Raw genomic sequence first — 122,329 nt, 5'->3', positions numbered from 1 at the left:
TACATGTAGATAAAATGCACATTAAGTTATTTAAAAGATGTTCAATGCAATGAACTCTGTTTCACTTTCGCTGAGCTAGTCAGTGTTCTCAGTAACGCAAGCTAACTGTATGCTAACGTCAAACATCTAGCGAGCAAACAAGAACCCGACATATAACGTTATCTTAAGGCTTTGAAGACCAAACCAGGGCTAAATAATGCTACCTGTGAAAATTGGATTTACATTCAACATTTCCCGAGTAAAAGAAATCTAAAGGTATGCTTCTGTGTTTGTTTTTGCTAACATGTTTGCGTTAAATATGTTGTTTGCCATCATGTTAGCCAAAATAGTTAAAGCTAAATGTATTTAATTTAATCTTTGTACCTTCTTGTGGTAAAATAAATTAAACTTTTTAAAAAGTATATTAGGCTACTATTTGTACAGAATTACACAGCCTGTTTCAAACATCAGACCATTAGGTTAGAGAAATGTGCTAATATATATTAACGTTAGCTATTTGGCCCCCTTTAAATACCACACAACAGAGAGTGCAGCCCTGGCCTCATACAGTCTATGGTCTGCACATAATCAAGCTGTCCTGCTCAAAATCATACATTTGGATTAAGCCTGAGTTAGTGGCAGATAGGCTACTGAGAAATAGCCAGGCTGACATTAATATACAGATACACTTTGAAGATCAGCTGATGTGCTAAACACATTGTTTAGAGAAATCTTGTTTTGCGTATTAAGTAACTATTCACATGTTACAAAATATTATTTTTCTCAAAATGAATTTGTTTGAAATGTACTTAGCAGGTAACTGACACATACATTATTATCCTCATACCTGCCCTATACAGCTTCTGATTTCATTGTTTTTTTCACCTATCCAACTTGTGCATCTTCTAGACCATATACAATAGATATAGATAGGGTTTGGGTTAAGCCATTCTATTGATCATATACAGTAAAATAAAAAACAATCAAGGGTTGTTCAACATCTAAAAGGAACGTCGAACTAATTATATGCTTTTATTTTGAAGGAAACATACCTAATGTCCTGTATTTTCCCAGCTTGTTTCTGGTTTGACGCATGTGTGAAGGAACCCATTCAATTAAAACCGACCTCACAGGCGAGTGCCTCCAAGCGGCCAGCGTTAGAATTGCATCAACTGTTCAAAAGTTATTCTGGGGAACAGTGTTTCTTCACCAAAGAATAATCCCACTATTAATTATTGACATGCTCCTCATAATAGTCTCTGTATTTATTCTTCATCAAGTCTAGGATTTTCTTCACAGCAAAATAGTGAATAAAATCAGGCGAGACTCTTCCTCCAAGGACACATGCATAATCTTAAACTTTTATGACCATGGGCCTAAATAAAGAAAGCATTCATATGCTTTTGGGACAGCCAGTGGTAGCTGTAATTTGCAGCTATGCAGGGTAGTTTGTGTTGATAAATGTCCTGTAGAGCTGAAGGGAGCAGCTCATTTAGCTGATTTAAGGTTAGGGTATGATGTATCATTTGCCACAGTAGGTATTAGGTACACCAGTGCAACATATTCTATGTTATCGCTGTTGCTCAGCAGCTCCCCAGGTGACATACAGTATTTCAGCCTGAGTAATTACATCTTTTGTAAGCCTGTGGTGTAAGCAAACTACTATTTCACCACAATTATTTGGGTAAGCCATTTAGGCTCCTGTGAGTGTAAGAAAATATACAATCTATTTTGCTGTCATGTCTCCTTCAGCCTCACAAATGAGGAATTGGCTGTGAGATAATAGTGAAACAGACAGTGTCTGCATGAGGAATTTTCACTGGGGTGTTTGAGCGCCAAAAAAGTGTGACAAGAGAAACAGTGAAGGGAAAAGAGAAACAGAGAGAAAGGCAGAGAGAGTGGGAACTAGAAGCGACAGCCTAAGATGCTTTCAGAGAGAGAAAAGCCTTGTCCTTTTGAGGTCTTTTCTCTATTGTTGTCCACCTACTAGCCATACTCTTAGGTCTTCACCACAATGCAGGTCCCCTCAGAGCAGCTCACCACTGGCTGTCCTGTCACTTCACATTAGTGTCTTTGTGGAGAACAGCAGCCCCTGAGGGCCTGGACACACTTGTCATGAAAGAAGTGTTCTAGACACACATACACACAAACACACACACACAAACACACACACACACACACACACACACACACACACACACACACACACACACACACACACACACACACACACAAAGGCACACATAGAGTGAGTCGATAAGGAGGTGTTGGGCAAAATAGGCAAAATGGGAACACAAGGAGGACTTCCATCATGGCCTCTAATAGAACTACAGCGGTGACCTTATTTCAGCCTTCTCTCTTCTCTCTCAGTCTCACTGTCTCCCACCCACATACACACGCACAGACATTTTTATGACACACATTCAGAAAACATGTTCTCATAAGAAATGCAGTTGTGAATGAGTGAGCTTCATGCTTGCAAGACATGCAGGACTGTCACTAATGTATTCTACTAGCAGCCCCTGCACTTACTGGACTCATGTGTAACATTAAAACATGACAGCTGTTACAAACAAATTGGTTAATGCAACTGACTACACGCAAAAAAGTGTAGTTCTAGCATTTAATAACATGTTAGACCCGCTGCTGTGTCCATCTTTACAAACTCATGTTATGCAGCCAAGCTCTGTTTAAACTGACATATCTTTTTTTTTAGGAGCTGTAGCTATTTAAACCTTTCCAAATATAAATACATTAGCCTGAATTTGGTGTGAGATGTGTGTAGAAAGATGAAGAACACATTTAGATTATTTCCCTTTGATGTATTTCTGATTTAGATTATTTCACACAGTATTTGCATCACAAGCAGAATGAAAGGTTATACATTATGAATGTTCTTTCATCACCTTAAAAATTATGAATTGATTAAAAAACTAAAAACACAACTCAAGGTCCTCATAGCTTTTTCCAGAGCTTTTAACTACATCACATGGCATTCGTCAATTGTCATCATTCTTGACATGCAAGTCTTGGTTTATAGGTAGCAATAAAACCTTCAGCCCACACCTGAGCAAACTCCATCTGCTGATGAAGGAGCTAGGATACGGTAAAAAAAACAAAAGCTCCAGGAAAAGCTAGTAAGTAGACCTTGAGTTGTGATTGTTTTTTCAAAAAGAATACAGCCAAAATGGCTAAATTGTAGTATATAGCTTTCCATAAGTAAAATGTCTACCATACTCGTAGAGGTAAATGTTTTTAACGTCATATATAACACCTAGTAATAGTCTGCAGGGTGCTGATTGTGCACACATTACGTAATGCAATAAAGTATGTGCCTAAATATGCTCGTTTGAAACAAGAAAATATGACATGAGCAAAAGTTCTGGAGCATAGGCAAACATCAGAGAAAACAGATGCAGGTGGAGGGTGATGTTCAAGCTGCTTCAAATTGATCACGATGCTTATTTTTTTTTCTGGTTGTGAGCTACTCATGATGAAAGAACAGGCTTTTTTTCTCAACTACAAAAAAGCCCATTTTTTTGTTTGCACGTCAGCTTCCATAAATACCCTGCGGTTATTTTTGGCGATGGGGGGAGGAGCTCCTCCTGGGCCCCGGCTGGACGCAGGTGGGCAGGGCGGTGTGGGAGAGGAGAAGAGAGGAGAGGAGAGAGGAGCGCTACTTTGAGTGTGACTGAGTGATGAAATGAGATGTGAAGTGTTCCCTCACTCAGCCCGCAGACGCGTAAAAGATTTATCAAGCTGGTGAGAGAGATAGAGAGAGAGAGAGAGAGAGAGAGAGAGAGAGAGAGAGAGAGAGAGAGAGAGAGACAGACAGACAGACAGACAGAGAGAGAGAGGTGGGTCCTGCCTCCATACGCTCCGTGAGGAGAAGGAGGAGGGTGACTGAGTTGCTTTTAAGATCTTTTTTTTTGTATATATATATAATAAAACATACCGAGCAGTGGTTACCCGAGAGGCAAATGGAGATTCAAACAGGAGGAGCTTTTAAAAGGGGAAGTTGTGTGGCCAGAAACTTGCCATAAAATAATAATACAATTAATGATTTATTCAGAAAAGTGCCTCCCTGAGATTAGACGTGTATTTTGCAGGAGTACCCAAGATAATGGGGACCTGTAAGAATTTAAATTGGTTTAATTGTTATTGTTGACACTGCAAAAACTCTCAAGCAGAATCTAGATATATAGGAAGAGACGTTGGTCTTGATAATCACATTACTAAGGAAAAATTGTGGCTTCCATTTTGAATAATGACCCTGTATACAGCGAGCGGTGCAGTGCTTTAAAAGAAAACTTGACAGAGTGCGTCTCATCATATAGTCACACGATGGCGCCTGTGCTCCGTCAGCAGCAGCAGCATCATTTATAGACGCTAATTTAAACTGGTGTACCTCCTCAACATGCACTCTCACGCACGCGCCCGCTCACACATACTAAAGTAATTTAACCTCAAAATGAAACAAACAGTAGTATGAATATTTAACGTTCCCCCCACAAATGCCTGAAATTGGCTTCGTTCGCTTTATTTGTGCAATTAAGCCTTTTTAAATTGGCTTAATATAAAATGTATTCGGTCACCATGACAATTAATTGATTGCCTCTGTTTTTGAAATAACAGGCGCGCGCTTTCTCTCCTGCCACACCACACACAGCCTGCAGAAACCAGTTGACGCCCTCAGTCAGCCACATCCCAGCCCACGGTTGACTACCCCAACACCAACACCTCCCACCCCACCCCCCTGCGCCGCCTCCTCCTCCTCCTCGTACACACCGGCTTGCAACCACCCACCCAGCCAGTCACCTCAACCGACCGGCCGGCCAGGAGCGGAGGCAAACAAACAGACCCAGAGCAGCCAGGCCGATCCTGCCGCGTGTTTTTTGGCTCAGCAAAGAGACACCGGAGCAGCAGAGGAGTATGGGACGCCGGTGCTTGGATCTGGACTGAGTCTAGTCGGCACATTGAGAGCTCCTCCGACCCGCTTCCAAGTCCTTTTCTCCCGGACCAGAGTCACGTTTTCACCGCTGACACAATGGGCTGCTGCAGCGGACGATGCACTCTTATCTTTTTTTGCACTTTACAGTTGGTGAGTTCACCCACACATGTCCTCTCAAGTTTGAACTTTAATGTTACCGTAACATGTTTTTGAATGATACGTTACTTTACAATATCCCTCTGTTAACTGGGCAGTAGCCCGCGATCTTGTTCAAGGCTGAGATCACATGTTGAAAACACACGACATGTGTTAGAAATATCTGTCCATCCTAAAAGTTCTGTAACTAACGATAAGTCTCCACGTTTTCCTATTTTCTATTGCACTTGTGTTGATATCTGCTGAAATTGTGACCCTGGATTGACGTGTTTGGTGCCTAATTATAAGTATTGTTGTAGTGTTGTTTATTCGTTTTCTTGATCCGTGAGAAGATTCACTGTTGTGACAGAAAACATATGGTGCTGTTGGTGTTAGGGTGTCAGCTCTCAGCACTCACAGCTTTAAGTAGTGGCACAGTATGGGGTTAACTATGTTGTGTGATGCATGTTGAAAGTGCTTCTACAAATGTATGGATTTGCTCTTTTGAATATTGTAATAATACCTTTTTATATATACTCAACTACTATTACCTTAAATCACCATAATGTAGTTTCTCTGTGAGGCATAAGAAATGTATTCAAAGGCCATGTTTGCACTGCAGATTAATAATCCAGAGTTGCTGCTGCCTCGTGATGTGAAACATTTAAAACGTCTGTTAATACATAAATCTATTCTCTGATCTTAAGATCGGTGGAATTTGTTCATCAAGAAGTCAAACCAGCTCTATTATGGGAAGTGTTGATCCACAAAGCATTTCAGTTTCTGATCAGTGAAGTGTGGACTGTGACATTTTACTGATGGTAGCCAGGCAGCCTCAGATGATGCTTTCCCACTGCCTTTGCCCCTATCCCCGAGTAGAGTTTACTTGACAGGGTGTGACAATGTTATTTATGGTGGTATTAAAACTGAGCTTGCTCACACCATAAGCCCCCCGAGTAAATGTCGCGTTTAACAGCTAAGGGGGCAATAAAGTCTTCTCCAGACAAAGAGTCAAATGGGAAAGTTCTGATGTATTGTATCAAGCATGAGTGAATCCAAAAATAAAGACAAATGGAAGACTTAACAAAAGGAAAGCATTTGATGGGAAGTGGCTGTTGGTATCAGTCATAACGGTCTTAAAAAGAGACGACTAACGCCCGCCTCTCCTGTTTAATAATATCGTATTCCCCGAGCCAACATCTCAAGACCCCTTCAGAGTTCTCCCTCAGAGTTACAGGTTTCTGGCCACTTTTGTTCAAGTTTATACACTTCCACATATAAAAGGATGTTCATTCAAAATGAATCACCGTCTTTAGTTTAAATGCTTTTTCAGAGTAAAAACATGAAGACAAGCATTTGTCGCAGTTCTGTCTTGCTGTCATTTGAATGACTTCCTTCCACCTTCGGCTCAAGTATCCTGTAGCCCCTTCCCCACTTCATGTTCCAAATTGATGTTGCGGTGCTGCTGTGTGTCTGCCTGTGCACCTGTCAGGTTTCAGCTCTGTAAATTCATTAAACAGTGAGGAAAAGGGACCTTTCACCTACTGCTTGTGTCGATATGGCTTAGGTCACAATGGCCTCAGTCTTGCTCCCCTGTTTAAAAATGTGTCTTCCTCTCCTGATGACACACAAACACCGAGGGCTATGAACCCACCTTGAGCGACACACCTGTTTTCCCTTCCCATACTTCGGACCTCTTTGCCTCATCAGAGAGAAAGAGGTCGGCCATTTGTTAAGAGGTTTATAAAGCTGTCAGCGGGCTGCCTAAAAAGTCCCTGAAGACTCCTGGAAACGGCTTCATTTTCCCCTGGCTCTATTTCTGGATGACCTGACACTTCCTGTCTGCAGAAACACACACTCACACACACCTGCACACTTCTGATGAGTTTAACCCGCAAAGAGGGGTTGCATTAAACCCTGCATAACCTTTGGAAAGGTCATCAGGTTGTAGCTGTGTGTGTTTATGTGCGCGTGTGTGCAAGTGTACATGAATATACATGTGCGCTTGTGTGTGGATCAGTACAAAGGGTCTCTCTCTCTCTCTCTCTCTCTCTCTCTTCCCCCCCCCCCCCCTTGGCTGAAATCTATGCATTGACAATGAGCCAGGTTATTCCCAGTCCATTACAGGGTAAAACTACCATTAACAAAACAACATACTCTGCTCCTCAGATGTAAAAATAGCCCTTGTGAACTGCTGTGTGTGCTAATTAGCCGGGCAGAGTGCTTTGATCAAACCTCTTTTGGCATCTTGGCCATTCCCTAATTGAATTGTGGTGCGCTTTCCTCATCAACAGGCCGAGCGGTGGGACTCATCTCTCTGGGACAGAAGGCAACAGATAATGAGCCTGTATTGATCGAAATGCCTCTGTTCCCTCTTCCCTCTGCTGCCTAACTAGTCCAGACAGTAGGGCTGGATCGTTGTCAGAACCCCGATCAGCCCCAGAGAATGTCAAGCGTTGGCAGGAAGCCCTATCCGTCTAATGATTTGTTTGTACTCCGAGACACAGGCAAGCTCGTTTTTTGTCTCAACGGGTTTGTTGTTTGAAGTGTTGACCTGAAGCTGACCTGGCGTGGAAGCGTTTCGATTGGTCAGACATGGGACCCGGTCCAGACGTATTGTGAATGTCAGCGACTGGCCATGAGGAGGGACGTTGTTCTGACTGGAGCTGATGGTTAATGCAGCTCCGTGGACAGTGGGTGATTTATGAAGGAGGCCTCTTCGTTGGTCATGGTGGTTTTGCGGGAAAGGACAGAAAGGGACACGCGCGCACACACTCATAATCACAGTGAACAAGGGGTAATGAGCTCAGAACTGAACGTTGACCCTGAAAATGCCTGGCCATAACTGCGCTCTCAGCACTGACTGATGCAACCTCACAGAGACACAGACACTATTTCATGCACACACAGACACAGCTGCACATTCTGACCTGTGAGTTATAGGTTAGTAGGTCTCGTGTTTGGTAAAGATTACAGCCTTTGTTTGAGGGGAGGAGGTGCAGCTTTGTCATCTTTGACAAGAGGAGACAAATAAAGGAAAGAGCTGGAAGGATATTTTATTTAATTACAAGAAATGAGAAGAAAGGGGTGTCCATGTTGTCACAATGAATGTCTTTGTGCCTATATAGTTCTTTGTAGTTTAATTCAAGTGATTCAGAGACAGCAGGCATGTACGTTTTTACCTCATCCTCACCCTTAAAAACTAACGTGTGTGTGTGTGTGTGTGTGTGTGTGTGTGTGTGTGTGTGTGTGTGTGTGATATCTTGCATCACACTGCCCACTTTCCCTCTACTCTTTTGATGACATAGCTAGGAAATATACTATCTTTTGTAGTGAAGGCTTCAGAGAAGAAGACCGAGTTCAACCAAAGTGCTTTCAAAAAGTTTTAGCCGAGAAGCAGAGCGCCTCTTCCTGAAAAGTGTTATCTCTATTGGCGCGACATTATCCCTCGGCAGGCATCACGTCAACTCCCACACATAACAAAGGATTTAAGCTGTTTTTTGTTTTTTTTTATTCACTCCTTTCACTGCTAACTCATTTGCTTTATGGAAGCACTAACATTAACATTTCCTGTTAAATATTCATGAGCTTAGAGATGCTGGGTGTCTATCAACGTACCACCTCGCCAATCTACATGTGCACGTGTGCTCTCAGACACATACGTACACAAGGTCTTTACCCATAGCTTTGATATTAATGCACCACACTGCTGTAATTAAGAATAATTAGAGCAGCCGGGGCAAATTGCATGGCAGTAAAACACTGTATGCTATCAGGCCAGCAGACCTGGGTGTGAGAGCTACTGCTACTGTATAATCCTGTTCTGTCTTGCTGGTTCCCTGGAGAGGCGACATAAACCTGGTAAGTTGTGAAATATGAAAGCTGTTCTTGGCAAGGGCAAGAAGATTTCAATTTTATCAGTTACAGATGCTACAGACATCTGCTTAGGGTGTCTCTTTTGGTGAATGTTTTGTTGAGCGCATGTGTGTAACTTCTTTTAGAGCGCCTGTGTGAGCATGAAGTCGAGTGTGATCAATGATAATGAACTGCATTTCCTTGGCACTGCCAGGTTGATGGAGGAGATAGGCCAGCGGGAATAGAGTGGATGGTCACAGCTCTTTTATCTCTCAGTTTCTTTACCCTCTTCTCCTCTCTGGGCCTGCTATTAGGTTCTCATTAAGCCTCTCTGGACTGTGACGCACATCACAGTGAGCAGAAACACGTTTTTTCTTTTTTACTATTTGATTTGGCTTGCACAGATGGCGGCAGAATAAGATAGCATCCCTATCTGAATTATCCCCACACGTACAAAATGTGATGTGTGTGTTAGACACAGCTTGCTGTACAGAGATGGGCTCGTCATAAACTAGGTGCATTCACCAAATAACAACAGATGCCAGCAGCAATTTATTTGTTGGCTTTTTTAGTTAATTTCCTTTTTTGGAAGGTAAATTTAAATGGAGCTGCCGCAGTATGTGCTTAAGGGTTTTGCAGACAGTTATCACGACATATGACACTGATGACTGTATTAGACAGATGTGGACTGGGGGTGGGGTTTGTAATCAAAAAATGCAAGAGCAATCAAAGCAACAGTGATTGCTAATGTTGGTAATGACAAAGGTTCTTATTAGGGCCTTCAAAAAGTCAAGTTTTAACAAATTTAAACTAACATGTAATTTGTTTTAATTAATTAAAACACAGGCCACATAGCTTAATTCTCTGAAAACTGAGAAGCCAAGCTAGCAACACCAATGAACACATGTACTGCAGTAGAGCGGGGCTGCCCCCTCTTAGTCAACTAATTGATCGTTTAGGTCTTAGCCAACTAAGATTTCTTACGTCATTGTTTAAATTATTTTTATTTCTAAGGAACCTATGATCACATCTCTGTTAAACACATTTAAAGTGCTTTTTTTTTCTCCATGATTCTTTGTGGAGGAACTCAGTTTTACAGACCTGATCATTTAGATCAACTAAACGTATGATTATGTTATTCGACTAAGAATTTCTTAAGCAGAGGACAGCCCTACAGTAGAGGCAACTAAATAAATCCTCATGCTGGTGTATTTTGAATTGTTACGAGCACACTTATGTCCCAGAATCGAAGCCACATATATTACTCCAGGTCCCCAAGGCACCGTCTCGGCAGTTCGTGCAATCATTTCGGCAAGCCTGCTGAAGTCTGCTGGCTGAAAGGGTTCAGCAGCTTACGATTTGGAAGGACATGGCAATTGGTTGAAATCCTGTTACTTGTCATTAGGACCTTGTTAGATTAATTAATAACAAGTTGCTATTCAGACAATTAAGAATACATGACCATTGATTAATAACAGCTGTTCAGACAATGGGGAAAGCCAGTCAAACACGTCTAAGAGGGAATGTGATCTTTGAGATCTTTAGGTCAATATATACAATTAACTAATCTTCACAGAAAGTACACATTTTAATTGTCCAGTCCTTTTTCTAAAGGAGGGTTCGGTTCATGTTGTGGGGATATTTGTTTTCTTTCCAGCCACGTTGTGTGAGATGGAGGGCAGAAAGCTGTAGCAGTATGTGATCATGGGCTACAGCTCAAATAGCTTGTGTGATTTCAGAAATGAAGGTCATCACCCTGTCTTACGTTTATCTCTGGGCACTTATTCTTTTTGGAGTTCATGCAGGTCCACTTAATTGTGTGGGTGTGTGAGGGAGTGCTTCTGCTGTCAAATGGACCCCTGGTGTTCAGGGCTGATTGTGGCCTTGACCTAGACTGTGTTGATTGCTAAGCCTGAACAGCCCTCATCCACAGAAGAGCGGACCCTGACAGGTCCTGCCACAAGTAGCAGCCCCATCAACACAAGTTGATTATACAACAGCCTACACAGTCTTTAAGAGAATGTGTTTATGTGTGTTGTAGGTCACTAAGGCAAGGTGACTGCATAATAAACTCACAGCTCAGACTTTCGGAGCTCCCCCACTATGGCATCATTTCACCTAGGAGCCTAATGCAACCTGCTCAGGGATGAGATGCACTGCTTGAATGTGTAATGAATGTTCATGCTCCGCCCCTAACGTGTATCCTCTGTTAAAACACAACAGGGCTTTGTCTTATCTTCCCTTTCTCTTTTACTCCCTCAGACATCTTCTTCCCCCCTTTTTTCTCCCTGCTGGGAATATGTTTGAATTATTGATCACCAGCTGATTTATCAGTGGGTCCAGGGCCACTTGAGGTTTAGGGGAGATGCAGATAGAAAGGTGGAGAGAATAGAGAGAGAGAAAAGTGGGGGATGGGTGGTGGCTCGACCGCTCACTCTGGGCCAATTATGAGCATGACCCTGGAGACCTGAGATCTCTATGTTTAGCTTTCCCTTTTCCCCCTATTTAGTTTTCTCTCCTTCTCCCTCCCTCTTTTCTGGTGCACTGTTACCACGGAAACCTTTATGTATACAATAAGATGCTGAAGAGCCCGCAGGAGATAAAAACCCAACCTGTCAAACGGAGACACGAGAATGTATGATGCAAATCTAAGATAGCGTGCTGAGGAGAGAGACGAGTGCTGGTTGAGGTCCTCGGGGGGGGGTAGTTGGGTTGAATACACCATGGAGCTCAATTCACATCCTGCTCTTAGGACAACTGTCACTCTAAAGATAGCTCTACTTACATACATAGCCTTTAACCTCACCACAGAAAACGACCCACCCAAAATGCAACATAGCAACCAGTCAGATACAGATGAGGGGTTTACGTGGGACTAACTTTATCTAAAATGTGCTTTAAAAAAAGATATACTTTTGTGTGACTTTGCTTGTTCAACACAGATTAAAGCGGCCAGGTTTAATGCTAATTGAGAAGAGGTGGTGACTTTCCTGTTGTTGCTCGACCTTGCCCGGAGTTTGGAGTCACTGCCCTTGCTGCGTGCATGTTGGTTTATAATAATATGTGTGTTCTTGGAAAAACCATCCCCTCTTTGTCCCTGGTGGCCCTTTTTACAACTGTTCGCCATTTTAATGTCTTCAATTTAACAGACCATTAATTATGTGGTTATAGTGAAAACCTTGGGTAGGCAAATGTGAGCGTGTGTGCATGTACCCATCAACGCAGAGGCGTGTGTGTGTGTGTGTGTGTGTGTGTGTGTGTGTGTGTGTGTGTGTGTGTGTGTGTGTGTGTGTGTGTGTGTGTGTGTGTGTGTGTGTGTGTGTGTGTGTGTGTGTGTGTGTGTGTGTGTGTGTGTGTGTGTGTGTGTGTGTGTGTGTGTGTGTGTGTGTGTGTGTGTGTGTGTGTGTGTGTGTGTGTGTGTGTGTGTGTGTGTGTGTGTGTGTGTGTGTTCCACATCAATGACACTGCAATATTAAGCTATAATGGAGATAAAACTAGAACTATTTACAAGCCCATTTCTCTCTTTCCATTCCAATGGTTCCAGCGGTGTCATTTGTTATAATGTGGCATCAAATAAATTGGTTTGGGAGCAACACAGCTGGGATGACTATCTTGACAGATCACATTCAGTTGAATGGCTGCAAAGCATATTCATCTCACTCAAATCCCCCCACTGTTTCTTGGCAAGTCAGTCCTTGTTTTACAAGCGGATGATAACTTCACGGATGTTTTTGCTCTAATTGTGTTGTGTGATCAAACGGTCGGACAGCAGGGATGCACACTGCTTCCTCTACTGGTGGATGAAAGATTAAGAGTGATGGTATTATGATGAAAAGAGCAACATTACTGACTCAATTATGGAAAGTAGAGCTGGAGGGTACAGACTGCTGACAGCTGTTTGGTGTTCTTGACTGCGTATTCTTGATGAAAATTTCCTCTGTCGCAGATAAATTGCCTACTTGTTAATTGGGGCGAAACCTAAACAGTTTTTGTTAGATCTGGGACATGAGGATGTAGAAGGGGAGAGAGGATTGGCTGGTTTAAGCTGCTCTCATTTCGTCACCATCCCATCCATTGTCCAGGGTTTTATCCATGGCTGTATTCCTGTCCTGCTTTTCTTCAGTCATCTCCTCTGAGAAAGTGTGTGTGTGTGTGTGTGTGTGTGTGTGTGTGTGTGTGTGTGTGTGTGTGTGTGTGTGTGTGTGTGTGTGTGTGTGTGTGTGTGTGTGTGTGTGTGTGTGTGTGTGTAGTTTGTTGTATCATCTCTCATTTTCCATAAGACACCCACACAACAAACAAGGAATTTGGAGCCACACAAAACTTCAAAAGTGACATTAATCCTTTGGGTTGAGGCTGAAATCACAACAGCCAGTGCTGCTGCATTCCTGTTTAAATTGATGCAGCCTCTAATAATCCGAACATTGCTGCCACCTTTGCAGATAAACTTAAAAGAAATGTTGGCTGACGGCAAAGTAGCGAGATAAGCGTTTTACAAGAGATACCAGCCATGTGAAGAAGCATGTTTGCCGTCACAGTGTGCAATTTCGTGTCACATCTCAGTGAACTTTGCTTCACTATCAAGTCAGATCGTTGATTTTCTTTGCGCCAAAATAACCATTTATTTTTAAATGAAAAATATGATTGTGTACGGCTGCTGGGCTGTCACAAGCCCGTATACCTTTTTTTGTTTGTATTTTCGGCACTCGGGAGGCTTTTTTCAAAGCAGACATTTTGACTTTCATTAGGAAAAGCACAGGTGTTACTAATAACATTAACGACGGCTCTGTCCCAGTAAGCTGTGACAGTGAATGAACCAACATGCACGTTTACAAAGACCTTGAAACTGAAGCAGCTAAATAGAATTCAACCATCGTTTAAGTTTATTATTTACACCTGTGCTTTTGCTTCCGTGACATGTCAAAATGTCTTCTGTGAAATAGGCCTATGGTTTTTTTTAAGCGATACGATAAAGTAAAAGTCACTTGTTTTCTTTCTCTTGCAGGTTTAAAAAATACGTACATGCACACTTTCTAGTTGAGAAGCTAATTTGTCTGGATTGTAGCTTTACTCTTATCTGAGGGAAATCGTATGCAAGTACACTCAAAAGAGTGGATGAAAGTTTTTATGAAAGTAAACGGGGAAAAGCTAAAGAGCTTAGATGTGGGGTAAGGAAACCGGGTAGCAGATGGAGAGACGGAAAAGAGGTCAAGAGTTTCTTAAAGTGGAACAACTTTAACCACTAACAAGGTCATTCGACAGAAGATCAGGAAGAGAAACGACTTTGAATGGGTCTGATCGGGGACTGTACACAGAATGGAAAGCTTCATTCAACTGAACTGATGAAGCTCAATTGAACTAAACTCGGCTGCCCTCAACTGTATTGAAGTGAACTGAAAATGGGCCTCCACGATCCAGTCCGGAAGATGCTTATAGCTTAATCTTAAATGTATCAACAGTAGATTGGCAATGTCCAGAGGGAAACTCGGTTCAAAGCGCTGGCTTTCAACTTGTTTCTTTCAGTGGGACGGATTTGTGCGTTGTGTGTTCCCAATAGCACTGAGAGATTATAATGTTATTAGCACTAAGAGTGCTAGAAGTTTAACATATTTCATCTTAAATAAAGAGCCCTTTATTTCATAGCCACTTTGAAAAGAACAGAGCTGCAATGAGCACTTTACTCAGTGTCTGTTTAGCACCACTACCTAAAACAAGCGGTACTTAGTGAAGTACAAAGGGACTAGCTTCCGTGTGTTTCACTGTGCAGACCATATTTCAAACAGTGAAGAAGAAAGTGGCTTATGAAGGCACCCTACCTCTTAATCCCTGTCTCAGCGCTGCTAGACCAAGCACCACCAACGGCTATCTATCTATCCAACCTTTCATGTACCCAGAAAGCCATACACACACACACACACACACGCACGCACCCCATCACACACGCTGAGATTGGCACCATTAGTTACACAAGGACCAGGCAGGCACCAGAGCATAATGACTTTACCCAGGCGAGAGGTGAAAAATTGGATTGGAGAAAGTTTTTGAGAAGTACTTTACTGCCTGCTGGGAGTCGCAGAGTAAAGACAAGCCATGTCAAAGCATGGCATTTTTAATTTTAAAAAAATGCCTGCCAGCCTCTGATTCATGGTTTGTCTCTGTCTTTCTCCTCATTTAGAAAAGTTATTTTGATGGGTCTCAGAATAGTATTTACTTAGAGTAACACCAGTTTGTGTGTGTGTGTGTGTGTGTGTGTGTGTGTGTGTGTGTGTGTGTGTGTGTGTGTGTGTGTGTGTGTGTGTGTGTGTGTGTGTGTGTGTGTGTGTGTGTGTGTGTGTGTGTGTGTGGCCCTCAAATGGCTTTCTTTGACTCCAATAAAAAAACGCACTCGCTGTTCAATTGAAAGTATTTTTACCTCCTGCTCCGACAATAACACATTCTGTAGCCAACTGGTCGATAGATGTACAAAAGAGAATCATTTTCTAACCAATTTAATATATGTAAATCAAATTCCAACAAAGAGTATGATTGATAGCATACATCTATTAAATAGGCTACTCATTTACTAAAATATTTTCTCATGCAGTGATTATGACCACGTGGTCGGAGCCGATCCATTCAGATCCACTCTGGATCAGACCCGAGAGCTGTAAAACTAATTAAACTAAGTTTAAGTTTGACCCTGTCTCACTGAATCGGAGCCCAGGTCAGGTCTTTGTCCCTTTTTTTTAGAACCGAGTGAAGACCTCCAGTATTTATCTAAGGATGATTCTCTCCTCCAATGTTCCTCTTCTTTTTGTTTTATCTCAATTATTTTTAGAGCCCTGAAAAGGTATCAAGTAAAAATGCAAAGAGGAAAGTCTAAAAAGATTAAACAGATTTTGTGTAGCAAAGATCTTTTTCTGATTTCCCATCCTGATACCCATCTGCGGACCACTCACACTTATTGTTGCGTTCCCTAGGGGGGATCTCAACAGCTAAATTTGGAAACACTGATTTACAGGCCTACGCAAGCACTCATGGAAGTGGAGTTACTGCTAGGTCATTTCCATATACGTGAGGAAAAATCATAACAGTTCTATGTCAAAACTATATGAAGACTCTTGTTTTGCCCTTGCAGTCACTCGCAGTGACTCGCAGTGACTCCCAGCAGGCAGTAAAGTACATTTGCCAGTTGGGAGTGCGAAACACGTTTGAAACTGAACCGATAATCTGGATATTGAATGCAAATTGTACCTCTGAATCTTTTAGTTTTATCAGGCTTGGCCTCATTGGCTAATGCATTTAAGTAAAAACTAGCCATTAGCAAGTCCACTGAGATAAAAACAAAGCGGGAGATAAAGTGGTGGTAGTAATTCTCTGTAATTCAACCCTCATCTCTTCCTCAATGTCGTCCTTCTGCCTGACTGTGTGAGTCAGTTATATGCTTGAACATAGAGCAGACTGACTCATACAGCCTAAAGTCATGATGGGCACACGTACACATGCACATTGCACACAGAGCTCCTTCAAAGCCACAGATCCTGATGACACATTCAGTAACATGTTATCAGAGGACATTTCACAGAGGACATGCACAGAAAGAGATAAACACTGATGTGATTTATAGTATCCCGAGGCTAAGGTGGAGAGCTGTGAAAATGAGGGGGTCACCAGTCACCTCCATCCTCTCGCTGTGGGACGGTGTCGTCACGTCCTAACAACTCGACAAGTGTGTCCTACTAATGCACATCGCTAACTTGTGACAACACAGCGGAGTTATTAATCATTAACATCTGTCAGAGCCACCCTGTCTCATGTGGTCTCTACTGTAAATCCCAGTTGGATGTGTCGGCAAAGCAAACTGTTTTTCTTGCATTTCAGCCACTTATCTTGAGCACACATGCAACTCTTAATTAGCCATCAAATGATGTGGATCAAACGTGTTTTCCCTCTCCGACAGATTCACTCTGATCCTCTCATCACTCTTTTATGTGTGGCTCACTTACCACTCGTCTTCTTCTTCTTCATGGCATGTTGAAGGTGATGATGATGGAAATATTTTGGGACTTTGATGTTCTCAATTTAGGTGTTGAGGAAAGGAAGGATTATGATGTAATGATGTGTGTGTGTGTGTGTGTGTGTGTGTGTGTGTGTGTGTGTGTGTGTGTGAGAGAGTGATCGCTCAGTGCACGTCTGCTTGTTAATGCACACTTCTAGAAACCATGGATGTATAAAGAGAACTGGATACAGCGTTGAAGGCAGGGCCTAGTTTATTCCTATGAAAGTTGCTCAGTGGCACATGAAGCTAAAACGCTTCGACTGTCGGGTATAAAATGACTCTGATCTTCCACATCTGTGGTCCCATAGAGCAAGCGCCCTAGCGTTTGCTTTAACCCGCCTCGCAACCGCTGGGTCTCGCTCACGTAACAACAACAACATTCATTATGCCTGGGAAAATAATTCTGTTTAAGACTTTTAAGGCCCAATGGCATCATATGACGAACTTGGAGTTGTAATTACATGGTTTGGCCACTATTGGTCAAATTGGCTTTGCAGCCAGACGCTGTTCCTGCGGACTTGCTAAAAACTGAGCGAAAATACACAAGCGAACATCTTCCAACAGAAGCAGCAGGATTGAAGTCTACGATCATTGTTAGTAATCTGGCATCACATGGCTGAAGGAGAATATAATTGATGGTTTTGGAGAGCTAGATATTAAGAGATTAAAAACACTGAGAAGAGAGAAGAGGATGGAGCAAACCTAGGATAAGCAGCAGTAGTGGAGGTGAGAGAGGGGCTTGTTGCATCCTGCTGTCGTACCCACCCCCTAATTGCTTAGTATTTATGGTGGGAGGAGTGGTATGTGTGGGCAACATGCTTCTCCACATGTACACACCCAAAACCAAAATACACACTAAGAGATTCCGTCACCCTAGAGGGAGTCATTTGTGCTCCGGGAGGTCAGTGGGAGGCTTTTACGGGCCGTTATATAGCCGGCTCACTATTCCTGGAAGAGCATTGGTATCTTTTGATCAAATTCTACCCCACTCTCCAGTAACCTGCTTCCTATGAATTGTGGGCTAATTGTGCCACATGGGTGTGTGTGTGTGTGTGTGTGTGTGTGTGTGTGTGTGTGTGCGTGTGTGTGTGTCTGGGTGGGTAGTGCCTTTCTGTTCTTGATTGATTGTTGTCATCTTGGTGGATTATTGAGTTAGCAGTGAACGTGATAGGCTTACTACAGCATCTCTCTCTCTCTCTCTCTCTCACACACACACACACGTCCCTCATGCCTATACACTTTAATTCAATGATTGGTGGAAATATTTCAGGGAAAGGGTCCATGGCCTTGTTTAATGAATACATCAATGGATCTAAAGTATGTGTGTGGGAAGGATGAGGGTTCATGCTCATTAGCATAACTATTGCCCTGAACTGGGGCAGCAGTCCATGTAGGAATGTATGTGTGCTGACGGCAAAGTGAGTGTTTGAGTGAATATTTGAATAATAGTGAGCAGAGTTTAGTGTTTGACAAAAAGCGGGAAGGTGACAAAGATGTTTTACAGTTAACGTAAATAGGCAAATAACATTTTATTTAGCTAATTAGGTGAAGAAGAGGTGTAAATTAGCTTCCCCACCAAATGTCTGTATTCGTTTAGTCTTTTCATTATGGCAATGAAAGAAAATGTATACTCACAAAAAGACCAGAGGACTAAACAACTTTACTGTATTTGGCATTTATCCAGCCAAATAGAGTAAAGTTGTTTACCAGATTTTGCAGACACTTTGGATCTCTTTTTTTCCACCAGGGTTACCAGAAGACATTCTGAGAGCTCAGCTCTCGAACATGAGAAGATCAAATGCACCCCATCTTCTTTCTGATGTCATGTGGAGAGAGCTACACTTGGACGATTGGGGGGGGGTTCCAAAGCTATTTGATCATCCGATAGTTATGATTAAACCTAATGACACTTTTTGGCCTTTTTTTGTCAGTTATAGGACTTATCCCCGTTTGTCCAGGCATGCGTCTAAAAGCCAAAGTTGATTATTAACTCCACATATGTTGTAAATTCCAAAGGGTCAGTCCTATAAGCTCCCCAACCAATTTAACTGTATTTCATATTTGCTGAAGATTTATTGAGCTCTCTATCTCTAGACATGATCTGACTCTTTTGACTTTATTTATTTCCCTCAGACATCTATCCAGGGGATAAACGTAGGATATTAAGAGGGGGGGGGGGGGGGAGCTCAGTCGTTCTACGTTAGCATGTCATTTGTATTTCATCTGTATTTTCTCTCATCTCACCATTGATCTGGCTTTGTGCCATCTTTTTTTTCATATTATTCTCCCCATCCATCACAATATTGTTTCCGGCCCATTATTCGTTCTTTTCTTCTTCTTCTTCTCCTCCTTTCCGTTGGAGTGACGGCTTTATCTTCGGATTGCTGAGCTCTTCCTTGAATTTGGTATGATAATGCTTGGTGCAGGTCGCAGTTCACTCACCGCAACCTCCGTCGCTTCGCACCCCGTCTGTGGAGTTATTGCCCTCGCCCTCTGTGCAAAGGAGTGTTCATTTTTAATTATCACTCAGTATTTGATCATCTCCCTTCCCTGCCTGTCACAATGTCTCATCGGGTTGCTGGTAACATTTCCATTACATTAGGAAGAGCAGCAACGGTTGTGTGTGTGTGCAATGTGCTCAGTGGTGTGTTCCTATCACTGCGTCAGAGACGAGATTCCTCCCTCCCTCATCCATCTTCAAGCGCTTGGCTGGAAATGACATGTCGACACACAACGAAACACATCGTTGCTCGAGACACACACACACACACACACACTGACACACACACACACACACACACACACACACACACACACTGACACACTGGCTGGGAATGGAATGGAATTGGATTGGCGATGGAATTCTAATTAAATGGTTCAACCCCCTCTCCTCTGTACTTTCCCCCAAATGGCATGCTAATTGAGTTGATGCAAATAGGGACTCACAGTCTTAAAGCTTCAAATTGCTTTGTTTTGTTGTTGCTTTTGCTGTTGCACAAAATGTTGCCCACATAAGCTCAGGTAGAGGGAATGAAGATAAAGATCGAGGAAAAAAAGCACATCTTGATAATCAATGTAAAAAGAATTTGCCTGAAGCATCTGTTAATGTAGGAGTGGAAATGGTCAGGCAGTATTGGGAAAACTGTGGAATGTGTCTTTTCATTGTTGAGGGTTTAACTTTGCTTCTGCATGTGGATGCGAATGTATACAGGCATGTACTGTATGTTGTTTGCAAGCACATATTTCATTAAGCGCCTGAGCTTACTGCAGTGGTATTATTAAGAAAGGCCCTCGCCTCCCATAAAGTTCTCATTCCTGGAGGCCATTGGCAGGAAGGTTGGAAATAGTGAGCACCTCTTTAGCTCAGCAGGGGTTGTATCGATAAATCTGTCATTGTTTATTTTACAAAACTTCCAGTCTTCACCTCTGGCGCTCCCACAGTCGGAGGCTGAACACTCAAGCTGTTCATGTCTGCTCGCTCGATGTAGGATTGTTGGCCGATTGCCATGAGGTGAATAGATATTGTACTCAATAAACTATGAGCAATACATGACCAAATTGCCAGTTTGTGTTTTGTAGGCTGCCATTTTTCACGGACTGTGTATCTTTGGCAACCCCAGAAGTTGTCGCAGCAGGAGAAGCAGTTTGCTTCCAGAACATGCCAACCTGTTTAACAATTGTCTTTTCCTTTCTGTCACCCTTTAGGTGTTAGCTTTAGAAAGACAGGTCTTTGACTTCCTGGGTTACCAATGGGCCCCAATCCTTGCCAACTTCTTCCACATCATCATGGTCATCCTCGGCCTCTTTGGCACCATCCAGTATCGGCCGCGCTACATTGTGGTGGTGAGTACACGTGATTGAAGAGTAGAAGTTGACGTGAAATTCTGTACAGTCTGTCACATAATCCTATTCCTCAGGGGTTTTTGTTAAGCAGTGTCACTTCATTTTGCATTAGTCCTCTGCCTGTGAATCTGATTAGACATGTTGTTGCCTTTCCTCTTTAATTGCAAAGTGTGCAGCACTCTCTTGTGCATTGTGCGACACCCTTAAATCACTCTAATTCTGTGATAATTAGGGCTAATTAAAGGGGGTGGGTATGTTGGGGGGGGGGGGACTAAGGAGCTCATCAGATTTATACTCGGCGTTGAGTTTCTGGACAGAGAAGGTCATTCTTTAAAACACGGTGCAAAGCATGTGCCTGCCTCCTTTTGTTAGAAAGTGCCACTGTGGAGCTTCGGTTTTTATTTTAAACCATAACGTTCATCGTGGAAATTAAAAGATTATTTTGAGCAGCATTAGTGGAAGTACAGATGGTGATGTTAATGACAGGAAAAGATTGGGGGAGTGAGAAAGACGTACGAGGAAAAGAGAGTAAATAAAGAGAGACAGGGGACACGTAGAAGGACAACTGAGAGCCTCACAGGAAAAGATGAAGAAACGGAGGAAGCAGGATATAAAGGGAGGACAGGAAGCAGGGAAAGCAGAGCTATTGTCTCATGTCAAGTGGAAAATGGGAGATAGCAAGCTAAGGGGTTTCATGATTCAACATGTATGTTTTTACAAAGGCACTTCTCTGGCCCTCCGCTCTTCCTCTGACACCTCTGACATTTTAAACACACGGTTCATCGTGTGTCAGAGGATTTCACAACCTTCACCATGATGACTCTCTCTCCCTGTGTCAGTGAATACCACTCCCTGTCTGTCAACAGTTGTCTGTCTGACTGTACCATTTTATATATATTTGAAGTCGTAAACTTCATTCAGCCTGAGCAGTCAAAAAATGTGTTGCCCTTAGGGCTCAAAGAAACTTGCTGAACTTACTGGCACCATTTAGAAAAAATAAATGTGTGTGTGATTGTGTGTGTGTGTGAGAGACACACTGTCTACTGACTTTGTTTAGGGGCTCATTCATTCAACCTGCCATTGTCTTCATTATCTTTCACGTCCTTCTCTGTTCAGTTCATGTAGTTTCTGTGGAGCTAATCTGTCTTTGTCTTTGCTCTCCAGTATACAGTATGGGCCGCTCTGTGGGTGGCCTGGAACGTCTTCATCATCTGTTTCTACCTGGATGTAGGTGGCCTGTCCAAGGTGAGACTTTCAAAATCTCAATCTGCTGTTTATCCAAATCCTTCGTTGTGCGTGTCTGAGCCAAGTCGAATGGCTTTGTGTGGACTATGATGAATGTTCTTTTCTTTCTGAGGTCACGGTTGCAGGCTAATGAAGGGGCTGAAGCATGATTTATATTCCTTTTGTTCAAGAGTTGCGCCACCTACACTGCCTTTGTAGACTCTGTGACGTACACTTACCATGGCCACAGAAAATACTTCTTCCTGATTGGCTGGCTGGTGTTCTGACTGGAGTGGATAACTTCTACATTCACTCAAAGGTTACCTTTTATCTTTTGGAGATGGTGACTGCCGACAGTGAAAATACTTCCAGTTCGGCTCCACCCTCCGCAGTTATGGCGGCATCGCTACAGAGCACAACACATAAATCAGCCAGCAGATACATCTATAACGAGACAGTTTTAACACCACCCTAAATGATTGAACAAGATGAATTAGCCCGTCCGTATAACAACAATACTTAATATACTGTAATTGCAGACAGGTATGATAACTCTTATGGATAAAACCGCTAAACATAGGTTAAACTGACAGGTAAGGGCAGTGATGGAAAAATAAAAGTCTTTTTGCCTCACGTCTGAATATGTTTTTTCTCTCCTGAAGATTATTCAGCATTAATTCTGACCTCGTGCCAATGTTGTTATTTTTTATTACACCAGGCAGAACGGCTTCAAAAAGAAATTGTGTTGTGAAGTATATAAAAGCATTCTTGAACTTTATCACCACTGAACATATATTTAGCTATAATTAGATATGATGCACTGTTGCCAGGTGCGTTTTGCCTATATCAAGGCTGAACGCCCGGGTGTGAATAACAAATGCAGCCCAAGTTAATGTGAATACTTGCGGTATATAATGAGTACGTGACACTGCCATCTAGTATGAATCCTACATGGAACTATAAATCTCTCCATACGCTTTAGGAATCTGTGCCACAGACAGCCACAACTGCTCAACAGAGATGTGTAATTTGGCCTTGAAGAATGTCTGCGTTTCTTTAATGTTTGTGTGCTGCACCCCTGCTGACAGCGGGACAGTCACCTCCCTGCTGAGTTTCAAGTGGAAGCTCACAGCTTAATAGGTAAATAATCTGTAAATAAATCCTCTCTCCCAAGCCACACACACACTCTTTTAAATCTTTAAGGCTCCCCTGTGGTTCCTGAGTGCAGAAAGTTGCATATGTATCCAGACAAAGAGAAGTGTTTGGGTGGTCACCTCTCAACCTGTAACTGTGTCCACCCTTCCTCCCGACATCTTCTCCTCTCCGGTTTATTCCACTCTGCTCACTGCTCCTTTTGATCTTTTAATAATTTATTCTGCATATTTTGCAAGTTTCTTGCCTTTTTCATTTCATTTCAAGCGTACTGCTCTCCGCCCACCCTCCTCCTCTACTCTTCTGGCTATTGATGGGTATCTTTCCAATTGCTCGCCTGACCATTGAGAATAATTAATTCATATAGGCAACGTTCATCTCACATCAGTGCAGACAGACAAAATGAATTTCAGGAGCACCTACCCAAGCTCTGCCGACTTTGTCATTGTGTGATAGACCATGGCTCCATCAAGTGTGTCTGTCTCTCACTGCATATGTCTGTGTGTCCACTACATGTGTGTGTTTGTTGTGTGTTCTCCTGTATGATAGAATAATGAGGCTTGTAGGGGCCAGCTGCTTGGGGCTGAGGCTGGGCATTAACCCGACAGATGGAGCCAGCCCAGGCTCCCAGCTCTGCATATGGTGGCCAGGAGGAGAGCTGGCTAATGGATCGCACACACACACACACACACACACCACGCACACACATGCACAACCAAATTTGGCACGCAGCTTTCAGAGAGGTCGCCAACATATTTGATCCTAAAACCAAGTCAGTTAATTCTGTTTCATCTAGACCTTGACCGATGTTGAGGGTTTGTTTGCATACGTGTGTGTGTGTGTGTGTGTGTGTGTGTGTGTGTGTGTGTGTGGGGGTGACGAGGCACTCAAAGTGAGGGGGCAGGTTGTCGGAGTCATATGCCACATGCTCTGTCACCTCCTATTGATCCCTCATCCCCTCCCCCACAGTGCAAGACAGACTGACAGACAGACCCCTGCTACTCTACACAAACCTCTGTTTTAAACAGTCCCCAGTCATTCACCGCTTCTCTTTTTATTCATTCTCTCTCACTCTCTGCACACAGTGACCGCAGACACAGAGACTTGGGACTTGTCAGCACTAAGCTGTCTGACTTAGAAAGAGCTTTCACACTCCTAAAAAAAGTGAAGCTCTAATTTGAACAAATCTATTATGAAATCATTTTCTTCTCACTTATCTAAATAGCAAGTTTATCTGTCTGGTAGAGTTGGGCAAAATATCAATGTTTTATCGATATCCTGATGTGAGACTAGATATCGTTTTAGATTTGATATAGTATTATTGTAATATGACATAAGTGTTGTGTTTTTCTGGTTTTAATGGCTGTATTACAGTAAAATAGTAAAACATTTCTGAACTGACGCAGCTGCATTAGCGGTTCTATTATTGGCCTTTACCGCTTAGTCATTATTTCCACATTACTAATGATTATTTATCAAAAATGTCATAGTGTTAATATTTTATGAAAGCACCAATGGTCCATAATACAATATCATTGCAGTATTGAAGTAATTAGTAAAAAAAATATTGGGATATTTGATTTTCTCCATTTCGTCCAGTCCTCCTGTCTGGCAGGAATACATTTTTATGTGTTTAGCCAAGCTAGCGCTGTGGCTGTGGCTGTGTCAACGGTCTGTCAGTTAATTGAAATAATCTCAACTACTATTTGATGGATCTACAGATGCCTGTAGACTCTGTCTTGTTATAACTTTTGCCAGCCATAATTGTTTAAAGCTAAAACTAAATTGATCTGATTAGGGATATGAAAGGATTCACAATCAATATGACTTGATAAAATGCTTTCAAACGCCAATGCTGCTCTAGTGAGTGAATCTATCCCCTCGTGTGGATTTATTACATACGCCTACTCTGCTTCTATAGCTGTGATTGCTCGTATAGATTACCAATATAGCTGATCACACAATACAGGTCAATGACATGTGTTCATGTTTAGTTTTCTCCGACAACTTTGTGAGCATAAAGTGGGGATTTGAAGGACGGCTCAGTGTAACCAAATCATCTGTTTTGCCTTGTTAACATTTATCATTCATGATAAAACTGTGATTTTATACAGAAAAGTGTGTCTGCTGACATGTGGTATTTCAGCTAAATTAACATAAATATCTAATTGTTTTTGCTAACTTAGAAGAAAAATCAATTAAATGTTCAAAAACAACCTTGAAAATAAAATGGACAAAATGTCATTTTTGCATATAAATTAAATTTTTCAGATTTATCCGCTTAAGTGAGCTGCTTTCCCCTCTCTCTTTCTCACATCACACACACACACACACACACACACACACACACACACACACACACACACACACACATATTTTAGTCATGCAGATCACCCTCTCCAGTTTCTTTATCAATATGCAGCCACCGTGCATAGCATGCACACCTTTATGAAATCTAAGTCACTATGAGACACTCAACAGAGCCAGAAGAGTCTACAACACCCAGTTAGCCACTCAGGTTCTCCCCAATGTGATAACACAAACAAACTCTCTTCTCTGTATTTTAAAAATAAATCATGAGAAATAAGATTCTAATCATTTGATGTTTAACTTTATAGAAAGCCTCAAGGCTCTAGTGATTCCAGTAATAGAATTGTCCCCAAATATGTATCGACTTTTGTTAAAGAAAATAGTTTGAGCGGTATCAGTGGACTAACCTTGAATCATTGATATGGAGGGATTGATTTGTGCTTTGGGCTGCATGGGAGCATAACAATAACACTTCTGACAGTAAGTTGCCAAAAGCCTCAATATTGACTTCTGACGTCCTGCAGTTGTGAGTGTGGCTACAGCCTGGATAGAGATGGTTTCCCTTGCTCGCAGGCTCAATCAATGGCATCTGTCAAGTCATTAGTCTTCACAATCCTACCTATTGACCTTCAGCCGCCCTTGTTTTTGTGACTGTGTGAGCGACAGAATGATGAAATGAAAATGGAGGCGCATGGCGATGATGAATAATCAACATGAAGAAGAAGAGGGATACTATACTTTAGCATCATTTTATTATTGTTCCTGACTCCTGTTGCATTTCTTTCCCACTGACTGCACAGATCTGTTGTTGACACGTATGTGTTGTCGATGTGTACATGTAATTGTAAGTAGGGGTTGATAGGAATCAGAGATGTTTCCTGACAGCGCTTGGCTCTGTTAATAATGCATGTCTTGTCACTGAGGGGCAGATGCGGGGGTTAGATTGCTCTATTGGGGTATTGATTGGTGTCAGCGTCTGTACGTCTGTATGCGTGGGCTCATATGGCTGTGTGCAAATTAAACCAGGGTGTACCAGAGCTACAAGCATATTTGCTGAATTTAATAGTTGTTGTACTGATGTGGTACAGTTGAAAAAGTTATGAAACTTTCCTCTGTTTGCTCAGTCTGACTAAGGTGCATGTACTCGTAACCTGTGTCTCATGGGCTTCAGGCAAGTCGTATGTGCTGTCAATCTTCACTAAGAACTATTAAAAGGAAATCTATTACACGATATTGTCACTACCTCTAGTAGTATCTAGCCATACAGATATTTTTAGTTTCATTTGCCCTGGTTCTGAGAGTTCTGCCTCCATACAGTGGACGTGAATTGAGTTTTACTTGTAGTGCTCACAGCACTGGGAGAAAAAAATAACTATATTTAAAAAAATACTCAACGGCAACATTTCTTTCCTGAAGCAATGTCCCTGTTACTCTGGATGAACCACAAAACACACTGTCAACAGTTTTCAGAGGGATTATTTATTCATTGGGAAGTGGTTCCAAAGAAAACTGTTGACTGTGACGTCTGTGGATTATCCGAAGAAACAGAGGCATTGTTTCTGGAAAGACACATTGCTGTTTTGAATAAATGTAATTCTTCTTAAGCTGTAAGCACAGCAAACTAAATTCCATTCACCTCATTTACATGGGGTGTCTTAAAGACGGTTATCTCGAAAACTGGGAAACTAAAAATCTAAATCAAAACTCTACATGGCCAGATATAGCCTTCTGGTAAGTAAGAGAATGTGTTTTTAGCCATGCTAGCGACATGGCTCTCGGAGTAGCGATATGGCCTGGGACTGGGACTTAAGATTTTCATTGCCAACAACTAGCTTTTGTGCATATGACAATAAAGCCTTTGAATCCTTGAATGGGTGGGTCCACCACTTTTGATCCAGACTGAAATATCTCAACAACTATTGTATAGATTGCCATGCAATTTTAGACATTCATGGTCCCAAGAGGATGATTCCTAATGACTTTGATCTCATGACTTTTCCTCTAGCGCCTCCCTGAGGTTGACATATTGTGCCTTTTTGTTTAGTGAAATGTTTTAGTTAGACTGTTGGCTGGACTTTGACAGCCAACATTATACCTGCTTAGCATGTTAGTGTTGTCTATGTTAGCATGCTGACATTAGCATTTAGCAGAGCTGCTAGCAATGCATCGCTGTAGACTCTTAATCTTGCTTGTAATTGGATGAACCAACCCCTTTTGAGCAAAAGAGATAGCTATGAAAAACTTCCAACATCAGTGTCCTGAGATAAGCCCCCTGCCTCTTGTACAACATCCCCTGTGATCCAGCCTTGTTTTTCGCATAAAGAATGAATGAACGTACATCATAAGTTATGAATAGTCTCCATTCAAATATGTTATTGTTTTTTTTTTTCTCCTTTCAGGACAGTGACCTGCTGACATTTAACATCTCCGCACATCACTCTTGGTGGAGCGAACACGGGCCGGGCTGTGTGAGGAGAGAGATTCCTCAGGCTCCAGGGGTCCGCACCATGGAGAGCCACTCCTACATCACTGTCATGGGCTGCCTCATGGACTACCAGTACATCGAGGTTGTGCATAGCGGCGCCCAGATTCTCATTGCTGTGAGTATAAGTTGGTAATGTGACTCTAGCACTGACATGTACACATGCAGGGACATGTCATGTCGCAGGAAGTCATCGTCATACACACTAAACACCAGCAGCGGTCTCACTCGCCGTGAGATTCATGTACGTGAAAGGTGAACATGATAGAAAAGAAAGGTGATGTTTTTCGCTTCAAGCTCTTTCCTCGATATACTTCCACAGCGGTCTGTTATTTTGTCTGTTGCAGCTTCCCTTCCTCTGTCCCGGTCACTGAATGAAAAATTGATCTGTTGTTTTGTCTGGCTGAGGCTCAGACCGGCCAGCTGCTAACGGGTTACTCAAACCCTAGAAAGACTGTTATTGTCCTCTTTATACAGCACTGAATGAATACACCAGAATCCCACATCTTGCCAGCATACACATTTGCACACACTCATGTATGACTGACTAAACCTCACATTGAACGGGGGCCAGGACCTTCTTAGTTGCCAGCACAGCAGGTACTTGGGTTCAGACATGCCCATTACAAACATTTACTCGCAGTAGCATTCACCTACACACACTTTGATTCCATTGGCATGTACATAAACACATCCACACCTATTTTGCACACTCATTTTCACTTTAATACATGTGGAGGGGATTTAATGGTGGCAGCAGGAGATCTAGAGAAAGAGAGAGCTAACACAGCAGCTTCATCAGCCTTCAGTGGGTTTCAGAGTCATGCTGGTTTTCATTCTTACCATCTAATCTTGAATCTTAATTCACACCTAGGAGAGCACAGTGAATGCATTTAACTACATGGTACATTAGAAAAGAAACTAGCAGAGGGACCCAGTGTTGAGAAGTGCTGGATTGTACCATTCATCCCATCACCCCCATGGAGAATGGCAATAAAATGGCTGACCTCACTTTATAGCCCCAACTCTCTCACTGAACCTCATTAGCCCCTGCACTATAGGCAGTGAATTTGTTTATTCCTTACCTCATATGCACTTTTACTGGAGGACCCTTTTTTTGCCTGCATTTTTACATAGTATTGTTCAAGCAACCGTGCAACACCATCTATGTGGGTACAGCTCCCGTGAGGAGATGGGAAATTGGTACTGAAATCCCAGAGTCGCAAATGGCATCATTTTCCTTGTACCCTCACTTCTTCTCGGAGCCTAAAGTAGAGCACTGCTTATGAAAATAGAGTCCTTGGAGATGTCCACTCTTGTTTTGGTTTGTCCTTTGTCCTCTCTGGTAGAACAGAGGTTACCTTGCACGGTAGATGGATTCTCACGATTTCAAGCAAAAATCCATCTTGTCAACCTTGTCAAGTAATGCGTTTGGTCTGAACCACTAGGTGTTTGGAAACAATCGGTGTCTTGTGAGGAGAGAGTAGCAGCTACGGGCAGTGGTTTAGGGAGATACTCTACTGTTTCGTTCAGAACAACAATGGCTCCTAAAGATTTTAGCGTAGCATCAGTTATATCAGAACTGAGAGTATTTCTTCAGTGAGAAAAAGAGCAGAGAACGGCACTGAAGGCTTTCCTCAATGGAATAGATGTGTTCGCTCTTCTCCAGACTGGCTTCGGCAAGAATTTGATTGACAGATGGTTCATCAAATCACCTGCCAAGTATTTCCTGAAAGTGCCTGCCCTTTTCCTTAGAGCTTCCAATGACTGTTTCTCAGATGGTTCTGTGTAACGAACCATCTGGCGCATCAAGTTAAACCAGAGGGCCAAACGGAAAGAGAGAGTTGAAGGAGTAAATGAAAAGAATAGGAAGAAAGCGGGGTGTCCCTTTGTCTTTGTTAGAGGGGTTTCAAGGTCGCCGTGGGAGGCCATTAAATATTTAGTTTCGGCTCCAAGGAGCATGTTTCATTAGGATGAAAAATGTGGATCCATTGGCCAGTAATGGAGCCATCACTGTCATATATCTGCTCTGATTCATCATGAGCTACAAGGAAGCCATTCAGAAGTGAAGCTTTGGTAAAGTCAGCCATGTGTTGTTGTTGTTGCCGCTACAGGCTACATTCAGTAGAGTCAAAAAGTTACTTAGAGGTTTAAAGGATGAGCTGGAAGTGGAGGCAACATTTTCAAACTGGGATAATGTATTATTCATTGACTCATCACTGAGGGGAATATTTTCGCTCCATCTCTGCCCTTATATTCTTTGTTGCATTCACTGAAACCCAACTCACCTTTCCATCCTACATATTGTTGTTATTGCATGGCTTTGGTTTTCTTTTACTGCGATAATAATGACTGATTTCCCAGTCGGTATAGTCGGCAGAAAATCCTCACACACCTCTCTCTATCCTCCCATCATCCTGTCCTCTTTTTCTCCTGTGCACCGCCTTCGCTGTTAAATAAAACAGTTGAGTCTGAGTAAACATCCCCAGTGAGATGGAGGGTAGTTGGGAAGAATGGTATGAGAAAAGAAAAAGAAAGATTGTGCAAGATGTGACATTCGGTTTACATCTGTAGACATAACTCTTACACACTAAAGGGAGTAGTGAGTGTCAATGGGGGTTGTCAGAGCTGCTGAGCTTCTCATAAAATACACACACACACGCACACAGACACACACATATATCACATCATTTAGCGTAGGTTATTGCTGCCACAGGCAATATTTTGTGTCTGTTGCCTCTCTATTCCCTAGGAACCTGAATTGGGAGGATGGTGTGGAAGTGGCAGTAACGCCAGTCCTGCGTCATACTCTCGCTCCATTGCTCATTTCCTCTTTTTTCATGTATTTTTCTTCCCCTCTTCTTTTCCTGTCCAGATCTCACTCTGTTTGACCTTCATGTCAATCAAACTCCCACACGCTTAAATGACACAAATGACAATGCAATTCTCTCTCTCCCTGCATTTCTCACTCACTGTCACTTTTGCTCCTTCTCTCATTTCTTTTTCTGGATCTCTGATGGCTCCCTCATGACAGTCTACTGTCTGTGTTAAAGTGCTGCTTGTGGGGGACGAATAAGGGCCCCTGGTTGATTATAAAGGTCTCCTCAGCAGGCTTGGCGTGGGCAGACCCCTGTGATTACCGCTTGGGGCTGTCTTTGCCTACAGGGTCGGGTGTGTGTTTTGTGGTTGTTCAGGTTCACTCAGTTCAGCAGTATGAAAACAGCATGGCCCCCTCACTCATCTAAAAGGTCAGGGTGCTCTCTTTGATAAGTCCATTAGTCCATGTTATGTTTTTGAACCTCTCAGTGTTGAACACCCACCAGCACGGTGTGGAAGTTTTTTGAGTGTGCGCATGCTGCACAGGGAGCCAACTGGAGGGATCTTTGATGTTGTTCTATTTGAAGTGCAGTCATTTTTCAAGAGTCAGGAAATGACCATGCATTGTCTAGTATAATAATAGCAGTAAGCACCTCTGCAATATGTCAGTGCTGACATTGCATTGTAACGGCTCTGTAAGTTTTTACAGCATCTGCTTCAAAGGATTATATAGATTCCAGGATTAAAAGACTGATGATGCAGTAGTAGTGAGACGTTATTAGGTCTGCTGGCTGCTGCCAAAGACAGGGAGGAGAAGAGAAAGACCCAAAGACCAGAGGAGAGAATTAGTCTCCAGCAAGGCCACTGAATATTGTGTCGGGCTACTCGCAGAACATCGTAAAAACATAACTGCCCGCCATTATACTTCAAAGGCTGTCTCCGCCAAGAGCTTTAATTGTTAATCTGTTTTGCGGGGAAATGGATTTTCTTCAGATTAATTTTACTCTAATATTTGGTCTCTTTAAACTTCTGAGAGTAGGCGAGAAGTAGAACAGGGGAAAAAAGAGAACTTGAAAGTGAAAAACAAGCAACATTAAAGAAGTAAGCCTTCTCTAGCGGCCTGTTTGCTTTTCTTTCTGCTTGTTGAGCGTGAACTCGTTGTTTTATTTACCTGCCTATTTCGTCTTGTTTTCTGGACAGGCAATAAATGTACCAGAGAGACTAACTTTTCTCCCCATCACTTAGTCCTCCCTCATCCAAAACGTCTGTATGGGGCTGCATGTGACACACAAGCGGTTTTCTTACTTCATACAGCTGTGTGTGTGTGTGTGTGTGTGTGTGTGTGTGTGTGTGTGTGTGTGTGTGTGTGTGTGTGTGTGTGTGTGTGTGTGTGTGTGTGTGTGTGTCGTTTTTTGACATCAGGATGCTGCTATTTGCAGTTATTTGATGTGGAAGATGCAAATCAGCACCACAGACACTTAACAACTCCTTGTGGTCCAGTAAGGTGTCCGTGTGTCCTTGTGTGTGTCCGAGTGTGTGTCCCTGTCTCATAATGTTCTCATAAACACACATCTAATATTCCACTGAGATGCATGCGCTTAATTGTCAGCCCGAAAGTCTTTTGTAATTAACCTACAAGACATCTGCACAACCCCTCTCTCCGTCTCTCTTTCTGCTGCTCCTCTCACCCATGTGATATATTTTACACACAAATTCCGTTCATTATGGTGCACTTGACACCGAGCCACAATCAATAGTGTGTTAATTAGCTTGTACATCGACTCAGATATCCATCACTGCACACACATGTGCACAGGCGAGTTGACCGTGGACAGGAGGCATCTCTAAATTCATATGAACTCCGAAAACAAATGTATATAGAGCTGGAACCAATAATTATTGTCCTTATTGATTTATCTGTTTATTTATTTTTTAAATCTTCGATTTGTCGCCTTTTTAAAATACTGAAAAGCCCTTCAGAATGAGCCCAGGGTGGCATATTCAAATTGCCAAAACTGAAAGAGATTCAATTAATATGATATAAAACCGACAACAATATAAAATGTTTGAGTGTTCAAGTGTTTTTAGCCATGTTGGCTGGATCGTTCCAGTACTTACAGATGGAAATATATTTAGTGGTAAAATGGATTGCTATGAAAATGAGTACAGACATTCAAGCTCCCCAGAGGATTCCCCGTGTCCAAATGTTCAATTATCTTGTGAAATATCACAACATCTACCTGATAAATTGGCACAAATTGTAGACAGTTGTGATTGTTTGACGTTTCCGCTAGTGAGGACCATGAGGGTGATATTTGTGGTTTCAAATGAAATGTCTTAGTTGATTATTGGATGTATTGCCAAAAGATGTCGCCAGGGAATGATTTGATTTGCATGATTTGTCACTCTTGTGATTCCTTTATCATATAGCGCCATCATCAGGTCAAAATATAAATTTGTCCAACAAGCTAAACAAAGATGGTAAACATTATACCTGCTGAACATGTTAGCATTGTTAGCATGTTAGCATTGTCATTTGGAGCATGTTAGCATGATGCATGCAGATGTACAGACTCGCAGAGCTGCTAGCATGACTGTTGTCTTGTTGCTCGATAAATCACGATAATCAATCCATTATCCAAAATATAAATACGTTTTCTGACAATCTTCTTAATCTTAATCAACTTATTGCACAACTATTTAAATACAAGTTTAAATAGAGAAGGCATATAGGATGTAGGATTTAGACCTCCGCAGTGAGCAAGACTCAGAGACAGTGGACGACAGAGAGAGACAAATAATTGATGGAAAAGGACACATGGAAAGATTAAGAGAGGAGATTTGCAGGTTGTGATGACAGTGATGTGGAGAACTGTGTTTAAAAATTGACTAACTTAAAGAAAAAAGTGCAGAGTGAAAGGGGGGAAAACAATGATTGGCAGCTAAATGAGTTGACTTGAGTTTGGCACGTCCTCACAGGCAGACTGACATAGAGCCTCAGAGGACATGCGGGGGCTTTATGAGCTTAATTAATTTGACATCAATCTCCAAAATGATCCCTGAACTCCAGAAGTGACAGTGGGGAGTCGAAGAAGAAAGCCAGGGACTGTGTGTGTGTGGGAGCGTGCGGGGGGAGGATTAATGAGTGTGATTATTTAATATGCAAGGATATATAAGTGGAATTGTCACTTGTTATTGAGGACACTGACCTATATTGGCTAAGGACAGCAATGCCTCCAGCAAAAAGCCACCAAGTGTTCACTTCTGATCTTGTTAGCTCCATGTACGTCACACTAAATGTACCGAAGCCATTGAAAAGAAAACTAGAAGCCAAAGTGGTTTAAGATCAGCCCTTTGTGGGACCACAGACATGAGCAGATATTTTATTTTTTATTTTTTTTTCCCGGCTTTCTTGCGGTCAGCGATTATCGGTCGAGGAGTGAGAAATGGTGGTGATTTCCCATTACTGAGAAGTGGCGGGCTCACTCCCAAGTTTTGGCATTAACTGATTAAAGGTATGACATTTCATGAAGTATCCGCTGTGTTGGATTAGTCTAATCATAACTGCTATTTATGTGTGTGCAGTAAGGCTAAGGTCTCTTTTTGGGCTTTTCTTCCCCCGGACCTCTTAGCATCTGTGGTCTCATTGAAATGAATGAGGGAGCAATGTTTTTCCACACTTTGTACTAGGGAGTTGGCAGGTTAAAGACCATTTGATGTCCACCTCCTCCGAGTAATGTCTAGATAATTTCAGGCTTGCAGTGCTTTTGTGAGAGGGGCTTTAGAAAATATGACAAGGCGCATTGAAGCTGTTCTGGCAGCTCACGGCTTACTGATACACTTAATGTTGGGATTTCTTTTAATTTGTCACCCATCTGGATATATGCTACACAAACACTCTGCATTTCTCTCAGTCTCAAGTCTCCTCTGCTGTAACATATTGGCTTTGCATCAATCCCAGACCACAACAGCGATCAGAGCCCTTTATGAAAATTAAACAGATGTGCACTGCATGCATGGATATTAACTCATACAAGCACACGCCTGACTCACACTTTTACAGGAAAAACCCACACTGACACAATGACGTTGAAAACCGGGTGTGCCCCATGCTGTTAACATCATCTTGTATTTGACACTGGCTTTATACATATGCTAATTTACCTCCATTTCCCCGCTACTGTAATGGATGGGGTGAGACCAGCAATTAGATACTAGAGAGAAAAAACTGAGTGAGAGATAAGCAGAGGGAAGAGTTATGTGTATCCTATCTAGCCCACACAGAGACAGACCCATTCCCTTTTCTACTAGACACCGCACCTGCGTCTCATTCATAAATAAAACATTTAATCTACATCTGGATGAACTTCAATCAAGTCCAAATATATTGTACGCATAAAAAACAGGAAACAAACCCAAATGTAGAGATGAAAGACCCGCAAATTGCACGTCATCTTTGTTCCTCCTATAATTACACAGGCCAAGTTAAGTTATAGGTTGAATGAATGTTATATAAATAGCCACCATCACAGACAGTCGATCCCTCTTGGGTTTTGTGTTTGTGTACTCAGTGTGCGAGGAGGGCAGCGTGCCCGATGCTGTTTTAATTGGCATGGCAGAGTGCCAAATGATGGATGGATGGCTGGGTGGAGAAAGGATGTCTCTTGGTGTCTGTCTCTCACTGTGTTTGTTTCTGAGACAGCCATCTGCTAGTTCCGCAGGCTATTCTCAGCACTGTTTGCCCGCACGAGCGTCGGCGTACAGTCATTTTGTGCACTCGCTCAGCTTTGTTGCTTTCTGGTGTGGTTGTGCATATACTGTAGCTACTACAGTATGGACACTCTATGAGCCCTGTTTTTGTAAGCATGGCCAACACTGCTATTACAGTCGATCACTGTAGAGGTTTGAACACATTATTGACACCCTATCACCTTTTTAAGGGGATCTGGCGAACTTTGGGCAAACTGTTGTACATTTACACATTCAGCATCCTTGTTTCTGGACACCTGATGTATGTAAAGCAAATATCAACTCTCCTTTTTAGGGCTTTTTTGATTTCCACCAACTCCTGATGGAAATATCTGGCTCTTCAGAAGCTATATGCCTTACTATGTTCACTAGCTAATCTCTAACTTTGTGTGTCTGTTGTTTGGTGCTGGGCAGATTGGGTTTTCAATGGGTTTGTTCCTGTTAAAGGCTGATGGCTGTGGTCAAAAATAACACCGATGCGAGCACTGTGACTGAACCAAAAACAGTGAAGTTGCGGGTTGGAAAATCAAAACAATGAGCTGAAAGATGCGATAAAGCTCTAAAGATCTGAAGGGAACTTAAGAAAAGTAGCAAATCTAAAAATCTGAGAAGCTGGAACCTGTAAATTGTTTGTCATTTTTTATTTGATAGTTACCCATGAGTTGCACTTGATAAACACGCAGCCACCGTCTCTCAAAACTGAGGCTGCATACTCACAAAACTCTCACTTTTCAGATGTTCAGATGCTGTATCTTGTTGTCCATCAAAGCAAACGCACAGCTGTTTTTCAACTGCACACTGCCAGCTCTGCGAAGTCTAACCTCTCTTGTTTGCTTGTTCACAGCTCCTGGGCTTCGTGTACGCCTGTTATGTTGTCAGCGCTATCACTGAGGAGGAGGACAGCTGTGAGTCCCTTAAATTCACCCTTACACACACACACACACACACACACACACACACACACACACACACACACACACACACACACACACACACACACACACACACACTCACACAGATGAGATGGAAAACACCCGAGTTTGGGAGAACAGGGCTACATCTTTCTTCATCTTCCTATCCCACCCCACACTATCACCTCCCCAGCTCTCCCCTGTCTCCCTCCTCTCTCCTCCCCCACGCCAGCTGGGCTCTCTCTCTCTCTCTCTCTCTCTCTCTCTCTCTCTCTCTCTCTCTCTCTCTCTCTACTCTCTCTCTCTCTCTCTCTCTCTCTCTCTCTCTCTCTCTCTCTCTCTCTCCTCTCTCTCTCTCTCTCTCTCTCCCTCCCTCGAGAACCGAAGGAGCCATGTGTTCCCTCTCCACACCTCGTTCAGCCCATTCTTTCCTTTCTCTTTCACATGTCCACTCGTCGCCTCATCTCTCCTCGGTCTGTGTGGTCCTTGGCTGTTGTAAAACCTCCTTTAATGTACTCTGGCTTTCACTTTTCTCACTTTCTTCTCTCCATGTGCCCCCTTGTTTGTCGCTCCAGCTGTCTGTCGCCTGGTTCGGGTGGGTGTTTTTATACCGCAGGACTGCACCTCCCCCACGTTCTTGTTCCTAAACACACACACACACACACCTTCCCTCCTTGTGCCTGTCTCTCCGGCTGCTAGTCCAACATGTACATCCTTCCTCTGAAGTGGATCCGTATGTCAGTACTGTAGCGCATGTCCGTATTGGAGTATGTTGGTCCGTGTAAAACCTTCTAACTTTGAGTCACATGAGGGTGAGAGTTGACTCTCATTCTTTTCCTGTCAAAGCCGGCAGAGAGTGTGAGAAGGGTGTGGGAAAAGACGACGGGACATCGTGAAATGAGTCATAAGAGAAGAAGAAACTAGAGATGGACACTTTGTGATAAATGACCCTGCTGCTGTGACCTCATAGGCAGCAGGTCAGAGGTCCTGCTGGAGGTTAGCCAATCAGAGGGCAGGAAACATTTGATCTAAGGGTCGTAAATATCTGATTAGCACCGCAGTAACTCTCCAGTACACATAGCAATGTCCACATGCATGAGAATCTGCCTTTACAAATTTTCCCTTGTACCTTTTTAGCTTGTGCTTTGAAACCAAATGGCTGAATGTATAAACTCTCTGTGAGGATTAACTAAGATTACATAGACTTTCTCAGGCACATATTCATACATACCGTCCGTGCCTGTTAGAATACTAATTATGAAGTATCTGGAGCTAGGCTGTAATCATGTCAATCCCTTTTGTAATGCACTCAAACTCTAATTTGATTTGAACACAGCATAAGCACTACATGCACTAATTGCATCTTAAACAGCAGACTCTTGTCATTTGGGGGACTTGTGATGTGGTTTTCCGTGCGTGTTCCTGTAGACGAGTGGTATAGAAGTTCTTTGGTGGTCACATACCAGAGATTCACTGGCTGTGAGTGGTTAGCATCACCACCCCCAACTCTGTGCAGTACCACTTAATCACCCCTAAGTAATCCCTGGAGGGCAATACCATTTCAGCATGAATCGAGTCAACTAAACTTTCCCCTTAAAGACTTTTCCTTTTTGTTTTGTGTGACATTTGAGCTTTGGTTTTCCCCTCTGCAGACTGCTGGCACAGATTGTGTTTGTTTGAATTAACAATCATCCCCACTCAAACAGAGATCAAAATAACAACAGAGCAATGAGGAAAGGTTACATGAAAAGAAATGGGGTGAATACAGAACATGGTGGGATTTTTATTGGTTTTAATGATCTGCTGGTTCTTCTCTGATCCAGGCTGTGCTGGAGTAAAACGCTGCTACATCGCTTCCAACTGCTAGCTCTTTGTTATTGTAATCAGCCCCTTGCCTGCACACCCACGCACATTTGTTCATGCAGACACAGGTGCGCAGACACACACACTCGTAGCTACACAGGAACGGGCTAAGGCACTCTGCCGCTCTCATTTTTCCCCTCTCATTTGATGTGCAGATTAAAGCAATATTCTGCATTGAGCTCCCCGGCTGCCTCAGCACCTCTCCTCCTACTCAGAACTTTTCCTTTTCTTTACTTCTCCCTCGTATGCTTTATTCCTGTTCTCGGTTTCTCCACAGTTAGATGGAATAGTCATGTATGAGAATCCAATTTTAGTGTGTTTCAGAAGTCTTTTGCTCGCTCTCTCCCTCTCCTCTCTGTTCCCATCTCTGGATTTTCGAGCTTTAATGATGTGTGCTTGTAAAAGGTTAGAGGTCTCTGGTCACTCGTTTTATCGGCCTCATTAAGCGCCTTGCTGGTCAATAACTTCCACAGTAGATTGCGCCTCGCCAAGAGAAGACTGGTAGGAAGAATCCTCAGGAGGGACAGAAAGAGAGGGGGGAAGACGGGAAGAGGAGTATGGAGGGGAGCTGAGGGAGGTGTTTCTCAGGAGCAAGGCGAGGAGGGGAAAAGGAGACTGGGCAATATGCAGGAGCAAATAACACGAGACAAGATGAGCTTTTCACAAATAAGGAGATAAGACAGGAATTCTTCTCACACCGAGCACTCTCTCACTCTCCAGGGAGACATGCGAGTTAGATTTGAGTGCTCAATCTTGCGTAAAGAATAGCGGAATGAAACACACACCCATGCAAGTGCGCACACACAGCCAAGAAGATACAATGGGCAGAATAACAAGCATCATATACCATCAGGTGTGCGTGCGTGCGTGCGTGCGTGCGTGCGTGCGTGCGTGCGTACGTGCTCTCATACATATATACAGCATGTATTTGTGTTTAGCGGACTGTGCGTGACAGACTAAGTGTTGGCATGCGTGTGTTTGTGTGAATTTGTAACAGAGTTATCGGTGGTGAGCAGACACACCGACAGAGTGAGTGGTGGGGAAAAGCCTCTTTGTAAAGTAGGTCATGGAGTTAGAAGCCTAGTGCCGGGATAAGCTCGCTTTAGCATCTCTGCTAATTATGCTGCCGCCCTCTGTGCTGAGTCACATCCCCAGAAAATCCTCCACAGCAGACAGAGACACTGGGGGGGATGCATAGATGTGTAGGTGGCAGCTTATCCTCAGGTTGTAAAAAGAGTGAAAGGGTCAAAGCGTCAAATAAAAGTCTAACCCTGTTTTTATGTTTAGTATGCTGCTAAAAAACAAATAATTACATGATGAATTAAAAATAAAAAGGAAATTATTGAAGAAATGAAAGATTAAACAAAAAGGCACCATTAAAAAAGAGTGACAGTTTAAAGTGCAGTTTTCTACTGGTGCAATCTTTTAACTAACTAAAGCTTGAGTGCAATATCAATCTTTTGCAACGTGTTTATCGCCGCAAATTGATATTTCTAATGATGATTTATTTTTTGCACAGCCCTAAATCCACCCACAGGTGTTTTCACTTATGTTGCCTGATTAGGGCGTGCACACTCCGGGCTTGATTGACACTATTAGTTGTGTTGCACTTGTTAGCACATAGAGCTTGGTCTAATCTGGCAGAGTAATTGAAAACACCTGTTTTGGTGTGCATATCCTTTAATCTGCATGTTGATTGTGTACAGTTGAAAATATAGCAAACACAATGTGAGCAGATGTCCTGCCTTACAGTGTTAGCACATCAATCAATCAATCAATCAATCAATCAAAAAACTTTATTGTCATTTCGAGTTATACAATGTACAATTCAAATGAAATTTCGTTATCCTGGCTTACTGTAAAATTGGTCATAAATCTTTAAAAGTGTCGTGGTGCTGATGCATAAATATAAAATAAATGTACTTTATATAAATAAAATATATACTTACTCTGGGTTCCAACATATTTGACCTAAATGCTCTGGTCTTATTTTCACCATCATGTCCAATTACTTTCCTTCGTTTGTTTGACCATTATTTTATAATTGCCAGAGCTACTGTATGTTCAGTTATGAACAGACACGGATGGAAACGCATTTCAAGCTTTGTCATTATTAATTTTATAATGAATCAAGTTGTATGGATAATGTGCATTATGACAGGGTCAGTGCATGCTTGAAGATGCATCTTAGAATAGAATGAAAGTGTGCTTGACGTTGTCACTAGGAAATTGGTAGTTGCAGCGTCCAAGACACAAATAATGAGGGTTTAACACAGACACCCAGTCACTGATGATGCACAAAAAATAAGCAGTGTGGCAGCATTTTCTGTATCTGCCACATTAGGTTCTCACCTAAGGCTCATCTTCATATTCCAGAGGCTCTCCTGGTCTATCTTCGCCTGGAACCTTTCTCCTCTTTGCATGGATGATTAACTTTAAATACTCTCTCAATCAAACATACCTGAAGTTTTCATATGTAAAATAACAAAGCATAAAAGAGCTGAACCGGTCTTTAAAATATATGAGTAGCCTGGATAGCAGTGATGGCTGTGTAATGGTGTGTGAGGACAGAGATGCAGCACTGCAGAGTGGAGCCAACTATAAGGAGCTCTTTTAAAGTGTGTGTGTGTGTGTGTGTGTGTGTGTGTGTGTGTGTGTGTGTGTGTGTGTGTGTGTGCTGCATTCACACCGAATCGTGCGGTCCAGCGAAATTGCACGTCCTCCCATTTGTGTGGGGGGGGGTTGGGTGGAGTTTGGGCTCCAGTGTCTGGCGCCGCAGGGGATTCTGGAAAAAAAACGCAGCGGGCCTGCAGCGGAAAAGTTGAAACAGACTCAACTTTTAGAGAAACGCAGCCCTTGCTGTGGCGCTCCGGTAGCCAATCGCATAAACAGTGAGTCGGTGAGAGAGTACAGTAAACATCCGTGCCTCTTGCTGCCATGGGTAGCATTTGATGACGTGTTTCCTGCAACAAGCTCCAGCACAAGGCACAGTCCCTCAGTCTTTTCTTGTTTAGCTGCTGTGAAATGTGCTTTGGGAAATGTCGAGATCATAACAACGCTCTGTCGGAAAACAATAATTGTCAAATATAAAGTCTACTTGAGATGCATTGGGGTGTCAAAGTTCACAACATGATGTCACACAAATGGGCCATGGGTCACACTCCCACACCCCCGCACAACCCTGCGGCTAATCACCTTATCTCCTGATTTGATGTGAATGCAGCCTGAGAGAGAGAGAGAGAGACCACAACTGTGTCTTGTAACTCACCTCTTCCAGCGTTACAGACAAGTCTTGAACTATCTGTCTGCCCTCCGTCTTTGTCTCTCCTTGTTTTTTTTCTTTTGATCTTCCTCACTTGCTCTTTTATTCTCACCAACCCAGTTTTCCCCACACAGTTTCCCTTTGTATCTGTGCCTGTGTTTCATTTCATGGTCAGCTCGCCAGCCCTTCACACACACACACACACACACACACACACACACACACACACACACACACACACACACACACACACGTTGGGAGATGCAGCAATATACAGTATATTGACTGTCAGTCTCCCTCCCTGGTTCAGGTGCTAATTGAACAAAGACATATTTGTCTTACATAACTCCCTGCTTGTTTAGGGGCACCTTAATGCCTTAACTATTGACCTACATACCTTTTCATTTCCTGCGTATGTTCACGCAAGTGTAAATCAACTCTCTCCCTCTGCCTACAAGAAACTGAGCTTGAATCACCGATCGAGAATAATGCACAGACCGTTTTAGTTGCAGTGTTAATTTAAGCAGTTATAAAGCATAAAGAACACGTTACTTTTGCTCGTTGAAAAACAAACACCGATTTGTAGACCTTCAAGGTTCAATGAGCTGTATAAAAGATCCACCTCAAGGTCAAGTTCAGACCAATGTGTGTAATAATTAATGGGGAAAAAAGATTCAACAGCATTTTACAGGCTGACATGCACTATAAAGTATGTAGGAAGGGATTGTGCACAGGGTTATAGATGAGGCTTTTAACAATGGGCAACAACTAATGTTTTGACAGATAGGATGTCTTCATTAGAGTAAGAGCAGGTAGAGGCACTTATGGGCACCTGTTGAGCCTCAGATTCTGAGCTTTAAGATCATCAACCATTGTTTATTCAGGGGAAATTGACTGTGAGCATTAAGCTCTTGTACTGCAACCCACTGAATTCAAATTCATACGAGCTATAGGATATACAATATATTATAACAACCACAGTATAAACAGCAAAGTGCTGAAAAAGTCCAATAAAACGCTTAACTAGCAGACATGTCTACCGAGATACAGCAATGAAACAATAGCGCTTGTATTGAAAGATAGTGGATAGGCGGTGATCTCTCATGCTAATGATGAAAGTATTACTGTGAATGCTGCACAAGACACATGGCAGGAATGTGGCTATTATTTTTCAAGGTATCCTGTCATGAACTGAAAATCTGACTTGTTTTGGTGCCAGATGAAAAGTCAGGAGTCATTAGAATTCATCCTCTGGAGACCTTGAATATCTGTGCTGAATTGTAAGGCAACCAATGCAATAGTTGTCCTGATACTTCACTCTGAACGGAAGCGTTTGATTGACAGACTGTCGGATGAACCGACCGAACAAACAGACACCGCCTTCCCTAGATCTGCGTCTGTGTCTAAAAATGGCAACCGTCATTATCATCTAACTGTATTCCTCAGCACAGCTTATCGTGGCAGGGAATGGTTCCCCACGTTCTTATGAGAGAATCAGTGGTACAGAAAAAGAGCATGGGAAGAGGTATTTGTGTGCGTTTGTCTGTGTGAGTGGGATGTGTGTTTGTGGTGGACAGATGAAAATTAGAATCCCAGGAAACCAGGGCAGGGTCAGAGGAAAGGGACAGCCCCCCCTAGCTCACCCTGTGGCTCTCTGCACTCATCCGGCCTACCTATCAGTATTCAGCAGACCACCCCTGGCTCCTCTTATCAGGATGGAACTGATTTGCCCTTACAGTAGTTTCCATGGCTGGCCAGTGTCTGTTTCCCCCCCTACAGCTGTTGGTTCCCAGAAAGTAAAAGATCTGCCCATTTTTCTTTTCTTTTTTCTTTTAGAACACAGGTTCCCAACCTGACCCCCCATTAGGGTCACTAAAGCTTCACGGGGGGGGGGGTCCATGAGGCCTTCTTGATCTTTTGATTCATTGTTGTGATGAAAACTGAACAAAATTGTTATTGTTAAAGTTTGGTTTAAGATATAAATCTCACAGGATAAGACCTGAACACAAGCTTTGTTAACAGAAAAACACAAAAGAATAGCCACTAAATATGTATTGTTGTTTAAAAGAAAGGTTACATAAAACCGATGAAGAAGTTCTTAGCAGGAAAACTAATCGCATGCACGGACTCAGGTTTTTATCTCCGTTTCTTCTTTTCCTGGTGTTCACAGCTCCTGGACATTATGGCATCTTTCACATGCTCCAACCTAATCTCTTTGGCCCCCTGTCAGTCAGACCGACAAGCGTGACGCGCCCCGTCCTCCCCTCTCTTTCTCCCCTCTCTCCCCCCTCTCAGCCTTTGTGTCCCCTCTAGAGCCGCAAGCCTTTTCCCTTCATCTCAAAAATATCTCTCTGCATCTGTGCAAAAGTACAGAGCACTTTGGTTACTAGCGTGTTCCTCTCCTTTTCTCAAGTGACATAGCACGCTCATCTGCACATGGCCTAGAGTCCAAACTTTTAAGTGAGAAAATAAACAGAAAGGCTCGAGTATTCGGTCGGTGGCTGAAGGTCACCTCTGTTTCTGAGCGATAAAAAGGCTTTGGCTATTTTGACAGCTGGCCAGCCTTCACCTGTTCCCAAGCTTTTGCCTGTAGCCCCAGGCAGACGCCCAGATAAAAAAAAGTTTTTATTTGTTAAAACTAAAAACAGACTTGTACTGCTCTTGGGAAGCTGCCTACATTTCAACATCCCTACATTACATCTGTGCCCACTGTGTCTTTAGTTTCCATTTCATTTCTCATTCTGCTGTCATGTTTTATCATTTTTATCATTACGCATGTTTTTTTCATTTACTTCAGTGTCTTTTTCTGTTGTCTGTCTTTTGATTTACTCCATAATTTATGTGTTTTAATCCTTTGTTTTCAGTTGATTTTATTGGTGGATTTGACCCATTCCCACTCTACCATGTCAATGAGAAACCATCTCATCTCCTCTTAAAGCCCATGTACCTGTAAGTATGACTGTGTCATGCCACCATATGTGTATATGTCTGCGTTTCTTAATGTGACTGTAAGAGCAGATACGTGTGAATGTTCACATTATCCGTTGCCTTTTGTGGTCACATACAATTTAGATTGTACCTATTTGTTGCCTGCTTGTAATTGTTTCCTCTTTATGTTTACATCGCTTGATTTTCCATAAAACTGTTCATAAATCAGAACAAGTAATCTCAATTCAAGGCCCACTTACGCTTGTTCAAATATTTGATCAGGATCCAGAAGTTTACCAAACAACAGTGACTAGCAGTGCTTGCTCTGTGTCTGGGGCGTAAACGTCTTTCTGAAACATGCTACATCCTGTCAGAGGGCTGTTGGAAATATGAAGGCCTTTCGTGACACCGTTTGTGTGTGTATGTTTGTATGTGTGTAGTACACATGTGTGTCCCCACGCTGCAGGCAGTTACTGATAGAAGCACATGGAGAAAAAAAAAAAAAATTGGATTAATCAATTAAGTTCTGCAGAGAACTTAATAACAATAAGTCTGGGAAGTCATGTAATAATTCTCTGCCAACATGACATGAATATTTTATTAGCTTCTTGACAGTTTAATCAGCTCCGTCTCTAATGGGAAGGAGGAAGTTTTCGTCTCCCCCAATCTACTGGGAGTTATATCCAGGAGAAATTTGTCCAAGGAAGCGAGCGTACGTGTGCGTGCGTGTGCGTGCGTGTGCGTGCGTGTGTGTGTGTGTGTGTGTGTGTGTGTGTGTGTGTGAGTGAGAGTTGCCCAACAACCGCTAACTCTTCTCTATGTCCCCCATGTTTCTGTTCTCTGCAGGTCTCCGTAAATAAGAGAGCGTCCAGCGGGGAGGTGACACAGCAAATTCCCACGTGGACAAAATGGCTGTTGTGACACAAACATCCCAGTTCACATGGGCACGCCAAACATTCCTCCCCTTCTTGATTTCAGTACTTTAAACATGTCATTTACTGGTGTACTGCCCGGAAAAACCAACAATTCTCAGTTAGGGTCCATTGTTTTCCAGGGAGGGATGACGGGTTCCAGGAAAGGGTGGATTACAGTGCAACAAAGCCTCATATTGTGTAATTTAGAGAAGTATCAATCATTTTCTTTGTATTTAGTTCTCTGCTGAGGTCCCATTGCTGTGACCTGCCCATAATGGTCTAATACTCCCGAAGACTGCATAGAACATGGACTGCATATAAATACATTGTGTATGTAATCAGAGACTGTCCAGCATTCCCGGTCTGTGGTACTGTGTCTTAGAGGACTCATGATTTAGCATGTTATTGCTGGTTTGGCTCAGATCTTGGCCGGAGGGCTGAATTACAGTGGCAGCCCGTGGAATGAGCCATTGTGTGCTGCCTGTTTACTTTAGGCCAGGATCTGTGTGCATAAATACACAAGCAAAGCAGGAAGAGGCAAGGGAGTGGAGAGGTAAAGGGAGGGGAGGAAACAAAAGCACCAAACCTACTGGGGAATCCGTCAAAAATAGAAAATGTAAATAATGAAACAAGAGGGGTGGGGGGGGGGGGGGGGGGATTTTGGATTTAGAGTTTGAAATGTTAACTATCAAAAGAGCATTTTAAGAGATGTTCAAACACAAGGAAAGGCACGTGAGTCTTACTTTTATTCGTGGAGTCTTATTGTTGAGACTATTTAACAGCCAAGTCAGTATTTCGGAAGTGTCGGGTGTTGGAAGAAGTCTCTGTTTCTCCTCTAACTACTGACACATCGGGCGTCTGACAGGGGTGATCATTACACACAGTCAAGCAAAGGTTCCACAACATATTTTTAACTTCAAGAAATCAATAGAAATGGTCTAACTATTCATATTGCATACAAAAGCGTTAAGTTGAATGAGTATGGTCTTCAGTGTGGAAGTAGCCTATAGCCTATACCTGAGTGAACCAGAGCGTGTAGATTCTCAATGTCGATAGTCTCAGTTGTGATTGTTTTATAGCATGTTTTTTACAGGGTTTGTATTGTAATTATGTGTATAACATATTATGTAATGACGAAATGGCAAAACTGATGTCTTCAACCGGCTGTATAGGAGCTGGTTAAATAGTAACTGAAAGCTTCTGCTGATTAGTTTCTTACTCAGATTAATTTTACTCGGCCCGGCAATTTAACACATTTTTATTTAGGCAAAAGTAGATCATAACTCCTAATACTGATTGGTCGCACTTTTTGTTGTTAATGTCAGATCTCTCAGAGTTAAAGTCAGATCCCCTGTTGCCTTACTGGTTGTGTGAATCACTACTGCTCTCTGGTGTTCAAAGAGTTCATGTACAAGTTGCAAGGCTACTGTGTTTCTGCTGCAGGGTCCATAAATCTCCACGTTTTGTCTTAAAAACAATTATCTATTTTGTCTGCAGATATCAGTACATTTTTTTCTGGGTAATTGTCATGTAGGAAGAGTTGTCTCAGTGTTACGCTCGCTCCTTCTTTATCATTTAGGTCAACATCATTTGTTGCCCACCACATTTGAATGCATAACATTTGTCTGATTACAATATTTCTTGGTGCTACGTTTGAAATTGTCTGCTTCGCAATTTTTTTTGGGGGGGGGGGAATCAAAAGATTTGTGAACAAAGAAGTTTATTCTGTCTTCTTTTTTTTTTGTCGGCATCTAAAAATATCCTGCTGTGTGTCAGATTCCTCCGTTACATTAGATGTTCTTCACTACCAGATAGAAAGTCCACAAACTGTTATGAGTGTGAAAATCATCTGACCTCTTCTACTGGCTAATTTCAGAATGACGAGTGACCCATTTTGATTTGATTGGTCACCCCTCGATTGGCAAGATGCAATAATTTATGTCTTGTCTATGTCTTTAAAGGTTTACACACCCCTGGTAGGCTTCCTGGTGTGTGGGTTAGAAAGAAAACAAAGCACCTCATATTGTAACATAATCAGTATTAGTAGTAAATGCTACTATGTAAAAAAAAAACTAAAAAAACCTAGTCTTCCTCTCAGTGCAATACAGCCTCTTCCTAAACCCCCGGTGACTGGAATTAGTTGAAACCTGTTAGGGTTGTGTGTGTATGTGCTAGTCTCCACTGAAAAAGATTCCACCTGTTTGTAGATAATTCTTTTTCTTTGTATAGAAAGTGGAACAGGTTCTTTTTTTTTTTTTTTTTTTTTTTGTATCTCTCTTCTATTTTGTGTCCTGTGATGCCTCAACCCCTTGTGACCTGATTGTGTAATCCTATTTATCCAGAACTGTGCTTTGTGCTCATGTAAATAGGTGTTTGTTAATAAAAGAATGTGCTCTTTTAATCGTGTTGTGTGTCATTCAGTACACGTGTTGTGCGTATAAAAATTGTCTTTGTGAAGTGCACTTCCTGACTGTAAATAATAATAATGACCATACACATAGAACAGCTTAGAAATGTTTATTATGGAACATAATCTGAAAACTCTTAAAGAAAATCGAAATTCTCTTTATTTTTGGCAGTAGTATGTCAAATGAGTACAGAGGGGAACTCAAGGCCACTCATGCAACACCTGTACAACAGCGTTTTCTCACTACAGCCTTAGGACATGAAAGCACGAACGCTGCCTCTGATCACAGCTCTGCAGATGGGGCAGTGACGCAGGCTGGCAGCGCAGTCACTACACACCACCAAATGACCACAGGGGATGAAGACGATAGACACCAGTTTGTCCATGCACACCTTGCATGTCCTCTCCTCCTGCAGCTGCCTCAGCAGCTCCTCTGGGTTCGGGTCCATCACTGGGAGAAACCGAAAAAACGGAAAGCTAGATGAGCACACACACAAACATACAAGCTATGTGTTGCATCTGCAGGATAGAGCAATAATATAGCTTTTCGAAGGTGTTATTGATTATGATTTTCCCCTGGCAAATCGTATAGGTGTTGACCTCTGACCTTTCTCTCTGATGGGTGTGTGTGTCCTCACACTTCCAGCACTGGAGCCCTGCCTCGTATCTGGATCTGAAAGGCACGTGAAAAAAAAGACAGTCAAACATATTGCATCCGTTGTAACATTGATATTTGGGTTGTTGCAAATGTTTTATTATATTATTGCTCATATCAAATAGTCAAAAAACTTAATTGGCAGATTGTAGAAGAAGTTGCTTCATGTAAAAATACTTTATTACAAGCTAAAGTCCTACAATAGGTAAAAGTACAAAAGCATTATTAGAAAAACTTACCTTTTAAGTAACAAAAGTAAAAGTACATCTCATAGACAGAAGGCCCCAACCAAACTTTGGTAAGAGATCACAAGCCGGAAAGGTTGGAAGCCACTGGTTTAAGATTAACATGGTTTAAACAATGTATATTATTAGCTTATCATATGTGTATTATGTAAAGTATTCATCTGGAAAGTAACTAGCTGATTAAAAGTATAGAGTACAAAATGTTCCTCTAAATTGCATAAAGAAGCAGAAAATGGAAATACTCAAGTAAAGTACCACCGAAATGTACTTAAGTACCATACTTGAGTAAATGTACTTCATACTTTCCACCACAGGCTGTTACCTCTGCTCTGTGGTCCCCTCTGTCTGTCCTCCTGCTCCGCCTGCAGTATGTCAGTGACCAGGTCAGACACAGAAGTGTAGTGCTGACCTGTCAGAAGGTACTTGGTCTGCACCAGACTCTCCACCAGGTTGGCTTCAAAGCCCATCTGCAGCACAGTCTGCACCACAGGGGAGAGCATGGCTGAGGAAGCTGCCAGACCTCCGACCACATCTGGGACATGAGAGGGGAGAAGAAGTGAGGAAGACGTGACCAGTGAGCAGCCACATTTAAGGGAAACACATCTACACATCATCAAATGTTACATAATCTACAAGGAACGTAGTTGATGAATGGGAACATAACATTCAATGACAAAATGTGCAGCTTACCTTTGTCTGTCAATACTTCTCCTGAAATGGATTATATTTTGAATTCCTCTCTCGTGCCTGCCCTGTAACCATGGGCCACAACTGGTTTCCATAGCACTCTCTAATTACTGCAATCCTATAGCAAACATTAGCTGCCGTTATTTAATTTTCTCCCAAATAAAAGTAATGAACCTGCTTCTTACCTAAGAGAATCATTTCAGAGTCTAATTTGATATTTTAAGTAGTGCTGTGGTGCGAGGTATGCTATGTGCAACTTTCTTTAATTAACCTTGTGCCAGGTTGATCCAAGAATAATTAAATCAACTGGTTGCAGAATTTATTTTCTCACTTTGCACGACCTGCAATGCAACTCACGATGTTTGCTCCACCTTTCCCCTTTTAAGTGAACGAGCGAGAGTGGATGTTGACAGTTTGATTCTTTGCACTGCAGGGTACAAAAAGATAATTATGGCCATCAAAGCAGGCTGCTATCTTGCTTCCCAGGTCTGCTTGGTAGGAATAAAGATTCTTTCTGGGTAAATACCCAGAATTCCCTGCCTTGTTTTCACTTTTATATGACTTACCGTTTCTGGATCCGATGTCTCTGCCTGTGGAAGTCTGTGATCCAACCTAGAAGAAGTCATCATATTTTTGATTCATGAATGATCTAAAGTCAGCAATGACAAACATGTCATTTATCAATGTCTAACTATAATGAATGCTGTAATTCCAAGCAGACTTTATTCTGAGCAGATAAGCGGGATGAAAGCTCTCACCACAGTCTCACCCAGATGGAAATGAGCATCCTGTATGTTGCTGATGTACTCCTGTCCTCTTGCCTGGATTAAAAACTCACATCTGAGAAATATAAAGATGCTGTTTTATAATCTAAAGCATAAATACCGAACACAAAACAAAGCTTGACATGTATACATATTGAAATAAACATTTCAGGGAAGAAATTGGCAAGTATGTATTCAACTGATGTCTTTATATCTGCCTTGTGACAAGTCCTGCTGTTACCGTGGAAACCACTTGGCATGCTCCTGCCAGGGGTCGTCTCCTGCCTCCCAGTTCCTCAGCCCTCCGTCACAGTAGAAGCATTTGACATTGTCACCGTGACCTGTCGGGGTGAACGGGACGGCTGTGAGAGGAGTCTAACGACAGAAACTCTGTGAATCTCTACAGCTTTACAATTGAACACAGAACATCTCTTTAACAAGTGGAATCGACCGCTCTCTGACGCAGTCTCAATGAAACTAACAATATCAGCTTCACAAAAGCGCTATAACTTTAAGGTCACTTTATTTTATAGCATTATTTTTGTATTGGTTTTTCATGATATTGTGCCCACACTGTGTGTATTGCCTGAAGCTGTGGAAACCCTACTTCTTTAGCAGCCCCAGCTTTGTCCAGCTGGTTCTGTCCACAACATCATGACTCAGCAGAACAATTGTACCATGAACTCTCTTACAAAGAGAGGTTGCTCTAGCAGGCACTGGGTCAACGGTGAATATTTCACTGAAATACACTCACAGACACTAAAATGTTGCTAAATATTATGACATTAAATAAGAAGGATAGCATGTTTTCAAGCTTTATAGTGAGACAATCAGTACCTGTGTAGAAAAATCCTGCTCTGGCGAGAACATCTGGCTGAACTGAGGCATCTGTTGGCCAGTTGTGGAAAGTGGTGAGCCGGGAATCCTGCGCCTCCATCTCTGGGTAGACCGCTTGTCCAGCTGTCCCCTGTTCATCCATCGTCATCCTCTGCAGTTGACTCAACAGCTGGCCGTCCACAGAGTCGGAGGATCCAACTTGGAGAGGAATATTTCCCACAGCTCGACCCAGAATGAAACTGCAAGTTGGGAAATGCCTCTTGTGCTCGGTGTCCGGGCTGTCCCCATGTACCCAACATCTTAAAATCCCTCCACAGCAGAAACATTGGACTTTATCCCCGGGGCCTAGAAAGAAGAAGCCCGCCTTGGCCAGGTCTCCAGATGTGACAGGTTCATCTGCTGACCAGTTCTGAAAAGTTCGAAGTCTCTCCCCTTCTCTTCGCATCTGAGGCTCCTCGAGGATGTGCAGCGTAGTACTCCTGTCATCCATCATTCTGTGGCATGTAGGTTTTCCTTTCTCTTCTTGTCCTGTGCCAGTCATCCCTTTTGCGGTCCATAGTGGTGCGCGCACTGAAGGTGAGTGCAGCACAGCAGCTGAACTAATATGATCAGCTGTGGGGGCCTGCACAGCGGCCTACAGGAGACTGCTTTCCAGAAAAGCCACCAAATGCCAGAATGTATGCTCATTGATCCTTGAATGAATGAAAGCGTGAACATGCCATGTTGCTCTGCCTCTTAGGAAAAAACATGTAGAGCATTTCAGAAGAATACTATGGACAAACAACTAATATAACTATTAAAAGGATATAACTATACTGTAAAAAAAATACCATTAAGCACAATGTGGACACTTTAAAAGCTTACAACTAAATAACAGAAACCTCTAACGTGAACAACTCAAGCACACATTGGTTGTTTTTCCTGTGAATCCTTCTCTCTACAATGGTTGGGTGTTTTGGTCCTCAATGACCTACAGGAGGGAGACATATTTTGCTCTTGAGGTTGTAAGATTAAGTGAAGATGAAGGAGTTAAATAGTATACAAATACTAATAAGTTGTGTAGTAATACTTTGCGGGAACAATGGGCGTTTAAGGGGGCTGTGGGTGCATCACTGCTGCCTCCTGGTGGTTAAAGGGAGTAATAACTGAACCAAACCAGTTCACGATACATTAGAAGTAATACGTTTCAACCTGCTATGTAGGCTCATGCATGCACCTAATGACCACACACAGTACAGATGTCTAATACAAATCCTATCGTTTCTATCCATAACTTTCTGTCTATCCCAGTAGGGTCACCTGCCAAAAAAAGGGTTAATGTTGGTGTGTACCAGAATCAGCATACGGTTTATTGTCAAGTATGTTTTCACTTAAAAGGAATTTAGCATGGTATTTGGTGCATACAATAAACAGAGGAAACTAAAATAAAAGCAAAGCACTGCAAAAATCAAGAACATATATATATATATATATATATATATATATATATATATATATATATATATATATATATATATATATGTATATATATATATATATATATAATTACAGTAAATCTATAAATAAAATACTATAACAAATATCTAGGCTACTACAGTTTAGTGCAGGATGTGCAAAAATACTGATAGAGGGAGGTGTGTGCAAAAGTAAAGTAAAGTAAAGAGAAGATAGATTCGACATCTAAGTTTGCAATGCTTAAGTTTACTGTGGACCTTTACTACCTTGTATCATTTTTACATTCCAGTAAGTCTCACATGAGCACTGTGTTGAGCTGAACTGCATCAGTTAGGGGCCCTGCAGAAAAAACACACAGTCTGCTGATAGCCCCCCTGGCGTTGTTTACACCCACACAGATTGCAGTAAATAGCACCAATGCCATTAGGCTACAAGTTAAGAGTAAATGTTTTAATTTAAGTACCAATGTGTATGAGTTGGGTTCATTTCCATTATCTCGGTATTATCTAAATCACAGATATTAGCTATACTCACTTTGTTAAACTGAAAGAATGCTTCAAACTTTTGCCACCCCGCGGGGAACACGTGCACTGCAGCGGCGGCTCAAAGCCCGGATGGAGCAGCCATTGGGGAAGTGTACAGGGCTTAACGTAACTGAGGAGGGCTGTCTCTCTGGACTAATAAAGACAAAGTAAAAGACGACCGAGGGCAGAAATATTCAAGCTCCGAAAGCTCCAATCGGCGACATATAACGTTAACCTGAAAACCTGTACCAGGGCTTGACTGCTTTCGGACACAGTTATCCGAGCCGACAGACTTGAACTGTGGAAGTTGGGATACGTGCACACAGCGGAAAATATACAGCTGAGCCTGCGCTAGAACTACTAGCCACACGCTAAGCGGCACAACTAGCCACATAGCTAACTGTAACTGAGCTGTGAACTTGCTTTCAAAATCACGGGGCTTGAAATCCAGTCACAAGCTCAGGCTCTGTGAGAATCAAGGGACTTGCTTAATGAATTATGTCTGCCACAAGCATTGACCCTCAGGTAGGAAGAACGATGTACCTCGCCTGTAGAGAGCTTGCAAGCTAGCTACCTGCTAACGTTAACGATTTACTGGGCTATGGCTATTGCTCGGAAGTGTTAGCTAGCCACTAATGTTGGCCGGTGCATGTAGCTAGCAGGTTAGCTTCATTCCGTTAAACGGTAAAATGTTTTAACGGGCATTTAAGAAAGATGACACTAAGTTATTCGTTTGCATATAAACAGTTTTAAAACGCATATTTAACTGTGACCAGATGTGTGTACCACCAACGTAGCATAAATAAACTCGCCACCTATTGCAAAATACGTGAAACCTAAAGCTAACGTTGTAAAATGAAACCTGTCCAAGCTAACGTAACGTTAACTTAATCAGTGAATCTTTAACATTATTTAAAAGGTGACTCTGTAAACTGGCAAACCAAGTTGCAAGCTGCGTTGATGCTATTTGCGTTTATAAAGCCATTTAAAAAGGCTACTGTTAGCTAGCGAAGTTGTGCGTGATTTAACAAACTCAAGTTGCACACCAAATAAATAGCGTTTAACTATTTTAGCCAACTGTAAGTATCTATAGTTTTTATTGAAGAGTAACGTTGCATTGCGTCTTCTCAGGAATAGTCATAATGTTCAGCTTTGAGAAATGCATTGGTATTATTAGATGCTGCACTCAGTCCAATCCTATGTGTGAAATCTCCATTCAACTTAAAATAACCATATCTCCTTTTTTCTTTTTATGATCCTACATGGATGCAGAGATCAAAGGGACAAGCATCTAAAGGTGAGTTGTTGCATCACAGATTACTACTACACTGAATTTGATTGGATATCTTTTTAGTCTGGCTACACCTTCTCTGACTAAATCACCATTATTTACACCAGAGTCTTAATCTGTCTCTGATTTACACTACTGTCAGGCTAATATTTTGGGAACACGATTGGACATATTGTGCTGGGTCTTGGTACAGTGTGAACAACATCTACAAATGTAATCCTTTTAAGTATGATAAGTTAAAGCTTGAGTATGTAACATTGGTCAAGCCAACAACAGTAAACTAGATGTTTTCAAATTATCCAACTGAAAAACCCAGCCCAATGTTGCCAATTATTTTCCAATGAAAGAAGCTAGAAGTAGTGGTTCCAAAAGTTGCTAATTATAGCGATAAAGTCACCAAGTTGGCAGCACTGACATCCCGTCCCTTCAATACTCCCTCTCAAGCCATTCCCCCAAAGTTTCATTATGAATGTAAACAACAGACATGGATATGGGTAAGTCCCGCCACAGATATGGAATCTTTTTTCTTTTTTTGTCAGAGCATTTGCTTTATTGATTGCTGTCCGGATGCAAAGAGTATTTCAACTAAATAAAACCAAATAATATCTGCTGTTTGAGTGCAACACGCTCAACCCCTGTAGCCTTGAAAGTTGTAAAAGGTTTGTGATTTGCCATTGCACAAACAAATTGAGCTGGTTGTCAGTTTGGAATCTAGTTGAGATTTCACTTGCAGCATAATCTACCTTGCTACTTTCCATCCCTATTTTGAGGATATGTGTATCATATTTCATAAAATACACTGGTCCTGTCTTAATTCTAACCCCGTAAAGGCATGCACATTGGTTTGTGCAGCTCCTGCTCCTACATTAGTCAAAATGGTCTGGGTCCTAGTGAGCTAGGAGGAAAGAGGACTTCTCCTGGCCATGGAAGAGTGGCAGGCAGATGCTAGAGCAAACCATTTGAAACCAAGGCAGGAGTCATATTTTGCAATAAAAAAGAATATGACTGTTTAAAACAGAATAGCAGACAGTAGTTTGAGAAGCTTCTGTGGATTTCTTTTATGCGTTGGTCCCTTCAAGCTGACCACAGAATCCCTTTTGTTCAAAAAATGTCAAATTAAATCAGCAGTCATGAATATTTGTGGAGGGGGGCAGTCTCTCTCGTCCCTCAATGCCACCACTAACCCCAGTTGTACATAATGATTTACTGGTAATTCATTGTTGTTGGTTCCTCACTAACTTTGGCATTGGCAGCAGTGTTGTTATGGCCTCATAATTGTATTATTTATGATGTTCAAGTCATCTTTGATTTACTGCAGTTGGTGGAGGAGGTGAAGTGACAGGCAGGTCTTGACTCACTCTTCACCTGCAGGCCTTGCTGGCAGCAGGCCACAGGCTGATTCACCTCCAGGACAGGCTTATCTTGACATGGCTTAGTGATTTAATTGTTTTTTGGAAGAACACATGCACATAGAGGGACTTATATATTTAAATACTACATTTGTGAATTGATTATATCATTTGATAGATCAGTATCAGTAAATCTTTGTACAGGGTTATCCTTAAATCTAGTGTGTGCTATGTTGGAGCTGACTAAGTGAAATATACTTTTTCTTTTTTTACAGCATAATAATTTAAATGTAGGTAAAATAATTTCAAACCCAAAACAACTTGATCGAACACAGGCTAGATTGCCCTTGTAAAATAAATTGTTGATCTCAACAGGGTGTACCTAGTTAAAAATGGGTTGAAAAAAACCAAATGTGTCTTCAATATACCTAACATATATATTTATCCATATATTTAAATGTACATTAATGTAATTTTGTTTGGTTGCAGTGCAAAATGGTTCACTGCATCAGAAGGAGAATGTCCATGACAATGACTTTGAGCCATACCTCACTGGGCAATCAACTCAGGTAAAGCTCAATATCTCTATCTTAAGACAGTTGTTAAGAAAATTATGATATTGTTTTTTTATATTTCTGATATCAACATGTCACGTGATAATCAAAGTACTGAACTGTGTGCAACTGTGGCATGTTCAAAACAGTAGTGTTAATACTAATATAACATTTAAAACATATAGTATTATACTATGATGTATGGTATGGTATGTAGAATACAGCTGGGATAGTTTTATTTAAGTTAAACTGTAAGTCACTTGCTAATGTTGTGGGTCTGCTGACCTTCATTCATCCAGAACAACAGCTACCAGTCCATCACCGACCCCTACCTGTCCAGCTACTACGCCCCCTCCATTGGATTTCCGTATCCCCTCAGTGAGGCTCCCTGGTCTACAGGTGGGGACCCCCCTATTCCATACCTCACCCCTTATGGAGCCTTGAGTAATGGAGACCATCACTTCATGCCAGACACAGTGTTTGGTCAGCCGGGGGGCCTGGGAAGCAGCATCTACCCCCACAGGTTTAATTTTTTCCCTGAAAACCCTGCCTTCTCTGCTTGGGGCACAAGTGGCTCCCAGGGCCAGCAGACTCAAAGTTCAGCCTACGGTGGCAGCTACAGCTATCCCCCCAGCTCCCTGGGGGGCACCCTGGTGCCTGATGGTCAGACGGGCTTTCACAGTGACACCCTCAACAAAGCCCCTGGTATGAACAGCCTGGATCAGGGTATGATTGGCTTGAAGATCGGAGGGGATGTCACTGGCCAGGGCTCAGGTGTCAAGGCTGTGGGATCTGTGATTGGTGGACCTGTGGTGGCAGCCACAGGAAACGGAGCCACACCTATTGGAATGCCACCACCCAAACCCACCTCCTGGGCAGCCATTGCCAGCAAACCCGCCAAGCCGCAGCAGCTGAAAGCTAAGGTGAAGCCAGGGATGCCCAATCCAGGGGGAGCTCTTCCCCCGCCACCCATCAAACATAACATGAACATCGGGACCTGGGAGAAGGGCCCAGTGACTAAAGTAGCCACAGCTCCTCTGCAGCAACAGCAGCCTCTTGGCATGCCTCATGGCATGCAACCTCAAGGCCCCATGCAGCAAGGACCCATGCATCCCCTTTCCCAGTCTATGGTGCAGCCCCAGATGCAGCCTATGACCTTACAGCCCCACCATCACCAGCACCATCAGCCACCACCTCAGACCTACCAAAACCACACCCAGCCCCCTCAACCCCAGACCCGTTGGGTTGCCCCCCGCAACCGTAACCAAGGCTACGGGCAGGGTGGCCCTGGCCATGACGGTAGTGGTATGATGGGTATGGTTGGTGGTGGGAACGGTGGCCCTCAAACTTCTGCCAGCCAGGGACCTGGGGGAGAGTCCCACCCAGTACTGGATAAGCTGCGTGCCTCCCATAGCTACAACCCCAAGGACTTTGAATGGAACCTGAAGAATGGACGTGTTTTCATCATTAAGAGCTACTCCGAGGACGATATCCATCGCTCCATCAAGTACTCCATCTGGTGCAGCACGGAGCACGGCAACAAGCGGCTGGACTCAGCCTTCCGGGCCATGAATGCTAAAGGCCCCGTGTACCTTCTGTTCAGTGTCAATGGCAGTGGTCATTTCTGCGGTGTGGCAGAGATGCGTTCACCAGTGGACTATGGCACCAGTGCTGGTGTTTGGGCACAGGACAAGTGGAAGGGCAAGTTTGACGTGGACTGGTTGTTTGTAAAGGACGTGCCTAATAGCCAGCTGCGCCACATCCGCCTGGAGAACAACGACAACAAGCCAGTGACCAACTCCCGTGACACCCAGGAGGTTCCTCTGGAGAAGGCCAAGCAGGTGCTCAAGATCATCGCCACCTACAAACACACCACCTCCATCTTTGATGACTTCTCCCATTATGAAAAGAGGCAGGAGGAGGAAGAGGAGGAGGTGCGCCAGGTGGGCACAGTAATCTTACTGTGTTAACCTTAAATATACCAAAAATACACATTTGGCACCATTGATTACAATACAAGTTCATTCTGGATAATAACATTTTTAAATGCTAGTTAGTTTTTAATGTTTATTTGTTTTTGAGCGACTAATTCTTGTTTTTCTCTGTTTCTTCTTATTTGCTCCTTTTGACAGACTTTTGAGCCTTCTCCGATACAGAACCGCTCTCGGTTGGATCAGGTAAGAACTGTCATAATTTCTTGCTAGTGTCATTGATTATCCCCACAAGTATTAAAAACCTTTAATAATTTTCATTGATGATTGTATTGTGTCATTCACTCGGTGAGGATAAATGATTTGATCATTTAATATTGGATCACTGCTTTAAATAGATGTATGTAGACCTCCTCAAAATGTCCTGCAGTTTACTGTGCTGTTATGTAATGTTTGTAATATCTAATGTTTTTGTTTTTATTTCCAAACAGGAGCGCCAAAACCGGAATAAACAATAGAAGACATTTATCCTTGGCTTGATCAACAGTTACACTAGGACTTTTGATTTAAGAGACAGAAGAATTTGAAAATGCAACCAAGCCCTTCATTTTTTTCTATTTAATTCTGGTGAATCTGCCATTGTCGAGACTTGTGCTTTTTTTGCCCCATGTACCACCTACTTCTTGTGCAGGGATAGCAAGCTGATTTAATGTATTACCTAGCCACCACCACACTCTTTAGTTCAGTTTTTTTTTTGAAGAAACATTTTTCTTCCCGTTCCATCTCGTACTCTTCTCTCACCAGACTGGTTTTCTCTCTACTGCCCCGACCCCCCCCCCCCCCCCCCCCACCTCTTTCCAATTGAATCAGGGTTTGACTGTACCATGGAGAAAAAGAATCTGCCACTTTATATTTCAGTACAATCAGGAACGGATGTGTCCTGCCCCTATTTGTCCATTTGGGGGCAACATTGCCACGCTTCAGAGGTTTAACTGTGCCAACCGGGTTGGAGGATCCCAAAGGCCATGTCGGACTTGGAGCTGTGCGATAATACAACTTCAATGGTTTATCTATTTTTCATTCAGATCAACAAAATCTCTATTTTTTGGCTTACTACTGACAATTTTCATTTCAGAAACCTGTTTTCTGGAGCCTTAATGTTTTTTTTCTAATTATTGGTGACTTCTCAAAAGAACTGCTCAAACAGTGACACTGCTGGAGAAATCAGGGATAGTGTGAAGTCACACGGGACTCGAGACATTTCTGAGGAGGAATTGCAAAGGCCTCTGGGAAAAGAAACCATGGATGTGTCCTCCACAACCAGAACTCTCACATTTAAGTCAAAAAAATTGTACTATTGACCTCCTCACACCCCTCTGCTTTGCTTTCTTTTTTGATGTTTGTCTTGAAAGGGTCTTTTGTATGTTTCAACAGGAGATTCTGCTTGTGTACGCAACCCAGTCTGAGAGAATTGTCGCATCCACCATTTTAAATTGTTTTATAATCAGAATTATGTAATGATGTAACTGCTACATTGAATGAATTGTTGCTTTTGCGTTTTTGTTTCACAAAATTGGGGGGGGAGGGGTTCACATGTTTGTCCATTCACCATCATTCTGTCTTAATCCTGTTTTTATTTTTGTTTTTTTCCCCTCAAATTTGTTTTTGCTAAGTCTATCATGTTGGTCGTAATGCTAAGCTTTAACGTAGGAGCCTATATATTCATGGAGAAAGCCTAAAAATGTATAACCTAAAAATTAATGTAACTGATTTACTATCGAGTAAGAAAAAAATAAGAATGAAATGTGGTTTCTGTGTGTTTTTTGGTTGTTGAAAAAAAATAGTTTGTTCTAGACTGAAACCATTGATTATGATACAGTAAAGTACTTTCAGGTATGTCAACAGAAAAAAAAAAAAGATTGGATATTAAAAAAAACAGTCACTAATACATGTGTGTGCCCATGCATGGCAAGCTGCAATATAGGAAGTCTGCTGGAAAATGTTAAACTGTTATCCATCCTGCAGCTTGTCTGTGAGGTGAGAGTGGTGATGTTGTTTAGTTAACGGTCCTTTAAAGGACGTGTCCCGTCCCCCTCCCTTTTCTCGTGTCAGTCGTTTCAGAGCATTCAAAGCCAGAATGCAGTTTATTTTAGCGAGCGTTTGAGACCAGCAGGTTCTCTTCCTCTTGATTAGTTTGAAGCTGTTAGTTCAGTATTTTGTGGATTGTGAGGTTACCATGATGCAGAGAGGAATTCTGCCAATAGACACTGCTGTCTTTTCTCCTTTTGGCATTTTTGTGTATTTGTGTAAGAGTTGATGTCGCGTCATGGTAACCTGATCAAATATTCAGATCCCAATTCAAAACTTTGTTGGTCAAAGATGTTTGACCTGAAACCAATAATCTTGACAGTTGTGGCCTGAACTCATTCACGTTAAGTTGTTTGGTCTTTTCAGATTATGTTAGACGGTGTATTTGATCTATTTTGATTCTGTCACAACCCCGTTATTAGTTGAGATGGCAGAAGTTCTGCACTTTGCTGAGGTCACTCGAGTGTGAGTATGAACCGAATGCTTCCTAACTGTATTTCCAAACGTGTGAAGCTGCATTGTATTTTTTATCTGGCCAGTGTAATCTAGAGAACTGACCTCTAACAAGATCCTTTCTTCTCCACCTCCTCTCTTTTTTACCTGCACTAATCAATAGCTAGGTTGATCCAAGCAATACGGTGAACGCCCTTCACATGTTTGCCTTCCCCGTCACCGCTCTCTCCATCCAGCGTAGAGTCAGGGGCAGGCGAGAAGCTAAAGGATGCCACCGAAGACTGAGTCGCAGCCGTCTTTGCCTCAGGAAGCATGAACTGGTTGTGATTTATAGAACAGGGCTCACGTGCACGTTAATGATAACTGTCAGAAGATGTTTGTTGCAATAGAGGGATGTCGGGTTAGCCATAAAAATATATGTATCAACACTACAAAATGATTAATGACATGAACTATTAAATAAACATTGATTATCTTATAGACCACAGTTGTAGTGGGCATAACTTGTTGAAAAGATCTATCTTGGTTTTTCTTTATAGAAGAAATCAAGCCTTAATAAACTGTCCATTCAGAAATGACTGTCTTGCTCTCATGAATTCTCTGTTGATATGTAAACAGCCACCTACAGTGACCTTGTACAAACAGAAGAAGCTCTGGAGGACAGCTCCAGTGCTTAAATGTCACTGAAAGGTTTTTCTCAGCTGGAATTGTTTCTTTATGTTGTCTTTTTTTTTTTTTTAAATCATGTTGACTTTATACTGTATCTGTTATCAAAGCAGACCTGTTTCCACAGGCTCAAGTGATCTGCAACAGAACATGATAGAGCCAACAAATGGAAGTGCTGCTGCCTGGGATAACACTTAATGCTATTTAAAATATGTTAAATAAATAGAAAATGGCGTATTCATCATATATGTGCATTTAAAGACCGAGGCTTTTGGTTTAAATCCATATAGCCTACATATTTAGCAAAGCTATTTTTTGAAAATCCAGTTTAGGCTGAGATGTCCTGTACACATTTTGTTTTACACATTGAAAATGTATAATGGTTTTGGTATTCAGCAAAGGTTTACAAAATAACATATTGTTCCACACGTGTCAAAAGATTGTATTTTCTTTCCTTGACAGGAGCTCTCCGTGGTGCTGATTTGGGGGAGCTGCTTGCAGGATGTTCCAGTCACATAATGAAGTAAAGAACTCTCTGGAGTAACAACTATGCAGGTGATCTTCTATGAAATGGTGGAGATGTTCCTTGCCTTCCTTCAAAGATATATTACTGTACAATGAATTATACGCTTCCAAAAGAGTTCATCCTTTTTTTCTAGAGATCACCGAGGGAGTTTGTTCAAATAGTTGTTTGCAATATTCAAAAGTTTTACATTTTATGTCTTTAAGAATAATTCACATCCGATGTAGTTTTGCAAATATTGTGTGCATGGTGCAGCGTTGGCATGACTGCCATGTACAATTTCACATAAAAGAATCACAAGAGAATCACAAGCAGAAAACTCAATGTAGCTCAGGCTTTATTTGGTGTCACATCATTACAAAGCAAAGCATGCATTGAACTGAGGCAAACAAAAAATATATATATATATATCACATTCAGGCTCTGCAATAGACTCGTAATATCAATCTGGAGCAAACAGTGTATAGCATAAATATAAAGATGATGTTGTATTTGGCAGAATGCTAAAAATCTTGATTAAAAAGAGACATTACATTTAGGTTATTTATATTATGGTTGTTTGCAATTCAAATATGGGAAGACACGTTTGAATTACATGAAAGCTGACAATAATGAACCTATGATGCACTGTATGTGAAAGAAAATACAACTTTGGCCAAATTGGCCAGATTAATTTGGTTCATTATTTCTTACAAAATGTAATTTATCTTTAAAAATATGCAATGAAGACATTGAGTTTGTCATTAAAACCATAATTCTCTGAGATGAATTTAAAATATTAAGAATATTCAGTGAGGGATTAAATCTGATACCACATTTTACTTCAGTGACGACTGTAAAACTAGAGTTGCCTGTGCAACTTATTTATATATTAACTTTTGGTTTATTTATTCTAATGTAGTGCAGGTTTAAATCCTACGGCCTTCACTGGGCTACAGCTTCAAACATGCGTTGTCAGAAGGACGCCTGTAGGTGGCATTGCCTCACTTACACTTCTATACGTTGTCTCCATCCGACTAAACACTGCAGCCATCGTCGGTTTGAAGGCCTGAGGTCTGAGGCACACAGTCAAGGTGTGGTGGACTGTTGGCCTACTTTCGCCTGTGAAATAATTTATTATATCTGAGACTTACAGAACCTTAGTGTTAGCCCGTGATATTTTGTTAAATATTTAACAGTCACAATAGGGCTTTAATAGACTACGCACAGGCTCCTAAGGATGAGCATTTAGCATTAATGCTTTAACAGCGGCGGATGTTTCCATTATCAGACACACTTTGCCGGTTTAATTTGTAGGCAGGCTTTGCGGCCGGTGCATCAGAAGCATTAGCCAACGATTTGAGTCCTAGGCTACTTATGTTTAGTCTACATTTTAAATATAAATATTGATTATATTTATATTTCATCTTATGGTAACGTTCTCCCTTTAAATGGGTTGACCTTATGCCTGACAATAAATTCATTTTTACTCCAAAAAGATGAAAACTGCTTACTTAAAAAGCTTTCGCAAGGTCATAAATTTGCCCAAAAAAATGTAATCGTAGTAAAGACTAGGCTTCTCAAAATGGAAATGACTCCCGAAAGATTTGTTAAACCCCATATAGGCCATTGACCCCACTTGGCGAAAGTCCAATTGTTTTCGTAAACCTGCGTCGTCTTCTGCGCGAGGCGTTTTACATTTTTTTGATAAATCACAAAACTAAACAGACATTTAAAAACAATATTTCTGACTAAAGACATAATGTAAAAGTTAACAGACGGTAATTTCATTAGATGCTGTAATATCCTATCAAAGTACGCATTGCGCTCACCCAGTCAAATCAACAAACACACACACACACAGGCATTCATGCATGCTTGCGCGTGCTCACGCACACACTCACGCGCAGTTGAGTGACAGTACAGCAGTCAGCTTTTTCCTGCTGCTATGGTTGGCAGCCAGGGCCTGTTTCTGTAACATTAAGGGTCAAAGTAGTAAACTAAAGCCTGCGGCCTGGGGAAACCACGAAGAGATAAAAACGTGAAGTATGATGCTGTGCAGATTCCTCTCTTGGCATTCACCGCGTGCCTTAATTGTATGGACATTAAATCAAGGTCCGCTGTGAACACGCAGAGTGACAACCCTTCAAGAAGTAGCCTCCTCACCCTGCAGGGTGCAGAATGAAGCCAATCCAGCAGCCTCCAACCCTGTCTGACTTCCCCACTCTCAAACCTCCAGCATCTGCCGCCAACGAGGACACAAGACTGCATGACTGCGATTTAAGTACAGCTCCCGTTTCCGTGCGCGCGCGCGCTCCGGCGTACGCACACACACACACACACACACTCATACACAAATCTAAAGCCGATTTTGCAACACAATCGCGCGCGCGCACACACACACATGCATGTCGACACTCAATTCTAAAGCCGATTTATAGCCTACACCAGCAGTAATGCGCGCGGCCACATTCTTCTGCGCCTCTTTGGATTCCACGCAAAGAAATATTGATATCACTGCGCCACAAGCTCGGTATTAAACCCAATCAGCATACAGCCCATAATCAAAGGATGTGGAGCAGAGCTTGTACCGTTTGAAAAAAAACACAAAAAAAAACAACCTTGTTATTAGCATAGCATTTATAAACACGTCTACTCTCTAATTCTGTGGTTGTGCGTCAATTACGCATCTCTTGGCGGGTTACCTAGCACAGAATGACAGCTGAAGCTACACAGGCTCTCGCTTTGTCCTTCCTCAAAACCATTCAATTTACGACATTAGCCTGACCCGAAACACAAAGACACCAGTGAAAAGAGAAGAAAGCAACGATGGCAGCACGTCACAAAGCTATTTCTTTGAAGTCATACATCCCACTGCGAAGAGTACAGTATTTTCCATTTAACTTGGCTTGAATGCAGTTCCCCGACTTGTCCACGATCAACGCCCTCGGACAAAACGCGCGATGCCTTCTCTCATGCAGCTGACAAACTACAGATGGCTACTTTTTATATTAGACTACTGTATATCTGGAAAAAGGTAAGGCGTTCTTCTATGCGCCACACAGCACTCTAGCATATCCCTAAAGATCGTTAAATCGGCAGGCTGATTTTCTGGTGTTTGAGGTGGGAAAAAATGGTTTCTTCGTCTTCGGAAAGGTCCTCTCTCCACCAAGAGTCAGTCGGTTCCTTTTGGTTCGTGTCTTTTTAATCTGACCCATTTCAGGCACAATCCAGCCCTGGATGCATACCCCCCTTTCTCGCTCTCCTCTCTCTCTCTTTCGGGCTGTGTGATCCACTGTCTCCCGGATTAGAGCGCCCCTCTCTTCCCATCCTAGACAATTGCGAGTCTCTGCTGATTGGGCTTCAGCGCAAAAGGATTACATGGGCGCACAATGACGTCATGGCCCGGGGCCCAAGCCCCCCCCCCCCTCTCCTCCACACCTCCCCCCATTAAAACCAAATCCTCATCAGCCTCAAATGTCCTTGAAACCACCGGCCTGACTTTCTGCAGCTCGTCATGCATGCATGCACGGGGCAGACTACTGTTTACAGATTAAAAGTTGTAGTCGATAGTTGGCATTTACTAACAAATGCAATATTGCATGCAGAGGAAGCCAACATACCATGGCAGTTCCACTGTAGCTTGTGTGCACCGGAATACCAAGACCTTGAAGGTTTAACCTCGGCAGGTGCATGACCAGCAGCTAATGGCTGCTACAAATGTTTGTATTTGTGATAAATAAAAAAGTGGATAAATTAGACTATGACCTGCACTTTGTGACCATTGTGACACAAACCTAACTCACAGCCTATCGGCCTCTACACTTGAATTATGGCAAGGTGTAAAGGTGGCCATAAGGTGGATTCTACTTTGCAAATTTAACTTCATTTAAAATGAGCTTTTAGTAAATGTATTAACCCTTCACTACATCCCTGGTGCTGACAGGCCCATATCAGCATGCCATTTGCCAAAGTGTTCTGCAACATCCACATAGAACTGTATCTAAATCTGTAAAAGATTATCGTGACTGTTACACATTTATCCTTCTGAGGCCTGTGATCCCAGATGGTCTGGGCTAAAACCATATGCTGCTGCAGCAGTGTACATCACTACATATTTTGCGTTAAAGGTGAAGATAGCGATACACTATTGATGTGGTGCATTTTTAAGTTACACAGTATGGTACATTTATGTGTACATTAACATGTTGGAGGAAATTCCCTATAGTCTAATTGATTATGTGATTGATTATTGTAATTACAGTAGTCCCCTTTTTGGCTCTGACTAAAACAGTTATTTTATTGGTTTGAGAAGTGTTGACTTGTTAGGTCGTCTGCCATTTTGCTGCTATGACCTATATAAGGCCTAGATATGTATCAGCTCTACTAAATGCTTTCCTCTAGCATTCTTTTGGATATTGGAAAAGCATACATTTTGCTTGCTGTTACCATATAAAGGTTTGAATTTACATTTTTGATTTCGAGAATAATTGTATTATATATTTTAAATTGACTAAAGTGTCAGTTAAGAGACCTGGCCTCTCTTTTCTTTAAGCAAAAATGTTTTTGAAAGTTGACCCAAATGTGGGCCTGCAGTCTGCAGCATATCCTCAAATTGTGTAATTAAACATATATTTGATATTTTTCTTTAACACACAAGTCATAATAAATCTACATGTTTTCATATATTGCATTTCAACGCCGTTCCACTAAAATCCTACAGGAATATATCGATTTCTGTACCGGAAGAAAAATGTCATTGGATTTTCAAATGTTTCTCCCTCCTTCTGCAGCTTATGTCTACCTCCCACTGTTGGCTGAACAAAGAGATGGAGAGGAGGAATCGTCAGCGGTGGTTAGGATGAAACCGCTGCCCTCCACTCTCGATATCTGAGCCTATAGAATCGCAAATGTGCTCTTTTTCAAACAAATGCAATTATTAACTCTTTTAACAGCCGTGCCTATTGTCTCATCTGAGCCCCCGTCGCAATCTACATCTCAAAACGACCTTCCTGCATTTACATGAATGCAAGTCAATTCACTTATGCAAGTCATTTGTTAGGCCTATAGGTCTATTGGTTCCCCGCTGCCAAAAATGAGGAAAACAAAATCACCCAGCCTGCAGAGCGGCCACCTGCTACAGGAGAAGCGTCCCCTGTCCAAATATAGCCTATACTGATAAAATCCACGCTGGCTAGGACTCAAAATCCTTTGTTGTGTCTTACTCTCGTCGTTGCGGGTATCCTCCATCTATGCACCTGACTGTGGCGCCATCACATCTTCTCTCCAGTGTGGGCAACCGTAGGCCTTCATCTGTGCAGAAAACGCAGCGGCATAACGCCTAACTGGGAGTGAAAGTCGCCTCCGTGTGTCTCCACAGGCACGATGAAGCAAAGAGAGCGCGAGCGAGCTCGTGAATTGAATTGCGGTTGCTTTTTCCTCCCCTCGTCTCTCCCTCTGCCGAGCAGCGGCCTCCACATCTTAAGCTGAATGAAGGGGGAGTTGTCCCTGTGCATTACAATGACATTCAGGCCCCATTCATTCAGACACTGTCTAACGGTCTTTGGACAGCAAATGCACCCCCATCGGGGGGTCGCAGCCCCCTCATTACACCCCCAATCCCAACACGCAGCCCCCCACAATAGCCCCAACAAAAGAGAGAGGAGAGTCGGCCCCAGTTGTGCGGGCTGCGGCCCCTGGACTTTGGAGGTACGCTGGGAAAATATTCCTGTGCATTTGAATTACATTAAGGAACGTGCCGCGGTGGAGTTTAATGTGTACTATCACCAAAATCATTTCAAAACAAATTTGTATGACGTTTGTAATTTTCTCCACACCTGTCTGTGTGAGCCTCGGTCATTCTCTGCTGCAGGTGAAGCTTGGCTGAGCGTTTAAAATAAAGGTTCAAGTGAGAGGATGTAACATGCCAAAGACACTGTGTTGTTCAATTGTGGTGTGACAATAAATGACACAGTTGGCGCAAACAGCTGACTAAAAAATACGGTGAACACAGAGAGGTTAACTGCAGGGTCAGGCTCATACAGGACTCCCGTACATTAAGCATATTCCAGGGGAAATGACACCATAGATGTAAAGTATCATTTCATTTAAAGCAATACATTTCTAACCATTGCGGAACATGCGTCCTTTATGGTGACATTTCACAGAAAATGTCGGAAAAAAATGATATAAGCTAAGAAAACATCAAGATGTTATTTTAGTTCGTGTCTTATAGAAATTGTATTCTTTTTGTTAACGTAGTTCTGTAACGTTGCACCATTCACCTGTAAACACAAACACACATCAGCGTATCTCAACCCATTCCAATTCGCTCTTTCTGTCAGGTCTATACGCAAATTCACCTTTCTGAATTTATTTGAATGATTGATTAAAATATAGCCTACTATACCACTACGAAAACGCATAATAATAACAACAATAATATTTAATAATAATAACAATAATAATAATAATAATAATAATAATAATAATAATAATAATAATAATAATAACAGAAAAAAACAGTGGACATTGTTGGAGAAATTGTCCGGGTGTGGAGAGGCAACTTTCCCAGGGAAATCATACCGATTTCCGAAATGCTGTTGAAGGCCCGAATAGGCACAGCTGGGCATCTGCTTATGGGCCTATTCATCAGGAGGAGGGAGAGGTCAGCGCTGCGGCCCGGTGGGCAGCTCCGCACTATAAGCTCGTTATGCAGATACACAGCTTATAGTTTATAACAGGACTCTGCTGCAACACAGCAAGGAGACACTCTGAACCCAAATAATTAACATGCATCACGTGATCAGAAAAGTTTTGGGGATTAATGCGTTAATGTAATATTTTAAAGCTAGTTTAATGTTATTTCTTATATAATTTATTCTAAATACAAATCGTGTTATTTTTATTCGTTTGATTTTTCTTACATACCTCTTTGTAAAATATGTATATAATGTGTGCTTCTTTTTTCTTGTCATATTTAGCATTACTTACAGCTAAGTAGGCTTGAAACATTTCAAATTAACGAAGGGCTCCAGGAAAATAAGTAAACAAAGGTGCTGGTAAGCTTTTCTTAAATGCAGGAAATTTCCTTTAAAACTTTGACTGAAGTTTATCAAAGAGAAAAGGAAGGAATCTCCGGTGCATTTTTTCCCCTAAACCGCCCACACTTTTATACTGGCACTGCTACTTGTTTTGAGAGGCATATAAAGAGGTGTAATTTTGCAAACATTTCTTAAGTGCAGAGAGCCAGAAGGACCCTCCAGTATTGTCCAGGGAGAGAAAGAGAAACACGTTGACAAAGGAATCTATTGTTCCTGGTGAACAATTCAAGGGGCCTAGTAAGCTGTCCTCTACGATCAGGCAGCCGGCCGCTGATTTGAATGCAAGGGGCCCCTCCAAGGAGAAATGGTAATATATGGCAAGATACAACAAACACTAGCCTATATTAAACCATGCAAGTCGGCTATTACCAAGTCCCTTACACACATATGCACACTCACCTTAGACTCAGAGAGTTGGCAGCTGGAAGTTTGAGGAAAACTTTACTGTACTATGGATACAATGTGTTACACCTGCTCTCAGGATGAAACGTACTTCTTTTAGAGCCTCAGTAAAGCTAATGTCCTAACAGGTAAGCTTATTGATGCAGAAATATTACCTAAAGATATCTTTTTTTAATTTCTACTAAACATCTTATTTGTTCTCCTAGAAAGAAAATTGATTGCAATCTGAGTTAATATAAATTATAGTCTTCTCCTATTACTATAATTGTTTCTGGGTTACCAAGTTAATGCACACATGAAATATGATGATAGCTGATAAAGTTTAGCCTCCACTGCACCTCAGCTATATGCCACCGTCATGACAGGCTTTTTTTGAATAGTAATTATTTTAAATTAGTTTTTACATACTAATATTTTTGTGTAGCTAGAAATTCCAGTGCTATTGAATTTATTTCAATTTAATGAAGTGCTCCTTGCAATGAGATACATTCAAGCAATAAAACATCAAGTATTTTATACACACACACACACACACACACACACACACACACACAAAGACATACCTACACAAAATTAGATCAAATGCAAAATAGCATTGAAGGGCTTGTGTGTCACGAGGTCAAAAGTTGTTCTAAAAGTCATTTGTGTGCGTCGAGGAAGATTCTGTAGTTGAATTTTGGCCGCACGTAGCAGAAAACCCCGAAATCCTAGATGTCACAGTTTATCATTTCACAATGAGTAAAATTGTACTGTACATTTGCTGAGAGATATACTGTCCCTTGTCTCTAGAATAATGACTTGTGTACACACACACACACACACACACACACACACACACACACACACACACACACACACACACACACATAGGCAGGCTTTAAACACAAAAGCACAATTTCTCAAATTATTATTTCATACACAGGATCTAGCAATTCCTCATTTGGATGTTTTATAGACGAGTGACTTTTGTCCTTTGCTTTGTGGACTCGCATATCAATAATGTTGAGCCACTTGACCAGCGAGGTAGCATCAGTACTAATGTGGAGGTCCTTGACTCACTGATAAATGTCATGAGCTGTTTGCATTGATCTGTTTGTGACACAGCCAGTAGAAAAGGGTCATTATCTTGTCTGTGTCTGCATGTTTATTACATGTTTAAAAGACTGTTGCATCTCAAATCTGTCTTGAACGCTCCCTAAGTGTGTGTGTGTGTATGTGTGTGTACATTTTATCTGAATACGTGTGTGTGTATTTACTGACAACAGAGTGAAGCAAATCGATATCTCATAGAATTAATGGTTGCATAAAGATTTAGATTGGAGTGGTGTTGCTGATAACACGTAATGTTCACGCGTGTGAAGACGCTTGTGTGAATAAACGGCACACATTGATAAATAAGTGGTGCAAAATTGACCCCAGAGTGTATATGAGCGTATGTCTGTCTAGATAAGTCTTTCATACATGCATGCATGCTATAAGTTCATGCTTGTTATCATTAGGCTGTACATGAAGCTGCTCCTCAGTCATGTGCTGCAGTCTGAGCAGTCGGCAGGTTGGAGAGGAAATAGACTTCTGAACACACGCACTGAATAAGCATTAACTGCCTCCATAGAAATTCATTACTAGCTGTTGTACAACAAGTCAAATTCCAATGAGTGTAATACGTTGGCGGCAAAGACATTTATTTTTTTGTATTCCACTGAGACAGAGAGCAGAGGTGACACCACTGCTGAGGTGAGTTTTACACAAATCCTGCATGTCAGCCGTTCACATGAAAACAAAGGCACACGTTTAACCTCCCTTCAAAGCGTTGCTCTTACTGATGCTCATTCACGCCCAGCTGATGCGGTTTTATAAGTGCATGTGGAGTATCCTTCTTTTACTCTTTCTTGCTCTGCCACACACACAAACACACACACACAGCACCAAAACCTGCAACAATTAAATAAAAAGTTATGCACAGCTTTTTCCCATCCACACACTGTGACTAAACCTCACTTTCGTCTCATATTCACAGTACAGCGCTCCTCTACGCCGTCAGTTAACCCTGCAATTAACCTGCACCTCAGCCAAACATCATTAAAGAAGTGAGCGAAGGAGAGAGAGGGAGATTGAGGAAGACGGGAGACAGATAAATGGAGCAAGTGGGTTATGCACCTCTTGTCATGCATTATATGGGACATTTAAACATAAAAAAACTGCAAATAAACAAAAAAAAAGGTATTATAATTCTATTTATAATTTTCCCCTGCATTCCAATTGTACATTATTTTTTCATCCGTTTTATTTTGAAAATCCGTATTTTTCCTCTGGCCAACATATATTTTGTGCTTTGCTAGATATATGACATTATATCTGTATATATATATATATTCTTTAAATGGATCGTGCTACATTAACCATATATCCTCACCCCGCTGACCTCTCCCATCCCCCACACTTTTTTTTTTTGCAGATTGGGTAGGCCCCAGTCGAGAGGTTTGGGCGTTGGAGCATCAGAGAGGTTTTGCATACAGCTGTATTCAAGTCTGGGGCTGGAGGAGCATTATGGAAATGTGATCAAACCCAACATTTTATATTATTTAATACATCATTTGTTTGTATGTTTTAAGGTCAAGATAGCAGTAATTTTAGAATCGCTTTAATATTGATATTCAGAGGGGTGAAACTGTGGGAGTCTAAAAGCTAAAAGATGAGGTGCTGACCTTTAATCATCTCTGTTGTGTGTTGCAGGAGATGCATCCAGAGAAACAGCAGAATGGAGTCCAGGAGATGTTTCTCTGCTCCATTCTTCATCACTGTAACCAGGGGCAGACGATGTGAGGACACACAAATATACTCAAGCGAAATGAATGGTTTTGCAAGTCCACTACATACTTACAAAGTAGAAAACACCCTAGCTATTTTAAGATGTATTGTTGAAATGCATTGCATGAAACATTAATTATAGAAATAAATTTTCCCACAACCCATATTAAACAGGATTCTGTTTCTTCTAAATGTTGCCATAAATCACATAAACTTTAGTTAATTTCATATCCCCCCCCCCCAAAGAACTTAGTATGTTTAGATGACAATAATGCAGTTGGAGATAAGGTTGATGAGGTCGTACACTGAGGTGATGGTTCAGACATTGTTTTCCTCCCGGTTGGTGCGGTCCTTATATTGGTACAGTGCGGCGTGCATTGTGTCTAGTGGGCATTGTGGAGTATCTGGGGGAACTGTTTAGTCCCCCATAAGAAGATTAGAGATGATTGGTTTTATTGACCGGCCTATGCTGCGGTTATCAGGGCGACTCTCAGAGCACCGAGCCACGCTTTTGTCTGGCCCTCATTGTTCTTCCCAGCCCAAGACCCTGCGCTGATATGAATTTGATATGACAGTAAAGTGCCAATTATGTACATACATGCAAGGCCCTGCTCTCTTTCAGCTCTGTGTAGAGTGAAAAGACAGGGAGGTGAGGAAGAGATAAGGTGACGGAATATCTTGAAGGGTTATAGCGAGCGGGTCTCGAGGATAATTTGCTGCAAGAAGCTGGAGTCAGTTATTTTCCTGAGCCTTATATTGTCAATAAAACGCTGCCATTGAAACATCGATGAGTGATAAAGAGGTTACGTGGGCGGGTTTCTTTTCTACCAGCTAGCCTGTCGTATCTTATCAGCATCAGCTTCATCTGTGATGGACGGATTATTATTGTCATCAGTTCAAGGGTTTACTAAATTACAAAAAAAACCATAAATATTACACTGGTTTCATTTTAAAGCGACAGAGGAGATGATTTTATTTCACATGTTAGATTTACTGATTATTTGCTTCACCTCCATCATTGCATTCTAACATACCAATAGCTTAATTTGCTAATAGTGTATAAACTTATGTTAGATCTATCTGATCATAAATCTCAATAAGGTACAGTTAGCTTTACATGCATTATATAGACTAAACAAGTGGGTGGGTGTTTACATCTGCATTTGTGTTCTGTATTTGTGCGTGTGTGTGTGTGTGTGTGTGTGTGTGTGTCTGTGGACGTTTGAAATCAAAGTCGGAAGCGGTGTGTAAGTCCATTTCCAATTCCCTTTTATTCCTCTCTTCCTTTTCTCTCTCTTTTATGTACTCGTCTTGGAAAAAAGGTGTTAAATCATCTAAATCATTCCCTGGCTATTATATCCAATTAATGCCTCCTCATGGTGTTTTATTGTGTTATAAACTGCTATTGCTTGTGGTTCAGTAGACAAACACAATGTGTGTCTGTGCCGCCTGCCACTGGGGCTGGCTGTGGCTGTGCTGGGGAGGGACAGAGGGGGACTTGGCCACTGCCCATGGGGGCCCTGGCCACTCTAAATCAGTTAGTTTTGGAGGAGATCCTAGTCGGCTTTTTAAGAGGGTCCATTATAGGCTTGTTAATGCCTCAGCCGAGGGGGAAACACTACTAACTGCACTCAATTCTCTATGCACTCAGTATCCTTCTCACTCACTCGATCGCACAAACACACACACACCTACGGACACACACGCCCATTTTCTTCTCCCCCTCGCTCCCTTCGCTTGTGTGTTTCTCTTGAGATGTGTGAACCACTGTGTGTTGTCTTCTCCGAGTATCCAGTGTGTACTCCGCACACTCGACACACCAATCTCTGCCTCCGTCTCCTCTTCATGAATTTCATGGGTTTGGCCTTCACTGAAAGTAACACAATATCACAAAGTCTCCCCATTTCTTGCATTGATCTGTGTCCTTTTGTGCACATGTGAGTGTGTGTGTGTGCAGCTATGGCCATGTGTGTGCGCATGTGTGTGTGTGTGTGTGTGTGTGGTGTGTAAAATGTGTTAAGCAGATTGAGGGTTTCTTTGAAGATGTATTTTGGAGCCTGCAGGGGGATATAGGAGTGTGTTATTGCATATTTAGGACAGAGTGTGAGTGTCTTTTGAGAGAGTATGTGTGTGTGAAATCTTAATTCACACTATAAGTGTGAAGCAGCTTAGTTCATTTATCACTGAGAGGAGATAACCAGAGAGCTGTTTCAACTCCCAGTAGGTCCTCTGTCACACCAAGCTCTGGAGGATCCTAACTAGCTGTAAAACCAAAAACTGCAAAGTTCACAGAGGAACAATTGCTTTTTGGTATAAAGTCAATTCCCACTTCATCTGCCGTTTCATCCATATGTATGCTCTGCTGTCATTTTCACTCACTTGTATTTTCCCACTGCTTTATTTATTTTTCTTCTCCACCAAAGCGGTCACGGCGGCTTTGTTCGGCTCGTGGTTGAGCTCTAGGCACCGATATGGCCACACCTGAGGTGCAAGCTAATGTCCTCCATCTCTGCATTCTGAACCGTCGTCAAGGAAAGGTGCCTCTTGGTTGCCCTGGAAACCATGCCTCCCAGCATGCTTTGTGTGAGTGACAGGAGGAAGGTGTGACAGAGTAAGAGCTTTGTGTGAATGGACATCTTGCATGCTGAACGAGCTCTAAAGCCTTTTCTATTCATCAGCAGAGCCTAAATGTACCACAGTTCATCCCTCTCATGTCTTCACATTCTGAAAACAATATTATTGTTATTAACCGTAGTTTATTCCTTCAATTATGTGCAGGTGCTCTGTCCAAGCTGAATGGAAAGACTTGTTGTAATCATCTTTCACCTCCCATGTTCAAATTCTTATTCTCAGGGAAAAGACGTGCAAATTCTGCGACTCCAGCGGCAACGTCATTTTGCTGTTGAGGGGAATGAGCAGGATAAGTGGCTGCCATGATTGGTTACAGCAGTGGCAGCCTATGTTCATCTTGCTCCCCTCTGTGCTTGCTCATGCGAGACGCCCTGAGAGTGTGTCCTCCTTGGAGAAGACATGTGTGTCCACAGAATGTAAGTTTGCTCTCTCTTCCAAAACTACTTAAAGTACCTTCAACCTGTGTGTGTGTGTGTGTGTGTGTGTGTGTGTGTGTGTGTGTGTGTGTGTGTGTGTGTGTGTGTGTGTACAAGGTAGGGTTAAGAGTTCTTGACTTCATTAAATGACTTCATTAGTTTGCAGTCTGCAATAAGAGCATGCAGGTATGCAAGAGTGTTGGATAGATGTGTCTGCGCTGATGTCAATACAATCAACTCCTCTATTTCAAATCTGTCTGTGTGTTTGTGTGTTTGTGTGTTTGTGTGTCTGTGGTTGAATCTCAGAAGCCTGATAAAGTGTGAAACCAATAACTGATAAAGTATCAGACAGCAGGCAGTGCTCGTGGGGAACCTGGAAACTGACCTTTTCCTGAACACTTACCAGATAAGCAAAATCAGAAATAACTGACTGCAGGGAGCATCTGTCAGGTCTTACTGATATGTAGTTTAACTTTCAGAGCAGTTTCAGTTTGCGTGGAGCTTTGCACATCCTTTTCTTCATCAAAAATCATTCGGATTTGAATTATGTCATGACACAAATAAACAAATATGGCTTCCACGAATATACACACATATTTAATCACTAAAACAGTTATATTGGAAGGAGTGGATAAGGTCTTCTCTGCAGTTACATTCTTCACTTCCTGTTTAAACATCATTAAAATCTCTGTGTTTCTCCATCCTCACGCTATCACCTCAACATACCCTACCAATCTGTTAATTTCACTTGACTGAAAACTTTAACACCCCCTGACTTGTCATCCCCTGAAACCACATTTGAGAAATAAAAAACAACACACACACACACACACACACACACACACACACACACACACACACACACACACACACACAACTGATGATGGGAGTGTGAAATCCCCTTACACCCACACATTTTCCCACCCCATTATCATTATCACCGTGTTATCACCACGACGTCATTAGCTGCATGGTGTCTGTGTTGTTTTCCTGTATTCCAGTCTGTGTTGTGCCTTTAAACGTTTTCTATCAGGTTTTGATTTCTGTGGCTCCCGCTTTAGGTGCAGGGCTGCTGTGAGAAACAGTCATAACATACATTTAATGAGATGCATTTGATGTTTGTTGTTTCTCTGATGGGAAGAATAATCTAAAATCTGAATTCATGAATTTATTAGTGACCATATATCCCCTGAACATATTCCAACCTACTTTTGTCTTCCTCTTATCTTCATCTTTTCTCCTAGTTTAGGTTCAAATCTATTCAACTGACCAGCCAAGGTTTCTCTCATTGAGCCTATTCCTGTCTTTCTGACCTCCTACTTCTTTCTCCTCATCCTTCCTTTTTTAGTGTCCTCTTATCATTCTGGCTTTTATGCTCATTAACCTACTTTATCCTCTCCTCTCTCCTCCTCCCCTCTCATCTCCTCTCTCCTCTCCTCTCCTCTAACCTCTTCTCCTCCTCTCCTCTCCTCATCTCCTCTCATCTCCTCTCCTCTCTTCTCCTCTCTCGTCTCACCTCCTCTCTTATCTCCTCTCTCCTCTCACCTCCTCACCTCTCCTCTCTTTTCTTCTCCTCCTCTCCTCTCCGCGAGCGCCGCACGCGCATCCGCGCGCGCGGGCACGAGAGCGCGCACTCCCGCTGAAGACCCGCGAGAACTCCCTCTCCTCCCAGAGGGCGTGCAAGAGGCTCCCTCTCCTCATCTCCTCTCCTCTCCTCTCTCTCTCTCTCGTCTCACCTCCTCACCTCTCCGCTCTTTTCTTCTCCTCTCTCCTTCCTCTCCTCCTCGATCTGTCCTCTCCTCTCTCCTGTCCTCTCCTCTCTCATGTCCTCTCCTCTCCTCTCTCCTCCTCTCCTCCTCTCCTCCCCTGCATGCCTCAGCAGCCTCTCCTTCCTGTCTGTCTGTGTTGGCATGAGCCTCCCTGGCTCTGCCCCCCGCCTGCCCGTACTTTATTGCTGATTGGACCAGCTGTTCCACTTAGATTCACCATGGCAACCACAACTGTCGCCTAGCAACCGTGCTCTTCTCCCTGATTCCTGCCAGTGTTCTCCACAGGCAGAGAGGGAGAGAGAAAGGGAAAGGAAGAGATTGAAAATTCCCTCAGATTTGTGTGTGTGTGTGTGTGAGTATATTTGGCTCCTCTTCTGTGAGTCAGAAGGAAATGTGTCGAGTGTGCTGATAAGATGGTTAAATGCAGACTGTGTTTGCATGTAGGCCAGAGGGACCTTTAGTTAACTCAGAGTAGGCTGGCAAGCAGAGATGTTTGCGCCAAATGAAGATTTGTGTGTGTGTGCGTGTGTGTGTGTGCGTGTGTGTGCGTGCATGTGCGTGCATGTGCGTGCGTGCGTGTGTGTCCTTGTCTCCCGTTGACTGGACTTGTCCTCTCAAGCGTGATGAGAGCAAGGGTACATGCAAGCTCATGCTAAAGAATTCATGGCGCTGCTGCTCTCAGAGGCCCCACTGTCAGTGTAGCCTCATGGCCCACGCATACTAATCAGAAACACTGGATAGACACACACACACACACACACACACACACACACACACACACACACACACACCACACCACACTCACACTCACACACACACACACGCGTACAAACACCATAACCAGTTGAGTAGGCTCTCTGCTCTGGCATGTCGTTGTCCACCTATTTTAACCTGGGAAGATTACCCCAGTTGCTAATAGACTTTTCCTGCAGTCTGTGAAGCAGTCCCATGCTTAGGTAATCCCACAGCTCATCCCCTGCAACATGGACTCTTATCCTGGGGAGAGCAGCAGGAAGGAAGCTCCTCTCCACCTCTCATAATTGGATCTCATACAAGTCCAAAGTTGTTGTCAGGTTAGCTCTCACTTCACCTCTGAATCAAAGAAATATGAAATACTTAGCTTCCAGTGTGCTGCTTACATGGAACAAGTGGTGTATGCATTCGGGTACAGTCCCAGTGTGTATTTGTAGTGATGACATACACATAATTAATTATGGGTTTATTTTAATGTGCGTTCAGGACTTCATCACCTCTATCCTGGCTTGTTAATTAATGTGAGCAACTGAAACATGAGCAAACATATATCATAGTAATAAATCAGGAGCCATAAATGCAACATCAATTCTCCAATGATACTGTGAAATGTGCAGGAACTGCCCTACAGAAATGTCATGTTTTAGACTTATGAATTAGTAGGACATTAAAAGTAAAGTATCAAAGTTACTGTGTACAGTATAGATGTTGTGCCACCAGAACAGCTTCATTGCTCCATGACATAGATTCTACAAGTCTGAACTCCACTGGAAGGATTATTTCCATTTATCGGGTGGATTGCTATGAAATTTTGTACATGCATTATATATAAGCACCGACCCAATGAGGATGTTTACATGTAGCCACAGGTAACCCTTTGCCGCTGTGCACCCAGCTAGCCATCATTTTCTCCAGAGATAAGTTTAAATTCAGGTTAGAGTCCTTACTGTCTTACTGGGACAGTTGAATGGAAAACTGACACGCCTCTCATTTGTTGCCTCCTCGGACACACACACACACACACACACACACACACACACACACACACACACACACACACACACACACACACACACTAGTCATTAGTTGAAGTACAACTTTTTCCTTCCTTTCTGCTCTTTTGATTGACTTTGCATTACCCGCATTCACCCTCCTCCAAGCTCTTCTTCTCTCTTGCTGCTGTCGTTCTCTCTGGGTCTCTCCCAAAAGAAAGAGCAGATATGACTTTTGTCTGATCTCCAGCTTCTAATGCATGTTTTGTTTGGTTTATAGATATCACTTCTGCTCATGTAATGTCAACACAGAGTGCCTCGGCAATTATGTGTTTTTGAACTCCTTTGTTTCATCGACTTTCCCAAAACACTGCAGCCACAGGGTCAGAGATGCGTCAGGGATAATGGCTGGTATCCTTTATAGCTAATAACACACACACACACACACACACACACCTGCACACACCACATACACAGAGACTCAAACTCACACCCAGTAAACACTCTGAAAAACAACACCTCTAAAAGGAAAAGGACCTTGCTATAAGTCATTTGCATGAGATGGTACACGCATAGTCCATTAAAGAATAGGATAAAGGGAAACAAGCCAAGTCTCTTATGGTAATTGAAATAGGTTTCCTGAGAGGCTGCCAGTTGGCCCACCAGGATTTGAAGCAGCAACGGGCCCCTCATGTCAAATGGGGCCCCTACACCAATCTGTCTGATTGGAAACCTCCAAGTTCAAAACACAGAGGAAACGCCCTCGCACACGGGGAGCTGGGATCTGAGGTGTCAGACTTTGACCTCCACAGTATGTCTGTTCCCTTCAGCTGCACCTTCCCTTTAAACACTATGAGGCTCGCTGTACGTTCACCATGACACTTTTAAGGCCTTAAATAGCCAGTATACCATATTTCTCAAGTTCTTACTATGAGCCATGTGGTCCTATATTAATACAAAATACTTTGTCAAAGCTTTGGATAGTTTTAGGTTACTTCACATGCGATATTTCTGTATTTTGTGTTTTTGTCCCACTGGTTGGAAGTGGGCAGGTCTCAGTAGTGAAAAGGTGATGTCATGTATATCTGTGAACCAATCAGAGTAAAGCAACATTTGAATCAGACTCTGCTGACAGTTGTTGGTTTGTTTTCCTATGTTGCCGGCACTGTCAATCAAATCTTATATAACCACATCCACAAAACCCTGTTAAAGCATATAAACTGAGTTTATTGTTAAACTCTTAATGCAACTGATTTGAAAGGCCGTTAGACCTTCGTGCCGGGGTAGCTTTCGCAGCAGGGAAACACACAGATTACACAGGGATTAGGTGGTGTAATCTCAAACGTTGCTTTGAGATGCTGGGGAATAAGTGAGGCTCGAGTTTCAGTGTTGCACTCGGACACAAAATGTTTTATTTTACAGACAGAAACACTTTGTACATCATATTCATATTTAACTGTACACTGCGGGAAAAGATTCCTTGAAAAGAAAACAATTTTCTTTCTTTTTAACAGCTCCAACTAGTGCACTTTATCGTCCCATTTTATTTTTCAGAAGAGAAATATATAAAACTGCAACGTTTTTTCTTTAGATTTTTCTATCAAGCTCTTTCTCTTTCTTCCATCCTTCTTTATCTACTGTTGACAGATCGTTGACCTTCCTCATTTCTCCTTTTTTTCTTTCTTCTGAGGGAGAGATAAAGGACAAGATGGGACTCTTGGAGGGTCTGCAGTGTTTGGGAGGATTGAGGATGATTATTTTTGGGGATGTGGAGCAAGTTTCTGGATGAAAACAGAGGTCCTGGCTCTGCTTTAAGACCGCCTTAAGTGATGCTTTCATTGCTGTGACAGTTGATCTTTATTATGAAATTCCATAATAGAAAATCGACCCTGTCCACTAAGCCTAGGACCTTATCTGTGGAAGTCTGCACTGGATGGAAGTGTGGTGTGTGTGTGTGTGTGTGTGTGTGTGTGTGTGTGTGTGTGTGTGTGTGTGTGTGTGTGTGTGTGTGTGTGTGTGTGTGTGTGTGTGTGTGTGTGTGTGTTTGCATCTGAGAGGTTTTTCAAGAGATAAAAAGAGCAGGGACAAGTGCTGAAATCTGCAGACAAGAAATCAAACTAGACATAAGTGAATCTAACTTTTTTTCCATTTCTTATGTTGATTAATATGATATAAAACCCTGATTTTGCGGCACTAATATAATTATTATTCCTGCTAGAGATTAATTTTATGCTAAAATCTAAATTTCTATAGTCCCTTGGGTGAGTGTGTGTGGTGAACAATGCTGCTGCTGGTCAGGCCGCGTCCCTCCAGCAGGGCCTGATGATAAGGGGCCCTACATTTACCCACAAGCCTTAAGGACAATAGCAGGCTGGGGCCTTGTAGTCATCTCAGCGGCCTGGCTCTCCTTTGTCTGTGTGGACGTGTGAAGCTCCACTGACAGATGGCAGGGACATACTGCCATATCTGTTACCTTTCCGAGTGACGTGCAATATGTACTCTTTCCTACAGACGACCGCAGCGAGCCAGCAGCTGTCCATCCCTCTCCCCACACCGCGCTGCAAGGACGGAAACACCAACAGCCCAGTCCAAATTCAGCTGACAACACTACAGAACTAACAGATGTTATGAATCGAAACATATTACTTAGAGTCCTTGTTCAGGCTCGAGCAGAAATCACATCATGATGAAAAAGGGAATTCAAACATATTTATGGATAATTAGAATATTCTATTTGCAGCCGGTGTTATTTTTGCTTTCTGTTGAGCTCATTCTTTGTTGTTTGAGAAAAAAGTGATGCTGTATGCTTTCATATTTACATCAAACCAGTCCCCAGGGCTGCACTGTGCCGAATAATAATATGAAATTGCATAACCCTATGTCATCTTTATTCCAAAAGTATCTCCACCTCTCCCCTCGTCTTCTGTAACATGGGTACAAGTAACAGTAATTTATTTGAGCCTCTAGACAGAATGCTATCTGTAATAAGCAGCTTTGATGAAAATATGTATCATGAATCAAGGGCAAGCCTGAGAAATGTATTTCTTTTATCTTATATGACTCACTGTAAAACACTACCAATAAAAGTGTCTGCATGCTCTTTTCCTGTATCTCTGTGTGTGTGTGTCCCCCTCCTCCTCCCCCTGTATGTGATTTATAATGGCGTAGTCTTAGCGAGGACCTTTGGAGGCAGATCTAGGGGAATTGGTCTAATTTGCGTGAACTGTTGTTGATTTATAGCCCAGCCAGAGGTTAATGATGGTGTCGCTCATTGCCGCTTGTTCTTTCCACTGTAATGTCATTATAAGGAGGCAATGCCAAGACCCCGCGGCATTGTATCCATCGTTTGTTTCCTCACAGTGACCCCACTCTCCTCCGCTCTCCTCCGCTCTCTGCCACTCACCCGTGACACCTCATCACACCTCACCTACACAGTCCCTCACTGGAGATGTACTAGCGAGGTTGATTCTTTATGAACACACTATTTTGGACAAACACCTTCACTGAGTACTTAGCTTGGGTACAGCTAGAGAAAACATGAAGGAGCCAGTACCCAATACAAATACACTCCATTACAAGTAAAAGTAAGTGTTAGTAGCAAAATGTACTAAAGTCATCGCTATGCAGAATGTCCCCTGTTATTATTATATACATGTATTAATATGTAAGCATCATTTATATATTATAGCTGATGAGGTGGAGCTTATTGTAACGACATTATGGGTCTTTAAAAATACAGTAATAAAGTGTTCTAATAAAGTATTTTAATTGTTCACGTTTTATTATTTCACCAGATTAAATTAAGGAAGATTCTTTAATGTCCAAGTGAAATCAGAGGTTTAAAAGTGATCTAAATGAACAGATATAAAATACAGAGTAAAGTAAACTGCTCAGCGCTCTTTCGGGTTGCAGTGGATGTGAGAGAAGAGTTGGACCTTTCAGACACAGGTGCACTGATGCAGCAATTACCTGAAAGCCCTTGACTGCACACAGGTGATCCGCATTTAACTAATTACGTGACTTCTAAAACCAATTAGCTGCACAAGTGAGGATTTCAAAGTCTCCAGTTAAAGAAAGTGAACAATTATGCAAATATTTTTTTTCTTCATATTTGTATTTAATTTAGATCTGTTCTATTTACACATCCAGCAGATACGGAGCTACATTAGCACTCATTTGGAGTCCTGTTTCAGGACACCTGGGGAATGTAAGTCCAATATTCACTCTCCATTTAGCTCTGTCTACTCCTGAGGGAAATATATATGGCTCTTTAATAGCTCAGGTATAAGCAAACATTGGGGTCATAGATGTAACAGTCGCTTTCTGTAAAAGATAGAAACAACCTTTAAATGACCTTCTGGGTGTTTCTAACATTGCCGTTTAATTATCTTTTAGAGAAAACAATGTTTACCTCTGTGACCCGAATGTATGCTAATGCATCAGAGGCACGAAATGGGGCACCTCTTTAGCTGCTAAATGCTCCACTATGTTCACTAGCAGTCTCTAACTGTGTCTGCCTGCTGTATGGTGCGGAGCAGGTGGTGTGTATAGAGCTGTTGTGCTATGAGAGCAGTAAGTGTGAAAACAGTTAAGTTGCGTCTCAAACAGCGAAACAATGAGCTGACACTTAATTGCTACAAAGCTGAGCCGTGTGGAGCTGCAGATGTATGGGATCTCTGCATCACTACAAGTGACCCCTTTCACATTATCATTGATACATTGTAAATATAAAGTATTGATAATATTAATAATACAAATATTAATAATAATAGACTTTATTTATATAGCACCTTTTGAAACAGCGTTACAGAGCTCTTTAAAATGGATTATAGCCGCTTTAAGTACGGTACATAAGTTAATGTACTTAGTTACTCTCCACTTCTAGCAGGAGCACACTGGAGAGCAAGCTCACACACACACACACACACACACACACACACACACACACACACGTGTGACATTGACACACTGTGGCTGCAGCTGCGGTTCCAAACAGGACTCAACTGTGCGTGTCTCCAGAAGCCAGGAATGTTGGTAGCATCAGCCCAGGAGAGGTTGTGTCTGTCTGGGCATGGATGCTGCCCTGTCACCCACCCCGCTGCTCCCACCCCGAGCCTACCTCTGCCTCCCTGAGCAGCAGCAGCTCGGCATGTGAAACCCTGAGACAAAGTCTGAATAAAGAAGAGATAGAGAGAGATAGATAGATATATATAGATATATATATCTATATATATCTATATATATGAGAGAGAGAGAGAGAGAGAGAGGTTGGAAACTTAAATCAAAAGATGTGTGCAAGTTCACACGCCTGCTTGTATTTACCCTCCATCTCTTATTGCGTTATACACTTAAAGTAATGACTTGCTAATCCAGCCAGCCTTTATTAATGAGCGTAAAATTCATCCGCCCACATTAAACCCTGAAAATGTTTTCCTGCTTGACCTGTGAGAGAGGGTGCTTTGGTGTATTTGTCACAGCAGCAGCACTGTGACAGGAGGCAGCCATAACCTAATGTTGGGGGAGGAAAATATCCAAAGTATTTACGAAACACTTATGACACGTGTCAAATCAGTGTTGCTGTGCTGTTTGTAGTCAGCTCTTGATGGTAATAAAGCGTTGCCAAAGAGATTTCTGTAGCGCCGTGGCTCGTCAGCAGGGTATTGCATTTTCTGCTTTTATGAAATGAAATCTATGTGCGCATCTTTCCCAAGAAACATTCATTTTTAGAGCCGTGAACGGGTCTCTCTCTTGTACGCTCCCTTCTCATCGCCCTCATTTCCTTTTTGTCATTTCAATCACATTTTCAATGAACCCAAGTTTGCCGAGATAACTTTGAAGCCCAATCTGTTCAGGATTACCAGAGAAATAATGTTATTCTGTTTGTAGCTGATTTGTTTCTTTGTTTTGTCTATCTATCCATCTATCTATCTTCTTCCTCTTTTTCATAATCAGTTTTTCTGTCACTGTCTCGCAGCAGTACGTTTAAATGTATCTGAAAATGTCAAACCTCTTGTGAAGTCTAGTTCTACAAGCCTAGTTAGGACAGTTATTAAATATCTTTGAACAAGTGCAACAAAGGATCAGACAATATCATTTCCCCTGTCATTACACGTTGAGCTGCAGCGTCCATGACACCGACAGGTCTGTATCTCTCAAATATGTTCGGTGTAGATGTATATCTGTCGTCTGAAGGGAGCACTTATAGTGGAATTCAGAATATTAATTTTAGGTATACGTAGAAACTGGATGCAAAGGTATAACCTCAACATAATTAATTACAATTTATTTGTTAATAATCACTCCAAATAAACAGATATGATACTTTTTTCCTTGTCACGGCCCCAAACCTTATGTTACACACAGTATATCATCATATAGTGGGACATTTTGGAAAAACATAATCTTATTTGAGAACAGCAGGATAGATGGATAGAAAATTATAAGAACACGTTCGATTGGAAGGTGCCGTGTGGTTGGCCGATAGCAGTTGGCATGATGCACCACAGAGCGACAAGGTGCTTCTGCCAGACTTTGTAGGACACACACACACACACACACACACACACACACACACACACACACACACACACACACACACACACACACACCATCTGTTATAGACACGCAAGCAGTGCATGGGCCAGACATTTACTTCACATGACTCAAAGACAGAAGCACATCATACCATATGTAGTTAATATGAATGACAGAGCTATAAATTTACTTATACATGAAAAGAAATCTACATTTAAATCAGAGGTAAAGAAATTAACAATTTTGAAAAACTTAATCAGTCTCTCATACATTTCCATGCATTTAATTAAGTATTATATTGGTGTGTATTTCATTATGTGAATAATGTGTATAAACTTTAATAATTAGTCATTATTTAATCATTCTTTCTGCAATATTCTCTATGTTTTATACACGATCAAGTCCTCAAAAAAGCATATGAGATTTTCAATGACGCCACACAAAAAACATACTTGTGATCAGTCGCTGTTCACAAGATGTTTATCTATTTTATCTGCAGATTAATAAATGCACAGGCACTTTCTGCACTTGCCAGCCGCAGATGCCATAAACCCTTGTGTATTTAACCTTTTTCCTTTACACTATCATTTATTGTGTTTTTACTTGCTTGTAAATTAATTGTTTGTATTTGTTGTGTAAAAAAATAGAGCAATTTATAAAATCATTTTATCTTCACACTTATTATTCATCTCTTATAATTGGATTTTTTTTTTAAATATTCTTTACATTTGCAAGAGTTCATATCTGCTGAAGACCAATTTGCCAAACTGCCCAAATAACGTGTTATGCATTTACATCTTTATTTATCAGGAGATTTTTTTTTATCTAAGTGAAAGACAGAAAAATTAAAATATCTAATCCCAGCCCCATAAGCAACGGAACTGAAACACTTAGCATAATAATAATGGCCTTACTTGAATATGTATGTTATTTGATGGTATTGGTTTTCTGCTGCTTTGATGGATGAGTGTAGCGTTTCTCCGGCTTCATTGTTTGAGTGTGTGCACGCGTGTCGAAGGGCAGGTTGTGTTTGGCTTCAGATAGAGATTGGGTCGGGACCGGAGGGTTGGAGGTCAGAGTTTAGCGCTGTCTTCAGGCTCCGCTGTGTCATCTGTCTTTGTTGGGTAAATCAGTTGCCTTCTGCCAGGGTCAAGGTTTGGTTAAGGTCAAAGGTCGCCAACAACAGTGGGTGTCTTATGAGGCAAGGTGCTGCGTCTGTTACGTCTGCTGCGTCACAGACACAAAGACACAAACTCAGACACACACAAAGCTTTGTGGGCCTTATCTGGCGGGTGCAAGCCGACGTAACAGCCGGACGTCTCCCCCTGATGTATACTCATGTTTAAACTGCTGCTTATTCTGTCTGATCTCCATATCTAATTGACACCTCCCAGCACACACACACACTAACCTCTACCCCCACTACACACACATTTCACCCTCACATTTACCTCCTTCCCAATCTTCCTCTCCATCCTCCATCATTTCTTTTTTTTTTTACTATTTAACTCTGCTGCTCCATCTTTTGGAGAAAAAACAACATCAAAACTAATGAGAAAAAAAGTCTGCTTAATAAATGGTCTTCTCAGCACCTCCCCTCCTCCATCCATCCATCCATCGCTCCATCCCTCTGCTCACCCCTCCTCCTCCCTCAGCCACCAGCTGAGCCTGCTGACGGCGCCGGCGACTGTGTGGGGGTTGAGGTCTGTTTGTGGGTGAGGGTAGGGAGCAGAGTGATTTTGGGGTTACTGGGGATGAATGAGGTCGTCTGAACGTGCGACACGTGCCGGGGCGGCTGCTGCTGCTGCTGCCTTTTTAAAAACACAAGCTGGCACACGCACACACATATGGACAAATGAACACAGAATAAAACCTCATGTCATTCCCCTTTTATCTGACTTAATCCATCTATTAGAGCATATACACTTGATACAAACACACTTGACAAACATGGCGTTCTGCATGGAAAGGCACAAAACGGTACTTACAGACACACAAATATGCACATGCTAACAAACACACACATACATGCACGGCTTGTCCCCGATCCCGATTGGCTGAGCGCAGCAGAAGAAGCAGGCAGGGGGGAATTAAGGTCACATGGTGTGTGCTGCTGTAATCCTTTACTGCACCCAAGGACAGGTTGGCCTCCACCAGCAGCAGCAGTCAACCCCCCCCCCCCCCCCCCCCCCCAACAGGAAAAAGAAACAGAGAAGGGTGGTGTGTCTGGGTGGTAGTTCATGATCATGTTTTAATAAGAAAATCACACGTGTTTTGCCCACACATGTCTGATGTCGTAGCCCTGTATGCCCTGAGCTACAGTACATGAGACAACATGGAGGATATTGTGTGTAGAGAGAGAGAGAAAGGGATGGATCTGTGTATTCCTGTAAATCAGAGCAGTAGATGCTAAGAGGGAAAGAGAGAGGAGAGAGTACAGTAGTACAGTATTATGTGTTGTTTCTCTGGGGAGGCTGAGGTGACAGACCAGTACGCCTCTCACTCCAGTGATTTCGCCTGCCGCCTGCTGCCTTCATATACCCACAACTCTACGGTCAGTTGCCATGGAAACAAGAGGATAGGGTGTATATTTTTTGGTGAAATGTACATTGGTGTGTTGGGGAAGATAGGGCTAGCGGGGGCAGGGTGGAGTAGCACTCATTTGTTCGATTCATTCATCTGTCTATGTGTACATACATGCACATGTGTGTGTGTGTGTGTGTGTGTGTGTGTGTGTGTGTGAGAGAATGGGTTTCATGCTAGCTTCCACTTGATGTCAAGTACTTCTTTCCCGTCTGATCACCTGAGGGATGGAGGATTAGGTGATTAGTGTGAGATTATCGGGAGGTGAATCCCTTGGTTGTGTTAAAGACTCAACAGTGGTTCACAGTCCCAAACGCACGCACACACACACACACACACACACACACACACACACACACACACACACACACACACACACACACACACACACACACACATATGCACACACTAAAAGATCCTGTTCTCATTTCCCAGCTCCATCAGCACCTCTTGTTCTATCACACTCTCCAGCTAATTGAGAGGCTTGATTTTGCTCCGACGTTGCAAAAGTGTCGGTGCACGAGACTGTGTGCATGTACTGTATCTTTCTAAACGTGTGCATACTCATATTTGCATTTGTATTAATGCATACATGTATGTGTATGCATGTGTGATGCAAGCATGTATTAGCTGAATTCCTGCACATCACTGTTTGTGTCATTTCCCCTGAATCAGCAAACTCAGGGTAAACAGAAGCGCGACTAGTTTTAATGACAATGTTAATTGATAGGAAACAAAAGGGGCTTAATTAGGTGCAATGAGGCAATGGGCACAGTGGCACTGTGGACTTAATGATTCAATGCACTCAGCCTGCCGATACAGACACTCATCTGTACGAGCACACACACACACACAAACAAACACACACTCGGAAAATAGAGGACATACTGAGTGAGACGGAAAATACATTGGGGAAACCCTGAGCAGGGAGAGAGAAAAGCAGCAAGGCAGAGATTTTAAGTTGTCGTCGTTATTTATTCTCTGTGCCTGTTCTCGTTAACAATTTACGAATTTGCTGTTGTTCCACATACTAATGTTGTGAAATCGCTGGAGAGCAGAGGAGGAGCGAAGAGAGAAGAGAAAAAGAAATCAGTAGGGCTGCAGCGGAACATGTTGCACAATCCAATCAATATTTTCTAGTCACAGCCGGCATCAGTCTCAGAAATAAACCAGCTTATTAAACATTATAAACCACAGCCAAACTCTGACAGATACCTGAACATGTCTCTCAGTGAGGGGGAGTTGTGTATGGCATCAAGGTAATAGGATGTCACTCTATTTGCTTATGAGAGCCTACATGTTTGATGACTTTGATAATTGAGCTTTTGTTTGGGACCTCCCTCCTCTTTGCTGCTGCCTCCTGCTCCTCCACCACCTCCCTCTCATCCCTGGTGCCGTTATTGCTGTGATATTTTTCTCTCCTCCATCCCAGAAGTAATTTGGCTTGTGAAATTGCACCTTTTTCCTCGATCCCCCCCCCCCCTTCTCCCTTGGATTGCTCCTCTTCGATTTCCTGTCTGGGTGGCTGCAATCACTCCCGTCTTGTCCTTGGTCCGCGACCTTGGCGGCCAACACCCCCTCCGATCCATCGTCATGGAGATGACCCCACATCTATCACCACGGAGACAACCTTTGCACGGCAGTGTGCCACACCCATCCTAAGGACTCAGCAGAGTCACTGGTGCCTATACACACACGTACACACACACACACACACACACACACACACACACACACACACACACACACATTGCATAAAGATTTGGGAAGATATTGTTGCTTGTTTTCATTGTTTGGTATTCCTGTGAGCTGCTGTCTCACTATAAGAAGTCTGAAAGTCAGGCGAGAGCAAATTTGTGCGATTAAAATAGAACTTTCTCACAAAGTGAACAGCACACAAATAGATCTCTTAGATGTATCAGTCACATTGATATGCTGTGATTAAAGAAGGGTGAGATAAGGCGAATAAAAGAGATAGAGATAGGAGAAGTGTAGAGCGAGATAGGCACATAAAAGGACAGAGCAGTGGCCAGTTCGGGCTGCTTGATTAACTTCCCTGAATGCAGCGCTCCTCGTTCTATTTTCAGATATTAACATCGACAAAAAAGAAACCGAAATAAGCCTTATCATGATCGTCCTCCTCTTCCTCACCTTCATCAGCATTGCCATGTATCATTGCCCTCATCGACACAGTAGTCGCATCCTCCCTCTTCAAATGTCAGACTTTATTAAAAAAAATCCTCCTCTCTTTACTCATCCTCATCACAATCATCGTCTTTATCAAGGCCATTAGCAGAAATGCTCTGGATATTGCTGGTAGAATACCTTAAAAAAATCATTATACAAGCGTTGAATTGAATTAAAGCCAATTAACTCCTCCCACTCATACAGACACAGTGCTTCTCTGGCTGACCATTCAGTACCAGGTCTACTGTACAGCAAGGTATCTGTCATTTGTAACTGGGCTGATTCTTAGATGCCACCACAGTGACATGTGTTTAACAGCTCTGCCAAATAGACTTCCTCCATCTCTATTGTTAAAAGCCCAGTCAGACTCATGGCATGTGAGCATCTCTCATTACTTCAAATTCAACACTAAACCCCAGAGAAAAGAGGTGTGAGGCAGTCGGAGAGAAGAACAGGAGAGAGGGAGAAGAGGATGAAAGGTAGGAGAAAAGCGGGAGAAGCAAAAATAACCCACAATACCCCTCCCACCACCGAAGATCTACACCCACACCCTCAACCCCACCCTCTCACAGAAAGAGAGGGAAAAATGAGCGGACCCCCGTTGGAATTGCCAGTACCACTCAAGCGTACTCTTATGCAAATGTAGCTGTGTCCGTGTCAACGGTTGCCGTGTTAACAGGGGGAGCTGTGGTACGCAGGCCCTCCTCACTGCCACATCATTTGTTTAAGTCATCCAAACAAAAGCCAGGGGAGAGAGCCACATGATTGGTGAAATATGCTTGTGTGGGGACCACTGCAGTGGAATAATGATTGCGGCATTACTCCTGCGTGTGCCAGGGGCTGTGTGGCCATTTCATGCCAGCACTGAGTGAATGTAAGGGATGTTTATTCATGAGAGAGAGAGAGAGAGAGAGAGAGAGAGAGAGAGAGAGAGAGAGAGAGAGAGAGAGAGAGAGAGAGAGATTGGAAACTTAAATCAAAAGATGTGAAGTTCACACGCCTGCTTGTATTTACCCTCCATCTCGTATTGCGTTATACACTTAAAATAATGACTTGCTAATCCAGCCAGCCTTTATTAATGAACGTAAAATTCATCCGCCCACATTAAACCCTGAAAAGAGAGAACTCCTCTATGAACTGCCTGTGTCCGAATGTGTTGAGACTGTGGACCAGCAGAGGGAGGAAGTGCAGGGTGAAGAACTAAAAAGGTGCAACAAAAATAAATAATTTCTCTGTATGTATTTCAAATCAAAAAGCAATTTCTCAAATGAAGGTCAAGAGAATTATGGTTTAGTGAAAATATAAAATGTGTTATTTTTTGTTCATAGCTATCAGAGAAGAGTGTGAGGCCTTGAGACTTAAATGTAGCCATTTTCTTCAACTCTGTGACCTTTTATTTGGTCATTTTTATTATTATATAAACAAAACCTCTTTTAAATGCTTTTAATTTGAAATCCAGTTCATTCATCTGAAGCAATTCAATGTGTGTCTGTAGCGTGGCAAGTTAACACACTGGTCGTTATGTGATGATGTTGCGATGTGCTTCACTTGCTTTTATGTTTCTGAGGTGATTTATGAGGACATATATCCACATGAAAATGGTCACTGTAGTTGCTTAAATTGTATTTTACACTCAGTTTCTTTCTTTTGTTATATATAATCAATGGGTGTCCTTCTCTGGCTGCTCTAATTATTCATGTTTCCACTTAAATAACAGTACCAACATGGAAGATTTAGCATTTTACCAGAAGGTTATAAGAATATGCAACAAAAGCCTGAGAATACATAAGACATCACTGAGTCTCTTTGTAGTCATAGTGTGAGTGCTGATAGATGGTCGTTCCTACATTCATAGTTTAGGGTGATAGTTATATTCTCACTGTGCACTCATCATCTGTTGGGTTTGCTGCTTGATCTCTCTTGTCTCTCGTGTTTAACACCAAGCTAATTAGAACATGGAGACAGCAGTCTCACTCAGATGATCAAAGACACAGAATTGAGTTGTGTGTGTGTGTGTGTGTGTGTGTGTGTGTGTGTGTGTGTGTGTGCGTGTGTGTGTTTGTGTGTTCAATGCTTCAGCACAACAAGGAAACACGCACACACTGCCTTGCACGCGCACATCAAGTGAAGCTTTCACAGAAAGCTATCAGTCATCCACATGATGACATGCATATTTTAGGCTCCCCTTCCTGCACTCCACCTCTGCTCACTTTTCTTCCTTCACTCCTCCTCTTCCATGTTCTCTTGCCTCACATTTCCCCCTCATTATCTGCATGTCATATCAGATACGACACACTCTCTTCCTGTTCGGTAACTATTCCTCAACCCTGAACTCATTTGCAAAACGGGTCACTGCCACCTGCGTTGAGGTTGAGGCTAAATCTTCAATGCTCGCCACAAATACACTTATTGACGTGTACGTTGCATGCGTAGGGATGTGAAACATCTTAAAAGCCCCCCATTTTGCTCCCTGATGTTATTGCATCGAGATGTATGTAGGCACTCTGGGCCCAATCATAGCAGACAGCGACATGGCATCAAATAAATATGACAGCAGGATAAACAAGCCATTGTGATTGTGTGTGACAGAGCGACAGGATGATTGCAGATATTTGTCACAGCAGGAGGTAACGTTTCTGTAGCCTACTTTTACCACATGGTCTTGACAAAAGAATAAAGATATTTATTTATAGCAATGAGCGCAACTATTGACTACTTATTTCAAAGGTACTGTTTTCTGATGATCTTACACTGCATTTCACTATGGTTAGCAATACGAGGATCTAGTCTCAAATGAACTGGAAAGAGCAAAGGTCAGCCTGTGTGTGTGTGTGTGTGTGCGCGTGTGTGTGTGTGCTGTTCACCCATCGGCAGACATCTCCAGGCCCTGTGGCACATTTAACCAGCCAGGTGTGAAACATTCAGAAGGCCAGATGAGGAGAAAGCTACATTCAAGTGGAGCAGAAATAACGCTGTGCTGCCTATTTGTATGGTTCTTCTGTGCAGCAAGCCGGCGGCATCCCTCAGAACCACAGCTAATAATTTGCTATTTCTGTTGTCCTGTGTCTTTGATGTTGAAATGCTTTGTGTGACTCTTCTTCACGTGGAGAACAAAAGCCAATGCTGACGACGCAAAGCTTGAATGCATATTCAAGTTGCTGCTGCAGTGTAATCCAGTAATCGCTATCTGTTCGACACAACTGTGTGTGCGTGTGTGTGTGTGTGTGTGTGTGTGTGTGTGTGTGTGTGTGTGTGTGTGTGTGTTGTTGGTGTGTCAAGACCTATACTGGCATGCTAATTTAGATGAGAGGCCGCACTAGTTATCGGTATTGAACACGCGCCACTGTCGGTGCGTGAGCCTTTGTTTGGGGGTTGTGCTGTTTAGTAATGAGAGGGACTCTGTCGCCTCCGTGTGAGCTGTGGAGGGAGAGGAGAGCGATGTAGGAGTAACGTGAGCACACACATACACACACACACACACACACACACACACACACACGTGCTACTATTTACACACACCCGTTTCTTTCCAATCATGGACTCCGCTTCCTAACCAACCACAACAGTACATAAATTGTTGTAGAGCAGTGATCTTTTCAAGAGTCAATAGCAATACATCTTTATGTCTCCTCTGTATGTAAAACAAATTGAAACATACCATATTTTTTTATATTTAGAGAAATGGACTAAGCCATTATAACCCTGCTTACTAGGTTATGCACTACAGATTATGTAAAACTTTAACCCAGGGTTAATTTATTCTCTACTTTGAGCATCCTCTGAGTGGACAGATTTATTATGTATCAGTAGTTAACGGACATCATTATATACACACATTGCCGTGATGAATAGGTTAATGAAAATCACATCTCACTGATACCTTTGATGGTAGGGTCAGGGAAAGAGGAGAGTTCAGAACCGGAGGAATGGTACGACCTGTTGTGAAAGAAGGGAGGGGGGCGGCCATAAGGAGGTCCATGGAAAAGGAGGAGGGTCGAGGGAAGAGGGAACTTTGAGCCATGTACACCAACCATTCAGAGCCGACCTTGTAATCAAAGAGAGTTGAAAAGCAATTAACTGGGACAATTATAGCAGCCAGAGGAGGCTGAATGGTTGGCTAAGTAAAGTAGTGTGTCATTGAATGGAGATTAATTGATGAGAGGAATATTTCAAGGTCTCTATTTGGCCTCTAGAAGTTTAAGTCAAACATGTTTTGTCACTGTCAAAGCACAGAAGCCTATTCAGGGATTTACCCATTCTCATTATCTGGTTGAGGTATCAAAACATTGGAGGTCTAAAAATGTAATCATCTTTCTATTAAGGTACTATACAGTAAAAGGTCCATAAAACAGTATTAAGTTATTCATTTTACACGGCTATTATTATTAATAATGGGGAGTTAAAGGCATGTCTAATATGTCATATTAAAGATCACCTGCATACTATAATCTGTTGCTAATGCTGAGGGGGCTTTAGCTACATTTTGATTTTGAAAGAGAAGTTACAGTTGAGTTAAATAGAAGGACGACCCCACTGGTTCCTGTCACTCTGAGCTATGAAAGGGCAAATACAGTATCTTGACAAAAAGAAAGCTCAGATGCCAAAATCATATCCAAAAAAAAAACTGTTGGACAAAAGCCAATCTGATATAATTGAGAACACGCTTTTCACCAGGACCAGCTAATCCACGATGCAGGACAAAACAATGAAAAGATGATCACTGTATAAAGAGTTTAAACGAGGGCAAATGCTCTGTGATGTGTGCAACTGGTCAAGCAAAAAGGAAGAGGGTCAGGAAGGCAATGTGTACTGGTTCAGAAAGAGATGGAAGACAAGCATTTACACAGTGGTTCAAATGTGACAGAATAATGAATGCCTTCTGACTAACTACCTCATCTCCTTCAGTAAAGTTTGCTGGAGCATTGTGTACTTGGACAACAAGATACCAGCTGGCTTGTCTGGCACATACAGGTTCTCTACAGTCACCATGGAGAAACTCAGTACTCCTCCTCACTCTGTTACAAAAATCCACACAGCATGCATCACACATGAATAATCACATTTTATCACTACATTCAAACACACTCGAGCTCGGTGCTTCTCTTCCCCATTTCATTTTCTAGTGCAGTTTGCTCTGTCTATCAATAATTCAACAAGCGACAAGATGGAGGAGAACGATTGAGCTTGTTTTCTCTTTATGGTTGAACGACAGTCAGTCCAATTAAAAGTGGAGACAGTTTTTTCAATTTCCCCTTCGTTTTGGGATTAATTAACGCATGTGTCTGTGAGTGTGTGTGTGTGTGCGTGGTCATGATTGTGCGTTTGTGTTTTAAATAGAAGCAAAGAGCACAGGTTTCTGCCTGTGCCTAGTTATCAGTGAGGGCCAGCCATGCTGCCGTCTCACTCGGCCTCACACGCAGTCAACAGTGAACAGAGAACCCTGTCACTCACTCATACATGCACATGTATGCACGTACAGCATGCACAAAAGCACATGATGAGCATATATCTAAATATGAACGCATGTAAAAATGCATGCGAGTTCAGAAAAATCCATTGTGACAAATGTTTACAATGGATAGTTGGGATAATAATGTTTTTGTTTAAAGATGCATTAATCGATTTGTCAAGGGCAGAAAATTAAGTTTTAAGCGCAGCACTGGCATATTATGACCTTGTGAATTGTCGTGGCAACCGTGATTTGCATAAAGTTGCTTGTTAACACATCCAGAAGACGGAGCAGCATCATCATTCATTTGGAGTCATGCTTGTGTCCATTTGATGACTCATTTCTCACATTTTATTAAACATCATAAATCCCAGTCTTGCTGAATATGTGACGTTACCAAAGCAGCTTTCATTATAGGTTTGCTAAGAAGCACAATTGATGTCTGTTCAAAAGGTTCCTGATTATGAGTTTCACTGAACATTACTGTACAGGGAAAGTCAACTCACAATGCGATTTCCTAATATTTAAACTCTCAACAAACCTCTGAAGGAGTAATTGTTTTCACAAGGGTACAATCGTCAATGTGTTACAATGCATTTGTCATTTATGGCTTAATCATTTTTATCAGAAATCCATTGTCAGCAAACCTATTATGGAAACAAACCTATCAAAATTAGGACTTCTTTGGAGATCACATATTCAATGAGACTATTTGGCTACTCCAAGTGCCTTTTACAGTCCAAATAGACGTGTATTAAAAGCCTCTGAAATGTTGTCTGGCAGGGGGACAAGAAGGATCTGTGGATGTCATCCGTCACATTACACATTCATTTGATCTGTTGCTTATATAACAAGTCTACAGCCATGCTAGCAGCTCTGTGAAGCTGTGTTAGCTTTTCTTGAGCTACATGTTAACATCTGCATGCTAACGTGATCACAATGACAATGTCAACAAGGTGATCTTAAGATTTAGTGTTAAATGTGTTCACTAGCTTAGCGTGTTGTTAGCATGCTAACAGTAAGCTCAAAGTAGCATACGGCTGAGGATGGTGGGAATGTTTCAGTCTAGACTAAAGTGATAGATCAATCAAAGTTTTGGCCAGATTGAGTGACTAATGTTTTAGTGATCCCTCATAGCATTAAACCCTGTGTGATTGTGTAGTGCCCAGTTGGACTTCTTTTTTAGTGATGTTGCTACATTCCCATATATTAGCAAACAATGTGATGAGCAGCCTATAAAGTTGTTTACCTGTAGAAATGATATATTATAATACACCGCACTAATCCTTTATACTTTGGCACATGACATTAGACCTGGACCTGCTTTGCTTTATTTACTTCTCTTTGAATATTTATAGTAAAAGGGTTGAGTGAGTTCATCTTACGCCTCGGCCACAGTAAGAGGAGATACATTCTCGCAGTACAATGTTTGCATGGAAATGCCTCAGAAACTCACATATGCCTTGATATAGAGTCGTCGCCCCAATGATCTCTATTAGGCTAATTAAGCCAATTAACCTACTGAAACAATTCAGCGACGCCGCTGCAACACCTCGCCAATGCTGAACGAAACCCTGGAGGTACATCGCACAGAGGCGTGTGTGTGACTGATCCCTTCCCAGATACACCAAAAGGACAAGCACTGTTTCATATCATTACCATAAACAAATTAGGGCATCGCTCCCTCGTTAGGCCAAATATGTCTCATTAGTGCCACAGCTGAACAAACCTCCTGATTAGGCCTCACTGTCTCCCTTTGAAGCCCACAAAAGGAGAGTCTATTTTTTAATTAAGCTCATTTGCATTTACAAATGAGAAGCTAATTAATGAGACTCGTTTTCTGGGGCTTTTCTAGTTTGGCAGGAAGCATGTGGAACAGTTTCTACTTGCATGCAGAGAAGCAAAAAAAGTAAAAAAGAAGCAGAAACTGTGGCTGAGAGTAACAGAGATGTGGTGATGGTCTGCAGTCTTGAAACAGCCAACCGAACGGATGTTGTTACATCATTTCAAATGACTTAATGCACAGAGCAGAGAAAACATTATAATTGAGATGCTTTTTATCCTTTGTATGTTTTCTGCTACATTAATTTACAAAAAAGCCTTTATCCCTCTCCTTTCTTAATCATAATCTTAGATAAGACTGATTGGTTGATTTGATTCTGTTTCTGTGGGTTCACACAAGCTGCAGGCCTCACAAACCTCCAGGGAGCCAAAGGTGGGCAGGACGGAGCTGGGAGAAGCGTGGGCTATGTGTCATGCAAGGATAAGAAGGTGACAGGGCAAATACGGTGTGTGCATGAGTGTTAATGTGTGTGTTTGTAAGTGATCATGTGCATGTGTGCATGAGTGTGTTAGAGGAAGAAAAGCGGGAGAACAAGAGGGAAAGAAAAAGGGAAAGAGAGGCGTGATATCATCAATTAAATAACCCTCCCACACAGCATCTGGTGCGCTCTCTCAGGCCGTCTGTCTGTTTCCCAAACGTTGCCCGTTGATTTTCTGCTTCTTCGTTTCTTTTTCCCTGTTCTTGTCATTTGGTAGCATCATTCCCTTTGTTTCTCAGCCTGAACATGCTAGTTAGCCCGTGTCACAGAGTGCAGCTTCACCCACTCCGCCTCTCTGAGCGTTATATCTTCCATCCGCCTCAAAAATGTACACTGGTTAATTCAAATGCGGCAGCTGATGGGAGGTGGGGGAAACAGAAGAGAGTTAATGTGGAAGAGTGTTAAGAGGAAAACCCAGTGACCGCACATTAACCTGGCAGATGTGCACACTTTCATTATGTTGCTAATTAATTCCTAACTTGTGCTAACTGTGCTACCTTACTCCATGATTCAATGAGACATTTTTCCATACTAATGAGACAACTGTCTGTCCTCCTCTGCCTCTCCATCTTACTTCCTCTGTCGGTCTTATCGTGAAATAAGGCCAGCCAGTTGGTGTGTATCGTGGAAATACTAATAGGAGATCGAATGATGTGGATCAGGAAAGCTTTTATATTAATGGGCAGAATCCAATTATAAGTTTGTGTGAACTGAGCTGGCTGAGAAAATGAATTTGCATTTTAACATTTTGGTTTGATGTTAGATTCTAAGATGAGAGAGAATGAGGGAGAGCTCTGATATGAGAAGAAAAGGGGAATTATTTGTGTGTAATGTATTGAATCAGTAGTTTGATCTTTTGAGGTAAAAAGTGATGAGAGGAAAGGAGAGATCTTGTAACATATAAGGATGGACATTAGGTTTTGTTGTTTTTAGGCCAGAGGCATAATGTGTTCCTGTTGTCTGCCCCTCTGTCTATCTAATCCTCGTAAATACGATATCTCAGGAACGCCTTTTTCAAATTTGGCATAAACGTCCATATCGACTCAAGGAGGAACTAGATTAGGGTGGTCAAAGGTCAAAGGTCAATGTCACTGTGACCTCATGTCCGGACCATTCTTGTGAACGCAATAGCTATTTCAGGAATGACAAAAAAAGTGACACAAATGTTTAATAGGACAACATTTGAAAGTGATGATACTATGACAGACAGTTTTGTGTGTGTGTGTGTGTGTGTGTGTGTGTGTGTGTGTGTGTGTGTGTGTGTGTGTGTGTGTGTGTGTGTGTGTGTGTGCTGGCACGGGGCAGCTTCTCTCATTTAATGTGCCTGATTTTGGAATCTAGGTCAGCGTGGTGAATTAGAAACAATCTGCATCCCTCTGCATGGCTACAGTGAAGCCCTCCAATGAGGATCGGTGTACATGCGCTTTCGTGTTGGAACACCCACGCACAAAACACACACACACTCAACACACACACACACACACACACACACACACACACACACACACACACACACACACACACACCATCCCACATCAGTCAAGCCCTGACAAACGTAATCCAATTTTAGATATGAGCATTAGTATCTCAAAATTCTCAAAGATTTGAGAGAGGAAAATATTAAAAGAATTTCTATTAGGCCTGCTGAGAAAAAATGGTGTGCCTTCGACAAATGAGGGCATTTTTTCACACACAGTTCAGTGCAGGAGAATGATGAGTGTGACATCGGTGTGTGGGAATGAGTGGGATTTGATGGAGTCTGCGCTTTGTTGTAGAAACACTCTTGGTTAATGATATGCCTCTCTCATCCAGCCTGACTCTCGGCTCCCCTCCCATTCTGCGAGCGAGGAGAGATAACGAGGGAGCACACAGCCCCAAACTTCACACAAAGAGGAGAGCAATCAGCACAACGCACAATCTCAGCCTTCACTCGGAGAAATGTTCTCTTCTTTTCCGTCTCCTTTCTCCTCCGTCTGTTTCCCAACAGTCTTCAGATGCATGTTCAAACTTGTTCAAAGGCCTACGCCTACTGATCAAGTAGGGGACAGCTGCACTTGTGTAACTCAAATGTTGGAGGGCTTTCTGGAAACAAGTCCAATTTGAATGTAGTATATGAACAAATCTGAATTTGAGTGTAGCTCAAGGCGTGAACAGCAGTAGGCGACGAAGACACTTTGAGTGTGTGACTCGTAACTATGAAGAGTGTTGGTTCGAGAATGTGCTTCCTGCTACATGCTACTGCTCCTGCACGTGCACTTGCTTTGCACGTTAGTGTATGTGGGTGTGCGTGAGTTTGCGTGCGCTTAAGTGTACTCATGCATGTATGTGAGACTCAGTGGGACAGAGGCTCGTCCCTCTCTAGAGCACCATGCTCTGATGGATGTTAATGTGGACTGACGCAGGGGTGTCCCCCGAGGGAGGGAACATGGCCAGCGAGGGAGAAGGAGGAAGGGTGTGTGTGTGTGTGTGTATGTGTTGGGGAAGGGGGATTCATTCCTCTAATCCTCTCCCTTCTTCACAGAGCAGGAGCGGGGAAGAGGCACTGAACCGCCCAATGAATAAATAAAAGCCTCAGCCCCCGCCTCCCCTCTGCTCCCGCCTGAAGCCCTGCACCGGAGCACTTAAAAGCATTTTAACAAGAGAGTCACTTCATTAAATATGGACTTCCTGTCTGCAAAAACCCTAGAAGGAAAACTCTTGGTGACTTTTCACATTGTGAAATATGGGTGGAGTGTGGGGGTGGAGGGGGGCATGCATGCGAGATGGAAGTGAAAACAGAAACTATTGCACAGAGAGACAAAGGGAGAGAAATGTAGCAGAGCTGGGGAAAAAAGGATAAGCAAGGCGAGATAACAGAAGCAGTGAGCTGGAAATTGGCGAGGACCTTTCAGATCTCTCTAAATTTGCACAGTGTACACATCAGGTCAGTTTTGCATTCATGGCGTGTCCTTTTTTGTGTTATTGCATATTCTTATCTATATTCCAAACCCTGACAGAAAACAAATGTCATAAAATCATTACAGAGGCGAAGGATGAGATTAAAAAAAAAGAAGAAATCGAAGAAGATAAAGACGCAGTGGGAAGCACCTACGGGAAGAAAATGAGTTCTGCTCTGAGATCAGCTCAATAACATTCAAATTCAAAGGCGTGGAGTCGGAATGTCGCCAAACTGTTTTCCAGAAATGTGAAGTTATGTAAAATGTTCAAATCTGATGCCTGATAGCTTTCTTTGTATTTTTCCGAAGACTTTGCAAGAATGGCTTGGACTTCCTAACTTTAGCTCACTGTTGCATCGTAAATAAACCATTTGTTATGAACAGTTGTGTCTGTGTTCAAAGAATATATTACATCTGAGCCCTTTTCCCCCAGAGATGATTCATAAATCACAAAATACAAGTTCAAGTCAAGTGTCAAGTCTTATAAGTCTCAAGAGTCTATGTCGCGTCTGAAGTCCCCATAATGGATTATACATTACACTGTGGTTATCTTTAGACATTTCACTGCCTATGAATTATATTTAGTAATTATGTTAAGAGTATATAGGAACCACACATATATTTTGGCTTTAAAGAGCCAAAGCAGAAAAATAAGATCAACGTTTTTCATTAGCTCCTCTTTTTTTTGTTAACTATTTTTACTTTGAAGTTTTATGAGGATGGAGTCACTAAACACATTCAAAGAAAAGGAAGTTAGAGAGAGAGAGAACAATATCAGACCTGATATGTGGTATGATTTAGAAGTCGCTCTGAACTTAGAAAAGTGTTTTTTTATGTTAATATAAAGCCTCTGAATACCTACACAAGTGTATTCACTTATTCTGGCTGATTAGACGTCTGCTCAGTTTGAAGGTGGGCTGGAACTTTGATGGGAATTTGAGCAGGTCACAAATCTCCATCTACCAATAAGAATGATGAGCCACTCCACATAAAAAGATATTGTAAACACAGTCAGTGCGGTCTATTAGATAATATTGTAACAGCTCACGCAGCCAGCCGGCAATGAAAACTTGCGAACAGATTAACTTTTAAGTGGAAGCTCTAACTCAGTTATTGTCATGCTGCAACCAGAACAGCTCGCTGTGTGTTCTTCCATTATGTTCATTTTAATGTTTAATTAAAACAGTTTGATTTGTCAGTTTAGTAGCCTACAAGTCATCAACTTGAATCTCACTTATCTGTGATAAACACCATTCATGTCTTTGGTGCCAATGAATCAACAAAGTACCAAAACATTACAGGTCATTTAGCAGACCCTCTTATCCAGAGCAACTTACATTGAACTAAGTACAGGGACAGTCCCCCTGGAGCAACTCAGTGTTAAGTACCTTGCTCAGGGGTACAATGGTGGCAGCCTGGTATTGAACTCCAAACCTTATAGCGTTTTGTTTGGAAGGCGTACCACTAGACCACTAGGCCATCAACATCAGTGGACTGAGTTGTATACTTTGTTTTCTGTTTTCTGTCTTTTTCCTCTTGTGTTCCTGTGCTGCCTTTCCCTCCTTTGCCTATCTACACACCTTCTATGTATCATCCTCATTAGTCCTTCCCTGCTCCCAGAGTTTCCCCTGCAAATCAGCTCATTCCCCTCACCTGAGCTTCTCCACCTGCACTTCATCCCCTCGTCAGATTAGATTGTATTTAAGTTCAGGTTTTCAGTTCAGTCTTTGTATCCTTGGTTTTGTTATGTGATGTTGCATGGTGCATGTTGCATGGTGCATGGTGCATGGTGCATGTTGCATGGTGCATGTTGCATGGTGCATGTTGCATGGTGCATGTTGCATGTTGCATGTTGCATGGTGCATGGTGCATGGTGCATGTTGCATGTTGCATGGTGCATGTTGCATGTTGCATGGTGCATGTTGCATGGTGCATGGTGCATGTTGCATGGTGCATGGTGCATGGTGCATGTTGCATGTTGCATGTTGCATGGTGCATGGTGCATGTTGCATGGTGCATGTTGCATGGTGCATGTTGCATGTTGCATGGTGCATGTTGCATGGTGCATGTTGCCCGCACCGAACCATGAATTTAGGTTATTTCTCCAAGTTCCCGTTGCCTGCAGTCTCCTGTGTTTGGTTTCACCTGCTCTACTCTTTCTGACAATTAATGCACTCAGGTCCTTGAATAGAGCGCTGTAGATCAGTGTCCCTCTACAGCCAGTCAGAAGAGGAGTTGACAGATGACTCAGCATGTGATCGAGCCCACACACAATAAGGGGCACACTCTTGACTTAATCTTCTCCAATGGTCTTAACATTGCTACGGCTGATGTTGCTCTTTCTGACCGTTCCTGTGTTTTCTTTGAGATGACTCTCTGCACACAAATGTTAAATCAGAGGTAATCACAAAACAATATATAACTGAAAACACCTGTACTCTTCAAAACTCTCTTGGGTCTCAGTCAACAATCTTTTAGATCATTTTAGTTCAGAATATTACAAATGTTATTGAAGCCATTGCCCCCACTAAGGTAAAGATAGTCTGTGGTAAGAAATGAGCTCCATGGACAAATGCAGCTGAACAAAGGTGGCAAAAAACAAATCTCCAAGTTTGTTATGACGATATATATCAAAAGTGACTTTACATTTAAATTTACAACTGAAAATTCAAGGCAGTTCTTCTTTGACATCATTTCCAAAAACAATAATAATACACATGCCTATTTGCTACTGTGTATATGCTTACAGCCCCTCGTCTGTCAGTAGGTAAACTATGAGTTTGCCTTTCCTTTTTCACTGACAAAATTCAGAAAATTAGGCAAGCTTTTAGTTCCTCCATATCAAGTATGGGGTCTAACTTGCATCCACTTGTGCCCCATTCAAAATGTGATTGTTTGGAATGGACCGATTGCTTGGCCTCCGGCTGCTTGCAGCTTTTCTTGATCCAAAAAACTTCACATGCCACGCTGGGCTTCCTTGCATCCTGAGCAAAAATTCCTGCCAATTGTAAATTTGAATGGATGAATTGTTGTTTTTCAAAAATGTTTTAACTGCATGGCATCAGATCTTCAACCTTCTCTCAGGATATTTCCCACAGGTCCTGCAAACTGAGTTTATGTAGCCACTCTTAAAACTGAACACCTTCTTGGCCTTAAACAATTGTTTTGATGTTTTCCAGTCACAATTTCAGCCACAGAACAGCACTGACACTGCTCTTGTTAAGATCTTAAACGACGTCAATTTGAACACAGACGGCTACAACATTTCAATCTTGTATAATTTAATCTCGGTGTTTTATTCAATGAGGCGACCACAACATATTACTGGACAGACTTAACTGGCTGTGGCTTAACTGGTCTAAATCCTAAATCTAAATCTTATTTGAAGGACTGGGACTACTCTGTGAAGATTTCTAAATACACAAGCACGCACAAATGACATATGGAGTTCCTCAAGCCTCCATTCTCTGGCCTCTTCTGTTCAACATCTACAGTACATGCTCCCCCTTCTCAGATTAATGAAAACAACACAGAGGGTACTTCAAGTCAAGGATGCTTCCTGGGTAGGACGGGTCCTTCCAAGAGGCTAGAGGAAAGACTCCTTCTTCGCATTCAGAACACACATTGGAACACTATAGGAAGTGTGCAGAATAAAAAGGGCATGTTTTTGTTTTGTTTTGTACAATATAGTACAAAACAATTTCTAGTAGGAATATTTCAATACAGCAAGGCTATACAATAAGTAATACAAATCAACAGGGATATGGACAATTATTATAATTTAGTAGCGTACAAAACATACAATTAAAACAGAAAGCGATAACTTTTCCACCCTGGCATTTTCAAGTGGTCTATTGTTGGTGCCGCTGTCAGATCTAAGATATTTTCTGTCCGTTGATTTTAATATGAAAAAGCAGATGGATCAACTTGTTTATATATAATTAGCAACATGGTTACTGCTAGCCGCTTGGCTAACATTGCTGGCAAAGCAAGAAACAACAGTAACAATCCCAAAGAACTACAAACCCCAATCTCAGTGCTATGATAAAGGCAGAGTACAATACCTGGTAGTATTAATAAGTAGGCAGGTTTTGTTACTTACTGATCTAGCTTAGTAGAAAAAAAATCTATCTCCCCCTCCCTCTTCGACTTCCTTGCCTTTTCCGTCAATGGGGCTCTTTTGTCGGGAAGAGTTACCACAGTTAACCTTACTGTGGTTGTTCAGCTACCTGGGGATAGCTACTGTAAGCTATTTTGTTATGGTGTAAGCTATTTTGTTATGTTGCCTCTTAGCAAAAACACCTTCTGGTTGGCAGTGATGCAGTGTACTGTATATGTCTATGGCTTTTATTGTGAAAGGGAAATGCGACCCTCTGGGTTGCAATTAAGAGCGAGGCTTATAGGGAACCAATCTAAACTCAGGTGGTGTCATTATTCTAAAGCCGTGCATTAAACCTTTACTTCATAATGATAAGTTAAAGCTTAATATGTTTATGTCTATTATCACTTTAATATTCTCTAAGCCACCCGACTCCATTGACAGTCTGATCACCCTATTCTGAACAAAGCACTCAATCCTCAGTAAGAATTTAAAGGATCCTCGACATTGGAACAGTCTTTCAGCGGGAATCGATGACATAGCATCTATGAATTTCAGCTGTTGAAGGATCCTTACTTGACTTTGAGAAATACCCAGTATCTTTAATTATGCAGATGACAAAGAGACTTATATAAAAATATCACCAGGTTATAATGGTCCCATACAAGCAGTAAATAGGTGCATTGAACAAATCAGTGGTTGGATGTGCCAACATGTTCTTGAAAGGAACATATGATGTTCACTTTCAGGCTTATACTTGTATTTTGTGTTTCTACTTAAACATGTTTACATGCTTCAATGTTCAAAAAACATATAATTGTTCTCCTACTGTGTGTCTGAATATGCCTGTATTCATTTTGATATGCAACGTTCCCCCTCTGGGAAAAACGTTTTAGCGCCTTTCTCTTTAAACCCGCTTCCTGAAAAAGCCCAGTTTTCTCTGATTGGCTTTTGAGAGAAATATGGCACACCTTTGCAAAGGTAGTTCTTAGGCCGTTGCTGGAGATACTCAGATGGGAGTAGTATATGAGCCTGCATGTAACATAGGAAGGGATGCTAAATCTGAATGGCTTGAGCGGCCCACAAATATTTCACAGTTTGTGGGGCGATAGACACTCCAGATGCCCAAAATGTGTGCAATGTCCCCTTTAATTAGACAAAGATAAAACTGAAGTTCTAGTCCTTGGAGCGATTAAAGGATTAAAAGTCAGCGCTCAGCTTCAGTTGCTAATGTTAAAGACGACAGCCAAGGCAAGAATTCTTGGTGTAATTATAGACTCATATCAGTCACATCAGTCCAGTGTGACATGTGTCAATTTGAGATTCCACTGTTGGTTTATAAAGCACTGAATGGTTAATGGCGAGAATACATTTCTGATCTTGTGCTCCATTATGAACTGTCCAGACTGCTTTGATCATCTGGGACATGTCTGTTTACTGTCCCCAGAGTCAACACTAAACACAATCTAATTTAAATTTGTTTTATTAAATTAGTTTTGGGACTATTCATATCTTGCACTGCAGTACATCTTTTATTCTCCTGTTTTATGTATTTTTATTTTATCTTATTTTATTTGACTCTTTTTTAATTATATTTAAATGTTTTTTATGTTGTTGATTTATATTGCCTTGTGTTTCTTTTCTTTTTTTGCCTTTTATCTCTTAAGAAAAGCACTTTAAATTACCTGGTTGTTGAAAGGTGCTATAAATATAAACTTGCCTTGCCTTGAGTGCATATGTCTGTTATCACCAACATCATTGCCAGCTGAACCGTATATTTCCTTATTTCTCCTCTCCTGTGCATATGAATGCCCTCACTCATGCACCTGTGTATGTGTTTGTGTCCTATGGCGAGCCACACAGTTGCCCAACATTTCAAGTGTTTCTCAGTCCTCCGTAGACCAATGCTGATGAAGGAGCCTCTAATCAATGTTACACTGGAGGCTGGATGTCATGGTCAGGACATTGTAAGGATTTAAAAACAAACATACATATGAACAACATATTCTACGTACGAGTTAGTAGATTCTTCTTTATTCACTGTAAAAAATAATTCACTTTTAGCATCAATACAATTATAACAAGCAGTATCAGCTTTATAGTCTAAAGCTTAATATTCTTGAAGCAAAAATAGCTTTGCTTCCACTTGATCCTATTAGCGTGCCCTGCACTCTTGTGGCTAGCTCGTACATGTACTGGACCCCTCCACTTCACACAATTCATTACGTATGGTTAGTAGATTCTGCGTATGTGTCATAATACTGGTTATAAACAAGTCAAGCATTTCTTCGATAGCTGTAGAGATTTATGTGGCAGCTGAGACAGAAACTCACTGGTTAATTGGTTAATGCGTTTGTGGTGCTCAATTTAAACATCCTATTTTGACTTAAGACAGAGTAGGGCTGCGGCACCTTTAAGGGGGCCGAAAGGGACTCCAAAGTGGGTCAGAGTAAAAATATCTTCAACAATTATTCATGGTACCCCGCCTATCTCTACCATACCTCCACCCTGTGAAAAATCTGCATTGCACTGCAGTGAGGGGAGACAAAATGGAGAGAAAAGAGATAAGGAGTGAAGAGAGACATGGAGGAGCGAGTTTTGGGGTAAAATAAGCAAAGAAAGAACAAAGAGTGGGTACATTGTTTACTTGTGGCTTGGCTTGCGATGAAACGTGGGTGGTGCAATGTGCAATGCTCAAAGTACAATGTGTGCTGTGCAAACACTCGCTCCGTCGTCATCAACAAGCCTCCCACCAAACACCAACACTGTACCCACCATTGCAAATGACTGCCAAAACTGGCTGATTAAACATAACCACACCGGTATCTCATGTAACTTTCTGTCTCTTCTAAGATGAAGCAAAGGGTTTTGATTTGGTGGAAAGGTTTTTACAAAGTCTCTCTTGATTGGGCAGGCACAGTGTGCACTGTCCTGTGATTTGTGACAGCAGTGGGATTTTGGAGACTTTGGGTTGGGCACTTAAGGTCGAATGAGTGTGAGTGCTTGGGTTTGTTTCGTTGTTTTGTGAGTGCCTGTGTGAAAAGCTTCACGATTGGTGCAATGAATAAAATCAAGGGCTGTGATTGGTTTTTAAGGAAAACTAGATTCCAGCGCAGCATAAGGGTGTCATGGCTGCCAGGTCCCTGTAGGTCTGCACTGTAAATCCTCACGTTAATCAGAGCCGGCAGGGAGAGATCAAAGGAGCCTGTTCCATCTGTACTCAGAGCAGCACTTTGATGTGTGCCTGAGAGGGGAGGGGGGGGGGGGGGTGTATGTATGAGAAAGGGGTGTTGGAGTGGGGTTGAAATTTAGGATATGAGAGACAGCCTGGAGAAAAAAAAGAAACTTCGTTGTGGATGCTGCAGGGTCTGGATATAAAACATATTAGCAATAATCAAGATTTGGTGTCACTTTAAATATCAACACCAGTTAACACTAAAATCATGTCAAAACTGCTCTCATTCCACTGCATCTAAAGGACAACACAGCAACATCAACAGGAAACAGTGTCAGTGTAAGGTTGATACAGCATATTTACAGTATGGGTGCTTACCACTACGCATCTGCATGCATGTATTTATACACACATGCATTGTTCCTGTCAAATATATCACTGCCACCATGTCCTCAGCGATAGAAAATACTTTTCTGCCCCATGGTGGTCCTCTTCTGTCACTGCAATATAAACTCTCAACATTTTTGGTATGCCACCATTGTATGGCACCTGAGCCTGCAGTTGCCATGGCGACGCAGAGCTGCAGCACAGGCTTTAAAAGCATCATGTATTATTAGTTGGTGTGTTGACACTTTTGCGTTTCTTCCATTCTCTGTGAACCAGAAGCTTTTAGTGCTCAGTCCCCCGCTGGAAAAAGGTGACGACAGTGCGTAGTGCCGTCAGGTGAACACTAGGGGATGTGATCCCAATGGACCGGAGAGGAGAAATTGTACCTAATTGCCTGAACTGGATACTTTTGAAAACTGTAGAGATCAATAGTTGATTTAGCTTGTTAATGATTCAGCGTTCTTTTTCAAACAGACTCTCCGACACAACGCTTTTTCTTTTGTCTGCATTTCATTTACGAAAAGCTTTTCTTATTGTGCCATAGTTAGATTAACATGATAATTATATATATATATATATATATATATATATATAACATCAAGATATCCACTCGATAGAATGAGCATGAACTAAATGACGAAAGATTTCCTCAGGTAATACTAATTTGTTTTATTGACTGATATACAAAGAGTGTGTGTCCATTCTGCATTTGAAGCCGGTCTATTTTATTTGTCAACTCGTGGGCTTTTCTGCCATCTGCTGGCCAAAGCATTGTACATGATCCTGTGGGTGTTCAATCATCACATGATAAAAAGAACTTTTTGCTGCAGTGCTCTCATCGATGGATTACTGGACGGGTCTACTAGGCACAGGGCCAGGGGCCCAAAGTCTCAGGGCCCCCCTGGCCTTCACCTTCAAAATGTCACTCAAAAAGACACGTACCAAAAGACTCAAAATGTCCACAAAGAGACATAAAACGGCTAAAAAGAAAAAAATAATGTTTTACAAAGAGACCAAAACTACTACAAAGAGAAACAAAGAGACTGTTAACAACTATGAAAGGGGCAACTCAACCCCAAAAGAGGTACAAAATGAATACAAAGAGACAAATAGATCACAAAGAGACACAAAACCACAGAGAGATGTGACAAGACAACTACAGAAAGAGGCTAAACAACTATAAAGCGTGTGTGTCGTGCTCCCCTGTAGGAGAGGTGGGGCTTCTTGCATCTCTGTGCCCAGGGGCTCATTGTCTCATAATACGCCCATGAGTACTCTCTATAGTTTGAAACTTTGAAGCATATTGTGTTTTTGACAGACACATGCAAAACCAATGACTTGATTAAATGTTTTGGATCTAAAAAGAATGATCCTCTCTTCTAAGGTAAAAATGGCACGTCCTTAGTATAGCAGGGATATTTAAAATGTTCGATGTTACTTGATGATGTCAAAGGTCAAAGGTTGTGTAATAAAAAATAAAAAGCTTCAACCTACACTTGTGTTGTGTTGTGTTGTGTTGTGTTGTGTTGTTTTAAACTCATTTTAGATAATAGGCCTTTGTACTGAAGATGGTAAATGATCAGATGAATGATGGCTGAATTCCATTTAGCTGCTTCAGTTTCAGCGTCCTGGTATTGAGCATGCTGTCACGCTGGCGTGGCTCACGAGCACACTTGAATAGAGCAGAGCCATCGTTAATGTTATTAGCAACACCTGTGCGTTTCCTACAATGACAAATCAAAGCGTCTGCTTGGAAAAAGGCCAATTTAGTTTTTCATAGAGTGAAGTGTGTGTAATTACCAACAGACCGAAATAGTAAATACATTTCACATGCTTTTGATTTATGTTTTACGAGTTATGCTTTAGTGAGAAGCTTTTAGTCATGTTGTTGAAGATGAATTTTTTTTCCTCAATCACTACATTTGAGTGTTTTCTGTTTTTACGTCATGCGTTTTGTTTTGATCAGTTATTGTTTCATAAATGCAAACCTTTGTTGTCTCCTTCCTGTTTTGTTTCCCTTTCATCATGCTCTCATTGATCACTCCTGTATGAATGCATTCATCTTGTGTTGTTTTTTTCTTGGATTATCAATCCTACATTTTTATGTTCTGTGTTTTTCTGCTGTCTAATTCACTACTAGACTATGTTCAATCAATCAAATATTATTTGTAAAGCCCAATATCACAAATTAAAAATACTTTACAGTCTGTACAGCATACGACACCCTCTGTCTTTAGACCCTTGTAGCGCACAAGGAAGCACCGATGAACACACACAACCACAGAAAATGTAATTAAATACATTGACATGCATTAATTATTCAGCATTACACATGGTATTAATAATTATGATCAATTTTACCAGTCCAAACATTTGACGGTCATTACTGTGTAAATCAGTAAGGTGTCAAAAACTAAGGCCACACATTTGGCCTTAGTGGTTTAACAAATCAAACATACAGCTAAACAAGTAAGTCATTGGGAGCTAAATACAAATTGATAGGATGTGTCAGTTTTAATGAAAGTCTGGTAATCACTATTTTATTTGTGGGTTTTTCGAGGCTTTATAAGGTGCAGTAGCGTGCATCTAATGTGAAAAAGAGAAAAGGATCAAAAATAATAACACAATTTGCATACGTTATAATAATTACACTAGCAAAAAACATCAGTCTTCTGTTGTCGTAGACATATAATATGCTCTGCTTTGAATACTAATTTGTGTCCATATGGTTCAGACACAAAACAAAAGTATAATGAACTCTTTAATGAGTATTTCCAGGTCACACTTGTATTAGTTGCATATTGGACCATGATTGGCATCCAAACAAATTAAACTCAGATTTAAGGTGAGCACAACAGCTAACAAATGAATCAATTTACAATAAGAAAAACAAATGTATATATATATTGGAGGCGGACTACAGATTACCTCAAAAAGGACCATCAAGTGATGTTCAACTTAAAAACACTGTTAACTGCAGTTGTTTGTTTGTTTTATCTCAGATCCACAAGGTGGCACCTTCAGCTCAATCATTTCCCCGAAGATATTGCACACAACCTGCAAAGAACCATAAAGCCGAGCTGTAGATTGTAATAGTTGATCACACAAGAAACCTCATAAGATGAGATAAAACTTAATTGTTCGTTCACACAAAATGTGTCCTGCATAACCTGCTCCAAATAATCAACAGAATAACATAAAAACATCTGTCGGACCACCCTCAGCAATCACCCCAAAACGAAAATCCTAGTGTAATGCTCCTGTACTGGACACTGAGAGGCAGCCTTACCTTCTCCATTAAGTTTCATACTTAGGACACCTGTTTCTTAGCCTCAGTAGACCTTTCACTTGCTATCATTACACCTCTGTGCTATGTCTGATTTGGATTATTATAAAAAACATTTGACCAATTTTAGGCCTATAATATTTCTATAGGATTTTACTCAGCAGTGAGTTCACTGGCGTTTTGGTTCGTGTACGTTTTGTTAACACTTGTTATCGCCTGGGGCATCCCCATTTTGCTGGTGCAAGAGCGTGTAGGTAACTTATATAATATTGTCTGAATGTATTAATAGCAGTTTATAGTATTCATGAGATATGACTCATTGTCAATACACAGACAACATTGAAGCTATTTGTCTTTCACTGATTACTGACTGGCCAGTGTAAGATGCTGCATTGCCTGCAAAGGTGACTGAGGGTAACTTGTTCCTGGTAAGAATAATGACTCGACATTGATGCACTGGCGAATGCACTTCCTCTAGTATAAGCTTATTGATCTGTCCAGATGTAGTCTGCAAACTAAAGCCTAACACCCGGGATGTATGTAACTGCCATCTTGTCTATCTATGACTGTTGTGTACATGCACAGATCCACAGCAAATATCTTTAATCTGTTTCAAAAATAACAGAACCTGGAGGTCAAATGTTCACACCCTACAACATCCTTACTTCCTGTCAGTGTCCTGCTCCTCTACTTGATCCTCACTGTGTGTTTCTGATGGAGACATACATCTTCTTCAGACAGGTGAGTTCTTTATATCCACCTAGCTGTCTGATATTGCCACATGACGTTTTGTACTCATCTCATGTTGCTTGTGACCTTTGCATTTTGTAGCAAATTAACGATTAAGTATCCCCCCCTTTAAATGTATTAAAATGCCTTACAGCAAAAAAAAAAAAAAAAAAAAGGCTTAAATGGGTAATAATATACTAGTGGACAATGCAGTGTGGCTGGGTAGCGTGTCAGTTTGCGTTGCAATTATCACATTAAGATTGAAATTGGGAGTAGACTCGCGCTCTTCCCGAGTTAATTAAAACGCCCCCCTGATTGGACGGCCGGATAATCCCGGCGGGCCTCGTGTTCCTACTAACTTGCGAGCAGGGCAGAGCGCGAGTCACAATCTGCCCAAGGCAAGGGAGGGCACGAAAGACGCGCGAGAGGAAACCGACCGTACGAGGGGGACACGAGCGCTCCGATTTCACCGAGCACAATTAGAGAAGTGTTGTTGAACGTGGGCTATGCGCGCAGCAAGGGGGGAGCGCAGTGTACAGAGGAGGTGAATGCTTGTAGAGGCTCAGCTTCAGATTCACAGCCTCCTTCTTGAAGAGTCACTGTACTGACAGAGGAAAGGAGTGAGGGAAGAGAGGAACTCCTAGAAAACAGCAACTCTTGGAGAGAACTACGTGAGTACAGTGTGCAGCTTTCAAAACAAAAGATAGGATAGAGAAACAAGCGGAAGAGTAGACTTTTCCTGGTCAGAATCTGTTCTGGAAGAGAAAATGAATGTCAGCGAAGAGAATCTGCTTAAGTCCATCAGCAACGACGCGCTTCTCGACCTGACGCAGCGCTACGGCCAATCAGCCTTCGGGTTCGGCCCCAGCCTCGGTGCGGGAAGTCCCGGCCGGTTCCCACTCACACCGGCCACCGACTTCCTTTCCGGGCAGACTGCGAAGTCCAACGAGAGCGGCGGGGAGCACACGAGCGACGACGATGACGGCTTCGACTCATTGGAGTCCCGGAAGAGAGGCTCGCCATTTGGGGACGACAAGCCCGGGGGGCCCCTAGCCAAAAAGTCCAAGGAGCAGCGGTCCCTACGGCTCAGCATCAACGCCCGAGAAAGGAGGAGGATGCATGACCTGAACGACGCACTGGACGGCCTGCGCGCTGTTATCCCCTACGCCCACAGCCCCTCGGTGAGAAAACTCTCCAAAATAGCCACTCTCCTCCTGGCCAAGAACTATATCCTCATGCAGGCTCAGGCTCTGGAGGAGATGAGGCGGCTGGTGGCGTATCTGAACCAGGGACAGACCATAACTTCACCTATCCCCACCTCCCTGGCGCCCTTTGGACAGGCTGCTGCTGTCTACCCATTCTCGGGCTCTGCAATCGCCACCTGTGCCGAAAAGTGCAGCACTTATTCCGGGACACCGTCGAGTCTCTTCAAACACTGTAACGACAAGCCTTGATTTGGTTTAATTCTCTTTCCTGAACTTTTACCTATACTGCACCCATGTCGGTCTCTCTCCCACTCTAGTTATTTTTTTAAATAATTATGTGGAAAATTGAACAAGTTTAGTCTAATGCATAATCTTAAAATATGGTTAAGTAATTATACTGCGATGTTTCATTCAGATTTAACAAACGCTACATAGAAAATAAACAGTTTGGGCCTTTTTAAATATGAAGTCACTTTGTCGCTCGTCCTTTACAAACACCACAGGCTATGCCCAAATTATGAGTTTGGATACATTTTAGGAGGATTAGGTTATCAGATCTTATTTGTAATCTATGCAACATTCAACAACAACATGAAAAGTAGAAATGTCAAGAAATGCGACCTAATCTCGACCTTTACATTTAATACAGCAATTATGAAAGGACTTCCCTCGTACTGGTGATATGTGGAGGATCAAATGTGATGTTTGCTGAAATATTTTCTGAAACGATGTGTTGACAAGTTTGTTTGTTTTTTTTAAGTTATTGCACATCTCACATGATTGTACAACTGTGGAAAATCAATTGCTCCAAGCCCGGCTATACTAATGTTTATATAACTACGGCCTATACATTGAAGAAGCGTTTTTGGTTGTGTTGCAACATGGATTTCATATATTGTTTATATGTCTTTATAATTAAAACACATATCTATGCTTGGACCCGGTTTGCTTGATTTCAACAACTATTGCACAGCTTTTCTCACATTAAGAACACATTTAATAACATGTATACACTTAAATGACAACTTCAAATGCCAGCCACAATTGCATACGACATACAGTGTATCATTTACTTTAGACTACTTAAATGTGTTATTTCCCGAAATTTCTTTTTGGCTTATAATTATCGTGTGGGCATTATGTCATAAGACTCTTTGAATCCACTTTTAACGTAGAACGTAAAAAGGCTGTGATGAAAGAAAAGCAAAAACATGACAATTAACCGTATCATGGAGCCGTGGACGAATACAAAAAGAAAAATCGGAATATCAAACACTCGCCTCTCACGCTGATAAAATGATTTCCAGTTCTCACCCTCTGAGTGGCCCTCCTAAAATGAGTTGGCAACTTTCTTTTCTTGCATGAGAAGCCTCTGACATGAGGAGCTGGGTCTCAACGAGCTCAGAGTGGCTGGTGGGGCCCGTTTGGCACGCAGCAGGGTCGGTGGCGCTGAGGGGAAGGGCGCAAGAGCCGCCCGGGGCACCCAGGACCTGTCTCTGGGTATTTGGGTGATTGCAGGCTTCCTTGGCGGGCTCTTATACTCTGGACAGCTATTAACACGATTTCAGCTCCTGTCTCCCTGCTCCAGTTAATTCAGTGAGCGTTACAGGGCCAGTTTTCTTTTGCAGGTTTTGACATGTGAGTGGATGTGGATGAGTGAATTTAGAAAAGAAGTTGCCATAGTGTAGTGGTATTTATCTTCCTGAAAACATATCTGTGTGTGTTTTCGTTGTCTCTGATTGTCTTTATTAGTGTGAAAGAAGTCACCTACACCTGAGAACTGACACTTTATTGGTCTGTTTGTACATATTGTGGTGGTCTTGGCTGATGATGGTGCTACATTGTTGCTCTTTTTGGAACAATCATATTTAAATTCAGGATTTTGTTAGTGTAGATAAAAACACATAGCTTGATATCGGTAAGAATTGCTTATTGTGTTTTTGTGGCCTGAAAATTAACACCGAATATGGGGAAATTATTTTCCAATATAATGCACGCAGTACTGAATTAGATTGTGCTGCTATTACATTGAGTTCTCAAACCAGTTTCTTCCCTCATCACACCTAGTCCACAAAGTTTTGTAATTAACAGCATCCATCTTTTATAATCATTTTTAACGTGCTAAACCAAAATAAATATTTACTTTCATTCCCATTGCTCCTTCTCCTTTATTAGCATACATTAATTAATTTGTGCTTGTTCTACACAAACTAAGCCATGCGGTTTAAAATACATGAGAGCAGACATGTAGACCAGGCCAGCCTATTTATGCTAGTCAGAGAGTGACTAAGTGATCCACCCCAGTCTCTCTCTTACAATTTAGCTGCATGTCACAACAACAGGCCACCCATGGCATCTTAAATTGGCCCTCTGATGACACATGTCTTGTCTAAGGCCCCACGAGACAGTCAGGGCAGCGGGGATGAAATGTGACAAATGCTGCTGATGATGTGAGGGCTCGGGCCCTGCGCTCCATCAGTCTCCGTACAGCCTAATTGCCATAAATGAGATGGTTGCCTTTTTGCACGGACGGTTGGGTGGTCACTTTCCCTCCTTATAGGCCTCTAATGTCGAGCTGCTGAAATATATGTTTTATGGTGTCACCTTATTATCTTAATGGCCATCCGAGTGCATGGTGGCACTGAGTCATTTGGCATGCAGGCTGAATCTATACATTAAGACAGATTTGTGATGTTGCTGGTCACATGTTAGTGTTTCCTGACCCTTTAGCCTACCAATCATCTTCATCTCTCGCTGTAATGAGATAATTATGTAGTTTAGGGATGTGTAAGCTACATTTTCTTTGTGTGTTTTGCCTTTTCCCAGATGAACGCCCGCCGAGTATTAAAACAATATTATTAAATATGTGGTAAAGCCCATAGTGCCTAGTGTGTTTATGTTACTCCCTGTGTTATACATGTGTGTTACACATATGCTCATTTGATTTGACAATAGAGATACTTTCTCACTTGAATTCTTTTTTTCTTAATGAATACGCAGTTTACATGTCTTATCGCATTTGCCTTCTATTACAACAGCAGATAAATATAACAGATATATATATATATATATATATATATATATATATATATATATATAACACAGAGACTAAAACAAACATACAAGAGGATGCTTTTAGCTATACAATTAGAATTGTACAAACACATACATTTTTGGATGCAACAAAGCAAACAGATCAATGCTTCAGTGTGCCCTGGGCATGCCCGAGCAGAAAGCCTGCCATGTGTGTGTCAAGATGTAAAAAACAAATACACAAAGTGAGCCTGTCTGAAACACTTACGCAAACGCTGCAGTAATTCAAAAACGTCTTGGAAATTATGATTCAAAAGAACTCAACATAAATTACAGAGAAAGACAATTATACACACTTAAAATATTTCATGAAAATATCTCAGTGGCATCAAATTAATTTGTTGAACAAAGACACATTTTGACCTGCACCACAAAAAAAACCAACCAAACCTTTTACAACCAAGTGGATTATTGCAGACGAACATCATTTCATGTATTATTATAACGTCATGTTATCGTCACATTGTTGCAGGCATTTGTTCCATTTGTTCCAGGTTTTATAAAACATCAAATAATCCATGTAGTTCAAACTGTTTACCCCTCCCACCCCTGTTTAGCGTTTAAACACACATCAGATGTTTAATAAATGGTTTCTAACACATGTAATGTAGTTATGAGCAGATATACGGACATTTATGAGAATAATTACAGTATTTGTGAACAATTGCAACATATTTTACATTACTACAACTGCCTTTCACTATGTTGCTTTTCATTATCTTTTACACACATGCCCACAGGAGGAGTCATAGTTGTAATAATAATGAACACTTTAGTTACAGTATAGCATATGATAAACCATCTATATAATGTTTATATAATGCTTATGAAGGCAAAGCCAGAAGGTTGGAGTGTTACTATAGTAGTAGTAATATTAATTCTGGAATAAAATACAGACTAAATAGGATAAGATAAAATAAATAAAAAAATCTAGTAAGATAACAAAGAAAATCCTGCTGCTTATTCTTACCTATTGTCTGTTGTTGACAGTGTCTTTATGCAGACAAACACACAGTCACTCTCACGACAGCCCAGTGTGGTGCAGGAGTACGGACAGACTGTGTGATGTCTGTAAACATTTGTGTTTGCTCTCAGTGGGATAGAAAGGGAGTGATTTCATTAGCATGGCTCGGAGCTTTGAGGTATGTTTGTGTGGTTTTCTCCAACCCGATGGTATAGTACTAAAACCATATGCCCTTAAGTGCGTACCTCGGCCTAATGCATCTGACAGCGCTGTTTTCTCTAATTAAGTTCTCTCTATGTGCAAGCTCATGTGTCTGATGCACATTGTAGCACTTCATCTCGCACACACAGCCCTGCACACAGACTGTACTTACAACAGGGGTTTTGAAGGAAAATGAGCATCCTTCAGCTCTGATTATGCTTACAGTGGAGGATAAAGGGGGTTTATAAAACATTAGAATTTTATTTAATTATAATTTGCTCACATAAGCATAGTTGTGGCTTTATAGGCCAAATGACAGAGAAGATTTGGTTGATTCGGGCAGGTTCATGACGGAGGGAAGGGGTGAGGAGATGAGATAAACAATAGGGCTAAACAAGTGAGTGTGTGCATGTGGGGTGGTAGAAAGAGAGCGTAGGACGTGGTGGATAAGATTGTGCCTCAGTGTTTTTGTGCCGGCGGTTGCACTGCAAGGACCCCCCCACCCACCCATCACCCAATGACCCAATGACCCCCCAACTTCTCTGCTCCACTATGACATCACACTCTGTCGTCCCTCGCAGCCCCGCCTTGTCGGAAGCGATGAGCGGGTGAGTCAGTTGGTTCCGAGGAGCCATATGATTCGGGGCGACGTTGCTGCAAGTGCAGCGGGATGGGCCGGGGCCCTTCATTTTGTTAATCAGACGTCTAAAGGGGGGGTGGAGAGGAGGATGTCTGTTTGTATGTGTCTGCGTGTTTGTGCATTGTGTGTGTGTGTGTGTGTGTGTGTGTGTGTGTGTGTGTGTGTGTGTGTGTGTGTGTGTGTGCCTGTGTTTTGTGCTCATATGGCCGCAAAGCCTCGAAACATGGCAGTCAGGCAAAGCGTTTTGCCTATCGCCACAAGGCACCTGACACCACGCATGGTAGACGCAGACTGTGTGGCAGGGGCCAAATTGGGCCTGGTGGGAGGGAGCGGAGACGGAGGAGGGTTGTTGAATATGATGTCCTGTTCAGGGCCGCGGTGGCTCATCATCTCTTATAGGTGATCTTTGTGAGTGTGGAGATAGATCTCAGAGTGTCCCAGTTTTGTTTCAAGACTTCTCTTCCACTTTGTTAAAGCCTCTATTTCCCGCTTCCTCTTTTCTTCTGCTAACATGCCTGCATGTTTCTCCTCCCTCCACAGTCCCTCCCCCCTTTCCATCACTCTCGTTCTTTTCCCTTATAGCTTGTTGTCTTGACAGAGGATACAAGCTGACAATCGGGGGCATCCGTTACTGTAGCTCCGCCTAATCTCTGTAATGGCCCCCACAGATAGAAGACTGGTGGTGAGCAAACACTCACACACACCTCAACTAGCTGGACAAATGTACATGCAAAGCCCTGGGGTCAACAATCATCTCTGTGTTCAGCCTTTTGTACACACCATAACCTCTTCACTCACATAGACTACTGTCTGTATCTCTTTCTCCCTCGTTGTCCCTCTCTCTCACACACACACACACACACACACACACACACACACACACACACACACACACACACACACACACAGCCCAGAACCCCTCTCCCTGTTCAGTACCAGCTGAGGAGCACCACGATTTTGTGGGGAGCAGGGGGAGCTCGTTATCCTCATTAATTAATGACAAAAGCGATGTAATTGGCCATCCATAATCCTCCATGCGGAGAAGGTGTGACAGGCAGGGCCGGGACCATCCTCTCTACAGCAAGTGCAACTCATAAACACACACAGAGAAAATGAAGATACATTTCGTCCCGTTTGTGTGTGTGTGTGTGTGTGTGTGTGTGTGTGTGTGTGTGTGTGTGTGTGCGACTAATGATGCACTTGAATAGAAAGACTGGCTTGTAATTACAAAGTGATGCTAAAGGTCTTAACAGAAGGGAAGTTTAAAACTGTATATTTCCATCGCTTCAGTCTGAATTTGCACAAATGAAGAACAATTCAAAGTATGTCACTTGATTTTCTAATTTTCATTATGTTGTGGCATTTGAGACCCCAGTTTGCAACATGCTAAACCCCCCCCCCCCCCCCCCTCTGAATGGAAAGACAAGATTAATGGCACTTCCTGTCGCCGACGATCTTGCGCTAGCCTAATTAAAACCATTGGAACATGCACGTGGCCAAGGATCAGTGGCTTTTAATGAGGAGCTTGTAGGCAGATTTGGGCCTCATTTTCTGCTTAATAAGGCCGGTTTAAAAAGTAATTTTGGAGGGATGTGACTCCTTTAAACCTGCTCATTATCAATGATAGCGCTTCACTTAAGTACTTCAGGAAACGCTGTGTTTAATTAATATTGTGTCGCGCACGTGGATTAGCTGACAGGCTGGAATGGTGGAGTGCAAGCAAGTGAGCAAGGGAGCTAAAATTGATGAAGAACTTTCAAGGGCACTGATTTCATTAAGCAGCTTCATTACAGCCCAAATAACTCTTCATGTCATTTCAATGCTTCAGTCGCTCTCACCACCCACACACACACACACACACACACACACACACACACACACACACACCACACACAGCTGCTTCAGGCAATGACATCTATTCTCTACCTGACAACATTTTTTTGCATTCTTTCTTTGTGTGTAATGCGGACATGCAATATTTTTAACGCTTTGTTTTCCCATTTTATGAATTGTGTTTTGTATTTATGATTTCCTTCTCATTTCAAAGCTTTTATCTTTGAGAGCTCATAAACAGAGCTTTTAAGGTCAAGCAGTTTAAGGGCTTGAGAGTGCTGGAGCAACTTTCACTGGGCACTGAGGCCACAAAGGCTCTTACAGCCTCTTCATCCCATTGTGATAATCTTCTTAGCCCCCTGACTCCACTGTTCAATATGTATAGAGCTGAAAAGAGCTGGACTTTGGGGCTTTAAGTGTCCTGCAGTTCGGCCGCTGGGACTTTTCTCTCTCTAGGACCAATTACCACACACAAACAGTCTGAGCACTTTGCTCTATGACATGAGGCTCCTTTGTTGCACTGTGACGAGACTTAGTGTACCTCAGTCAATCAAGTTCTCAGCCACCCGGCAGGTGATTATTTCCAATCCATTTACTTTGCCCTGCTGGAAAAAACTGTTTTGCTTATGACAATGTTGGAAAATGTGCTCAGAAGGTTTTACTTTTTTTTTCCATCTCCATTAAAAAAATAAAAAATGCAACTATATGAGTTTCTTTAGTTGGCTTCAACAACTACCTGGGAGTTGGTAAACAAGAACCTCAGCATTTTCTCCGCAAGAGTTACACTTATAGTCTGGCTGCGCCCCCCCTTTATAGCCCTGAGTACCCGCCCCACGGTTTGGGAACCACTGCATTATGGAAATGGCTTTACCCTGCCAGCTCCCTGATACTATGTCAATGTAAAGTCCGATTGAACCAATGTGTAAGTAGATCGCCCTCATTGACCAGTGCATTCGCAGCAAGCGAGTGGGCGTGTTAAAGACGTTTCCATCCCGGCTGGTGTGAAACTGTAAGAAAACAAACATCCGAAGGTGGAGAAGAATGGTCATTTACATTAAAATGTCTCACTGGACAGACATTCTGGGACTTTGGTGTGAAAGCAATGTCGCCAAAATCGTCAGGCAAATTTAAGCAAATTCAAGATACTCTGTTTGTTTTGAGCAAATTACAAGCCGGCTAAGAAACCGCTCTACGCAGGTGTCACCCCTCGCCTTAACCAAACGGAGTCCTTCCAGAAAGTGAGAACGCGTCTGACACGGACAATCTTCTGTTGCGTGCTACATGTGTGAAAATGAAACTCCGGACATTGTGCAAACCTGATTCTCTGGACAATATCCCAAGTTCATATGAGAACACGGTTATTGTCTGAGTGAAAAGTTGGAAAAATCCATATACAATCTCATCTCAAGAAGGCTACATTTCTACATACAAGATGTTCCCTCAAACCAGCCTGGTGTCCTAAAAAAGACTTTCCTATACATTGTGCAGAGAATCAGAAACAAAACTGCATTGGCATACATTTCAGAGTGTGTATTTTTGAAAAACCTGAGCTCAAATAGACCACAGGAAAAATAGGACGTTTCTCTGATAAATGTGTAAGATTATTGGAGAAAAACTGGCTTTAACCGATAGATTTCATAAAACTTAACAAACTGGGGTTTGTTTATTAAACGGGAAGACTAGCAGGAATGTGTAGCAAAGGGAGTACACCAGTTGAAGGGCCACAGGGGCCCATTGTTGATCTCATGCTTTCAAAATATGGCTCTGATAGTTTAAAACATTTACAAGAATGGTGTGATGAATGTGGTTTCCAATACTACTATCATACTATTTTAATTCTGCTATTTCATACTATTTTAATTTTGCTATTTTATACTATTTTAATTCTGCTATTTTATACTATTTTAATTCTGCTATTACTATTTAATTCTGCTATTTTATACTATTTTAATTCTGCTATTTTATACTATTTTAATTCTGCTATTTTATACTATTTTAATTTTGCTATTTTATAC

General features: G+C 42.0%; 4 protein-coding genes and 1 long non-coding RNA gene across 7 annotated transcripts; 4 read left to right on the top strand and 1 right to left on the bottom strand.

The window, feature by feature from the left end:
* The first annotated feature begins 4,630 nt into the window (after window positions 1–4,630).
* On the top strand, window positions 4,631–47,807 carry nkain4 (sodium/potassium transporting ATPase interacting 4). Of its 2 annotated transcripts, XM_029436198.1 has the most exons (7): window positions 4,634–5,080; window positions 20,661–20,798; window positions 21,963–22,043; window positions 27,884–28,084; window positions 36,377–36,437; window positions 44,433–44,517; window positions 45,343–47,807. In XM_029436198.1, the coding sequence occupies exons 1-7, from the start codon at window positions 5,027–5,029 to the stop codon at window positions 45,350–45,352; spliced, it is 630 nt and encodes a 209-aa protein (XP_029292058.1). In that variant the 5' UTR covers window positions 4,634–5,026; the 3' UTR covers window positions 45,353–47,807. The 2 variants fall into 2 exon arrangements, with proteins under 2 accessions (XP_029292059.1, XP_029292058.1); XM_029436199.1 differs by lacking the exon at window positions 44,433–44,517 and having other exon boundaries at window positions 4,631–5,080.
* A 131-nt stretch (window positions 47,808–47,938) lies between these two features.
* On the bottom strand, window positions 47,939–51,709 carry birc7 (baculoviral IAP repeat containing 7). The gene is made up of 7 exons (XM_029435835.1): window positions 51,006–51,709; window positions 50,410–50,509; window positions 50,163–50,244; window positions 49,971–50,016; window positions 49,040–49,249; window positions 48,425–48,490; window positions 47,939–48,268 (listed from the first exon to the last, which is right to left on the bottom strand). The coding sequence occupies exons 1-7, from the start codon at window positions 51,544–51,546 to the stop codon at window positions 48,069–48,071; spliced, it is 1,245 nt and encodes a 414-aa protein (XP_029291695.1). The 5' UTR covers window positions 51,547–51,709; the 3' UTR covers window positions 47,939–48,068.
* Window positions 51,710–53,044: 1,335 nt separating this feature from the next.
* On the top strand, window positions 53,045–61,225 carry LOC115010922 (YTH domain-containing family protein 1-like). Of its 2 annotated transcripts, none has more exons than XM_029435834.1 (6): window positions 53,045–53,509; window positions 54,257–54,281; window positions 56,114–56,193; window positions 56,478–58,112; window positions 58,311–58,355; window positions 58,601–61,225. In XM_029435834.1, exons 1-6 carry the CDS (start codon window positions 53,483–53,485, stop codon window positions 58,625–58,627), a joined length of 1,839 nt encoding a protein of 612 aa, XP_029291694.1. In that variant the 5' UTR covers window positions 53,045–53,482; the 3' UTR covers window positions 58,628–61,225. The 2 variants fall into 2 exon arrangements, with proteins under 2 accessions (XP_029291694.1, XP_029291693.1); XM_029435833.1 differs by having other exon boundaries at window positions 56,478–58,121.
* A 10,008-nt stretch (window positions 61,226–71,233) lies between these two features.
* On the top strand, window positions 71,234–72,143 carry LOC115011215 (uncharacterized). The gene is made up of 3 exons (XR_003832563.1): window positions 71,234–71,467; window positions 71,779–71,878; window positions 72,057–72,143. It is a non-coding gene; the product is annotated as an uncharacterized LOC115011215 (long non-coding RNA).
* A 40,563-nt stretch (window positions 72,144–112,706) lies between these two features.
* Window positions 112,707–114,522, top strand: bhlhe23 (basic helix-loop-helix family, member e23). Its single transcript, XM_029434987.1, has one exon. The coding sequence runs from the start codon at window positions 113,146–113,148 to the stop codon at window positions 113,830–113,832; it is 687 nt and encodes a 228-aa protein (XP_029290847.1). The 5' UTR covers window positions 112,707–113,145; the 3' UTR covers window positions 113,833–114,522.
* The last annotated feature ends 7,807 nt before the right edge of the window (window positions 114,523–122,329 follow it).

The sequence above is a fragment of the Cottoperca gobio genome, chromosome 7 (genome assembly GCF_900634415.1).
Source record: "Cottoperca gobio chromosome 7, fCotGob3.1, whole genome shotgun sequence".
NCBI classification, from domain to species: Eukaryota; Metazoa; Chordata; class Actinopteri; order Perciformes; family Bovichtidae; genus Cottoperca; species Cottoperca gobio.
Note: the sequence above shows the minus strand (reverse complement) of the source record. Positions and strands in the feature narration are given on the sequence as shown.

Excerpts from the sequence above, each read along its gene's own strand:
- LOC115010922 (XM_029435833.1), top strand. The coding sequence starts at position 53,483 with ATGTCTGCCACAAGCATTGACCCTCAG. Across the intron at positions 56,194-56,477 it reads TCACTGGGCAATCAACTCAG|AACAACAGCTACCAGTCCAT; the intron begins GTAAAGCTCAAT and ends TCATTCATCCAG. Across the intron at positions 58,356-58,600 it reads ACCGCTCTCGGTTGGATCAG|GAGCGCCAAAACCGGAATAA; the intron begins GTAAGAACTGTC and ends ATTTCCAAACAG.
- nkain4 (XM_029436198.1), top strand. The coding sequence starts at position 5,027 with ATGGGCTGCTGCAGCGGACGATGCACTCTTATCTTTTTTTGCACTTTA. Across the intron at positions 22,044-27,883 it reads ATGTAGGTGGCCTGTCCAAG|GACAGTGACCTGCTGACATT; the intron begins GTGAGACTTTCA and ends TTCTCCTTTCAG. Across the intron at positions 36,438-44,432 it reads CACTGAGGAGGAGGACAGCT|TTGATTTTATTGGTGGATTT; the intron begins GTGAGTCCCTTA and ends CTTTGTTTTCAG.
- birc7 (XM_029435835.1), bottom strand. The coding sequence starts at position 51,546 with ATGACTGGCACAGGACAAGAAGAGAAAGGAAAACCTACATGCCACAGA. Across the intron at positions 50,245-50,409 it reads CATGCCAAGTGGTTTCCACG|ATGTGAGTTTTTAATCCAGG; the intron begins GTAACAGCAGGA and ends TATATTTCTCAG. Across the intron at positions 49,250-49,970 it reads AGACATCGGATCCAGAAACG|ATGTGGTCGGAGGTCTGGCA; the intron begins GTAAGTCATATA and ends CTCATGTCCCAG.
- bhlhe23 (XM_029434987.1), top strand. The coding sequence starts at position 113,146 with ATGAATGTCAGCGAAGAGAATCTGCTTAAGTCCATCAGCAACGACGCG.